Consider the following 141,243-nt stretch of genomic DNA (forward strand, 5'->3'; position numbering starts at 1 on the left):
ATAAACATCTCCAAAATAGATTTGATTGCACCTAGTTGTAGCAATCTTCTTCCTCTTACAACTGATAGGATCTGAAAGTGCTCAATCATTATTAAGTCTTGAATAGTATCCAACCAGCAGTGACAAGACTGAAAATACATTCTAATCATCTTGCATTACACATACTTATACTTGAGGATAAGGTAACAGGGATCATTCCATAAGGACAAGCTGGTGCATTTTCAGGTGGATTATTGAGCGTGGTAACTGAAAAGGAAAAGGATTGTTCTGAACATGACGTAAGAGAGAAATGAAGCTCTGCAGGACAAGCAATGGAAATAAAGAGATCAACTCAAACCTACACATGGAAGCCATGTGACTTACTAGAGCATATTTCTCCATGCAATGGTAGTGAATTAGTTCAGCGAAACAGTGAAAAAAAATGAAAGCATGTTAAAGAAAATTATTTCTGAAAAGAGAAAACAGAATGAACTTAAGCTTTATTTGTACATCAAACATGTATGGGATTATTTTAGATTAACTTTTTGTTTGTTTGTTTTGTTTTTTGGCATCTGTGTTAAAAGCTTTTGTCTGTTTCAGGGCACTCTGAAAATTAAAATATAAACTCTTACATTTATCTCAATAAAGCATAGCTAGGGGATTTGAGCACTGTATACTTGTGAAAACATGAAAGATTAAAAGGGGACACATAAAAGACTGTCATGTGATTCTTGAGTAAGACAGTAAGAGAATATATGAAAAATTCTTTCAAAACAATCTGACTACATTGCTTTTACTAAATACTCTGCTGTGACCTAATTCTTTCTGAATGAAGCTAGGAAACCTTGTAATTTTTTCTTCTTCACAGTACCAAACAAGTAAGTCTTAGCATGAAATCACAGTCTCTGTGTTGTGTGTTCAGTTCTGTTCATATTATATGACTAGCATTAGAGATAGATGAGAAGTTTTGTTCACCTGATGTAAATATATACTAATCCTGGACCTGCCAAATACATATTGAACCCACAACCTGCTTTGATGCAAAAATATTTTTTTCTAGAATTTTGTGCTATCCAAAAAATGAGAAAAATGAATACATTTGCATATTTGAAAAAATGTGCAAACATGCCTTTTCCTATGGGAAAAATAAGTCTGCAGAAATATGCACTTTACTAGAATAAAAGTGCACACATTAGGAGAAATATTCAAACAATAATTAAGACAGTTATGAAACCTTTTCTGATTTTTTTTCCCTAAACAATGAAGCCAAACAGAATTTGTGATGAAAAATAAGAAATTTGGAAAATACAGAAGTCAGAACATTGCTGTTCCTTTGCACAAAGACTAACAAGTTTACACTGTTACTGGAAGGCAATTCCATGCACTTTTCATCAGAAGCAAGCTTCGTTGTGTTTAGTGATGCTTACTCCCTGGTATATGTGTTCAAAGTAATAGGCTTAGACTGCAAATCTCCTCATGTCTAGTCAGAAGTAAGCCCATTTAATTCAAGATTACTGTATCCAAAGAATATATTAGACTGTTTTATCTGAGGCTGAAGTCCTCTCTAACCTCTGAGGAAGAAAATCATTATCAGAGTCCTCATCCTGCTACAGTAAACAACCTCCAAGCCTGAAAAGCTGAAAAGGTTCATGTAAAGTTGTCAACAGAAAAGTGGAAAGAAATTTAAAGTCTAACAACTCCTTTACCACATCCCTTGCTCACAAACTGATTTAGACTTTCTACTGGATTGATTTAAATATATTCCTTCCCATTTCTAGTAGTAGAATGTAAAGGGATGGAGAAAGTTTGCTGGGCAGGAAAACAGTTGCAAATGTTTCTCTTTATTTAAGTTTTATCCTGATGTCTTGTTGCTAGCAAGGCATAGGAAATCATGAAGACTTAGCCCAATATGAACAAATCACCAGTGACAGTCCTTAATTCAATAGCTATAAGATGCTTGGACAAAGAAACAGCTCACTTTATATTTTTAAGGAGACTATAAGCATAACTCATTATATACTGTACATTTTAAAGAGATTAAAAGTACCAATATTTTGATGCCTTTCTTATAAGACAAAACAATGCTATCCTCATAACATAATTCATAATGAACTGACAAATATTCCATAAATCATCAGTTTATAATTTCTAGATGTGTGATACTATTTAGAAAAGAAAATCAATATTGGCATGAAGAAATAAATGGTTAAAATGTTTGGGTTCAGTTACCTTAGTGGTTGTCCTCCAGGCAGTTATTTTCTTGCTGAAAGTGCCTCTCAATCATCAATCAGAACCAATGAGAAAATGTAGAGAACTTTCTAAAATCCCCCAGTACTTGATCAGACATGTTTGAAGTGTAAACTTCAGAAAACAAGCAGAAAACTGTCGTAAAAAAGCTTCCCTATTATTCTCCTGAATATGGACAACAAATGAGCATGAAAGCAAAAATATGATAGACAGTCTTTCTACTAGTTTTTACTGTTGCACACCAACTGATCAGGAATAATTGGATTGCATATTTCTCCTAGCATAAATGGTCATAAACAAAAACGTATAATACCTGCAATTATATGAATACAGACTATTACTGAACAGACAATTATTTAAAAGACTGGATCAGAATAAATATCTGTACTTTCTGGAAAACTTCATTTCCTAAGAAAGTAACATTAAGGATAAATCTGTCAGTTACTGAAGCAGAATTATTCACCTTTCCCTTCATCTTTAGTACAAGGATAGGGGCAGTCCTCTGTCTAGCCCCCCTCCAATTTCAACTCTAATATGCAGAATATAACATTACTTACTGTTTGTTCTAATTTTCTATCATGATCATTGCTTAATATGATGAAGAACCCTGCAGCTCATTCTACTAGTTTACTATGCAGGAACACTGTCATTTAAGGAAATAAATTAGGTACAAGAGCTGACAGTAAACATAATAGGGGGCAGGTGTGCTGGATCACAATGCTGCATCCTCCCTGTTGCTAATTTTGACACTCCTGTGCAGGTTCCCCTAACCTCAAAGAAACAGGGAGTCCTGGGATCACAATTATCTCTGTTGACTTGATCTGTCTGCAATCAAGTCAACAGAGATAATTGTGATCCCAGGATTCAGAAACTTTCTGGGTCAAGCTAGGACAGGATAATCTATATGATCATTCTCATGTTTCCGTGATAGAGTGAATTTTCTGCAAGACAAAGAGCCTGGAGTACCCTTCTCTCTGTATTGTGGTTTTTAGATATTTTGTGCTGTCATCTCACTCATGATAACTGGATGTTGCTTTTTGGCATGTGTAGTCCAGCACAGCTAGAGAACATCAGATTGGGGAAGCCTGGTCTGAAATATCCAGTATTCCCTTAAGTATGTATAATTATCCTAGAACACAAATCCATATGTTTTAGAACTCATCCTTCTTTTAAAGGCCCTCCATCTTTCACCTGTTGAACATAAAAAGCAAGTAATGGAGAAACAAGATAAACCATGGTTGAGATAAGTTTCTTTCATGCATATCTTATTTTTTATTTATTTTGTTTTGTTTATTAATTTATGGTTCAGGACCAAAACTGTGGGGAAAGCCCCAGCTGATTCCTACTGGCTAAAGATAAAGATTTTGCCACTGCTCTTAATACATTTAGAAATTAGTCACTTAAAAGGAAAGCAGTGATCTCAACATGAAGACATTAAACTTTGTAATAACTGGGATTGCCATTTTTAATTGCCATTGTCAATAAAGTGAATATTTGAATAGAATATGGGATAGTGATTCAACCTTTGTATTTGAATATATACAAATATGATTTTCATATGGAAGGTTGAATTATTTTTCAGTTGTCACCCTGATGAGTACTGCATCAATCTGGGCCAGAGAAAAAAGCTGCCTTTGCAGACCATGCATGGCCTTAAAACATAACTAGGGAGATTCCAGTAGGACAGGGCAATTCTACTATAACCGAGATGGGAGATTTTGCTGTCTCTGACTGAGTATCTAAATCTAAACCCTCTGTTTGAGTTCTTCTAAAGTTTTATTAAGGCCTAAAGTAAATAATCCTGATATCAACAGTCCACAATGCATTAGGTCTTGATCAATTTGCCAGTGCAGTGTGGATATAACTCTATTGTTCAGAGTAAGATGAACAAAGGAGGTTTCCCAAGGATTTACTTGCCTAAGATCTTAAGCAGCATAATCTTGCATGGGCTCTGAAAAAGATACAGCCCAGTTTCAGTTGTGTTGCACCACTAGAGGTTGAGTGAGGGATGCATGCTATTGCTTTTAGAAATTTAGCTTGTACGGAGTTGAAGATAGAGATCTTCTTATAGATACACACTTGGATACCATATACCAATACACCCCAAACCTTGGCATTGAATAACGTAATGGCAGCTGGGACAAAATTATTACCATGCTGGTTTGCAAATGCTGTAATTGCAAAAGAGGCTATTTGAGTCCTTGTAGTAGTACACTTGCTTGGTTATTCCAGCAGGTAGAAGATTTGAAGCTGATGCCTAAATATTTGAAAAATGTTACCAGCTCAATAAAACTTCCATTTATCAACCATCTAGCTGGGGGGGGGGGGGGTTGAAATGTTTTCTTGAAAATACCAGGAGTTTTGTTTTTGAATGGTTTATTTTGAAGTGTCTCTATCTAGGCAGATAATACTCTAAGAAGACACCTATGCAGCCTAACTGTTGATATAGGGAAAATGATTGCATCATCCACATATAGTAGAATATATATGGGGTGATTGGCAAGAGAGGGAAGATGAAAATCTGGGTTAGCAGAAACCTCAACAATGTCATTAATGTGCATATCTTAAATACTGTATGCAGAGAACATAGGATTGAACATAAATGCTCTGGAAACAAAAAAGGTGGGAACAACACTTTGTAGAGCTGTTGCCTTCATCTTGAATCAAAGTTGAAGCAAAGGACAAAAGCTCAGACTCCTAATTATGAAAGCCAAAGGCCATCTAAACCCATTAACCCCTCCTTAAAATTTAAAGGAAGAGCAAATGATTATTTTTTAAGGGGAAAGCCTTTTTTCCCCACGAAGGGGGATATGGGAAGTATGCTTTCTGAGCCTATGATATAAATGATAGCTCTGTGGGGATTCAATGCAAGTCCACCTTGGAAAGAATTATCCTCCAATGTTACTCATTGTACATCAGTCACTATGTGCTATCAAATTTTCCTAATTTCCCCCTCTAAAGTGGGGAGAGTAAACATGGACTTCATATGAAGTGCTAAAGTGCATTTTCAAGGAAAAAATTCCCCTCAACAATAATTTGTTATATATAACTTCAGGCTTCTTTTATTGTTTCTACCCAGATTATTTATTTATTTATTAAATTTCTATGCCACACAACTCCCAATGACTCTTGAAGGTTCTCAAGTAAACAACTAGGTTGAGAAAGAATATTTGCTTAAATATAATAGTGGTAAATAGCCTTTCTGAGCATGAAACTGAGCAAACTCAGGGAGGCAGTGAAGGACAGGAAGGCCTGGCGCAATATGGTTCATGGGGTCACAAAGAGTCGGACACGACTTAACGACTAAACAACAACAAAATAGCCTTTCAATTTGTTGGCCCTCCAGGGAATGGACATCCTGGTGTTAAAGTGGACCTGGTGCTTTGTATTACTTATATTCTAAAAAACACATCATAGGAAAAGTTTCCACATAAGTTAGAATATGCAAAATGTGGATATTACAGGTTAGATCATTTCATCAATTTATACAAAAGAGCACTTCAGTGTATAGAAGTATTATCCTGGTTTATATTGTTGGAAAATCTGGCATGTATGAACCAAGAAAGAGGATTCATCTTCATTGGATATAATAATTTCTCCAAATACATTTTCCCAGAGCAGTTGGGCAATTTCATTATGTTCTGTTACCCACTTTGATTCTATATCTCATCTATTATTCAGTTAGGCTGTTTAACAAAGTAGCTAATATTGTTGCAGATTTTCTTGTCCCTTTTCAGTAGAAAAAAGGTATGTGAGATTTTACAGTCTGGAATTTCAGATTCACTCTTGCAACTAACAGAAATGATAACAAAATGCCACTTGATTTAAATTTCAGGGCTTTCACTGAATACAATGCTCTCTTTTGGCCTTTAAGCACTATACCATCGGTGTCAGGCATATTTAAACAAATTGTTGGCCGTCTTAATGCTGTATTGAACATTGCAAACTGCTGATGCAGTCTTTATGGCTTTCCCAAAGCCCTTAGATGAAAATGTGTTTGTCTATGTAGCATTTAGTTTCATTCTTTAAAGACGTGGAGATCCATTTTCTTCTTGGCTTTCAAAACTCTCTGGCTATCTTTACCATCTAACTTTTATTAGCAGTTCTTTTCCTGATTGTTTATTGGGAAGTAGGAGATGAAAGAGGGAGGCATTGATTACTGAATATTCTACTGTATGGCTGAACAAATGAAGCTGAGATCTTCATAATGAACTGTGTACATGAAGATCTCTCACCTGCCAAACAGATGGTTTGTAATGTCAGCTTGGACAGCCTCAATCACTTGTTGAGGATACCAACCAAACTGGTGACTATTCCTGTCAAAGCTAACAGTGCCAAACATCCAAAAAGCAGAGCACATAGTACTGTGAACATACTTCTGAGAATAGTTTTATATATTTAGTTATAGTTATAGTTATAGTTATAGTTATAGTTATAGTTATAGTTATAGTTATAGTTATAGTTATAGTTATAGTTATAGTTATAGTTATAGTTATAGTTATAGTTATTTATTTATCAATGGATATATATTCTCCTTGAACCAAATCCTATGGAGCTTGTGAAATCTGATCAAAGAGCTTGCTTCTTTTCTCAGAAACAATCCTGTTGGTCTTTTCTAACCTGGAATTAGAATTTGTATTGAGAAGAAGTAATAACATGACATTTAAATATGCAAATATATAATATTCAGGCAACAGTTAACTTTGTGCATTGAAATAATACTATATTCTAGCTCCTTTACTAGGCTTTACTTGTAGGGAATATTCAAGTATCTCAGGAAAGTTAAGTGATAGGATATATTTACAGAGTTTATTTCTAAAAGTGATATTTTGATATGTCAAAATATATTTCTGTCCCAGCTGAAATCATGGCAGAATCTTTAGAAAACTAGACAATGGGAAAGAATATAATAGAGGTCACATTTTCCCATATGTAGATAAGTTATGCATAGTGGGAGACAAATGTCCCCCCCCTCCCCAGTGTACTAATCTAGCAAATTAAAAATGCATGGTAAAAGTTCACAAAGAGTGAATTAGATTTATGCAAGAACATATTTCTTGTATGGAGAACCATTACTCTCTGTTGTTGAATGCTTTCTTTGTTTCATATTGTATTCATCAAAATCTTTTTGACTTGCATTTATTCATTGTAATTTGTTCTGAAAAGCTTCATTTTTCTCAAAATGTCCAGGATGTTCTATTCTGGGATGTTGTGGCAAAATACATGCATACAAAGAAAAAGAGACGAGAAGAGAAATGGTCAGTCCCACTTACTACACTTTGAGAATATCAGCCAATGTCAGAACAGAACAAATGGACATGAACAGTATTTTGAATGAGACTACCATTGTGCCTATCTGGTTCCACACAGACACAGGTTGATGTTATTGTTATTATTATTACTCATAGTACTATTAGTTAAAGTATTATTTATTAAATTATTTTCATATAAGAAATGTTTGGGGATTGATGAACAATCTGAAACTTTATGAAGGGGTCAATGAGCTGAAGAGTTTGGGGACCCTTGCCCTAGATAAAAGCTATGGACTAAATGCAAGTTAGTGTTAAGTACTGTTGGCATTGTTGTTTTTTCTTGACAACTGTGAAAGAATCCCTGCACTGTATTTATAGAGTACTGTGTAATGGTTGACAGAGCAAGATGTTCTCAGAAAAGGGTTTCTGCTGGGCAGGGTCAAAAAATTTAAAATGGCAGATGATGGGTGATCATTTAAGATGATCACTATGTGATCAAAGCCCCACCCCAACACCTGCAAAAAAGGGGTGAGGGTTCAATGGTACAGTCCCACTTGCCATTCTGATCCCCCATGGACACTTCTAATTTTGGCAAGCCACACCCACACTTACGAGTGCTTTATTCCCCAATATCTCTCCCCCCTCTCTCTTAATATTCCTCCCTTTTAACTTTCCCTTTCTCTGTCTATTTCTGAGAATCAATCTCTCTGTCTCTCTCTATTCTTTCCCACTCACTACAGGTGCAGTGAAGAACAGAGAAACAGAAAGGGTAAAGTGGGAAAAGTTACCAGTAGGCCTAGAAACCAGAGAATTCATTCATACCATGAGGATGCTATTGATGCTTTTTGATAAGAGAATGAGACTGTATTGTAACAAGGAGCAGGGAAAGGCAGAAACAAAACTAAAGAAAATGGGGAGGTTCTGTTTTCTCCAGCAGCCAAAGCAGAAAAGGCCAGAGAGGTGGCTGGTCCAATGGGATCCCATATGAATTAGAATGTTAAAAATATGAGGTTATATTGCAGTTTTCCAAACAAAACCACCATTTTCCTGTCAAATTACTTTGATCTAACTTCAGCTTGCCAGTAAGCAAGCCATTTCATGGTACCATGCCAAGGATGGTGTGTGGATGAGACCTTAATAGTTCTCCTGGGAAGATGGAATTGATGGATAGAAGTACATAGGAAGCTGGAGAAGGTGATCATGTTATCAGCAATGGATAAATATATTGAAGTTTACCCAGAATACCGATAGGTTGAAGAATGGAAGCCAAAGTGTGAGTAGAAGCCTGTTTGAGATATGTCAGGTGCCAATCCAGCCTAATTCCATTTGCTACATGGATGAATAGATGAACTAATTCATTGACTTGGATGAGTTCCACTTTTTCTCCTCTGAGATTTAGCAGAAAGGTAATGAACAGCTTCTGCCTCCCCTTGCTCCTTGTTACAATACAGTCTCATTCTCTTATCAAAAGGCTTGCCATTCCTTTCTGCCTTTTTGGATATACTAACATTAAACATTTTGCTAAGATTATTGTTGCTATGGTAGAGATGCATAATCTGGAGCAACAGTGCTCCATATGTCCCCCAATAAAATCATGAATTTGGCATCCACAGTCCTTCAGCAGTTACTATCAAATTATACATTTTAATATAATAATGAGAATTATTAAGCACATGCTGAGTCATCTTTTAAACTATTTTAACTGATTTAATTTTAATTAAGCTAGGGCTGCTGTTAGAGTACTAACCCTCTAAGGCTGTGGGTGTACTGATTGCCTGGATGTTGTTTTAGGGCTGGTTTTGGAGTTCCCAAGACTTTTAGTTTTGGGTAATTTCAACCTTAATGTTCCAGGAGAGAGTCTACCAGAATATATGAGGTCATGGCTTTCATGGTGCATCCACAAAACACATGGATGGACAAACATTAGACTTGGCCTTCACTTCACAGCAGATGAAATGTGAACTATGCACTTCACTTCCTTACCCAACTGTGAATTATGGATGCCATGGACCTCTACCATCTGTATGATACATCACACCATTACCTAGGTTTGGAATTTCTTACAATAGTATTTTATTTTTATTTATTTTAGTATTTTATTAATTATTTTAGACCTTATTATATTTACTGTTTTTCTGTCATATATACATTACTGCTATTATTAATATTTTGACTGTATCTGGCCTCAGGGCTGTAATAAACGTGATTGATTGCTTGATGTCATGGATCTCTGTCTGGATGGATGGCCCTTTAGAATGGTATGCCTATTATATGCAGAATGAATATAGAAAGATCCAAGTAATAGATCTCAGGTGGTTCCTGGATTTACTGAGGAATTGAAAGAAATAAAGTAACTTAGAAGATATCTAGAATAATTATGGGAGAAAACCAGATGTGGATAGAATCTTTGTGGAAGACTGCTGAGAAAGTGATAGGAATCAGGTACCGATAATGGCAGAAGAAACAGAATATCTGAATCATGCTCACTCAGGATTTAGGGGGAAGTGTTCAAGCCCTTAGTTGCTCCAGTATGTGGTTCTGCAGGGCTTCATGCTCTCCCTTATGTTATTTATATGTTAAATTTGTTAATATTTTCATAACATATTTATGAAACTACTGGAATAGGTCATCTAACAGTTTGCATCAGTATGTTAAGGACACTAGTTATACATCACCGCCCAGGCCAAACCAGAGATGCCTTTGGCCTTAACTGGTGTCTGGAGGTTATCAGGAACTGGATCAACTGGAACAAACTCAGATTAAATCCTACAAAGATGGAATTACTATTCATCAATAAACATCTGGCCAGTCTCATAACATGAGTCTCAGTAACCTATATAGGAGTTGTTCTCCCTCCAAAAAGTTGGTTCATGACTTACAGATCTTTCTGAACTCATAATTTCTGCTATGAGTACATCAGTTGCAACCCTATCTAGATCAGGCTACCCTGTCAGTATTAACTCAAGACTTGATTATCACTCAGTTGGATTACTGTAATACTCTCTGTGTGGGGTTGCCTCTGGAGCTGACCCAAAGCTGCAGCTGTTATAAAAGATAGCAGCTAGGCTGTTGGCAGATCAGCTCTGCTGGTGCAGAATAACACTAGTCTTAAGATTGTTGGACTGGTTATTAGTATGTTTCTGGGCACAATTCAAACTGTTGTTTATCACTTATAGAGACCTATATGATATACTGGTAGCACCAGAATATTTCATGCACCGTCTTACCAAGTATTAATATGCTTGTCTGGTTCAAATATCTAGAGATGCCTTGTTACATGATGGGCATTTTCTATGGTAGACTCCATACCCTGGAATATGTTCCCCCAAGAGATATGTTTTGCTTCTTCCTAGCTTACATATTTCAAGATGTAAAACATTTTACCCAAAATGATTATGGGAATCCATCTTGTGTATGTATATCTCTTGTATTTATATAATTTTGTTATGGTTTGGTTTCTGTTTTACCCTGCTCTGTTGTTAACAGAGTCTTTCACTAGGGCAGTTTATAATATTGTAAATCAAATAAATAAATAAAACAAATTAATTAAATAAATAAATTTAAATTAAATCTAGGTTTGTTTTGGTCCTATTCCATTCACTTATTTGTTCAGACTGCTCACAGCTAAGTGAATGCCATGGGTCATCAAATGTTGTACATTTCTTTGCTACAGCAGTATTTCATTTGTTCCAAAAGTATATACACATACACACACGCATACACATATATTTCTGTATTAAAAACAACTTTCAGAAAAAAAATTACAATTACAAGGCTCACAAGGAATGTAAAATGTCTGCAAATTTATGCAATAATTTGGTGTATGATTTAGGTTTACTAAGTGTTTGTTGAAGTTTCCCTTCTTCATAAGCAGTAGTCCCATAAACCTTTCCCTGACTTCTTAATGACTACAATGCTGAAGTACAATGACAAATTAAAGAATTTGGATTTGCAGCATAAACAGTAGTCCCATAAACCTTCAGAAAGTAGGGTAGCATTAATTTAAATGGGTCTTCTAATGTGATATAGAACTCTCTAAAAGTTAATTGAAGTTGCACAACTATTGCTGTGAAGCTTGTGAAAGTTCTATGATCCTGCTATAAAAATATGTCTAAGTTATGATTGCAAATGTAAAGTCTTTGCTGCCATTAATTGTAAATTATAATAAGAATCATGTTTTACAATTTTTGCAGAATAAAACCTGAGATAGCTCAGGTCATCACTGGATAGCATTTGACCAGGGAATTTATATGACATATGCCATAAAATGCTGCATATAGTTTGAAATGATATGCTCTGAAGGTACAATTATTCTATGATCCCAAAGTACATAACCTTGTACAGTACAGAAGTGTTTCTCCTATGGACATAAAGAAAAGAAATTCATCAGCAATGACTTTGGAGTGATGATTTGTATTTTAATGCACAACTCCCACAGACAATCCAGATCATCACTATTTGTCATGGAAACATAAAATAAAAGGGGGAAAAAAATCAAAAGTTGATCTGAAAAAGATCCAGCAAAGAACATTATCTCTGAAAAAAACATTACAAATCAAAATGTATTAATATAGTACATGTAATTCTTGAGCAGGTGGTAGCTGAATAGTTTTTCCTTTCTTGGATTCAGCATTGTATTCCAGGTTGAGGAATCAGGAAAGACTTTTGTCTGAACAAGGAAAACAAAATGTTTCCACTGAGAAGTGTGAGGCTATAAAGCACACCTGCAAATATTTTATATTGGATAAAGCACTTAAAATAAGATTGGAATAAAAATAGTACAGAAGATATTTTGAAACTGCTCTAAAGAACTTAGCCAGTGCAGGGGACTTTTGGGTGGAAAACATGGTGGACTGGCAAAACTGGGGATGATGCCAAGGCAAATACCAATAGCTGGGCATTGTGCCTGAGCTAATGGAGTTTCCCTGGATAAGGGGAAGCCGTGATATCACCCACCTGAGTTCTGAGGGACAGCTGCTCAGGGGGAAGCCTGCAGGATCTGGAGGGAACCTGTCAGCAACTCCCAAGTAGAACATCTGGAGCCTCGGAAGGATGCAATGCACTCGAAGCCTCAGGTGAAGCCTGCTTGAAGGACACTGGTTTTGACCAATCCACTTTCTAATGCACATTTGAAAAAAGGAATTTAGAGCAAAAAGAGACCTTCAAATCAACAGAGCACTTAAAGCCACCTGGGTGAGTGCGCCTTCCAACCAAGGGAAGGATTACAGTAAAGAGGGGAAAAAAATGGCTAAAAGGATTTTAAAAAGCAAAAAGCTTGCTGGGAGTTTTGAATTTTGAAAGTTTAAAATGAACTAAGGGGACAGACTAATTTGGAACATTACTGCATTAATAAAGTACTTCTGAAATAGTTAAGTAAATAAAACATAACTCCGTGGGAAAGAGAATTGTTTACATTTTCAAAGAAGGACAATTGTCTGACTTTGTTAAACAGAAAAGACTCAGGGAAGATTGTGTTTTTTTATATGGTGACTGCAGCAAGATTATTATATGCACAGCGATGGAGGAATACTGAAATTCCCACAGTGGAGGAATGGATTGTGAAGATGACAGAACTTTGAGGAAAATAGACATTGACATAGGATACAATAAGGAAATCATGATGCATGTCTGTGGAAGGACAGTTCCAATGTATAGTACCTTCCAGCCCTGGTTTGAGGTGACATCTAACCATCCAGATTTCTTGATTCATCAAGGACATGCAGACTCACTATGCTACACTAGTTCTCAGGGGAATGGCAAAAAAGCAGAATCTTAGCTCAGAAGGAGCCAGTCCTGGTTCACTTAATGGCTATGATAGTTTTGGAGACGGAACCACCATAATAGAATGTAGAATATAATAAAATATAGCTCATTTGTTCTTTAGAGCCTACAGGTCTGAATTAATCATTCAGCCTATTAAAGCAATGAACATTACAATATAGGTGTAGCAGGCATTTGTCAGTTACAACAAACTTTGCTGTTGTGAAAACAATGGCATTAGGACAATGGTAGTACTTGAAGCCTTCCCCCACATCATGATTCTACTCCTTGGACATTGTTGACACATTGACCAATTTCCAAGCACATTAAAAAAAAAAAATAATCTTTTTTCTCTTACCTACTATTTGCTAGTTATCAATTGGACAGTTCAACTGTTGAACTGATTTCATGCTAGTTTATAGCAACAGTGTAGATTATAATTGTTTAAAACATGTACATTCACAATGGAGATGAGACCATTGTAGTGAAATTTACATTCCAGCTTGAGAAAAGAAGACAAAATTGATATAGCCTTAAAATGCTTATTGCAAGGCAAGCCACCTGAAAATATGAAAGCTGCTGCAATATTTTAAGCTGAGGACTTTAAACAATAACTGTAATGTTTTCAAGTATATTCCAAGTAACATATGTCAAGGCCAGCGTAGGAATTGTATATGTGAGCAGATTTATCATTTTTCCTGCTATCATTTTTCCTTTATTCCCTCTACTGATTGCAATCAAAACTGAAATCAGTTTCACGAGCTTCAGGGCATTAAATGTGTGGCGGTTCCACTTTGTATTGAAGGTGGGAACATGCCTACAGGGACTTTACACTTGGGAGACTTTTCAATGGGTCTCACTCATCTCATGCTAACTCTTGAATGGCCATTCCTATAATTGACTGCAGTTCTGTCATGTAAGTGAGGTGGCATATCTGCATTTATTATTTAAGCTGCTGCTGTGCTCCTCTTGGTTTGACTTTAAGCTGATTTAAGAAACTCTGTCCACTTTGGCAACAGTCTGTAAGGTATTCAGTCTAGACAGCAGACTACCACATCTTTCTATTGGACAATTTCCCTGTTGCTCTGCTCTCCCAAGCAATTGCCACTTTCTTTCCAATGTTGCTGTGTATGTGTGCATACTTTTATATGTCACACATACAAAAGTATACACACACCTACACATATATGTGCACACACACACATGTACACAGGAATAAAAATATATCTACATAAAAGTTTATATACAAATTGAAGTATCAAAATGCACATATACTTAGGTACATACAACAACTACCTTTAAACATTCCTTTCTTGCCAAATCTTTTGCACTCTGGAAACCTCTAGTACCTCCCTTTAATATTAGGGCCAAAACGATACATTGTCTACAAGTTTTGCTTTGTAAGAAGTAGCTAGTTTGAAGTACAGGAAAACTTTTATTATGACTCTATTCATTTTCTTTCTTCTGCCTAGCCTTCTCTAGTTAGCTGAAGACTTAAAAAAAAAAAAAGTACAGGGTTCCAGTATTTCATCATTTCCCCAGTCACTTAAGGTAAAAGGGTTTTACACAATGTGATTATTTTACTTCAAGTGACTGGGAAAGCAAGGAAATGCTAGAACCCTGTGTTTATTACTATGTTTTTAAGCAGTCAGCTAGCTAGGAAAAGCTAGGTAGATGAAGCAAATTATATCTCATAGTTCAAAATCCAGCAGGATTTTTCAAAATCCACCAGGATCCAAATCCACCAGGACCCAGGAGGACTTTATAGTTCAAAATCCACCAGGAACATACAAACATACATCTGTATGTATATTCCTGGTGGATTTTGAACTAGCAACTTCTTACATACATGGAAAAGTTCTTAACCACTATGCTATTTTAACACTGACAGCAAATTATATATTTATATTAGGACAACTCAGTTAAGGGGATGTTTCTTCCTCCACCAAGCAGCCAATCAACTTCTGGGATTTGTCTGTAAGGAGGCTAACTGATCCAGCTGAAACAGATAAGAGTGCTCATATCTTATCTGTTTAACATAAGAACACAGTGTTTTCTTAACATAAGAAGAAAAAACAGCAGCAGTAAAACCTGACAAAAAATTCAATTTGTGATGGGAGATAGGTGAATAAAACCTGACACCACCTGTTTCTGCCTCAAAATATGCCTGCTGCCCTATTCTGGGATGCAGCATCGGGCAATGCTGATAAGCCTTCACTAAATGCAGGAGGAGTGAGTTCTGTACAGGAATGCATAATTTAGTACTGCAAATATACTACAAAGTACAAACAATAATGACATTTGCAGTTGATGCCATTGGTATGGATATTTTGTTTTCTGAGGATGTTTACTCAGCCCCTATTTTTATTTTTAAATAATCCCGTTTATTTCTGGTGCATACTGACATTCTCTAAAAATTTCTAGTGCTTTATAATATACAAAATAAAGTCAATAAAACAAATATATAACAATCAGTAGTAACAATCAGTCCACCTCTGTGTCCATTATCCAAATGAAAACCCTTAAAATGCAATATTAAAAGCTCTCCAAAAATCTCCATCTTAACTGACTTCCTAAACACTATTAGAGAGGGTATCATCTGAATTTCCAGGGTATCCTGTCCCAAAGAATGGAGTTCCAACTAAGAATCATAGTAGTGTAGCTCTCACTGCACAAATCTCATACACTGGAGTAACACTCAACATATTACTTAGCGTGAATGGAGAGATCTATTCTACTTGAAGGAGAAGACTGGAGATACCTGGAAGCTAAGCCAGAAAGGACTTTATAGGTAAAAACCAACACTGTGACTTGTACTTAGAAGCCTATAGAAACCAACAGTGCCCAAACACTTGTGCCTCATGGCTGTAGTAGCTTTCATCAAACAGGAGGCAGGTGATATTTTGCATTAAATGCAGATTACAGGTGGTTTTCATAGGAGGGCCATTTGGCACATTGAGATAATGTACCCAAGAGGTGATGAAAGCATGAATTACTGCCAGCAAAGCCTCCTGCTGCAGGTAGGATGTCAACTGGCCAAAGATATAGTCTTTACCTGCCTATTTAACAGTAACCATGAGTCTAGGATTACCCCCAGGGCATTCTGCTCCTTCAAGGGGAGTGCCATCCCATTCAGAACCCAAGCAAAGCAGGCTGAGAGCCAGATGGTTTCTGGAAAAACAGTATTTCCATCTTGCAGGGATTTATCATCAGTTTGTTCATTCCCATCTAGTCCCTCATAGCGTCCCAACATCATATCAAGATTTCTATCACATCCCTGTCCTGGCCCAGGGTAGAGATATATATCTGAGTACTATCAGCACACTTTGCCCTCAACTGATAAATGACCTCTCCCACTTGCTTCATGTAGATATTAAAAAGTATTAAGTCTTCTATTTCTTTTTCTGTTCTATTAATCCATATATTTATTTCTGTTGGTTCATTGATGGATTTTAATGTGCTTTTATCACTGCTATAGGCCAATCCATGAACTTGACAACAGGATGGCATATTTTGATAGACATTAAAATAAATACATATCTGGCACATGTATTTCAATATTGATTCATTTACTTACAGGATTTATACTGTGAAATTCTAAGTGATATTGCTGAAGACAAAGAAAAGCAACATTAATAAGTGACTGCTAATGTTTCAGCAGCATTTTCAAGAAATAGGCAGGAAAGTGTTTGACCAAGATCACCTACAAATTACTGGCCATTTGCTTTGCTTTGAACAATTTTTCCCTTCCCCAAACTGTTGGTCTTATATACGTTATGACTACAACTGATGATATATAGCCATTATTGCTATTATTGTGATAACTGAATCAAACCAACAAGAAACAAAAGCAAGCCTGATATTTTTGGAAAGAGGATAATGGCCTAGTTTTACTTCCTGACTCTAGGCAAATGATTGACATTGGAGTGGATGGTGACCTGTTTAGAGTGGTTTAGTGTGCCAACTGCCATCTAGCTTTATGTCACTGGGCATATAATGAAACTGACTAAATAAGGCACAGTTAGCCTAGAAAAAGACATCAGAGTGGAGCGATATTTTTACGTTGATTTCTTTTCACATAAATTTAAATATCAGCTGCAGATTTGCTATGAAAGATTGTTCAGGGTTTTTATGGTATCAGGGAAGATTAAAGGCTCAAGTTGTCTATGATGCATTTGGGGTTTGTGTAATTGAATGCCTTGATTTGAGCTTAAAATCTCTTGTAAATGAGGTTTCTTTTCTTCAATAATGCATAATTCAAAAGATGAGTCTTTTTTCCCTCTTGAAAAACAATTAATTTTGCCTCAGTAAATGCAGACAAAAAACTGTTTTAGCAGGCAACGTCTGCTAAAGCAGAAAGCTGCTTCTGACTGGCAACAGCAAATAGTACATCTATTTTGATTAATATAATTACTGGATTTAGTTAGATTGGATTTGCCCTGTTCAATATAAACAGATTTTTAAACTCAAAGTGGGTTTTTCAAGAGAGCTCAATTCTTATTGTGATGGGAAAGTGTTGATTTTCTAATTATGCATAAGCAAGATGGTAGCTACCATCTTAACTTCTCTGATTGGCCAAGGCTATTGCAGATTTCATTCCAGAAATGTGCTATGTAGGTTTGTAAATAAAACTACCACACATCAATATGTCCTAAGTTTGTTTTTTCCCCTCATACACTACAACTGATTGAGATACGTTTTGTGATAGCACCACATAGATTACATCCTGTCCAGAAGCATTCCAAAATCAGCTCACTAAGATCAAAAGAGATGTGTATATGTTGTAAAAGCATCCACTCAAGAAGTGGCATAAGGATGCTCCACATTTCACTGTATACAGTTACACACAAATGGATTGTTTTGTGGAAATAGAAAAAAATAAATAGAAAAAAAAATAAAACTCTTCTACAGTATTTTAGAAGTGGACAGCCTATCCATGGGGCTGGGTGTGGCTTCTGGGTTGTTATCTTGAATTCTTGAAGCCTTCTCTGATCAAGCTGCTGAGTTTCATCACTGGATTAAGAGAACAGTTTGTTGCCAACATTCACCAACAGTGGTTTCTAATAGCATTCAGTGGCAAATTACAATTTAAGCAATCCTTTATTTCATCTGGAAGGGGAAGTAACTTGGTTGTTTTTTATTTTTTTATTTGTTTTACTTCTTATTTTGTGGAGGAAGTTTAAACATGTTATTTTTTTCTCCTTATGATCAGTATATTCAGAAGAAAACTAATGCCAAGGCTGGAAACACACATGGATGTCTTATAAGTAGGTCTATACTGACTGCCACTGTGGGCCATTAGGAAAGAAAGAGAGAGAGAGAGAGACAGAGAATGAGAATGAGAATACTTTGGCTTCTAAAGACAATCTCTTAAGCACTGGTAAAACATATCAAAACAAAACAGAGCACAAATCCTAGTCTTTGGTTATGTTGCATATAATTGCCTGCTATTCCCATATACAATTAATAAGCCAAAACATATTCTGTATCCAAGTTCTGAGATGTTAGTCTTTGAATTAATTCTAACATCTCATTACTTATTACTTATACATACTCAAGGTATGAAAGTTGAAGCAAATAAAACAAAAACAACATAATGGCAAGATTAAGATTATGGGTTTATTTTTATTTCAGCCTTCAGCAAATTACCACAGAAACAATTCACTTACTGTTATCTCTAGATAGTACAGCTCCACACAAAGTTATTTGTTGAATGCCAGGTCATAGATCTAACAATACAGTACCTCCAAGAACCCACCAGCAATGATTCCTGAGGATCAGGGTATTCTGGGATAAGTTATATAGCAAACAATGACTTTTTATCACTTATCACTATGGGAACAGTTGGATTTATCTCCTACTTGCTTCAGTGTGTAGAATAGTTAATATCCATACTTAGGACAGTAGAGTATGTCAGAGTAGTAGTAGTTTAGTTCCTTTATTTAAAAAATTAATAAGAATAATACCCAAAACACCAATAAGCAGGTTTTGATATCACATATTGGTTTCTAAATTCTAAACCTTCCATCTATGATTAAGCTTTAACATTTAAATATGATTTAATCCACATCAAGAATATGCATAGTCAAACCCACTGAGAGCACAGCAATGCAGAAAGGGTGAGATGGAAGTCATATTCTTGATGCTCTCTGTATGCATTTGTGTCTATTTTCTATTTTAGTTGTGTTTAAATCTTTCTACTAGTTGTTAACTAGTATACACCTAGTTGAGAAGGTCTGTACATAAAGATAATCATAAAAAGTGCCTTCAGAAAGTTTAACCACAAAGCTACTTCAGAGGGCCTACCCAAAGGTTTTCTGAGGACTTTGCTCATATAGCTCCTGGCTCAAACTGAACAAGGAAAACTTATCTGTCTTTCAAAAGTCCTGTGTCTAAGTCATTAGTCTACCTCTAGCTGTTAGTGATCAGAAAGTTCCATTGGTGCTGCTGATAATGCACAAGTATACATTTGTTTTAGCTAATTGCATTATCATCTCTTTTCCTAGAATGCTAGTGTTTAATAATGGCTGATATAATTGTCTTTTACAATTATCTTCTGACAAGAGATAGACAACAGAAGATGCATGGTTATACTGCTCTGGAAATGTTTGTTATTATAGGTAGAATAGCAATTTCTGAATTCTGATTTATAGATTCTCAACTTGGAATTATAAATGCAGTTGGAAGCTAGAAGCCTTTAGGCTCATAAGGATATTCAAACTGATTGCTGAATGTATCATTCAGTCAATTGTATTGGCGTATCCAGTAAGTGTTCACTTTAATAAAAATGTGATTCATTTTACAGTCTCATGGTTGTTTTATTTGATAGTTTGTTTTTCTATACTTTTTTTTAATTGAAAATAAATACAAAGTAATGGAAGAAAGCTACATAAATCCAATAGAATATATACAAACCAAAGCTTATTAAAATACAATAAAAGCAAAATGTGGATAACTTCTAATTTTAGAAATGAGTAGTAAATATTAAGCCAAATAAAAATTAACTTTTTATATGAGAATTGAATAAAAAGTTATGCTTCTACCTCCTTACTTTTGTTTAAATATATATATTTTAATAAATGACCAGGAGACATTATCTTTTAAATTAGCTCTTTTGTTGTCTGCATTTACTTCTCCACTTAATCACCACCATGCACCACACTATTCTGTCAGTGATGGACAAGCTTCTTAAAGCCATCACTTCAATCAAGTCCTTACTCTTTCCACCTCTTCATTTGAGTCAAATAGATGCTGTTGAAAGTATTCCTTCAATTTTAGGAAAAGGTGGAAATCGCATGGCACAAAGTGTTGACTGTATGGCAGGTAGGATACAGAAGAACTCTGCTTAATTATTTCAGTTTTCAGTATTGCAATGTAGTGCTCAGAGTTGATAGTGGTGCTGAGTTTAAGGAAATCCATTTGAATAGCACCATCTGTGTTCCAAAAACCTTTAACCATGAGTTTTCCTGACAAGTCTGGGTTTTGATTTTATTTTTTTTTAGTTGAAGCTTTGTGATGATATTCCATGGACTGATGCTTCTTTTCTAAGTCATGATGACAAGCCCATTTTTGTGTGTGTGTATGGGAGGGGGGGCTGTTATGAAGCTGTATAGAAATTTATCGCCTTCATTCTTGTAACATGACAAGATGATGATGATGCTATCCATTCAATCATGTCTGATTCTCAGCAATTCTATGGACCAGCACTCTCCACATTTTCCAATCTTGTATGGCTTCTTTCAGTTGTTTTATGCTTTGGTTGGTGCTGTCTTTGATGGTGTCTAGCCACCGTGTTTTTGGGTGGCCTTGTTTCCTTATACTGCTGACCATTCTAAGCATAACTGCCTTTTCTAGTGAGTTTGATCACATAACATGGCCGAAATAAGGCAGGCAGAATTTTGCGATTTTGCCTTCCAGTGAGAAGTCTGGTTTTATATGCTCCAGAACTTGCTTGTTTGTCACCTTTGCTGTCCAAGGAATGTGCAGGAGCCTTCTCCAACACCACAGCTTGAATGAGCCAGTTTTCTTCCTGTCTAGTTTTTTCACAACTGTAGCTATGGGAAACACAATAGTGCAGATTAATCTGCATTTGGTTGCCAGGCTGATGTCCTTGCTTTTCCATATTCAACTCATGCTCATCATTGCTATGTGACCTAATGTGATTCAACACTTTATTTTTGACTGCATTCACTACTTGATCAATCTGTGATCCTCGGAAAGTGAATTCTTGCACACATTTGATCTCTTCACCATCAATTGCTATTTTGACATTTCCATTCCTCACAGTGGTCATAAGCTTGGTCTTTTTGATGTTCAAGAAGAGGCCAAATTTATCACTTTCTTCTTTAATCCTTTTGAGCAGATGTTTCAGGCCTTCTTTGATTTCTGAGAGGAGAGTTGTGTCATCAGCATATCAAAGATTATATTCCCTCCTCCAATCTTTACTTTGATCGTTGATTCTTCAAGTTCCAGCTTCCTCATGATCACTTCAGCATACAGGTTGAATAAGAAAGGTGAAAGAATGCAACCTTGCCATCTCCTTTCCCTATTTTGAACCAATCAGTATCTCCATATTGACATGATAAGAACTATCGGCAAATTTCAATTCTTCAAGCTTTAATCCTTGCTGTCAGCATGCAAGAATAGCACCTTGCACAAACCTTCTGATATTGAGGATTATCAATAATGTGACCTGTGTTTCTTGAAAGCAATTTCCATTTAAATAATCTGCTGATAGTCTTTAATCAGTTCATCAACCTATCTCATGTAAATTGATCAGTTGCCGTTACAGGTTGTTCCCTTTATTCTTGATCATACACATCAGTTCTTCTTGGTTCACCATCTTTCCCTTATTTGGCCCAGTGACACACAGTATTCATGTCTACAGTCATCACCATAAACAATATGCAGTCAGCACTGAATTTTAATTGATGGGACTTCTTTAGCAGTAAAAATTCAATCACAGAGCATTACTTAAAGCAAACTGATGAATACTCATTTCAAGAAAAATAGCAGCACAACCTTTCCTCACAGCAACTCCCCACCAATAGAAGTGAAAAAAAACCAGATACTAAAGAATACATCAAAGTTTGTAGCAGGTCAGTATTGCCATCCCTTTGTGACATGGAACATTGGAGGCATTACTTTTCATTCAACTCTTGTATAAATTCTCCTGTGATATATTTTACATTTCCTTCCTTCCTTCCTTCCTTCCTTCCTTCCTTCCTTCCTTCCTTCCTTCCTTCCTTCCTTCCTTCCTTCCTTCCTTCCTTCCTTCCTTCCTTCGTATTTTTATTAGGATCATTACTCTGAAAGTCTCTTTGTTGGCAGTATCTCCCTGAACAAATGATTAATCTAATTAAGTAGCTGGAAATAGTTGCTTGGCTTTTTCCCATTTAATATGAACTCTTCTTGTAACTTTTCTTTCTTCAGGGATGTTAATTATTTTGTTGGGAAGTCCAAATGGACATTCTTCTCAGCTCAAAGGCATGGTCCAGTTGACTAATCAATTTTATAGAATTAGTTGTGATTCTTAAAGCCTGCTCTTAAATTATTACTCTTTTGTTTCCATTGTTACTATACAATCTATGTCTATTTACTCTGAAGAAAAGGACCAATGTGTTCAGTGGGACTTATTAAAAAGTAAGAAGGAATATAGCTTATGGATAAAATAAAGATAAAAATAATAATCATGTAGTAATTTTTTAAATTGATACTTGGATTTGATTATTTCAGTACATGTGTACATAAAAAGGTCCTCTTCTCATTTTGTATACCTGAAGTGACTACACACACATTATAAGATTGGGTGGCACAGTTTTGCACTGGTTTTCTTCCTTCCTCCAAGGTCGATCCCAATTTGTGTTGATTGGGAGCAAGAGGTCCAGCCCACGGCCCCTCCTCTGTGGGTACTCTCTCCCCTCCTCTGGTTTGGTACTGTCTCCTGTCCTTTTTAACATCTACATGAAACCATGTAAGATCAGCCACCACCATGGGATGATTATACATCTCCATCCCAGGTGACGTGAATGATGCTGTGACCATCCTTTTGCAATGCCTGGAGGCTGTGGGGTTCTGGATGGGGGGCAACAGGCTTCAGCTGAACCTTGGTAAGACAGAGTGGCTATGGATTGGAGGCCTCTCTGTATCTGAGGATTGACCATCTTTGGTTTTGAATGGGGTTGCACTGCCCCAGACAGACCTGGAGCGTAATCTGGGGGTCCTCCTGGACTCACAACTCCTGCTCGAGGAGCAGGTGGCAGTCATGGCCAAGAGGGCCTTTGCCCAACTTCATGTGGTGTGCCAGTTATACCCTTTCCTGGATCAGGAGGCTCTCTGGCCATTCACTCATGCCCTGGTCATCTCTCAGTCAGACTATTGCAATGCACTCTACATGGGGCTACCCTTAAAGAATATCCGGAAGCTACAGCTGGTTAAAAATGTGGCTGTGCAGACAATCTTGGGTGTCCCAAGAATGGCACATAAAACACCTTTACTGTGGGAGCTGCATTGGGTCCCAGTTTGTTTCTGGGTCCAATTCAAAATGTTTATTACTTTTAAAGCCCTACATGGCATAGGTCCAGGTTACCCAAGGGACTGTCTCACCGCCATCACATCAACCCACCCCACCTGGTCATTCAAAGAGGGCATGTTGCAGACCCCATCAGTGAGAGAGTGTCGGCTGGTGGGGCCCAGGAGGCGAGCCTCCTCTGCCGTTGCCCCCGCCCTTTGGAATATTCTCCCCCCAGAGAGGTGTGGCAGGCCCCTACTCTCCTGGCTTTCTGGAAAGGATTAAAGACCTGGCTGTGCCAGCTTGCATGGGATTATAAGAATCTTACCCAATCCCAGGAGTGGCTGGTGCCTTGATGACACTCCCCGAGTGTGATGGAATGGACTTGTGAAGGCCATGCTCAGGGAGATAAGCATGTTCTTAGCCCCCAACAGGAGCATGGGAAGTTCAAGAAGATGAGGCTGGCACCTCCCTAAGGAATTCACAGTGTTGTGGCTAGCTAGCTTGGGAACTTGGGTTGAGTTTGGTGAGACTGATGTCAGGTTCAGCCCAAAGAACTCCAAGAGACAATGCAAATACAGTTCTGTTGCATTTATTAGCTTCCACCTCAAGACAGAATCTCACCAGACTGAACCCAAGTTCCCAAGCCAGCTAGCCACAACACCGTGAATTCCTTAGGGAGGTGCCAGCCTCATCTTCTTGAACTTCCCATGCTCCTGTTGGGGGCTAAGAACACGCTTATCTCCCTGAGCATGGCCTTCATAAGTTCATTCCATCACACCGAGTTACTGCCAATTTTAAAATCTATCCTTGGATTATTTTTATTTTCTATTTATTTAGGATTATTTTATATTGTAATTTAATTGATGTTAACTGCTTTGTAAACTGCCCAGAGTTGTTTGTTAACGAGATGGGCAGTGACAAATTTGATATATAAATAAATAAATAAATAAATAAATAAATATAAAAAATAAGATTATGAAATGCTCCAGTATCTTTTAAACCCATGCCTTTTCCTGTCCATCGCAATAATTTCAACAGCTTTGCAGTAACTTCAGTATTTTTTTTTCCCAAAAGATAAAAGATGAAAATGGTTGGAAGCATGCCAGGAAGTTATTAAAATAATGGAAATGGTAGAGGATTTCATCTCTGTTATTGGCTACTGTAACACATTGCTAAAGGAACTGAGAGTTATTAAAGAACTTCAGATGACTGTACAGTTTTTTTTTCTGGTTGCTACTTTTTATCATTTGTATATTTATTACAAAATGCACATGAATTATTACTCTTAATAATTACATTTGCAATACAATACTCTAGAGTCTTGTATTTTAGTGATTCAGTAAGATGCTTTAGACAGGAAAAGCTGGATTCAAATTTTTGATGAGCTATGAATTAGCAAATTATCATATCTCATCTTAAACTATCTTGTGGGACTGTTGTAAGTATTTTATATATTTAATATATTCCTTATAAAAAAGAAGGAACTTAGAAATATGGTTTATCTTTTTCCAAATTACTCAGTTCCCATATTTCAATTTGGTAACATCCAGGTATTCAAATACAGGCAAATCCTTATGGAAGCTTGCTATCAGAACAGGGGGAATTAAATATTCCAATTAAAAATAGATAGATCAAAATTATGAAAATAAGCTGATGTATCAAGTTTAATAGATTGAGCATTGAAGCCTGAATTTATTGCACTGAATACATTTCTTGAAAAATGAAATTAAATATAGCATTAATGACTGCATAGTATAATTCAATATACTATATTCTTAGTATTTTGAACCAGAATAAAACCTTATGTACATTTTAAGAAACTTTAAAATATCAACAAGTTGCACTCTCAGATTATTTTAAATGTAAAAAAAATCCCAAACAAAATGCCTTTTAAAACTAGTTTATAGGGTTTCTTTAACATACTTCCTTGTAAAATGTGCACTATAAAGGTTTTAGTTTATGAGAATCATAGGATAGTGACTAAATACCAGTTCTGTGCTCAGTAACAAGTTCTATTACATTATTATAAAGATGCATTTATGCATGTAGGACAAGGTTCACATGTATAATATTAGTGAAACAGTAAATTGTACTACAGATTACAGGGGAAGGATGAACAGAAGTCTGCCTTAGTTCTGTATTGTTTATAATAAGGGGCAATAAATTGTGGTCTTTGAGTTGGTGGAAAACATTTCTGTTCACATATTCATTCACCCATATATCTGCACATCTCCCATAGTGACTTGACTTATAAACTAGCTTGCAACAGATTGGGTAACTGTTGGTTTGTTGGTAACTTTGCTTAGCAGAAAGAATGAATTTAGAGAGAAGTTAGTAATATTATTTTTGTAAGAAAGAATTCTTAAACTAGTGCTTGAAGAAAGGAAAATAATTATAAGTTCACTTAAGAAATAACATGATGATGAGAAAGCCCACATTACATAAGCTGATCTACAGCTAAGAGACAGTAAGGTTTGTGCATTACAGAGAGACAGATGGAGGTCAAGGGAGAATCTAAACAGCATAATAAGAATCAGAAGAGAAGGAAGACTGAACTGATCTGAACTGAGAGAGGAAAGAAAGAATAACAAACCTGAAAGGAGAATAAAACAGAATAGTACAGTTCAGAATTTGTTTGCTATTTCTCTATTGTTGATAGTGACAGTATATTTATAGGTACAGAAAGCTGATGTATGCAAACATGATTCCAAATGTAATGGCCACCAGTTGAGATGGTTGAAAAGGTACTAGACAGATTCATGGAAGATCAGGGTACTAGTCTTAATGTTAAATGCTGAATCACAGGCAGCATCTGTTAAATATAAACTGCCAGGAAATCATATGGGAAGATGCCTAGTTCTGTTGTGTCCATGGTCATGAGCTTCCCAAATAGATCTAACTGGCCACTATGAAAAACAGAATGCTGGACTACTTGGGCATTTTGTTTTATCCAGCAGGATTCTTTTGATGTTCTCACATTTTTATGATATTCATCCACTTATTCCTCCATAAACCTGAGGGAATCTCCAGGAAAAAAAAGAAAAGAAAAAGAAGTATATGAAGGGAAGTAGAGTGGAACAACACCACCAGACACACAAAAATTGGTTTGATCTGAAAAGGTAAAAACACTTTCTGCTAAGACAAAAACACTTTTGTATGTAATTGCATATTAAGCCATAACTCTACACCAGCCTCTAACAGTCATAAGTATTGGCCAGAGATGATTGGATACAAATGTCTGTGTGTGAAATCGGACTGTTCTGAGAAGATGGGGCTACAGTTGGTATGCTAGCTGCCTAGCTGTACATCAGTCACCAGTCACCAGGTCTTGGATCTCATCTCAGACAGGAGTTTCTGATTGGATGTCAACCTCCATGCCCTGGAGGATCATTTCAATGCAGCTCATGAGTTCATTGCCTACATATCAACCATAGGCTTGTCACAAGTAATTGCAGCCCTGTCTCATGTGAGTGTGTGCCCTAAATCTGGTCATTACATTGGAACAGATGAGACATGAGCTGAATGTGGAGGGCACTGACAACAGTCCTTTGCTGTAGTTATACCAATTCCTCATCAAACTGCAGGTGACGGGTGCCTTGGACCTGCACAAGGGCAGAGGACTAATTAGAACAATCCTCCCCAGACTTTTGGATCCAGATGGTTTCCAGAGGGGACTTGGGGAATTCCCTGGAAATGAGAGTGGTCTGGCAAGGTGTTTGTCCAGTCACTGACTCCAGGTGGCTTGTTGGTTTACAGAAATTTGAGGAAAATGAAGTGACTGAAAAGATGCCTAGAGAAATGTTAGTGAAAATAAATCCTTCCCACTTTGTACTTTCTTCTTCCAAATACTATAGGGCTTTAGAAAATGAGAATGATAAAAGAAGACAGGTGAATGGCATTTTCTGCAACCATAAGATTATTCCATATCCTCCAGATCTATAACACACAACATATAAACTGTAATCCAACTGTGAATATACAGGCAAGCTAAGATTATTCCTCTGTAGACATTTAAAAAACAAGAACACCACTATAATCCTTATTATCACCAATTAGTTTGGTAAAATTATATCCAGCCTACCACTCCTTTTCCTTGTACTTATCCAATTACATCTCAAGACTGCAGATAGAGTCTTGGCTGCTTGGGAAACATTCTAACTGTTCAACTTTTTATAATGTCATAGAATCCTAGCATTGAAAAATCTTAATTAGGGTAGCAAGTCCAATCCCGTTAGTACAAATTAAAATATCCCTGATCTCCACAGCCTCCGCTGAACACATCCAGTGATGGAGAATCCATCACTCACCATCTCTGGTTACTTGCTGAACTGTTCTTGTAGTAAAGATTTTAAAAATATAGTTTATTAGAATTTGCCTTCTATCACTTAAACCCATTACTCCATATCCTGCCCTTTGAGATAATGAAAAATAAGTCTTGATTTTGTTCTGATGTCATTTCCTATATTTAAATAATCCTATCATATTTCCTCTCCTTTTCTCAAGGCTAAACATACTAATCTCCTTCACTCTTTCTAGATATATTATCCCTGATCATCCTCATTGCCCTTCTCTAAATCTGACCCTGTTTATCTAAAGTACAGTGCCTAGAACTGAACACAATGCTCAAGGTAGAATCTGACCAATGCAGAATAAAGATTATTAATTCTGTAATTAGGAGGTTATACTTCCGTTGGCCTAAAACGGCATTTACCTTTTGTAGCCATATCACACTGCTGACTCATATTCAGTTTGTAATCAGCTATTATTCCAAGAATTTTTTTACTAGTACTATTGTCAAGCCACTTAGTACACATCCTATACATGCACATTATGTGCATATGATTCTTGTTTCCTAAGTGTATTTGTCTGTGAAATTTAATTTTATTATTAAGTACATTTCTCTGGATTGTTTCAAATTTTGTTTTTTGTCTCCTAGAGGATTAGCTAATGCATCTGCAGATTTAATCATCATTTCCTCTATCTTTTCATTCAGGTCATGTAGCCCTTTGAGGTAGTACCAATAGAAAAGAATATGTGTAGCTCAGGGTTGAACTGTGGAGTCCTTGGGGTTCTCTGAGCTTGGTTGTTTGCTTGCAAACGTTTCGTTACCTGGCTAGGTAACATCTTCAGTGCTCGTTTGCAAGAAAACAACCAAGCTAGGAGAACTCTCAAGGACTCCTTTGAGATAGTCCAGACAAGAAGCACAACAATTAATATTAGCTCTGTCTTTATTGTAAAGTTAAATTAACAGAATCTTGTAGGTCTCAAAGTATTCTTCATGAACACATGAATTCACATTCAGAGTTTGTGGAGCTCAGCAGGAGCCATGGTGGTAGTAGTTTCAGCAGTAGGAGTGGGGGCAAGGGCAGAGCACTGGCAGAGTTGAGAGTCTGGAGTGGAGTAGATCTCAGCAGCAGCACCAATCCCTAGCAGCAACGCTGACAGCACTGTGTTGACTTTCCTTTTACTCTCTGAAAAACTAGGGAGGATCCCTTCTAACATGCTTCCCATGTCCCTTCTGCTTCTGTGGACTGAGATACCTTTTGCATGATGGTTACCTAGTCTGCAATTCTTCCTCCTGTCTCCCAAGGTCATTCCTATATACCATTACATGTATAAAAATGATGAAAGAATACAAGACTCAGAATCAAAGACTGTTGCACTCTAATCAATACCTCACTGTAGTTTTATGAGGAACCAATGAAAAACACTCTGAGCATGAGTTTTAAAGCCAGCTACGTATCCACTTAATTGCCATGCCTTTCTGCCCATATGTTACTAATTTGCTAATTAGAATGCCACAGGATACTTTGTCAAATACTTGGTGCAAATCAAGATATATTACATGTACATATTTCTACAGTCTACTAAGGAAATTACCCAATCAAAAATGAAATAAGGTTAATCTGGTACAATTTGTTTGTACCAAGTCCAGGCTGATGTTTGATAATTACTGCATGTTTTCAAGGTGCTTACACACAGATATCTTTTTCCCATAGCATTTCTCCTCTTGCTAGCTATGTAAATGCAAAATATTGTTTCCATGAATATATAAACTCTAACTGAATTTTGGAGAACCTTTTCAAGAAAAAGAATTTAATTCTGCTGAACAGTTAGGTGGTCGTTTGGGAATACCATCCCATGTAAGAGTCACTCTAAACCTCCCAGGAATAATTAAGTGCTTCATCTCCACACACACTTCACACTCAAAAACCCTTGGGGGCTTCAGTGCACACAGTCAAATGATTAAAATAAAATAAAGGGAAGTGGATGAATAAAAATGACAAAGCCAGTAAGTTATTAAAGCATACATGTCTAATTCTATGAAAAACAGAAAACTGAAAGCAAAACTATAAGTACGTTTCTCCAGAAAAATTGCTATGATTCAGTTTAGCAAATTACCAGCTTCCAGGATTCTCCTAGTTTCTTTTGCCCAGTATTCAGGTTGCCAATGGACAAAATAAAATGCCATTAATCTAACTGCTTTCCTATCACACCTGTGCTACAATAGTAAAATAATCTTTGTTTGCTACAGAGCAACATGAAAAATGCAGAGTTCTAATGAAATATTACAGTGACTTATGCGGTACTGATAATAGCCTGAGCTAGTGAGTGAATGGAAATGTTGATGCTATGTCCACCTTGCTTATTTACCAGCAGTTCACATGTGTTGCACACAGTATGTTAAGTTTGCAGGAGGATATAAGCTGCTTAAATAGAACTGTGAATTTTTATTACAACTAAGATTCTGATTTAAAATTTCTGTCCCATGTTTCACCTAGTCTTTACAACTTTTTTTTTTCAATGATAAATTTATTTTTTTATTTTATTTATTTATTTGTCACATTTATATAGCCATCCATCTCACACAAAGCAACTCTGGGTGGCAAATTCAAAGTATTGACCTCAAGTAGTATCCAGAATGCAATACAGAAATAAAATTTAAATGCTGTACAGCTTGAAATAACTTCTATTATCTGAAGTACTTCTGAGATTTCACAATAATGATTTTACATAAAATTATATATAGGCTAAATTATAGGAGAGAATATCAAAGCTTCCTGAATTATTTATTAGGCATAACTCATGCATGCAATAGCCCATGCAACTGACTACTAACAAATTAATCAGATGTTTGTCCATTTGTGTAAATGGCATGTATACATTTGGGTAGATTTGTATTGTGTTTCCTGCTTTCCACTCTTTTCTAAGGAACCTTTCCTATAATTTAAGTGGATTTACATTTTAAAGTATTTTGTGTGATAAGCACTCTGATAATTAGAAGAATTCTGTATTTTTTTCCTCAGATATTTCCCAAAACTCAGGGATTTCTGCAGACTTAGAGAAAAATTCAGACACTCTGGCTTACTGTTGATGTATAGGTTATGTTTTATCCTACCTTGAGACTTTGGCTTTGGGATCAATTTTTTTTTTTTTTTTTTGAGAAATGAAAGCCAAGCTAGAGGCTTCAAGAACGTTAGAAACAGCACAATGACAAAGGAATGCAGCAGAGCAAGAGCATAATCATTGGTGCATTTCCCTTATTGATGCGATTAAGGGGGGATATACTTGACCCTTAGGGAGCCATGGAGGTAGTAGTTTCAGCAGCAGGAATGGCAAAGCCAGAGCACTAGCAGAGATGAGAGTTTGGAGTGCAGCAGATCTCAGCAACAGCACCAATCCCCAGCAGCAATACTAACAACATTGTGTTGACTAGCCAGGGCTGGTAGTAAATTTCCCCACCCAGCAAAATGAAGTTCACAAAGGTCCCAATGGCAGCATATGCCAAATGCAACCATCGTGCAACTTGTTTAAGGTATGTGAAGGTGGACCAATGCTTGATAATGGGAAGAATGGCATTACTGTTCCCTTATACAAGGAAAAGGTAGCAAAAGGGAATTAAAATACACACACATACACACACACACACACACACACACAGAGAGAGAGAGAGAGAGAGAGAGAGAGAGAGAGAAAGTAAATTACAAAGAGACATTAACTGACCTTGGGAAAGTTTTGGCTGAATTCTGATCAAAAGTCTATGAGAGATGACAATAATAAAAATTTGGAAAGAGTAGTACAACTGTATATCAAGGAAGGCATGCACCGATCATATTTGCCTTTCAACAGATTATATAGATATGTATAAATGTGAGAAAAAAATTATGGTACATATATTGTTTTAGAGAAAGTGTGCTGCTTAATGGAGTAAGAGTGATATATAATATACATAGCATGTGTGAGAGTAAATCAAATGCTTAATGAATGGTTCAACATTAGGTAGAAATGAGACAAGGATGTGTGATGTACCTTTTGTTGTTCAATGCATTTATGAATAAAATTATTGAGGTGACATAAGAGATGTGTTGCCTTGGGACATGACAGTGCATATACTTTATATGCAGACAATAGTGTGTTGTTGGCTGAGAACCCGGATGATCTGCAGTGAATGTTAGATAGATAGTAAGATGCAAAGAAAAGCATGGATCTGAAAATGAATGTATCAAAGACTAAGGTAGTTGTGTCTGAGAAAATAGGGTAAACATTTGCAAATTATTCATACATGACAAAAAAAAGTCTGGAGCAAATAGATGAATTTGTGTATCTTAGTAACAATGTTTGGGAAAACAGATGGAGAATGCTTAAGTTCTGCAGATGCTGGTAGAAAGATATATACATACACATATACATATATAGAGATGAAAATGCAATGAAATCAAAAGTAGAGAAAAATATGAAAGTGGTTTGGTCATACAAAGAGAATGAATGATCAAATGACAAAATAAATATATGAGGCAAAAATGAATGCATAAATATATGAGGCAAAAATGAATGCATGGAGAGCAAAGGGAAAGCTGATGATGAGATCCTCAAAAGGAAAGTGGGTAGAGTTTAAAGAATGAAAGTCAATGTATGAATTGTATATGGAGATGGTGGAAACAAGAATAGAAAGTTATGGAAGAGAGAATGGGTGCACCACAATTTAACTTTCAAACACAGCTTTTCAACATAAATTTCTTCTCCTATTAATTTTAAGGTGAATTGTTAACTAACACGTATGTAAAATTATTTTCCTTTTAGCTTGCACATATAATTACAAGTTGATGAGATCAATATATGAAAGAAAAACATTTTGCAGGGGGCACAATATAATCCTAAGAGGTACTACTAAGAAGAAAAAGTGTTATTTGCTGGGACAAATGGTGTTCCCCAAGATGGTAATATTTGTACAGGTGGTATATTAATTATTGCAGATTTGCCTGTATCTGTACATTACTGCCATAATTCAGTTCCAAGTAAACTTTAACCTAACCCAAATTACTGAGTTGTTATCAATGAAGCTTAAGTGTACTAAATGTTCTAATGAACAAACAGACTGTAATCTTACCAGTGTATATATTATTTATTTATATTTTGACCTGTGAGTATATGGCCTGCTGCTTTACATGAAGATAGCTAGATAGGAGCCATGTGTTCCAGTCCCACAATAGTAGTACATACAGTGGTGCTTAAAAGTTTGTGAATCCTTTTGAATTTTCAATATTTCTGCATAAATGTGTCCTAAAACATGATCTGTTCTCCACACAACTCCTAAAACTAGATAAAGAGAACCCAATTAAACAAATGAGTCAAAAACATTATACTTGTTCATTTATTTATTGAGCAAAATGATCCAAAGCTACATATTTGTGTGTGGCAAAAATATGGGAACCTCTAGGATGATCAGCTCATTTGAAGGGGAATTAGAATCAGGCATTTCAATCAATGGGATGATAATGAGATGTGAGTGTGGGAGGTCCTTCCTTATTTTAACATCAAAATTCAGGGTATTCACTATCCAAGTCTGATCCAACACAGGTATGTGGAAGTGTGTCATGGCTTGAACACAGGAAATTTCTGTGGACCTCTGAAAAACAGTTGTTGATGCTTATCACACTGGGAAAGGTTACACTACAATTTTCAATGAGTTTGGACTCCACCAGTCCACTGTCAGGCACCTTGTGTACAAATGGAGGCAATGCAACACTATTGTTACCCTCCCCAGTAGTGGTCGACCAACCAAGATCATACCAAGAGCAAGGTATGTAATACTCCATGAAGTCTCAAAGAATCCCAGGATAACATCTAAGAAACTAAAGGCCTCTCTTGCATTGGCAAACATCAGCATTCATGAGACCACTATCAGGAGAACACTGAACAACAATAGTGTGCATGGCAAGGTTGCAAGGAGAAAGCCACTACTCTCAAAAAAGAACATTGCCGCCTGTCTGGTTTCCAAAAGACCATGTGGAAAAGCCAGACGACTATTGGAAGAATGTTCTGTGGACAGGATGAGACCAAAATAGAACTTTTGGCTTGAATGAAAAGCGTTATGTTTGATGAAAGGCAAGCACTGCATCCTAGCATGACAACCTTATCCCATCTGTGAAACTTGGTGGTGGCAGTATCATAGTTTGGCCTGCTTTGCTGCCTCTGGATCAGGATGGCTTGACATCGTCGATGGAACCATGGATTCTGAACTGTACCAGCAAATTCTATAGGAAAATGTCAGGGAATCTGTCTATGAACTGAAGCTCAAGAGAAAGCAGGTCATGCAGCAAGACAATGACCCATAACATACAAGTTGCACAACCAAAGAATGGTTAAGGCAGAAAAAAATGTTTCAGAATGGCCAAGTCAAAGTCCTGACCTTAATCCTACAGAAATGTGGAAGGACCTGAAGTGGGCAGTTCTACAAGGAAGCCCACCAGCATCCCTGAGTTGAACCTGTTTTATGAGGAGGAATGGGCTAAAATGCTTCCAAGCTGATGTGCAGGATTGATCAACAGTTATCAGAAACATTTAATTGTAGTTATTCCTGCCCAAAGGGGCACACCAGTTACTGAAGGCAAAAGTTCATATACTTTTGTCACACACAAATATGTAGCTTTGGAGAATTTTTTTCAATAAATAAATGAACAAGTAAAATGTTTTTGACTCATCTCTTTAATTGGGTTTTCTTTATCTAGTTTTAGGAATTGTGTGAAGAATAGTTTACATTTTAGCTCACTTTTATGCAGAAATATTGAAAATTTAAAAGTATTCACAAACTTTTAAGCACCACTGTACATGGTTAATAGTGGCATATACTTTAGTTATAAAATTGCATGTGGATAGATGAAATCAGCACTCATATTTGAATAAGAAATTGATTTGTTTCAAATTGTTTTGTGCATTGACACTATTTTTGCATGCAGATATGCTTCTAGGGTTGAAAGTATATAATCTACCAAGGCAAAGCAAAGCAAAATATAAGAATTTTTATTTATTTTTTTGGGAAGTTGCTTATTTTTTTTAGCCATTAAAAAAATAGATACATTCTTTACTTTGAAAATATTAGGTGATCTCCTGTACCATTCTTTTCTATGTTTTTGCTCCAACTAATATACATATTAGTGGCTGCAGCAACGCCTGCAAGATCAGGGAGACCAGAATGATGAAAGCAGTGTCTTCCCAAGCCGACAAGCCCTGCCCCCTTTTTAAAGTGCATTGTTCCCGCTTTACTCATTTTGACAAAAACAGCAAGATCCTGAAGATGCCTGTGATAGCCAATTCTTTTTAAGTTCTTAGTTTCTAGACTTATTGCAACATCCAGAGCCAGCCTCAAACATTTTGCAGCTTGACACCAAGGTGAAGAAGTCCTCTTCCTGTTCCTTATACAGAAGTTGAGTTGACTGACAGTAGCTTTCTCCTGTAAAACAGAAGCAGCAGGTTACTTTAGTGAGCTCACTAAAGTCATTCAGGAAACTGAAAAGAGAGGGAACTGCTCTTGTAACCTCTTGGGGATGCGCTACTTGTTTTCTTCCGCAAAGGCAACAAGAACTATATGTACATGCTGTAAGTGCAGGGTCACTGCCAGAGAAAGTGAAGGGGCCACAGATACCCTTCCCCCCCCCCCCAATTATCAAGGAAGAAGATACACGTGAAACAGGAAGAATCTGTGGAAGAAATAACACCACTATGAAAAACACAAGCAAGAGGATGCAAAGATGAAATAAAATGACACAAAGGGCCACTATCTATCAAAAAGAGTTCTTATACTCTGGAGCTTCAGAATAGATTCCAGAGCTTACTGTTGATAATGTTTTTGGATCTCTAGATGAAGAACAGTTACCGCTAGCCTCAGGGATTGAGGGAGAACATTCAAGAGACTCTGCAAAGGGAATTCCTACCTCTGCCCTGAGATAGAGGAAGCAATGGGTGGTGGCAACTGAGACTGAAGCAGCAATCTGCCCACCCAAGAGCCTATCTATAAAAGTGTTCTGCCTTCCTGAGGCATGGATCTGACAAGGACTCTCAAGACTCTCACTGCCAAATAACACAGTGACAAGCCACACATAGCCTCAAAGACCCTGCAAGTGACACTAAGCAGGAGAGCAAAAGTGGTGGGAAAAAAGGTAGTGTTTCTTTTAATTTTTCATGTTGAAAGACATGGCCGAGATAGGAAGTCAATTACTGGCTATGCATACGGTACCAACAGGAGTTATTTAGATTATTGGGCAATGGGATGCCATTTCAAGTTGAGGAACCATTGCATCTCACAAGAACTGGAAACGGTGTGTCTGGAAGATGCCTTGCCAAATCAATCCAGAGGCCTGAAACTAACTGCTATGTTTACAGGTAGTTCCTGGGTTAAGAACACCCGGTTTAAGGACAATCCATAGTTAAGAATGGAGCCTACTGTCGCAAAATTTGAGTTAAATGCACAATGATTTGAGTTAAAGACACAATCATTTGAGTTAATCACACAATACTAGGTATACAGTATTATACAATAATACTGTTCCAGCTTATATACAAATTCAACTTAAGGACCTTGGGAATGGAACTCATTCTTAAACTGGGGACTATCTGTATTTATTTATAGCACTTATACTATATGGCTACCTATCTCATATAATAGGGGGACGCGGTGGCGCAGCGGCTTAATGACGCTGAAAGTTGCCGGCCAGAAATGGTCGACGCTTCAGCGGTTCGAGTCCAGCCTTCGCATTAAACAGGGTGAGCTCCTGTTTCCTCCCCAGTTCCTGTCAACCCAACAGTTCGAAAACTTACGTGAGTAGATAAATGGGTACTCTCACTCCGGTGGGAGGAAAAATGCTGGCGGCGCCTTGCAAAAAAGGAGTTGGGAGCAGTTGCCGGTAAGCGCGAAAAACCGCGCGCGCCCGAAAAGGGCGCGAAGCAACGGAAACCCCGCCTCCTGCGCTCGCCAGCTGGGCTCTGCCCTAGGAAGGAGGCTCTGGCAAACCACTTCCGAAAAACAGTTGCCTTGAAAACTGCAAGGACTCGTCCAAGCAGTCACTGCAGGGTCAGCAATGACTGAGCGCAGACAAAAAAAAAAAAAAAAATCTCATATAATGATTCTAGACACCTTACAATCCATAAAAACATAGCTAAAAACAGAAGTACCCTTCTCTCCCCCTCCCCCCAGGCACCAGCCAAACAGCCTTCCAGCTCAACCCCCATCCTAGCCCAATGCCTGGGGGAAGAGCCAGGTCTTCACTGCCCTCTGGAAGGCTAAAAGGGTAGGGATCTTAGGTGGAAGGCTGCTCCAAAGGGCTAGGGTAGGACAGGCAGATACTCTCAGGGAGAGGTGGTACTGCAAGGAAATTGGCTCTGTAGGGCTTTAAAGGTGATAACCAGCACCTGAATTGCACCCAGAAAACAACTAGGAGCTAGTGTAGATCATGCCCCAGTGGTGTTGCTCAGGTGAGCCATGGGGCACCCAAAACTCTGCATTCTGCTGCATTCTCATCCAGTTGCAGCTTCCGGATGGTCTTCAAGGGCAGCCCTATGTAGAGCATGTTGCAGTAATCCAAATGAGAGGTGACTATGTGGGGAGAAAACAGTCCAGACAGTAGAGTGATGCCCAGTACTAAGAATGGGGCTAGGGGAGGGAGAGTTAGAATATGTGGAAGCCCCCAGTAATGAACTCTACAGAAAGGAACAGCTGAATAACTCAATGATTTCTGCATCCCTAGATAAATGCACCGAGAGAACATTCAGAACATAGGCATACTGAATTTCAGAACCCATTTCAAGAAGCTTAGAGAAGTACTACCCAGGATCCCATGTACAACATTATCAGGTCAAAGGGAAAATAGAGTTGGAAACTTCTCAAACGAAGATACTTGAATTACAATCATATACCATTACAAAGAGGGAGAGAGAAAATAAAGGGAGACATTTTGGGAAATTGTTGTGGATGCATAGGGAGGTTTTGGCTGAGCTATGGGTTAAAAATGATATGTATATGAAACAGAAGATGGAGGTAATCCCAAGGGAGGATTAGAAGGTTTACCAGCAAGTAGCTAATATCTGCAGAAGGCAAATTAGGACAGCTAAAGTGGAAAAAGAACACTGTAAGTGAAAAAAAGGACTGGCTTGCTGCTAGGAATGCTAGGATAGTTATAGGTAAGGGGGAAGAAGGCAGAGCTGCTCAACTCCTTATTTTTATTTATTAAACCAATTTATATAGCCGCCCACCTCACCCCAGGCGACTCAGGGCGGCACACTTCAGTGTTTTCCATAGGGGAACTGTGTTCCAACAGAGCTACATAAAACAACTGACAAAAGGAGGGAGTGACAACCCAAGGTAAGTAGAGAGATAAATACTAAGAGCAATTTGCTAAGTATTTTCAACAGGAAATGCGTTAGAAAGCTTGGTTTTTATTAGTCCCAAAATACTATAATACTAATTCAGTTTACTGGGACCAATACTGTTACAGTAAACAGAAAATCAGCTGATTAAAGTACCTTAGTGTTAAGTAAACAAATATACTTGGTAGACTCCATGTGATGCATAGTACGCAGTAGAATTACTTGCCTGCTCCAATTCAGCAAGTATTACAAGGGTTTGTATGTTTCCCTCTATATGGGATTTATGCATGACTGAAGTATTATTCTATAAGAGGGGAGATTATAGTAAATTAAGAATTATTGTTTCGTTGCAAACAAAACAGTGCAATCAATAGATTAAGACTACAAATTCAATGCATTTTTTCATTTATTCAAATTTTCTGCAGGAAGTAAACACTGAAAGAATTTAAAAAACTTCACACTGCAATATGTACAGTTTTGCGACATTACATGAATAAGTCATGTCTTAATAAAATGAGATTAATTTTTATTTTTTTAATTAGTGAAAACTTCACAACAAAAAGGCTGTATAAATCCCATAATTCTTATGTATGTCAATGCAAAACAATGTTACATTATCTGAAAATACTGTAATAGAATTTCAGTGGCTTTAAATGGAATTAAAAACTTAACAATATTTGTGATTGGGGGCAAGGAGAGGATATTTTTGTTTAAAAGAAGGTAGTTCTTTTTCCCCAGACCCTTTCATTTGAAGCACATTCCTTCACAAAGCTGAAATACCATAACAGAAGTCATGTCCAGAAACAGAATACAGTGATGTTGGATAATCTGGTTTTGACTTTACAATTTTTGCCATTGCAGAGATGCACAGGGTCCCCCATGCATTTATCATGCAGCAATAATTACAATTTTAAATAAAACATTTCTATACATTCCTCCAGACTTGCACTGTATACATACATGCAAAATGTTAATATTTACATTTATTAATACATGGAATATACAGAACAAAATGATTAAAATGTTAATTTCTTTGCATTTGATATAATACAAAATATGTATTTTAAAGAAACCACTATTTACATCATAGCTTTTAGAAAAAAAAATTAAACATGTTAAGAAGTCTACATATTTACATATGTATAGATATATATAGATATAGATATAAAATATAACTTGCCAGTTTACTCAACTAGGACGCAGCAGAGAATTAACTGGTAATATTTTGCTCTAATCAGTGACAGCCCTATCATAATTGAATGATCAGTCCAGGGGAAAATGAAGTATAAGAAAAAAACACTTATTTCTTGTTATAGAAAGTACATAGTTTAAGGTGGTTGAGTATACCTCAAAAATCAAGTGTTTCTGATCTTGGGAAATTACAGTAGCTCCCTGCTATTCATTAGAGCAGCCTGGCGGGGTTTTTTTCAGATTTCTGCAGGAGCCTGAAAAAAGGCGGTATTGTGTTGAGACTCAGAATCCTTAAAGCGGTGCATCTGTTTTTCAGGTTCACCTGGAAACCTGAAAAAAGTCAGTCTGTTTTAGTGAATAAATGGAGGTGTTCCACTTGCACAAATTCTGAATAGTATTTATTTGTATGTATGGATTTTAGTCGTGCAACCCAATATTATGAATATTCACTTGCAAGTATGCCCCACCATATTCATGTGGAAGTGTGGAAAATAAAACAACTTTTTTTAATTGTAAAAGAGAATGCCAGATTTTGGGGAACTCTCAATTTATGTTTGCTTTTCTAGAATGGTGGAAGAGTGAGATAAATGTTACTATTAGTTTTGTATATATTTTTCTGGTAACCTTGCAATTAAGCTCTGACTCCAATTCTGTACACAGTAGTCTCAATTATATTTTCTGTTTCTGTAGCTGAATTTACATAGGAGATTCAGATAGGATCCAGAGGGAGAAATCAAAATAGAGGCAAACAGAAGGAGTGGATAATCCTTAGTTCCTAAAATAATTTTTAAAGCCAATTGGCTGCTTTTTGTTTCTTGGCTCTCAGCCATCTCTGAGGCCAAACTGACACTAAACCACTTCCAGGAGTATGTGATTATACAAACATACATACATAATACAGACGCATACATACACACACATAGTTCCCAGCATCTAATGCTTAACTGCATTACATGAATCAAGTTAAGGCAGGTGATTTACATAACTTAATTTTAACTGCTACCCAATTCTGAGGTATGCTGTGTCAAGGAAGTAAATGTTTGGGTTGAGACACTGAAAGTGATATTTTGTGTTTGCAGTTTGAAATATTTCTAATATGGTCAGAAAATAGAGAAAGGTTCACATCTGTCAGAAGTGAAATATTTATATAAATAGTACCTAACTGAAAATAAGCTGTTAACAACAGAATCCCTTTAGTGTTTGTGTTGAACAGGCCACAATTCATTAAAGCCTCTTATGACTAGAGCACAAAATACTAAATGTAACCCTAACTAATGATTATCATGAAAATAATACATGTATCTGAATGATGAAATGGCAAGAAGAGTAAAGCAACTAAATACTGTGATATCAAAAAAAGATGCAAAAAAGGTTTTAGTCAGATTTTCATGCCAGTCTGCATGAAATGTAAAGATGTACCTAAGCAGGTCATTTGAGCTTGGTATTTCTTCCTAGATACAAATATTTGATTCATAATTACACACATTGATTTAATAACAAAAGTCTGCAATAGATTGTAGAAAATTTTGAAAGGCCCAATAATATATTCTCTGAGACCCAATAAACTATTCAAGCCCATCAAACATGATCTCAAATATAACTATTAATAGTTGAAAAATGAGATACTGTATTAGAATGGCTAATTCTAAAAGCTGTAAGGCCAAAACAAAACAAAACAAGCAAAAAGTAAGCTGCTCACCCCATTTGTATATGAATAGAGTCTACTGAACCAAAATAATGTTTAAGACATTTTAAGACTGCATCATAATAGTGCATTAATACATGTCTATTAAAACTTGCAAAACATTCTTTGCATGAATCATTCCATGCACAGAAAGTTTGTTTCTGATTATGTTCCACCCAGGCCAAAGTGTGTGTTGCTGGGAAGGGGGAGAGGAGCCAATGGGCAAAAGCAAAGGAAATAATTGGTGGATAACAGCTAGAAAATATAAAGGAAGGGGTTGGGAATTGTTGCCAATGTCTTTGGCTTCAACACTGCCTATCCAACTAGCATGCCCACCCTCTAAATCTTCCCAAGTCTTCCTTTCCCTATTTGCCTTTAGCTGCTGCTGATGTACAGCATAATGAGAAGTAGGGAAAAGATGGCACTGGAAAGATTCGTGAATGAGCTGATGCACAGACCATGCAGAAGAGAAGGGAGAAAAAACACCAGCTTTGCACTACCCCTCTTGTAAGAGACCTCCAGACTTCAAAACAACCAAAATATTCTGGGTTTCAGTTCTGCTGCATCATAGCCGCCTGGAATAATTCAGCAGAACTTCCAAGGCACAATGTGTTTGTTTTATTTAAAAACAAAACACATTTTCCATGTTATACATATCCCTAACTAAAAAGTTCAATTTAATTTGATTAGTTCTTTTCTTCAAATAACAAGCATAGGAGTTGAACCTCAATAATATTCTTAGAGTTGAAGCAAAACTCATAACTGTAGTTTGCTCCTACTAGTATAGGTCACCAATTTGTATGGCTGTAATGAGGAATTAGGCAAAATCATGGAGAAGAAAGTTACTGATGGCACTTAGATATGATGGCTAACTTCTCAAGGAGCAATGGTAGTTTCTGAAAAACATAAATGGGAGGATGTTACTCTATTTATATTTTGTTCATGAATCATCTGATGGCATATTAATCATTGCGGGAATAAATTTCTGGATTTATAATTAGATGACCTTTCTTCTTATCTAACCTCAGCATAACCTTTCTCTTTTTAAGTTAAAATGTTGTCTAAACAATGATATGTATGTTTATATATAAAAGTTTAGTCAGTCACCAATAACTATTACACACACATTTTCACCATAGCTAAAGCTATTGAGCTGAGCTGCAATAAACTTGGCTTTTTGTCCTTAAACAGATGCAATTTCCCCCCAAATCCGTGGAAGACTTGAATTGATCTGGATTTAATTGCAGTGAAAATTGTTACCAAGTAATGTGATGAAAAGAAATGCAGAAAATTATATATAAAAGTATATAACCTTGGGTAGTTCAAAATTATAAATACATAGGATTTGTGGTTAATCAATCCACCATTTCTCCAGAACTAATCTTCTAAATTAAAAAACTGTTGGCTATTTTTTATTTAGCCTTGAAATTTGTTTAACATAAATTTAATATCTAGCGAAATAAATTAAACCAAGAATTCTGAGGATAATAAAATTATTAGTGAGGTTTCTTGCCACTTTCCTCCCTACATCTCTGGTCTTCTATGAATCAATAAAACAAAACCTTTTACACTAGTGACTGCTTAGTCTTTACAATTTTTTCCAGTTCTATATTCAAATTTAGAGTTTATTTATTTTAAGGCATTCAAATGTTAAAATCATTCAGTTCTTCCAATTTACAATTTCTTTGTTATTGCTGGGATAGAAAAAGCTAAAAAAAATGACCATGAGCTGGTTTTAGACCATCTGATAATTTATACATCTTTCATCTTAGCTATATAAATCTTTTACATATATGAATTCATGAAAAAAACAGATCACGGTGATGGACTGACTATTATATATATATATATTCTTTTTTAAGCATAAGTCAGCATTGGTTCTGGAAACTTTCAACTTTATTCATATGTTAATTTCACTGGAAAGTTTGAATAAATGTAAATAAAGAAACAACTGAAAGTGGTGAAAGAGCCTTGTCTTTTACTGCCAGCAATTTATGATCCAACTTCATTACTTTTTTAAAGTCATAACCTAGATTTTAATTTATTTCAGCTGAGTGTCTAGGGAAGGCAACTAGAGAAAAGACAGTATATTTCTTGTGGTTCTGTCAGATTACCAAAACACAATTAAAAGCCATTTGGAAGCACTAGAAATTTCATTGTGCACAATTCTCTAGTTAACACTGATAAGGATTACAAAAACAACAAATAAATGACTTGGTCTGAATGACGATCCATTTATATATATAAAAATATTCTTCACATTTTATAAATGAGCAGACAGCACAAGATGTTACTAGCCCAGTGGTGAGAGAAGAGAAAATGTATAATGTTGACTGATGCATTTCCACCTTATACTTAAATTATACTGCATTACATGAGTAACACCAGTACTCCTAAACATGATCCTGTTTGTACATATCTTACTGCAGTTGCTTCTGCCTCTGTAGTTATTCCTGCATTCGTCCAGGTATATATAAATAAATCTGCCCATATGATTTCTTTGCCGTGTATACAAATCACATACAGCTGTTTGAGAAGTCTGTGATGTATCACTTGCATGGTTTTGAAACATATAAGGAAGATATATGAGTTTACATCAGCACATATTTATGTGCAAGGACAGTAATAGCAGTTACTCACTGAGTACAATCCAGTTGCAAATTACTAATGGACATTTATATAATTAACAAGTCATGATGACATGTATTGTGATAAATTTCCTATAAAGCAAAAATAAACAACAAAAGCTGTATGCATTTTAAATATCAGCAAAAAATTTCATCAAACAAAACCACAGCTATACCATGCTCTTCTCAAATCATGCTAGATTTACATTACTTTATTCAAAGAAAAGATTTAAACCTGACTGTAAACACCTTGTAAGATTATAACTTATTCTGGTTCTTTTTTTATGGTTAATACCTTTTCTAAGAATCCATATACTTGTCCATTGTGTTGAATGGATACCTTATTATTTGAATGGCTACTGTACGTACTTCTTCTATTAGGAAATGTTTTACATTCTATGACAGGAGATAACTCTTTCTTCATTGTGACAGAAGATGAATTTTCTATCAATGATTTATCTCTCCAAGCAACTTTGTTATGTGTTTCCTGAATATTGATAGGGTTTCCCCCCTTTTGTAACATGTAATACAATATCGGATTAGTTTGGGTCAGTCTTGGGGAGTCTCTCTCATGTTCATTTTTGTCAGAATCAGTGATGACCCATTTTAGAGGTCCCCTTTCATTAGGTACATGACAAATGCTAAACTGGTCACATTCTGGCTTTGATGATACTGTGCCTCCCAAATGTTCAGTGAAGGGAGAACTGGCAGGACTCTTCATAGCAACTGAATATTGAAATGTTTGGTAGTCCAAGCAATTGCTTGGTTGCCCAGGGTTCCCTACTAGTGTATGTACAGGAGAAACACTGAATTCAAATTTGTCATTATTTCTTAGGTTATGTTTGCTTCCTTTCTTTTTGCCATCAGTTACTGATAAATGATTTCTATGCTGAGACATATCTTTTTCACAATTTTCTGATAGAAGCAGTTGCTTTAGTACATTAAATCCTTTACTTTCTCTAGACCAATTTATGTTTTCACTTTCATTATTTGACCCATAACCTGAAGAATATTTTAATTCAAGATCAGTTCTGGTGAACTTAGATTCTTTTTGGTTAAGACCACTCCCATACAAAGCATCTGCAGTAGACTTATGATTGTTTGTGACATCAGATATTCTACTTTTGTCACTTTTTAGTATTTTTAAAGGACCTTCTAAAGATTCGAAATGCAGTTTTCTCTTTTTGGGGAGCATACTGTGACTTTTTGATTCCACAAAAGTCGGTTCATGGTTTCTCCTGTCCAGAATATCTGCAGAGCAGCCATCTTGACTCTGTCTCAGCAATCGACTTAGGAGGCCATTCTTCGAAAAAGAAAATTCTTGAGATGTAAGAGAGTGGGACTGAAATTCTTCTGATGCTGTAGAAATAGCTATATTTCTCTCTAATGAATTAGCCATTTCTGGAAATTTCTTATTAATATTTTCAATTGTTTGTTGAACATTTGAATTCTGAAGGGCACTGGATTCTTCCTCAGAAGGTTCAGCTTTTATTTTTACAGTTAATATTTGTTCATTCAAAACTTTTTCTGTTGGATCTTGTACGCTCTCTTCTTTTAAAAACATTTTCTCTTTTGTTTCACTCATATTTTTGTTGGAGGTTCCCAGAAGTAACTGGAGCACAGTGCGTCGTTCCAGCAGATTCTGGATTTCTGAACCAGGAAGTTTTTGTTCTCCTGGGAGAAACTGATTAGTGAGCATTCTGTTTTCTTCAAGTGTACATGATGTGTTAGGAAGTAGGGAAGTATTTAGTCCATCTATCAACCCTACTGGTTTCTCAGTGTTAAGAGTCATCAGTTGTTTGCTTGTTTGTCTTTGGTTATCCACTGACATGGAAGACTGCATCCCACATTGAGCTAAGTTTTGCAATAGTTTACTTGCACTGAAAGATGAAGATGTTTGTAAAGTTTCTTTTTTGTTCTGTTTACTTCCATGAAGTTCTTTGTGTATAGTAAGATCTATCAAGTGTTTAGAAGCTGGATTATTTAGTCTCTCAGGCTGTATGATGCAAGTATATGGTGGTGAATTACATTTTATCATTAAAGGAGAATTGTGTGAAAGGTTGATAGGTGAATCTGCTTTTGCAGAAGTTAGTAAAGGAGGAGTATGTACTGGAATTATTCGATTAGTACTAGAGGAGTCAGTGACAGGAGTTCTGTTACTCATTGGAAAATTAAATTTTGCCACATCAGCTGGAACTAATGTTCCTTTGGTTTCTTTAACTTTTGCTGTTGTGTCTTCATCCTTATGGCCGAGTAATAACTGGAGTAAAGTTACTTTTTGATGTGGATTCAATTTTGTGTTTTTAGAGGGATCCTTTTCTTCTATATTTTCCAGGCATGGGACTTTTGATTCCCAATTATGAAATAAGGATTGAGTTAAATTGTCTAGAGAAGCTGATTGCCCTGAATCTGGAGTATTTGTTTTTTGTTTGAAAGACAAATCTATAGGAAGACAATTTGAATGGGAACTTTCATCATCACTACTATCATCTTCTGTAAAACTTGGGTTGTTGTCAGAGTATTCATCAACAGTAGTTGGTGTACTGCTTTCCTCAAAAATGCTGGACCTGTCATTTTGTTCATATCGCTTATTCTGTTTAGTAGCACTGTGATTTTTCAGGAGGTGCAAAAGTAAACTACTGTTGGTAGGTGGCTTCATATGACTTTTTTCCAATGTCTTGTAGCTTATAATTTTAGGAGATGAATGAATTATGCCCATATGACTCTGAAAATTTGTGATATTGCTTTTATTGGTTATTGTTTTGTTTGAAAATCTTGCCTGACCATTCAGATGGCTTTCCATTCCTTTTGATAGTTTAAAATGACCAACATCTTTTGGAACAGTTTCTTTTAACCTTGCCATAGCTGAAAGTCTCTCACTTGCAATTTGATTGGCATTTTGTGCTTTTAGAGCATGTTCCCTGGAATACTGCTGCAAGTGTGCTTCACTTGAAAGAAGCAAAGCAAGTTGGCTACAGGCAACACTGGGTTTAGGAGATGCAGCAGGACTAGATCTTTTTTCTACCATGCTTGCAACAGCTTGTAATCTTGCAGCACAAGAAAGTGATTCATTCATCACTTTTGAACCACTCTGTCCTGAATGTGTAGATTCTTTAAACCGATCTTGAACTAGGTTAGTTGTTAGCTCTGGCAGACCAGTCTCCAGTTTTTCATCTTTCAATTTGTTTTTCTTCAACAGAGTCTTCAAGTGACTGGATGCAACACCATAGCACCTCAAGTCTTTCTCCATTTGCAGAGAATCATCGCTGAGGGAATATCCTTGCTCCTTAAGACTCTGCCTAATTTGTTGTGACAAAGCAACACTCTGCAACCTAGAGCTAAATGACTGTAGTAAGGAAGCTAGCAATGTGCTATCTTGCTTGCTTTTAGGCACATTTTCAACCATGCCAGCCAACAATGCTTCTTTTTTCTCATTTATATCCACAAGAGAATCAGACAATCGCCCTTTGTTTTCAGCAGTCCAGTCTTCAGAAGACTGTAGCAGTCTTGCCTTTTTATGATGCAACATGCCAGAACTTCTATATGTATGTGTGTTAGGAACACCATCTCTCTGACAGCTGGGAGATGCATTTCCAGAAACACTGAAATTCTGATCTTCAGCATTACTAGTAGGCTTTTTGTCAACCACAGAACCCGAACCTCCGGCTGTCTGATGCATTAGTAATCCTTCTAAGTAAGTTAGAACAATGGAATCCTGGTGCATCTCAGAGACAAGATCTTCTCCATGAGTCATGTTCAATACAAGTATCCACAAAGGCTCTCTTTTTATTCTGCTTATGATCTAATTTATTATATATGAACTGAAATTTAACTTAACAAATAAATGTATAAATTTCTTCCAAATTTGATGCAAGACAGGTGCAATTGTCTTTTGCAGATCTTTCCATTAAGCATTTGTAGAAAATCCAACGTTCCATTTTTATCAATCTCTGCTTTGATATGCACCATTTATGATGCCAAGAACTATTTAAAATATGGTGCCCGATTAAAAATGTTCATGTTCTTCAGGGATTGATAACATTGTTTTCCATCTTTTCTCATCATATTATAAGCACTTGATTCCTGTAAAATAAGAAGAAATAAAATATCAATCCAAAGCAGAAAATAGATTATATTAAATACAAGCAGGTGTATTTCAAGATTCTATATACAATTTCCTGCATAATTTTATCACTTTTCACTTTATTTTGAAGAGCACTGGAAGCTGCAATAGGTCCCAAATGCAGTTGTGTGGGCAATTTATGGATGCTTCCACAATACTAATAAATACATCAATACTCTTTAGAAAACCTTGATCAAGATATTTATTGGATTTGTTAAAAATTTAGGAAAGTTGTAGATTGATCATTTACGCCAAGTGTCAAATTGCTAGTTCTGAAAGTTACTTCTGATGATTTTGTAAGCCATGCAGTTTTCTAACTTATGCGAGCCAAATTTTTTTTTCCAACTTGTTTTAGCCAAAAGGCCTTTACAATTATGTGAACCATTTTTTTTACAATAGTGAACAGCCAGTAAGGAAAACATGCATATCTATTCAAATGTCTTAAGTCTGACTTTTTTTATGTTCACTGTGTGTCTGAATCTAGATTAGGAAATCAGTTATGTTCTTGGTTGGAAGACAGGCTGCACTAATTAGAACAACACTGTTATTATTGCAAAAGATGCTACTACTTAACATTAAGTTCTTAAAACTTTAAAATGACAAGTATTTAAAGTAGAGATGTTATGGATTATCAAACAATTTTGGTCATAACTCTTACCAGAAGATTTTAGTTTTCTTAATGAAAAAAAAAAGATTTGTCTTCACTACTTATTCTATTACTATCAAGAGAGTTGAACAGGTAGTACAATTTGTTTAAAAACCAATGAATGAAAAACAAAGCAGACACATTTGCACATAGCAGATTTCTTATTTATATAATTGTCCTGAGACTAAACATCAACTATTATAAGGTCTTCACACCAATTATTTGCAGAATGAAGTATTACATGTTTTCAATCATTTATAATAACACAGCATATTTAAATCTGATTAATACAAATGATGAGGCAGATTTATGCCAATTTGATTTGGAACAATTGCTGCCCACTGCTTGAGGTTGTTATGGTCTATTGGTTTTATTCACTTGGCAATTTCTTAAGTACCTATGACTTAATTAGTACTGTGTATCTTTGTCCCTAGCAGTGCCTTTGGCTATTGATGATGGGTCAATCTCCTAACCATTGAAGTCCATCAGGATGTTCCCTGTGCCATTATTTTTATGATTTCCTCTCCTTCGTTTGTATAGTCCTACTGACCTTAAGACTTACCTATGTGTAAGAGATACATTTAAGCTTGTATCAAAATGTAATACAGAGAAAGCAAAAGAGAGATTCCTATGTTGCACTTCTCCCAATTCCAGAATTTAAAATAAAAGTGTTGCTCCCTTTTTTCTTGTTTGCATGTGCTGCTAATTTTATTAATAGGTTATATATGTCAACAAGAAAAAGACAAAGTGTAAATTATGGAAAAAAATACACTTCAGAACCACTAGGGAAACAATACAAAATAATTGTTGTCAGCATTACAAATCTATTGAACAACCATAAATGGTTCCAATAAAAATCATATAATCTGCCTATCGCTAAAATTGGTTTGACACACAGACATGATACAAGATCAAGGTCACAAATTAGAAACAAGATTACAAACATGACTGATGTAACAGCTGGCATCTGATCAAAGTTTCATAGAACTCCCCTTACAAAATACACAGTGCATTTTCTTTTTGATTCCTTAAAAATATCTTATACATATTTGAAATAAGTGATATTCTAAACAGCAATTCTTATCGCTAAAATTAACAAAAAAAACCCTGACAGGTTCAGTTTTACCTTTTACTGGTAGCCCCTTATAATCTATATCTAAAAGAAAAATAATAATATTCAAAGTCCAGAAAATTTGAGTTTAGTGATAAGAAGTTTTGTTTCCTGATATTCTAGGAAGGAGATTGTCAAATAAATGAATGAAAATCTGTAGAACAACAGGAATGAACTCTTTAGGGGATCTTTTTCTAGATCCTTTTGCATTTTGATTTTTAAAGGGAATGGGTAACTCTCTTTTGGTACAATCAAATTAACTTTCTAGGTTTGGAAAGGTCAATATTTCCATTTTTTTTGGATTAGTAGGTTTTGCAGGAGTACAGTAATAATTCTGGGAAGTTCAAAGGAAGTTATGGATTTCTTTTTTTTTTAATGGACAATTATTCCACAACAGCACAAATAAGTCATAAATAATGTTAGAGAGGTAGAAGTAGCAGTAGTCTATGCAAAGTAAACTTCTGAGGAAAGAGAAATAAGCAACATATGAAGTAGCATGCATCATAATCACAATAGATGCTGAGATGGTGGAATTCAAGAGGAATGAAAAACATTTAAGCTTCAAAAGGCACTCAGAGAAAGTTAACTCCTATCCATTCCTGATGATCCATGTGGGAACAAATTTGATAGCGAGATGAGATGTTAATTGGCCTTCCAAACATTAGGCATTTTAGAGAGAATCATCAATGTGCCTAATTAAAAAAAAATGGCATTAGAAGGGGGAAAAAAGCAGCAACTAACATGTGAAAACACTAGGACAGAGAATTTTTTAAAAGTTCTCCATATGATAATTAAGGATTTTCTTTCCTAAGGAAGGAAAAAAAAAATCTGTACTCTCATCACAGATCCCCAAACATTACTAATTACATGAAAACCAGTTGGAAAAAAATAATAAAATCCCACTGCCCAATTACTACGTATCACACAACAATTCCTAATTTGTCATGAACGAATGCTCTATTCATTAATAATTGTGTTAAAAATTATAATTACAATGATATTTAGAAATATAGTACCAACAGAAAACATATCTAACCCAATATAAATGAAATACACTATAATCTCATCACTTTTAGCTACAATAAAGCCTCAATCTTAAATATAACAACATAATAAATGTTATAGCATTACAAATGGTTCAAACAAAACAATATTTTTATCTGTGGGCATAACAACAACAACAACCAGGCACATTTAGCCTACTTCCACTTAAAAACTGTGCTGTCTAATACAAAACAGATAAAAAATTAGCAAGTAGCCAGAATTGAAATAAGATATAATTAGAATGAACCTACTTAAGCAATACCTAACTTAAAACTGAGCAAAAGAGATTAAAGTTGAAAAAGATTCTTAATTTTCAAACTCTTTTTAAAAAATATATCAATAAATTTATTCAGAGCTAAATTAACTGATCTAAATCTGAAAGAGCCCTGTTATCTACATTTAGACTCTGAAATTATCCTTGCTTCCTTATAAAAAGTCAAATGCTCAGTATTCAGCTGGATAGTTCAATAAAGATGAATGTTCTCTATTTTACTGGGCTTCCTTGAATGTCATCATGACTACTGAATTTATCAGCATATAACACACACTTTTTTCCTTAAAATTTGGGGCTGAGATCCTAGCTGCATGTTCTATGCCGATATTCAAGCAGCAGAACTGGGACAGTGGAGCTTTCATTTGAGCCAGGGCTGTAACCGGGGCAGCTCCAGAAGTGAGAGGCAGGCGAGCGAGTGAAAACCCACCGCGTGAGGGAAAATCAGTGCTCCCCAGCACTTGTGCGAGCAAAAACCTTGCGCTCCCCATCTTGTGCGGCACTCTCCATCTCCTGCGAGCTAAAACCGGCACTCCCCAGCGCTCACGCGAGCGCTGGGGAGTGTGGTTTTTGCTCATGCGAGCGCTGGGGAGTGTGGGTTTCCCTCACACGAGATGGGGAGCCCTGGTTTTCGCTTGCTCACCCGCTGCTCACCTCCTGCTCTGCAAAGCTCAGGCACTTGCGTGAGCGATGAGGAGCACCAGTTTTCTTCGTTCAAAGATGTGCTTTTTCTTTCACATTACATATGTACCTTATAAGTGGTATAAATATTAATAAACAAAAAGTTCAGAGCTTCCTTTATTTTGCTTCCAAGTCATTTATTTTAAATTTAAATTTTTTTTACTCAAACTTCCTTAAAATTAAGGTGCTTGTTATACGCTTATGCGTGTAATAGGCCGATAAATATGGTATATACTTTGCACCCAAGGTTCATTAATTAGACGATTACCTTTTATACTATCATTTTTATCTCTGTTCTTAATTGTCAGCCTGTTTTCGTTCCTTTAAAACTTAGACATAGCAAATTCTTTACATTCTAGAAATTTCAATAAGTTATTAAAAAGGTTTTTTATTGGAAGAACAAACACCTAGATTTTCTTTATCTAAATTATTAGTAATTTGATTATGGGAGTTATAACATTCCTGATTTTCAGTTTTACCATTTTGAATTCTATTTCACTTTTTTAAGTTCTTTTTTAGTATGATGCTACTGCATTTAAAGTATTTCCAGTCTGCAAGGAATATTTGGAAGGTTTGGGGAGGGAAGTGTAATTATGACCCCTATTTACATGATAATCTTACATTTTAGGAAACTTTGAATCCTTGCAGGGGAATGTTTTATGGTAAAATTCACGAGCTAGTAGGAATGCTGTACTTTAGATCAGCTAATGGGCAGTCACGTTTTTAAATAATTTGAGATATTACAAGAGCAATCTGGAAAGTCCAAACCAAATATAGTGAAAGTGCATTCAAATAAAACAATCTGATCCAGATTCATTAGCAGTAGTTGTGAGTTATTATCAGAACCAAAGTGTGTTCTAGATTATTCCAAATCTAGTATTTTTTAAAATTAAAATATATTATTAAGATGCATTATTAATTTGGAATGAGTTCACATTATATGTCTTAAAGAATATTCAATATAATTATTACAATCTTAAGAGGATTCTTAATTCAACAAGCTTATTGGATGCTTCAAATGTTTTGATTTAATATCAACATCCTAAATTTGTTTGGGATATTGGCTTTTATTCAGACAGCACAAATGTACTGCAGCAACCTGAAACACCAGAAAAAGGAAACAGACCACCTATACAACATCTTCCAACAAATGGATACCCAGTACAGCACAACCAACACAAGCTATGAAAAGGATAACACTACCATACATCAAAAACATCTCAGAAACAACCAACAGACTATTACAACCACACGGCACCATCATAGCATAGAAACCAACTAAAGCCCTCCAAAACGTGTTAAGTAAACCAAAAGAGCCAGTAGCCCAGGAAGAAAAAACAGAAGTCTTCTACCACATACAGTGTAAGGACTGTAACAGCCACTATATAGGCAGAAGACTAGCAGAGTGCATCTATGAACATCAACTAACAGTCAGAAGACACAATGAAAACCTTAATCTCACAACACATGGACAGACTCAACCAGAATTTCAACTGGAAAATTGTGAGCATTCTAGACCAAGCCAAATCCAAAAAGGTTAGGAAATTCTTGGAAGCTTGGCATTCAGACAAATCAGCCATTAACAGACAACATAGTAATAAACCATATTTATACACCATTCAAAAGAGACAACAAAAAGCTAAGAAGGAAACCAGTAGAGACCAGTAGGCATTCGCTCCAGCAGCCAACACCCAGATAAGCAGGGATTAACACCAGACAATCAAGCAGAAAACAATACCCTAATCAAGGAACTACCAAGGAGAAAACCACACCCCCAGGCAGGGCAAACTACTGTATATAAACAGAGAGCAAACTCCATACTCACTCGTGCTGATGTTACCTCATTGGGTAATGAAACATCTGCAAACAACCAAGCTCTGAGAGCACCAAGGACTCCATATATTGGCTTTGGGTTTAGGAAGTGGTTTAAGATGTGAATGTAATTCTGAATTGTAGTCCAACAATCTGGGATCTATCATTGGATGGATTTATCAAATATCAGAATAGCAAAAATGGCTATCCTTTTATAATGGAAAGACAATGCGGAATTGATAATATGTTTACTCTCTACTTATGAACTGTCTCTTTATTGATGTAATGGAGAAACTGAGCAATATTACTCCTTGTTTGGTCTATAACTGGATATTTTATTACTCTGAAACTGGACAAAGTCTAATGCTGCTTTTTAAAAGTGAGTTGTTTTCTACATATAGATTATAATGTGGTTTTGGCCTTTTTTCTTTTCTTTTTTTAAATTTCTTTTTGCATCTTGAAGAAAATAAATAGATAAAGCCTTTATTAGTGGATTCTTGCATTTTTATGAGTTATCTCAAAGTTTGTTTTTTTAAAATGTCTCGTCAATAATTTTTAGCATTTATTTGGTGCAGACTATCCTTTACATCTGTAAATTTACATAATTTACTAAAGGGTTAATCACTAATGCTTATGCTAAACCAAAACTGAATAGGTAGTCCATACCTTTAAAATGACATGTAAAAATATATATTTCTTTTCTTTCACAATGTTTCTATTTACTACTGAAAAAAACAAGCAAACTTGGAACAGCCTAGAAGAACTATCTTTTATAAAATGGCTTTACTACTGAAAACTGCTTATATACTCATGCATATGAGATGGGTGATCATATAAAACAAACAAGCAAATAAATAAATAAATAAATCCGATTATGAAACCAATTTAGTAACCATTAAACCAACCTTTAATTTTCTTTAATATTTATATTTTTTTGCACCAAAATTGATTATTTAACTTATAACAAAATCTACAGCAAGAATCACAGTAATCATGAATTCCTTTAGCAGTTTCCCCAATTTTACAATGAAGGACTCCACACTTCATTTTCCTATTCCTAATTATTAAAGAAGCTATGAGAACTCCAATTTAATGGAAATCCCCACCTACTCTCTTTATATACCAGACACACATGCATTCTTTCCTTCCACTGGAGCACAAGTGAATTTTGAAGAGAGAAAGAACATTTGTGTGACAGGAAGAGTGTCCTTTAAGCAAAACTTGTGCCTTTTAAATCTGAACAGGAAAATTTATTTTCATATTTCTTCAGGCAGGGAGTTTCCTATACACATATAGATTTTTAGAAGTTTAAATATACAAATATTGAACTTGGAAAAAGCAGGATAGGAAGAGTATTGATGCTTTCGAACATTGGTATTGAAGGACACTCCTAAGAATACCATGGACAGCCAAGAAAACAAATGGATCATCAAACAAATCAATCTAGAGTTCTCACTCAAGGCACAAATGACCAGACTGAAACTGTCCTACTTCAGACACATTATACAAATATCTATGTCTACTGAGAAGAAGACCACAATGCTGGGAAAGGTAGAAGGAAAGAAGAGAAGAGGACAACTAGCAGCAAGCTGGATAGAATCAGTTACAGTGGCTATGAGTGTACCATTGGAAGACCAGGTTAGGCACACTTTATCATGGAGAAAATTTATGTGGTCGCTAAGAGTCGACAACAACTTGATGGCACTTAATCAATGAATTAATTAAATATACAAAGCACAAAGTAAGAAAAAAAGCTAGAGTAAAAACAATGTTAGTGATGCATTCTCCCCTTCCCTTCCATTTGTTTCCTAAATGCTAGCCTAAATATTTGTGCTTTATATAGAACAACATTGTCTTTCATCCATTATTTTTGACTGGTCTCAAAACTTTTCCTAGGAACCATATTCCAAATGTCTAACTTTACCTTGCTGTGTGATGTGTAGTATATAAGGGAGCTATTCTTTCTTAAGTTCGGTTGAACTTCTATTTTGAATATATTTGGTCATTTTGCAATTGCTGCATACTGTCCACTTTTGGTTACGTAGTCTTGAATCATTGGCAGTTTCTTTTTTCCAATGTTGTGCCAAATTTGTCTTGTAATTGTTAGCATGAATCTTACTAATTCTGATATTTCTCTGGAATTAACCTAATAGAAATATTTCTGGTTTCAATTTAAAATTGAATTGATATATTTGCTTCCAGTATATGTGTGTGTGTGTCTGTGTGTGTGTGTGTAATAACAACAACAACAGCAACAACTGATCAGAAAGGAAACTGACCAAACAGCAGAGGAACAAAAGATCAGATCTTAATTCACAAGATAATTTTGAAAAACTGCAAGAGAAGGAAGACCAACTTGAATGTAGCTTGGATTGATTACAAGAAGGCATTTGACTCCCTGCCACATGATTGGATAATAAAGTGCCTAGAAATAACAGGAGTCAGTAAAAACATCAGAAGCTTTGTGCAAATATCAATGGCACAATGGAAGACACAGTTGCTGGTCAATGGTGATAGACTGGGAGAGGTTAATATCAAGACTCATTATCACCACTGCTGTTTGTCATTGCATAGATTCCTCTGTCAACAATATTGTACAAATCAGGCCATGGCTATCAAACATCAAAAACATCTGCCAGGCTATCTCACCTCCTTTTACATGGACAATCTGAAGCTGTATGGAAAAATACCATCTGAAATAGAACCATTGCTCAACACTGTGCAAATATACAGCCAAGATACTGCAATGGAGTTTGGACAAATATGCCACCCTTACCATCAACAAAAATAGTGAAAACTGAAGGACTCAAGATGCTCTATGGAAATAACATCAAGAGTCTGGATGAAGATCACTACAAATATCTGGGCATCCTTCAAGCTGACAATATCAAGCACACTTAAGTCAAGAAGAAGGTTAGTAGTCAATACAACATGAAAGTGAAGAAGATCTTAAAGTCCACATTCAGTACAGGAAATACCATCAAGGCAATTAACACCTGGGCAATTCCAGTCATTAGATACATAGCTGGAATAGTGGACTGGACTCAAGCAGAACTAGAAGCCTGGATAGGAAGACCAGAAAAATAACGACAATGAATCATGCCCTTCATCCATGCAGCAATGTTAACAGACTCCACTTACCAAGGAGCACAGGAATGTTGCAAGTACACGAGACAGTTAAAGAAGAAAAAAGGGCATTAGAAAAATATCTGAAGGATAGTGAAGAAGATGCACTGAACCTAGTATACCATGAAGGCTTATTGGTGTACTAGTCTGGTCTACAAGAAAGATCGAATGAAGAATAGAAAAGAGGCATGGCAAGGCAAAGTATTACATGGCCAGTACACAAAAAAATCTAGCAGGCAAAATGGGTAACAACAAGACATGGCAATATCTAAGAGCAGGAAAGATGATTCTGGCTGCACAAGACCAAGCCTTAGGAACAAATGCATACAAAGCCAGAACTGAGAAGACAGCAACAGACAGCAAATGCTGCCTCTGCAAAGAAGCTAAGAAACAGTGGACCACCTAGTCAACTGCTGCAAGAAGATCACACATATTGGCTACAAACAACAGCATGATAAAGTAGCAACAATGGTCCATTGGAATATCTGCAAGAAATACCATTTGCCTGCAAGGAAGAACTGGTGGGACCACAAAACAGAGAAAGTAATAGAAAATGAAGAACCTAAAGTGCTCTGGGACTTTAGAATTTAAACAGACAAGCACCTGCCATATAACAGCCCAAACTTAACAAGTGTTGATAAGAAAGACAAAAAAGTTTGGATAGTGGACATTGCCATACCTGGAGATAGCAGAATAAAAGAGAAAGAACTGGAGAAAATCACAAGATACAAAGACCTGGAAACAGAAATAGAATGACAGTGGCAAGAGAAAGCAAAGATAGCACCAATATTAATAGGCCCCTTGGGTGCAATCCCAAAACATCTAGAGCACCACTTGAAGACCATTGGCATTGACAAAATCACCATCAGTCAAGTGCAAAAGGCAGATTTACTTGGAACAGCTTACATTCTGCAACGATACCTTTTACACCAACAAACATCTGTCTATTCCAGGTCCCTGGGAAGGACTCGATAGGTGGATAAAAATGCCAAATCTAGTCTAAATATCTAAACATCTGGCTGACTGTGCAACCAGCAATAAAAAAACCAACAACAACAATTTGCGGGACTGCCTCTCTCTGAGGGTATCTGCCTGTCCTACTACGTTAGATAGGGTGGACATGCTCCAAGTCCCCTCCCTTAAATCTGATGTGACCTCGAAGGCGCACCTTCTCAGTGGCCACCCCAGTCATTTGGAACAGCCTCCCACCTGAGATCAGGGGGATCCCTACCCTTTTAGACTTTTGGAGGGCTGCGAAGACCAGGCTCTTCCCCCAAGCACTGAGACAGGATGGGGTTGAGCTGCAAGGATGTTTGGTTTGGTCCCTAGGGGGAGGGTACTTTTGTTTTAACCATGCTTTTATGGATTTATGTGAGCTGCCTAGACTCTCTGTATAACATACCCATCCATATAAGTTCTGCAAATAAATAAAAATTTCCATCAATGATCTAATTAACAGCAGCATATTTACTGAAACTGGGACAATATTAGCATTAACTACTCAAAGCAGACTGAATTTACATGTTACCATAATAACAGCTGAGTTTGAGTCACATTCTCTAGAACAGCTCCTTACAGGAATAAGAAGTTAAGAACGTATCACTGTAGTCATACCTGATTTATTTAGGTAGGTAAAGATGCAGTATGGAGGGGTTTCTAGCTATATCTCCAATCAACTTTATTTCAGTACTGTATATCAAGGATACTTAATGTTCAGATAGGGTTACAGCAAAGCTATTATTAAATAACTGGAAAGAATTCTAAGAGCATTGCTGCATGCTTTTTTATTTGTGTGATTTTTTTAAAAAAACAATTGTTACTGAAATCAAATTTATTTGCAACCTACTGTTACATATACTTTTGCAACAAAAAATATCAATTCCATTAAAAATGTTACTTAAAAAAAACAAAAACAAAAACAAAAAGCCTACAGGACTGCTTGGCATAATGGTGGTAGGGTATATATGAAACAGTGTACATTAAATGTAAATCAGTGGGTTACAAATAGCAAATGTTTCTCTCTATGTGTAGTGTGTGTGTGTGTGTGTGTGTGTGTATAAATAAATAAAATATCCAAGATTTGTAGGCACCAAGGACTTTTGCTATCAATCACAGAATTTTCATTCAACTTCATACCTCCCAATGCAAACCAAGTATTAGAACCTTAATATGTATTTTATGGTATCATTGTATTTTACCCATTCTCCAAAGTAATAGGGCAGCTTATGTGTATACTGTATAATTCACATATGTGTAAAGCAGACCTCACATTAACCAGCCAGCTTTTTGCTACTTCTTCCTATTCTCTCTCAGTAATTTAATTTATGTAGAAACATAGACTAGGAATGCAAGACATGTTAAGCTACCAGGATTAATAACAGGAACATAAATACTGTCATCTAACTGCTGTCCCAAGCGAGACTCTTCTGGCTAAGTAGGTCTAAGCAGTAACTACTTCCTAAATAACCAGTCTAGAAAAAATTCTATGAAAGTTGCAAAATTCTGCTCCATCGCAATCACAACTAGAAGACATTGGACCTACAATTTTCAGACTGTCTCATGTATCTCTACAGAGTCTGTTGCTATTGTTGTTTTTATTGTTTTACTTTTTTCTTCTTTGCTTTTTATTGGCTTCTCAACCTACTGCTATTTGTTTTATCTGTTTTTCTAGCTTCTTATTCTTCTTTTGATCTGTGGCTTAAAATTTAATAAATATATAAACAGTTAGTAGCCACTATTTCTGATTAGCACCAAAGAGAATTTGAAAACAAGATTAATTGGTCAATATGTGGTCAGGATTATCTTTATCATTGTATGCTTTACTAACTGTTCTCCTTCCTAGAAATTAAAGGTCTTGCTACTAGTATTCACTGCTTCTTAAGATCAAGGTTTAATTATTAAAATGTAATTATTTATGGATTTTCCTGAAGGTGATTTGGAGACTAACTGGGTTTACACATCATGCTTAAAGTTCTATGTGATTCTTAACCAATAGGGTTTGTAAATCATGATCTATAATTTAGTGCAACTACTGTTTATATAACAAGCAATGATTAACAAAACTGTGGATTAACGCAATGTGACAAACTAGCCTGATTCTAGGCATAGGAACTTTGTTAACGGCTATATGTCAGTTGTAGAAAGATTTTGCATATAAAATCAAATGGGATACATTCAGCATGCCTGAAGATAGGTGTAAGATAACTTTCAAGGGAAAACTGATACAAAGTGCTATTGTTTGCCTTCTTGTAAATGCTAACTCTTTCATATACATCTTTGAGAATAATATATGAATTTTCTATTTTTGGTCTATAAGCTTTTCACACACTGCATATATTATTTCATTCAAAACCATGCATGGACATGTTAAAGTGCAACTAAGCATGCCCATCCAAAGCCATAAACAGATAATTGCTGATTCTGATGCATGAGTTTTAGAAATATATATTCCTACCAAAAATGTTAAGATGGATTGGTACTGATAAACAACAAAGCAAATAGGTTGAAGACAAGTGGTCAATGTATACTTTACTGGTTTTATATTTATTTACATTATTCAAACAGATTTCTTTATATTTGATAGAAAGTTACTTCCATTTAACTACTGTGCCTTGTTGATGAATAGCCAATAATTGATTCACACTTATTAAAAGCAAAAAAATAAATTAAAAAAATGGGGCATGACATCTATCTTGTACCTCATCAAGTTGTGTTTTATCTGGTTGCTAGTAGTATGTACTCTTATCTGAAAATAATCTCATTAAAGTCAGCAAGCCTTTCTTTCAAATGAACATGGATAAGATTTTGCTGTTGATTTAATTTTCATTAGACTAACACTTTTTAACAATTACTGTTATTTTCTATTGTTTAAATTTATATGAGCAACACAGAATATGTAAATCCCTAAAACATTAACTTTGAAGCTTTATTATAGTTGTTATCATAAAAGAATACACTATTACAGAACTTCATAGATCTCATTTTGACATCAATACATTTTTATCCTCAGCAGGTCTCAACTACTCCTATGGTCATAATCAAATACACTTCAATATAAATTCAAAGATACCCTTATTACAAAAAGTATTGAGTATCTGTAAATATTAATTGGACTGTCTAAAGTATTATTATACACTGTACTGCAATTATTTGCCCAGAGTTTCAATATTTGATAATACATTTCCTAGATTCCTTTTAAGTCAAGCTGCTTAAATATGCATATCAGTTTTACAACATACTTCTGCCAACTTAAAGCTGCAGTCAATACATACTTATCTGCAAGGAAATTCATACAACAGAATGGGTTTATCTTTTGGGTTGGTAAGTATAGAATAGGTCTGCAAAAGTTTTAATAGATCTTGATAATGATGATGATGATATTGCAAAGCTGTTAGTTTGGGTTCTCTAAAACAGAGATAAATCACATATGCTGAACACCTAACCTGCAGCTTAATTGGCTATATTTCTTGCATTACAATATCAGAAGATACGTGTTTTAATGTATCTAAAAGCAAAACTCCAAAGAATTATAAACAAATGTCAGAAACAAAACAAAACATGAAAAAGCCTGAATCTGTATTAACAGAGTTCCTTATACTTCCTATCACAAACTCAACTAACATTAGTGCACAGAAAAAAATAAAATGTATTTAAAGCCTGTATGATTAACTGGTGAAATTTACAATTAAAAACACCCATTTATACAAGTTTTTTAATTAAAAAAATGTTTTGGTTTACTAAAAAAATGTTATACCAATTGAAAGTGAAATTTAAATCTTGGCATTTATATTTTACCTTATTTTTTAAAAAATCCTTTAGCATATTAAAGAATGCAATATTTACTCTCCCTTCCTTTAATTTTATTCTTTGAGTAGTAAGAAATAGCAGTGAAGGGGAAAATAAGTTGATCAACAAAACAATGTGCACATTCTAACATTTTTCACAACACTGAATGTTAGATTTTTTTTTGTAAAAAAAAAAAGTAATTTCTCCCATCTTAAACTAATTATAAAACACTGCTATACATTTTTGTAACTGAGCAGTTCATATAGGTTATTGTTAGCATTTTATGTATGATACCAATGGAAAATACAAGGGATACTATGACTCATTAGGACTGGTTATATACTTTACTGTAGTGAACAAATACAGATCCCTATTATGAAATCTCATACTTTTTATTCATTTATTTCATTTCTCTTCAACATACAGCATATGCCAAGAAAGAACTTCATATTAAATATTCCTGAAGTGTGTAATATAATAAAACAGATTTCAACCATACCTTTCTTTCACAGCAGTGGTGCCAAGCACAGGTACACTGTAGCAATCAATTTGTTCTGCAGACAGTAAGGCTTTCACAGAATACTAATGCAAAATCTCTTTTCTTTCTCCTTCGACTTTACTCCCCAATGCCTGGGTCCCAACCAATACCAGGAGAAGGGTAGACTGTCTTCTGCTGAGATACCCCCCTACTGTTAATCAAGCATATGTGTACAAGGACACAGAATTAAGCCTCCACCAAGCTTGACTCAGGTACAGGGAGTAGCTAAACACATGCATGACAAGGTCAGAATACACACATATACACATCTATTTGAGTGAACAAATTCATCATACTTTACTACTGCCGGCTCTTTATCTCAGAGAACTAAAATTACTTTCTAGTGAGACCTAGGATTTAGATATAAATGCAGATTATCTTTTCATTAATAACAAATAGTAAAGTATGATTTATGTAAAGAACAGTTCAAAACAAATATGTGAACATCTGAGATTACTGTTTTTTTCTTTAAAAAATGTTGAAATATTCTTTAACGAAGTAACAAATCCCAATGTTCAAAGTCAAGTTACTTTAACAATATTTCAAAAATGCCTAAAATTATAACAAAGATAGTAACATTCACAATGAACTTCATCAACATAGGAAAATAAGTCCCAAAATATTTGTAAAATATGTCACCTTTACAAAAGTATATTTTTATTATTAACTACTTATATTTGCTTTCATTTCTATTTGAAATTGGATGTTATATTTTAATTCTTCAGAGTAACATACCTCTTAAATACTTAAAAGCTTTGTGACTTACAAAACTTTCACAAGAATGTAAGATCTTAAAATATTCTACAGCAACTGGTTATTTGTAATTCATCAGCTACATTTCATTTTTAAGAAACTGCAGTATTTCCTAGGTAATAAGATTGAGAATTTGAATCATTATTGGCAAAGCTTTATTATACATGTGACCTACATTTAAAGGAACAGGAAAAAAAAATAATATCTATTGGCATTTCATCTTCTGTAAATTGGCAAAATGCTTTTGAAATATCAGTACTTTCACTGTCAGATCATAAAGGGAAGTATAATCAATACCAATCAGTTTGTCCTTGACATACTGACCGTGTCATCAGGCTATTGTCATGTGATATCATTTTATTTTCCCACCTGGCTCATGACCTTGTCCTTTAAATGACCTAAAGCTTTCCTGAAGTAGCAGGAGGCCCCTCCCCACTGTCTCAGCAAGGTCGAATGGGTCAGCATGCCCTCATCTATAATCCACCACCATTTGTCAGCAGGGAGGCCGAAGGAGGCAGGCTTACTACAAGGGGAGAATGCCCAATTAGGCAGCTGTCACACAAAGCATAGGCTGCAAAATTATCCCCTGTCAAAAGAAAGAGCAGCTGCAAGTGCCAATTACAGCAACCTTTCAACCCTTTAGGTACTGGAAACTACACAGAGGTAAATGAAGTATAATTAGTAGCAACAAATCAATAAATTAGGATAATAAATTATAATTTAATATTAGGTAAGCCTAAATCTTATATACTATTAAGGACATACACCCCAGGCAAGGGCAACAAAGTAGATTTCACACTGCCTATCAGTTTTAATTTATATACTGTCCTTTTCAGCATGCCTAGCATTTTCTTTGTATGAATCTCATGAAACACATTATATAAGGAAGTTGCATTTATTTCAGTTTAACCATCAGTCACTCTGTTCTAACTCAGTTATATAATGCCCATTAAGTAACAGACAAATCAGTTATAATTCCACTGAACAAAAAAGTTGGAATGTTCTGTGTGCAGAACAAACAAAAAAAAAATGGTATGTGTATCATGGTTGGAATGCAAAGAACTAGAGCATGCGACTTAAACTTCCTGGACAGCCTAAATGCTGTCTGAGAAATTATTTAAAAAAAAAAAAAGGTTTTCAAAAGCAGTTTGTGGGAAGGCATAGGATGGCACCATTTTTTTGTGCACTTAAGAGTGCCTTTTTTAATTACAACTTTTTCTACTGCAAAGTATTGCAGTAGACATAAAAATGCTATAATGATGAAGCAATGTAGATGGAATTTTGGCATATATCCCATCTTAGATGTTTTAGAGATTAAAAGGTTTTACTTGTTCTAAGCCTAATCAAAATTAACACTACAGTTTAGTTTATTTCCCACTGAAAATCAGCAAGAAAACAATCTATTTGGTAGTTTACCATAACATTTCAGTAGCAAAGTATCAGAGTACCTTTAAAAAGGGGCTTGCAGATTATGGATTTCCTCCCCCAAAACAAATAATTAGTAAGGGGGGGGGGGTTGTCAAATTTTTCCAAGTGTAACTGAGCCCTCTGCATTCTAGTCTTTTTTACTAATTACTTACATCTATATTTAAGTGAATGGCATTTTAGACTAGATATTACATACCCAGGTTAAACAACTTTTTTGGATTGAGGGAACTTTTTAAATTTTGAGAACATGTAGTAAGTGTACTCAAAAAATGGCTGCCATGGAAGTTTTATCTATTCATAAACTGTCTACCATGATTGGCATAACCAATCACCTATCATTCACTTACCAGAAATTAAACAAACCTCACAGGACACTTGCTACCAACTTAGTGAGATGTGTGTGGGGCCTAAACCTTGCCGAAAATAAATAATAGAATCATGCAATGTAAGATTGTAAGGGACTTTGGAGATTATTTACCCTAAGCCTCTCCCCAGCTCATGAATGTAGAAGTTAAACATTGTTTTGCAGTATGTCACCTTTTTATTTTTAATTATTAAAATTATCTTTTAAAAAACTAGGAAGGGACTGTCAATCATGAACAAGAAGTCACTCAGAGGGGCTGCAGCCAGGAGGGCCTTTGCACAAATATATCTGGTATGCCAACTGTGACCATTACTGGATCAGGAGGTGTTGTACATGGTCACTCACACCCTTGTTATCTTGTTGGACTACTGCAATTTGCTCTATAAGTGACTGTTACCCCTGAAGATCAACAGAAGCTCAGCTGGTTCAGCACTTACAGGTAGCTAGAAAGCCCAAGACACACCACTGCTATCTAAACTGTATTGCCTGATAGTCTGGCTTTGGCTGCAATTCAAGCTACCAGTTGTCACATTTAAAGCCCTATGTGGTTCTGAGCCAGAAGCTTTTGAGACCTCCTCCACCAGAGTGAATCTGCATGTAAGAGCTGAGAGATAAGGCTTATTAAAGGACACTTCGGTGAAGGAATGCCATCTATAGGGACTTCATAGTCAAGACACCTCAGCATTGTTCACCTTTTGAAGAACACCTGATGTTCAGATTCTCCTTTCCTTGTGGGGCCTCTAAAGAGCCTTGAAGACAGGGCTGTTCAAGAGAACATTTGGAGACAATAAGGATTGACCTACCCCCATTGAATGGCATGGTTATTAGATGTTGTTTTGACTATTATGCTGTTGTTTTAAAATTTCATTTCTTGATATAAGCCACTCAAGGCCATTTGGAACTTAGTGACATTCAAGCCATAGTGAATAAGCAAGCAAGTAAACAAACAAAAGTCAATTGAGAATTAAGTCTTACAAGGAACAGGATTTCCTCCTAAGAAGGTGGGCATAGGGCTACAGCCTAAAAAAATTCCTTTTTCATATTTCAGGTAACGTAAGAATCATATTGGATTAAAGTTTCTCTAATCAGTGGTATGTTCTCACAGTCACCATTTATAACATTTCGTTACATATAACAAGCATGATACAATAGTATCTCCCTACTCACATGTCCAAGCAATTGATTTTGGCTATGTTTCTATGACTTTCAAAATATCCCACTGAAATTCAGTAGCAAAATAATTGACTGGGGGATATAGGTTTTGGTTTATTCTGTGGTTATAGGATTAGAAATAGGACCTTTTTGTCTCCTGGAAGCTTTGTGTTTCCATTTCCACCCCAAAAACCATCCAAAATAAATCATTCTAATAAGCAACAACAGAGCACTATGTTTTCGCTTCTCCTCTTCCAGTAATGTTAGCAACTCTCTAGAAATTCTTTTTGGTATTACCTCATCTGCTCCTAACCCTTCTAAATTAATCCTCCAATTTGGTTCACTGTTTGCACAACCTTAATAGTATCGTCAAGCCATCAGATCAAAAAATGCTGATTGAAGGAAACAGTTCCTTTCTACAGCAATATTGTATATCTTTATGTAGCAGAATAGAATTTGTAGGCGTGTCAGAATGGCATAGAACCCTAGTCTGGAGAAAAAAACTGGATGATTTCAATAGCCCCTTCCATGAATTACTGGTATAGCAATTCAAGAAGCAACAGTGAATAAAAATATTAAAAGGGCCTAAAGATAGGTTTTTCAAACCAAGATTGGGGAAATACATTTTTCTACTCTTCACATTTTTTATTGCTAATTGCTGGATCTTGATAAAACAATGGGAGATGTAGCAAAAGGGTAACTGCTTATGGTAATGTTGCCAGAGCCAAGAACTCTTCCAGTCCTTCTATTAGTCAAGAAATAGACAAATAATGTTTAGTGATTCATTGGCTCTGCATAGAAAAACCTTTCCAAGGTGATCAATCTTTTGTACACTTTTTGTTTAAAACGAGGTACCTGGCACTACCTTTTCTTCCCACTTGTTTCTTTATGACTCTCTTTTTTAGTCTAAACCATCATCTTTGTCTTCTATTTTTTTCAGGTGGGCCTACCTGGACTTTTGTCTCATAGAACAAATCTATAAGAAGGAAAACCACACTTTAAATAGTTTTCTATCAATATCAGAAGTCTCTCTATATTACTGTAGAGTGGGACTACTAGCCCTGAGCTTTTTCTCTACCACCAGGCCCAGCCACATGGTCAGACGTCTGCTTGTTTTAGACAAAAAACACTTTCAGACATCTGGAGTCAGAAGCTCCTCACAGACTGGCACTGAGCCCAGCATGTATGACATGTAGAGTCCTGTTAGGATTCTCCAACAAGTTGGACTTCATAGTTTAACTCTAAGAAGCTTGCTGGGCCTTATAGAAGTTGAACTTAACTCCAATAGTTAGGAGGAGTTAAGTTCTTTGGAAAAAGTTTTCCTTGACCCTGAAGCAACTCGGTTAAATTAGTTTTTAGTCTGGAAGAGCTAGCCAATTTTATTTGACCAGCTGGATCCACAATCAAACAAAGGAGTGATATACCAATGCCTATCTATTGAATTGGTCTGAATCCCCTGAACTAGGGGGATTCTGGAACTCTGTCTTCCAGAAACCAGTAAGGACATAGAGAGGACTAAGCCAAAGACAAAGGTAAACAAATATTGATAGAGTCCCTGTATCTTCTTTCCCCTGCAACTGGTTAGGATGTATCTAACAACATACCCTTCTTTTTGATAAACTGGAACAATGTGATGTGGGATGGGTTGGCCTTACTACTAGATGGATTTGTGCTACAGCCAACGTGTGTGGTCGTTTAACAGGTCTATGTCGAGGTGGGGGGGAAGTATGCAGTGGGATACCTCAGGGCTTCATCCTGGGTCCAGCATTCTTCAACATCTTCATAAATGACTTAGGTGAGGGATAGGAGGGACAAAATGCTACAAAGTGGGGGTGGAGGAATTGCTAATGCTCCAAGACAGGTTCAAGATTTTGATAGACTAACATTTGGCCCTATCCAACAAAAGTTCACTGGTGAGAACTGTAAGAGTCTGCACTTAGGCAGGAAAAACCAGATACACAGGCACAAAGTAAGAAGTATCTGGCTTAGCAGTAGTACTTGGAAGAAAGATCTGGATGTCTTGTTAGACCACAGACTAAGCATCAGCTAGTAATGTACCTCAACCACCAAAAGCAGTTTGGGGTTGCATCAACAAAGGTATAGTGTCAAGATCACAGGGACTGGTAATACCATACTATATTGCTCTGGTCAGGCTGCACTTGGAATACTGTGTCCAGTTCTGGTCACCACAATACAAAAATGACATTTTAGAATTGGAAAAAGTGCAGAGAATAGCAATAAAAATGCTAAGGGTCTTGCTGGCTAAATTCTATGAAAAGTAATTAAAGGAACTTGGTGTATTTAGCCTAAAGAGAAGGTTAAGGGGAGACATGATAGCAGTCTTCCAATACATGAAGGGATGTCACAGGCAGAGGATGTGAATTTATTTTCCATAACACCTTAGGGGAGGACAAAAACCAATAGTAGAAGCTTTACAAAGAGAGTTCCTGACTGTGGGAGCTATTAAGCAGTGGAACAGCCTGAAGTTATGGGTGCTCCATCACTTTCAGACGAAACTGGACAGCTATTTATTGAGACGGCATAAGAATTCCTGTCTGGCTGGGGGACTGGATAGAAGACCTCCAAGGTCCCTTCCAACCCTATGATTCTGGTCCTCAAACTCTGAGGACCAGAATTGCATACTAAGACTACCCAGCATTACCAAAAAAAAAAAAAAAGTAGTTCTTTTTTTCTTTCTGCCTTTCTCCTTCTTCAATCCAGAAATCCTTATCTATAACCTTCTGTTTATTTTATTCTCTATTCCCAATAAAGCAGTGTCTGGGCAAAAAGTGCTCCCATTTTGTGTGTGTGTGTGTATGTGTGTGTATGCTACATCTTTTAGATTTCTTTCCATTTGTTATGGCAAAAAGATCCAAAAATTCTGCTGTAGCAAGAGTAATTTCTTTTTCTGCATTCTTCTGTCAGGCTTCTCCAAGCAATTTGATAACAGGTAACAGGCACTTAAGGATACAAGAACCTATAAGAGGTAAATTTATTATAAAAAATGAAGAAGCCGTTATGAAAGAATTTCAATAATTGCTGTTTAACAAATGCAGGCTCTATTTATACTGAAATCCATATTCAAATTCATTTCCCTGGTCTCTGTGATGCAAATAAAAGGAAACAGTTTTCATCTGTTGTTATTTTCGTAATGGACTAATCTGTTATCAGGCTGTTTTTTTAATCACGTGATAAAGAGCTTTATAGCTAAACACTGTATAAAATGAATCACTTCTTGAAATTCCCTCCCACTTCTTCTGCTACTCTCTAAATCTGTTTTATTTTTATCTCACTGAACTAAATAATGTGCCAAATTCCTATACTATTAACTATTAGTTATTTGATAGTGTAGTCTCAAATATTCTTTATACTAAACTTTCTATACATTGTCTACTGCTTATTATTTTTTATACTGTATACCATTAGCCTTAAGTATTGTTTAATAAACTGTATTGATTGTTACTATGGTTTTTTAGATTGCCAAATTAGATAAGCCAGCTTAATAACCTATAATGTTCAAAGTCCCAATAGAACTGATGCTATGGCAGGCCCAGTTTATAACTTGGAAATCAGGAGGTTCACTGAGGTTACATCCAAAAAATTGTCCACCTCTGCCCTAAAGCAAAGGTTGGAGGTGTTAGAAGTCAAACCATATGACTTTTCTTAGTAATCTACAGCTAGCATGGCTAATAGGCTGTGGAAAGCAAGTGTGGTGGCCAGGATATCAAAGAAAAGGAGAGATGTCATGCGCATCCACAGGGAAGGGGAAGTGTCATGATTCTTGATATCATTTGTGCAATTGACACAAATTACATAGTACATGCCAGTTATGACATGACATGATTAACACAGATTATCTGATTCATGTAATTTGTTCAATAACATCATGACACATATTACATCATTGTGGCATCTACCAGAAACCTATAAGAGACATGTTAGCAAGTTGTAAACTGTGTACACTATATTATCACACACACCTCTCCCATTATCTCTAATTAGTAGGTTTCACTGGAAGGCTAGGAACAGAAACATGTTGGGTCATTTTAGCTTGTTTCAATGGCATGGAGGGAAGTTTGAGGGAACAGGAACACTGTGCCTCAAAGGTCTACATTCTCTATTTACACCCTTAAAGCCACCTAATCCTCCTCTCCAAACAGGTAAAAATCATACCATTGAAAATAGTCATTTTTTCAGGTAGTCCCCGGGTTAAGAACTCCTGGGTTACAGACAGCCCATAGTTAAGAAAGGAGCCTACTATAGCAAAATTTGAGTTAAATACACAGTGATTTGAGTTCACTGGTAAAGACACAATGGTTCGAGATAATTACACAATACTACTTATACTGTATTATACAATAATACTGTTTGGGCTTATATACAAATTCGACTTAAGGACAGATCTTGGGAACGGAATGTGTTCTTAAACTGTATATCCAGATTTGGCAGTGTGGCCTCAGAATACTTTGGGGATGCACATGGTAGAGCAGCTTGCAAGTGATGAGTTGCTCATCCTGCTTTAGAAGATCTACAGCTAGAAACAGCAAGGCAAGTTAATGGTTCTAAATGTGTAATAACTCCTGCTTGTGTTGGCAACTTAATACATACCCATGAAATTATTCATTTAACAAATACACTAAATTACCCTGCTTCATTTTAATATCAGAAATATGGATCCATCTTTGTTGCTGACCTAGGCACATATAAGGATAGAAGAGAGCCTTCTTACTATTTAGTTATATATTGTGATGGAACGGAATTATGAAGGCCAAGCTCAGGCAGATAAACATTTTCTTAGCTTGCCAGAACTGCGTGGGAGGAACAAGAGGATGAGACTGGCACCTCCCTGAGGAATTCACACTGTTATGGGTGGAGGACTTTGGGAACTGGGGTTTGAGTCTGGGAAGATTGATGTCAGGCCTAGCCCAAGGAACTCCAAGAGACAATGCCAATTCAATCCAGCTATGTTTATTAGCTACAACCTCTAGCTTGGCCTTCATAATTCCATTCCATTACATACATAGAACTAAATTATATTTTTTGTTGTTGTTCAGTCGTTAAGTCGTGTCCGACTCTTCGTGACCCCATGAACCATATCACGCCAGGCCTTCCTGTCCTTCACTGCCTCCCTGAGTTTGCTCAGTTTCATGCTCATTGCTTCAGTGATGCTATCTACATCTCATCCTCTGCCGTCCTCTTCTCCTTTTGCCTTCAACCTTTCCCAGCATCAGGGTCTTTTCCACAGAGTCCTCTCTTTGCATTAGGTGACCAAAGTATCTGAGCTTGAGCTTCATTATCAATCCTTCCAATGAGAAATCAGGGTTGATTTCCTTTAAGATTGACTGGTTTGACCTCCTAGCAGTCCAGGGGACTCTTAAGAATCTTCTCCAGCCCCACAGTTTAAAGGCATCAATTCTTCGGCGCTCAACCTTCTTTATGGTCCAGCTCTCATAGCCATATATTACTACTGGAAAAACCATAGCTTTGACTATGCTATTTTTTGACTAAATTATATTTAGTTTTATATAATTAAACTAAATCAAGATTCCACAATCTGTACTTTCAAGCTAGATAGACTTTTAATTTAAAAGTCCACAACCTGGAGGTAGCAAGGACTACAAAGCTGGACTAAGTAGTACTCAAAGTTAGAGAAGAACACAACATTTCCCTTGATTCACACATAGTAGGATTCTTCTATAGAACAATGTTCTGAGTATACTTACAACTGATCATTTACTTTCAGAAAACTGAAAGACAGAATCTCATATGGGATATTGCTGTTTACAACATAAAAAATAAATGCACTGTTATTTTATATAACATAAATGCAACTATAAAATATAAAATGTTTCCTTATTCCATAGAATTCTAATAGTTATCAGTTGGAAAAAGCAAATAAAATGTTATTTGGATTTTCACTGTTTAGATATGCTTAAAAAAATGGAGGTTATAAAATTGGAGACTTTGCTGAAAATATGCATAATTCATTAATACAAATTGGAATACTGTTCATTAAGGTTTGATATTTCTTTGGGAAAGTATATGTAACTACAGCGAATTAGTTAATGTCTTTAGAATTCATTCCCATCATATGTGGGTAACTATCTCTTTAAATAATTTAAATCCTCTCCATCAACTACAAAGCTGTTTTGAAGCCATTTAGCTTTGTTCTTTACATGTGTTCTAATTAAGAAATGACCTTGACATCACACACAGAGAAATCCTGGATTATTTCCTACAGCAATATCTACCAAGTGGGGGAGGAGAGGAAAAAAGAAATAGAAGTGGGGAAGCACACCCTGTATTTTTTTATAGCGAGGAATCAAGGAAGTTTTGGTTGGTTGAATGCTGAAGTAATTCCACTGCATCAGGTTTTTTTTTTCAGTTGTTGTTGTAGAATGTCACAGGGCGGGTTAGTGTGACCTTGAGCTGCATCAGCAGCACAGCAAGGGTCGAGATGCCTGCAGGCGCCCTTGTACTGGATTTGCAAGACAAAAACCTTCAAATTGGCTGAAGGACATCTTAAATCTCTTCAAAGGGTTTATGAACTAATCTGGGTTGTTCATAGCTGGATCTGTGCTAGTGTGAGAGGTAAAATTAAAACCAAGGTCTTTGACAGGATGCTATTTCCTTTTAACCCTTATAAAGCAAAAGGAAACATATCTTGGGCATTTAAAACAAACAATTTAATAACTAACTGAAAGACACACAGCTGAAACATTGAAGCAATGTTTTTCATAAAGAATAATATAACCAAATCTTCAGAAAAGAAGAGGATTGCTATTAACAATAAACAGGAAGCAGCTTCATTGCACATTTTGTTTCCTTATTCTTAAACATAAATTTATGTATTTCTTCTGCTTTGCTTTTTTTCTACAGAATGCCATAAAGGGTTAGGGTAAGTAAAATTACAGTTCAGCATTTTATTTGTAAATCAGTTTGCCTGAAATACCACAATTACATCAAACACTGAATCCTAAAATGCAAGACCTAAGTAGGAATCATTTTTCAGGATACACAATATCTGTGCTCTGCTTTTTCCTACTAGTTTTAACCAAATCAGTATCCTCCTTACTGATTTACTTTGATAATTTCAATAACACAATAAAATCAGTATCAGTATTTTGTATTTGATAGAAAAACAGCACCCATTTTCAAAGTGAGTTTGTAAAATGTAATACCACATTTATCTAGGGGAAAAAAAATCTGAGTATAATACTGTTATATTCTCCTCCTCCTTCCCAAAAGAAAGATTAAGGCAGAATATGTCTCTCTCTCTCTCCCCGTCCATACACAGATACTTTTTCACAGAAGTCCAACTAAATTAAATGGTTTTACTTCCAGGTAAACATGCTTAGAACTTTTATTTTTGTTCAGCATATTCTGTCTAAATGAATAGAGAGTTTTTCTGTCAACTGATTGAGGATCCTGACTTTCCAGGAATAAACAGCCTCCACTGATATAGGAGGTTCTTCATTGCAGGCAGACATTCACCTTCTACACATGAAGAGTGACAAGAAGAGAGGCATACAATTCTGGAGAAAATTCTTATCTTTCTTTGTGTAAATATATGCTGTAAACCTATTTATATTTTGTGGTATCTGGGATATCAGAATCAACATTAAGGCAAATGGAAAACAATGTATACAGCCATTTTCTGGTAGTATAGCTATAATAAATTATTTGAATTTGAACAGCTATATTTGTTTTCAAGAGTGCCAACAGTAGCTGAAGCCTTTCAAACTCTATCAATTAAGGCTGATCCTATGTACTCTGTCTAATGGGTTAGATATGATATCCTGAATGTTGGAAAGTTACACTTCAAGTGTTTCCAACATTAAAAGAGTTAGCATGGCCTTTCCCTATCAGGTGGACTTCTAAAAGAGTGGAGGCCAGCCTCATTTTGCTTCTGTATGGAAGCAAGGTAAAGGGGAAAGTTTGCCTAACTCCACCAACAGCAACAGGGTTGGATACTGAGAATCTGGACAGCAAGACTAGGAACAGTGAAGCTAGTTGTTGTAGAAATTGTTTTTATTTCATGGATTGAGATCCATGCTGTGTAAACTTGGTATGTGTGTGTGTGAGAGAAATTCTGGGGAAAAAGAAGCATCTAATACCTGGTGAAGAGTGAATGAGATCAACTTCTTCAGAGAAAAATTGTTTATTCCTTCTTCCTTTTCTCTTTTCAACTTTCCTCTGTATTATGTATAGTAAAGATGTAATATTCCTAATGAACCAGTGGTGTTCATTTTGAAAAGGTTTAGGCACATGCCTTCGTACTAGGTCAGGATGGTAAAGGAATGAGATGGGCTTTTGCCTTCTTTTTTAGAAATTGTTGGGAGAAAATTCTTCTGAAGAGGCTGGTGGGAATATGTCTAGCTGGCTCTCTGCCAGGTGTAATGAAGACAGTCCATTCATACCTATTACATACAAACATGCAAGACAACTGGGATTCCAACACAATAAAAGTGTGACAGGTATTAAACAACAAGGGAAATATGAAATAAAGTGCACAGAATGTGTCTTCCTTGGTACAGCTGGAAGAGTAAATCATAAACATTCTGGATTTAGCTATGTTAATAATAAAATGTGATTTAGCAGCTATGTTCACATAGCACAGTAACATTTTCCTTATTAATCCAACATCCTGGGTTCATACAATACACTGCATCATTAACTAACCCACCAACTGAGTTTGAATACACTGAGCCACAAACTAGCCAACATAGTATAGCCTAATATACTATCAGAATTTGCCAAGGAAACATATAAAATAAGGACTAACTATGGGCTGACTGGAGGTTAACTGAAACCGGCAAGAGCAATATGGAGTTGATACATAAATATCTCTCATGAGCTATCTGCCTGATACTAAGTAAGTATATAATAGCCTTTCCCAGTCTAGGAATCTTACAAATATGTGGTCAGTTCCTAAAATTTCCCAGCTCGCACGGCCACTACCAAGAATTATGGGAGTTGGAGTCTACATATTTAGAGAATGCCCAGTTCAAGACAATTATAATATATACAATGTAAGCTTCACTCTTTCTGTGATAACACATAATAAACCAGTTATGGAAAATTACAGAAAAGCAAAGGAATTTTTATAGTTAAAAACAGTTTTGCACCCTCAAGCATAAAATGATGACTTAATGAGATGTAATTTGACTCCTGCTGATATCAGGATGTGAGGCTTGAAGCAAATTTGCAAAGAAAAGTTTGTTTATAGCCCTCTAATGTACAGTAGTTCTAACATACTATATTGCTGGAGATATGCATCCACTTTGCAAAACATGATCAGAACTTGATAGCATACCTGAACAGATTTATATAATATTACCATGTTGCATGGTCACAGAAACTGTGTCCATTCCAACAATTATTTTAAATGTTTTAGGGCCTAAACTGTGGTTATGCACAAGCTTATCTATGGTTAACTATGACTTCTTCAATTATTCTAATTTTCTTGATTCATAAAGCACACTGACCGTAAATTAATCACATGGAGTGGCTCTGCACAACATGCTAAACTAAACGTGGCTGGTTAGTTTGTGGTTGAGTATGTTCTGTGAATGTACACAATTAGCCAAAGTTCATGCTGCCAGAGTACACAAGCTAGTGGTATGGGGCTTCTTGAACTGGCATTCATCCTGATTCCATTTATCAGTTACTGCCAGAGTAGCTTTTGCTTAACTGAAAATAGCACCAGCTATGCTTATTCTTGGAACATACAGATCTGGCTGTGGTGATACATGCCTTACTTACATAATAGGGATTACTGCAATATAGACTACAATGGCTGTGTAAATATGACACAGTCAATGCAAACTAGCCTACTAAATTTTAGTAGCATAAGCCCAATTCATATAGCATAAGCCCAATCCATGTAGTTAATTTGTAGTTCATAATATTCATAATACATTATGAACCCAGAAAATTGGATTAAATGTACTTTGGTTAACTACCACTAACAGTGTCATGCAAACATTGTGGCCAGGATTTGCATATAAAATACATGTACTATGGCTCCCTTAGAGTAACAGCTAATTTTGTTTCCAATTGGTTTCAAGGTACTATTGAAAATTCTTCTGATGAGCTCTGACACAGGTATTATATAGACTCAGTATATGTACGGACTAATCTTATCTCAGATAAGCCTGCCTGTTTTTGAGACAAACATATTGTGATCTTTTACATGTCTTGCCATTCCTACTAGAAATATAAATGCTTAAAACTGACTCCTTAAAGCAGTTTGACTTATTTTCAGGTCCCATTGTAGCCTGAAAAAGAGGAGCTCTTTAATAAATAGCAGAGAGATGCTATCTTCTCCAAGGTCTAAAACACTTCTGAACCATTTCTGAAGTATAAAAACCTTAATCCCTCAAAATATGCTTAGAAAGACCATGGAAATACATGGTCTATACCTAAGCTTTGGAGCTCTATTTCAAGGAAGATGCAGTGTGCATCTTTAATTAAATTCCTTTTTTAGAATACATTTTGTTATAAATTATAGACTTACTGTTCAGCTTTTACTGTCTCTATTAAAAATGTTTCTTGCTTGTTATGATAAAGCACTACTATTTTCATATTCTGGACTTAATGTCATGATACTTTTTAGAATTTATATTTGTTAATGTAACTGCCTTAAGGAAAAGCAGTATATACAAATACTCAGTAGAAGTAAAGTATTTATGGTTATGAAAATGTTTTTGACACTGCCCCCCCGTCTCAGTTAATCTTTGACAGAAGATTCTTCCTAAAAAATTCCCTCAATATTTGTTTATACTGTATCTCTTACAGTATAAAATCAGACTATATTAGTAAACTACAAAACTGCATGGAAGAAAACTTTGTTAAATCCTCTAAATGTTGATATTCAAGTTTATTATTGAAATTTGCTATGTTTAAAAATGATTTTCTGTAGCTTACTGAAATAGCAGAAAAAAAATTCCATAATTTTCCTACACGTAGCATTTTAAATAAACTTGAACAAGTGTTATATTAGCATTATCTGGATTTATTTATTATTTATGCTTTATTGGATTTTGTTCATGTTCTTTTCAGCCCTACATTCTTTCTTTAACAATACCACATTTTAATCTAAATACTGCATGAAGTAATCACATTAACCAATGTGCCTTATAAAATCAGCTAAGCAATTGTTTTACACAGGAAATAACAACAAATTCAAACTTACAATTTTTATATCAAATAACTTCTACCAAGAATAGAAAACAATAACCTCTAAAAGTAATAGAAATCATATATTGGAATGTTTGGTTTTGAATAATCAAATTTGAACTCATTAGCAAGAATAGCACAGTGACTTGCAGGGATAGGCAATACAGCCTATAGCCCTGGAAAGCTACTATGCAAAGAGTATATTGAGATATAGCCAGCAAAGGAGGTCACAGCTGAAATGCCACTGCACTGCAGCAATCCCCGGTTGTCAAATCAACCTCTAAGTATACATGAAAGCCCTTATAACACTACTTGAACTAAATACAGCCACCATCAAGTTTATGAATAATACAGGGGGCAGAAACAGCAAGAAGTCCAATCTGATTTCCAGTTTTCTAGTAATTATATTAGACTGACTATGGTCAAAGACTAGCTCCACTGAGAAATTGATGAGAAGGGATCAAAGAATAAGAACTGTAATAGTCTGTACTATACAGTGCATCAATTAGTGAATAAAAAAACCTCCTTAATATATATAAGCTAAGCAAACCCACAGATCACTATCATAGACCCTAGGAAATGCCTTACAAAGCCCACAGGGGTCCATTCATTCTGTTTTCAGTAACAGCAAGTGCTTACTTAATTTCAGCATTTGATATCAGAGATATTCTACCGTGGAACAAGTAAGATTCCTTAAACTGGAATGGTGGTGGCCATTCAGTTATCCAGGAATTTGTCATGTTCAACTGAAAACCATTTGTATCAGTCATTTCTGATGGAAGTTATTCCACACCTTGCACTGCTTAACAACTTTTCTCCTTTCCTTCTAAATGTCTACACTCAATTTACATTAGGTAGCTTCAAGTCTATGGAAAGCCCATTAGCAGAACACTATTGCCATAGCCAAATTATGCTGCTATTCTCAGGCAACTAGTATTCAGAAAAATGCCACCGTTAGTGGCTATCACTATGATTACTGGTAGTGAACTTACAGATTCACTTTCAATTCTATATTAATGAAAAATGTTCTACAGTTCAAGGCTTTTTCACTTTATGATATTCGTTAATTCAAGACAACTAATCTTTCTAACAAATTCATATTATTCTCAAAGACCTGCTTAAGAACAAAAATTTGAACTTCACATGCTGGTATAAAACTGCACTGCACTTCCCAAATTTTGCTCCATGAAAGGGTAACAAAGTGACAATCAGAATTTTGCCAACCATCTTTCCTAACACAATTAACAAATTAATGTGCGTACAGATTTTGAATTCACATTTGCTACCTTTCTCTTTGTATGGAACAATCACATTCTTCCAATTGTCAGGCAAATATAGTCTTCACACACAAAATAAAAAATTGCACAGCTACTGCATAAACAGACCACATCCATATTTTAACATTTTTCTATTAAGGAGTTACACCTATACACCAAAACTTCCTAAGCAGACTTAGCTGCCATGATATAGGACAGAAGGACATGCTCGTACAGACTAAAAGCTGGTTAGAAAACAGTAAAAAGAGTAGGAATAAATGAATAAATAAATTCCCCTATTGGCAAGATGTTCAAAGTAAGTTCTCCCAGGAATAAATATTAGGATTTATAAGGTGCTTATTCACTTGTATAACAGTACTGAGGGCTAAACAGGGAGATGGCTATGTTTGCTGATGATACAGACCTAATCAGGGTGCTAAAATCAAAAGGGTGTAAAGTGCCCCAAAAGGATATGTCCAAACTCTGTGAATAAGCTTAAAAATGGAAAATGCAGTTCAGTGTAAGCAAATAATGTGATGCAATTTAGTCTATACATTAATGGGAACTGAGAAAGCCAAGACTGTGCAGGAAAGGGATCTAAGAATCATAGGGAAAATCTTGATTAAAATATCTGTGTAAAGCTGCTTTAAGAATGGCATATTGCATGGTAGGAATTGTTAAGAAGTGCCAAAATAATTATGCTCTTATAAAAATCCATGGTAAGATCACACTTAGAATACTGCGTATTATTTATGGTCCCTACACTCTAGGCGATCCCCCCAAATTAAAATCATGGAGGCAGGAGCAGCTCCTCTACAATGAAACTTCACAGCATTTAGGGCTCTTTAGTTTGAATGAAGAAGGATAAGGGGACACATGACAGAGGTATATGAAATCATGTATGCAATGCATATTATGGCGAGAAAAAAAAATCTACCTCATACAATGTTAGAACGTGACACCATCCTTTAAACCACAGGTCCCCAACCCCTGGGCCGCAAACTGGTACTGGGCCGTGGCCTGTTAGGAACTGGGCCGCACAGCAGAAGGTGACCGGCGGGCGAGCGAGCAAAGCTTCATCTGTATTTACAGCCGCTCCCCATCGCTCGCATTACCGCCTGAGCTCCGCCTCCTGTCAGATCAGTGGCAGCATTAGATTCTCATAGGAGTGCGAACCCTACTGTGAACTGCGCATGCAAGGTATCTAGGTTGTGCACTCCTTATGAGAATCTAATGCCTGATGTTCTGAGGTGGAGTTGAGGCAGTGATGCTAGTGCTGGGGAGCGGCTGCAAATACAGATTATCATTAGCAGAGAGGTTTGATAGCACAGAGACCATTGTAAATCAATTGCTTGCAGACCCATATCAAAACCCGATCATGTAATGCGCTTGAATCATCCCAAAACCATCACACACCCCTGGTCTGTGGAAAAATTGCCTTCCACAAAACCGGTCCCTGGTGCCAAAAAGGTTGGGGACTGCCGCTTTAAATTAAATGCAGGAAGATCTAGGACCAACAGGAAAATACTTTTTCACACAGTGCATGGTTAAACTGTGGAATTCTCTTCCAGCAGCTGTGGTAAAGGAAGCCACTTTCGTTTTAAAAGGAAAGTGATCAGGTTTAGGGAGGATAAACCTATCCATCACTACTAATACTGGTAGCTGTTAACTTATCTCTGGGATTATAGACAACATGTGTAGCTAGGTAGCAACAGTGGAAAAAGTCTATTGCTCTCCAGTCCAGTCCTGTGAACTTCTCAAATGCAGTTAGCCACAGAGTAACTCAGAATACTAGAATTAATGGACCTATGCACTTATTTATTTATTTACTTATATCTTCTGTTATGTTATGTTTTTGAGACATGTCTGCAAAAGGGACCTGCTGAGAGACAAGGTGGCAGGAGAGATTTAGATAAAGACATCACTGCAGGTATTCCTCTCTTATGGAATAAAACATATCCTTGTTACTCCTAATATTTATAACATTGGTGAAAAACTGGGCCTTTGAAGAACATTTGGGTATTTAGTCATGAGTGGAGGAATGAGATGGATGATTAGATTCTGATCTGCAGTATTATGCATTTGACAGTAATTATGGATTTTATGGATAACTCAATTTTGTATATTGAAGTTAATAATTAGGATTGTTTTTATTTTTCTGTTGATACTAGAGTTGTTATGATTGAAGCAGCACAGGAGCACTTAAAATAAACACATAAAATTTAAAAAGCATTCCACTTAGCCATTTTTTCTACTAAGTTAGCTGGTATACAGCACTCAGCATAGACTATAACTCCACAATTTTTGTGAAAATTGTTGAAATAGGTTGAAAAACAACAGAGCAATTGGCTATTTTCAAGTCCCTATTGTTTCAGTGGAATTCTATTATGTTGAAACACAGAAAACTCAAGGAATCTTTAAATGAAGTTTTTTGATCTGAAGTTTCAGCAAAAAGATTTTTTAACATTTTGTCCACTCTACTATGACAAAGTAATAACCCTATCCCATGATTGCTCTACACAGGTGACACTGTTCTGATGTGAAATGAAGCAACTACACCATAAAGATGAAATAGCTGACAGTGTTGATTGGAGGACAGACAGATTTCAAATGTTGGTCTTTGCAGCTGGCACTTTATGGAGTGTTCTCAAGACTTACAACCCTGATAAACAGGCCAGTAACATGCTAAGCAAAGTCACCTTATTACTGCTACAATATTTCTGTTGTTATTGTTGCTACAGTTTATAGTTAGAAATAATTATATTGTATTAAATATCATTAAAAGTGTAATTCCATTGTATATTAATCAGCAGGCACTTCTGAGTGTTTTGGCATTTCTGAACACTAGCTTTTTAGCTAACAAATTAAATATGCTTAGCATAATTTCAGGATATCTTAACTGTATGCCCCACATTGTTTAAACTTATTACAACCACCAATCTCTGTGGTATTCTCCAAATATCTTGCATTTTCTATAACATTTCAACAACACAATCCACATGTAACTTCACAAACATGGCCTCTTCTGGCTCTTATTATTAAATCTTCCAACATTAGATATTGTAGCACAGATAACAATAATCTCTGGAAAACTGGTTCCTATAAGGAATTATTTCTCAGATCATCATGATTACTTCCTTTCCAAAGGCCTGTTTCTTCACAACATGAGAGCAATGATTGCATGGGCAGGCTGGACTAGATGATCTCCCACATACCTTGCAATCCTTACAATCTATGTTTTAATCAAGATAGGAATTCAAAGTTTCATATTAATTATTTTGATGTAAATTGAAAGTTAATGGCTATCATATCCACTATATGAACACACAAACACATTGTAAGAGGAGTGGGCAACGTCACAGTGCCCTGAGATCTTGCAACTGAATTTTGGTGGGAAAATTGCTGAATTTTGGCAGCATAATTTTTGTCACTTCTACTTTTTTTTTTTTTTAAAGTTAGGGTGAAAACTTTTTTTTTTTTTTAAGTTAGGTAGAAACTTCTCCCATTTCAATCCCTAATTCCTTCTCCAAACTTCCGCAAATTGCTGTTTTTGCAGTAAAATTTGGACTGTATTATTCATGGCTTTAAGGATAGATACAGAAGTAGTATATCTCAGCCACCCAGTTTCTGCCCCACTCCCACGCTTATACTCTCCATACAAGAATGTCCCCCAACTTTTAGCCCCCCCCAAAAGTATCAAATGACATAATAGCTAGTTCATACCCTGAACTAAAAATAATTTCATTTACAACACTCATTTATTTATGCTACCTAGAAGCTCAAGGCAAAGTACACAGTATTTCTCCTCTGATTTTATCCCACAGAAACATTATAAAATAGATCACGAGAGTAGCTACCCCCAAGGTGGATAGTGCATTTTCACAGTTGAGAGTAAATTTGAGCTGGATCTCCTTGGTCTTAGTCTAACATCCTAACCATTACACTACAAGGATTCTTCAACAGGGATATTACTACCATCTTGCTAGCACAGTGACTTAAATGTCTAAAAAGCCAAAAAAATTTTAACCAGAATATATTTAACATATTCTGTGTATGTAAGGGTAATGGAAGTTGCTCATTGCTATTCTATTTTCTCTTTTAGACTCTCTCTGATTCATTTGCCATCTTAAAATCATCCCCAGCATTTGTTTCAGAGATTTAACAATTACCCATATGGTAAATTATTTTTGTTGAGCATGAAACTGAGCAAACTCAGGGAGGCAGTGAAGGACAGGAAGGCCTGGCGCAATATGGTTCATGGGGTCATGAAGAGTCGGACACGACTTAACGACTGAACAAATTATTTTTGTACCTAATATTCTGTGATTTTGCAGATGAGTCTTTTTGAGGTTTCTGACTTTAACATTCAAAGCATAACCATTCCGAGTATGCCCCTTCTTATTATTTCTCTAAAGCTGTATCTGTGAATTACCCTATTCACTGCATTCATCTATTCTCCCAATCTTCTGGTCTGTTACTATTTACACCCCCATTTAAAACTATCTCCCTTATTTTAGCTCAGAAACTTCCAGTATTTCCCCAAATATTTCTATATATGGTATTTCTCTCTAAATAACACTTGCCTTGAGGCATTTTGGCCTTCCTGCTGACAATTATGTTCTACTCTATGCTCGTGGCTTACTTTATCCTGTACACATATAAACATTTAAAATATTTTTATTGTCATTCCCAGGTATGAGTCGTCTTGTTCATAACTCATATGGTTTATGTTTAAAAGTAGTCTTGTCACATTTAAGCTAAGTTCTAGAAGTCCCGTTCCATTTTAAACATAAAATATACTGCTCTAGGCACATAAGCATGTACAATAACCATATAATGTGAATTGCCTATAACAACAATAAAATTAATGTAATTATACCCAAGTAGTACTTTTGAAATGACACAAATGGTCTGTCCATTTTCCAAATAATATAAACTTTTAAGTAGTCAATGCCAACTACATTTGAAAACTGATGTTTAACTCATCATTTAATTTTGCATCCAAGTACATGTAGGGAACATTTCAAGTAACTATACCAAGTGTATTTATCAAAGTGAGCTAGAGTGTTGTTTCTACACTTCTCTCTCTCTGGCGAAAGCTGTCTTATTAATAGCCTCTTCTTTGTAATGAAGCAGAAGCTATGAATCCAGGAAAACCCCAAGTTATGGGCTTTCTCCACCAGGAGAATGTGACCTCATTTACAGCCAATATATGGGTGAACAATGAGCCTGATGGTTTCTGAACAAACAGTAACTCAATCTTGATGGGATTCAGTTTCAGCAAATTTTGTCCCAGTCAATCACTTACAACTTCAACAAACAGGTTAAGAACATCAACTGCATCTCCTGCTCATCCCAGGATATAGATATGTATCTTCAGTATGCTGATAATATCTCACTGTGAACCAATAAATAACTTCTCCTGTACTGTAGTTTCATTCAGATGTTAAACTATAACGGGGAGAAAACCAACATCTATGGCACTCCATACAAGAGCTGCCAAGGGCTTGAGAACTTACTCATCAGCACGTAGAACTGCCCACTCAAGAAAAACCATAACTACTATAGAACACTGTCCCCAAATTCAAAGGCTTCTACCATAGTCTACAATCTCAAACCCTGCTAGTAAGACTAGGAGGGCCACATCTCTTATCTAAGCTTCAACAAAGATCATAATATTCACAAGCACTGCCCTAATCCCAAGATGTAGCCTAGTGTGAAAATAATTGAATTAACTTATGGAAAAGAATAACTTCAGTTTGGAATAATAATGCGAAAGCCTTGGGAAAATAATGGCAAATATTCCAAAAATAAATTATTTTTTAGAGTACTTTTTTACTTTGTTGCCCCTTCCTTCAAAATTGATAGAATGGAAAAAAATGAATGAGCTAATATTGTATGCTTAAATTATACTTGCTAATAACTTGGTCTACATATGGAAATATACATCCCAATGAAATAAAAAAATACACAAATATATGCATGAATAAATGTCCTTGTCTCAATTCAGGTAAATTTCAATTTTAAGAAGCCCATGAAAGTGGTAAATCATTAAGGATCAAAATAAACAAAAACTGTTTATAATTATATATGCTTTGCACCTTTTGCAATGAGCTTTTTTCAAACATAGAAAAAAGTAGGAGATAGAAAAGCGATTATTTATTTACAATACAAAATATTTTTATAAACAAATTTTATAATTTTAAATAACTTAATTTTAAATAATTTAAATAAAATAAATAGACCAGTTTGGTCTAATGGTTAAGGCACCAGGCTAGAAAGCAGGAGGCTGTAAGTTCTAGTCCCACCTCAGGCATGAAAGCTGGCTGGGTGACTTTGGGCCAGTCACTCTCTCTCAGCCCAACTCACCTCATAGGGTTGTTGTTGTGGGGAAAGTAGGAGGAGGAAGGAGTATTAGGTATGTTCCCCGCCTCGAGTTATTTATAAGAATAAAGGTGGGATAAAAAAAATCTAAAAAATCTAAAAAAGAAAAACAACAGCCTAAGCCACTGCAATACTAATCTCAGCTACTAAACTATTAAAAACTAATTTGCATACCACCATTACCTGAACTTCCCTAGTTAGCCAAATCAAGGATAATTTCCAAACTGCACACTTGGTCATTCAGGATGAATGCATTTTCCCTGTACGGTTGCCTGCAAAAGATTAGGTATCCTTAGTCAAACTGTATGTAAATAAATCCATAAGTGAACAGAGAGTGACACAACTATCTGCAGATTTAAATGCATGCCTTTTATTTGCAGTTGACTACAGGGTTGAAAACGGTGAACGTGGCAGGGGTAGAAGTCTGAGCACTCTTCCAGTTGATTCAGTATTTTTTTAAATTGCACAATAAAGTTGTTAATAAGGCAAAAGAAGGTGATTGACTCATTAGGCTTACAATTAGTCACATGAAGAAAATTCCACATTCAAACAAACATTCTGACCCTTCTAACCACTCAGACTGTGATAGATGTCTACTATCAGCAACTATGGGCTCCTTTTAGCAGTTGGAGCATTTCAAAATGAAGGTAATTCACTCTTAAAAAGCAGAAGATTATAAAAATATCTAAATGCTTTCAACTACCAATTTCATCTGTAAAAATCCTGTTAAGAAACAGAAGTTACATCCAATGGTTGAATTCAAGGCAAGACTTGGAAGATGTTTTTAAAAAAATATTTTTTAGATCTGCCTGAAGACTGGCCTGTAAAATAGAACCCACAGATCATTGCAGAAAACCTCCTGAAAAGTTTAGCTTATACTGAAGTAATTATCCACAATATAGTAGACCATGATGATATATGCATGTGAGAGTTGTCAGAAGGAAGTGCTTTGATTCATCACAAATGTTATTATCTAAATTACGCAAAAGAAAACTGTGATGAGCCTGAAATGTGTTTGAATGTAGTGCTTTGGAATAATTAAACAAAAATTGACCTGTTTGGCCACAACCACACAAGAAACATTTGAAGAAAAAAGGTATAATATTTGAAAAAAAGAACACCTTGCCATTAGGCATAGGGGCGTCTTTATTATCCTTGGGTTGTGTGGCAGCCAGTGACACATGAAATATTCTGTAAGTGGGTTGAAGAACAGATTAAACAAAATCAACATATCCTATAGTCATAGGTGTCTCATAGTTAGTGAAGAAACTGAAGATGAAAAGGGGTTGGATACAGCATCAAGACAACAATCCAAAACATAGTTGCAACTCATCCATGCAGTATTTACAAGAAACAAAGATGAAGATACTGCAATGGCATTTGCAGATTTGAATATTATTGAAAATCTGTGGAGAGATCTCAAACATGCCGTGCATTCAAGATCTAAGAATAATTAGGAACTAGCAGTTGTCTTCTTCTTCTTCAAAAAAGGAAACAGAATAGAAAGACTTAACTATAGGAAACACTTGGAAGTTGTTATTTTCTGCCAAAATTGGCAATAGAGAGTTCTGACTGAAAGAGTATCCAAACTTTGGCATCTGTTATATTTGCTTTTTAAATTTTGAATCAATAAACAACTGCACAAAGAATGCATTCCAATTTCAAGAAAGTTGTGTCAGTTTCTGCACACTTAACTAGGGGTACCTAACACTTGCAAGCACATTCATCACCAGGAAAAGCTCTGCTAAACAATACTGAACAAATGCAGGGGAACAGAGACTCATATTATCTTTTCTGCCATCATCTCCAAATGGATGTTTTAACATTTTTCCACTGTATCCATTGCAGGTTTTCACCATTACTACTATAATAACCTTCCCAAGCCTTCCCAGATCTGAACACCCTCCAGTTAAGAGGACTTCTGTTCCCAATTCTCATCAATATCCCTACTGGAAGAGAATGCTGAAGTTCACAGATCTGGTGAGTACCTAGGTAGGGGAAGGTTGGTTTATCATTTTATTATCTTCAGCACCCAGAAAACATTACAGCATCATAGAATGTAAGAGTTAGAATGGATCTTGATGATAATCTATTTCTTGCCCAGTTCAGGAATTCCATAACATCCCCAACAGATGGCCTCTGATTAAACACCTCCAGGGAAGATAAATCATAATTTCCTATTAATTCAGCAATAACATTAATCCCATTAATTCAGCAATAGCACCCACAGACCAGAGAAGACTGAAGACAAGTCCCCAGAATAAATGTCTCAGCTGCCTTCTTCAGTACCATCATGTACCATCTGTGAAACATTTTCTGTCTAGGACTATATTTTAAGATTTCTCCAAGACAGATTTACAAGTTCCAGTCATTTCCATTACTTACAGATTACAGTACAGTAACCCATTCACAGTTGAGTTTCTTAAAAATCTCTATATCCTGAAACTAAGAGAAAACTACTCTATCTACAATCTTATAGCCAACACTTTATTTCAAACAGGAGATTATATGCAATGCATTAGACCCCAAAATATTTTTTCATGCAAAGAAGGTGATAACCAGATGTTTCTCACTCTTCTAGGATGTAGCACTAGCTACTTTGCTTCTGTCTAATATTCATGAGTCTATTTGTTCTCATAATTTGGCTTCCAGTGGCTTCTGGTCCAATGGTCAGCAAGGCCTTATGTTGCTGAAATTAAATTCTTTATTTTTGTGAAAAAGTTTAATTTTTATTAAAGTAATTTTCTTGTGAGTACACATGGAAACAGTTTAATTTCTGACTCATAGTGTGAATATAGTTTCAGAGTTCATGTAGAAACACAAAGTGCTAGACAAAATATTGCTATTTTGTGTGGTTCAGAATGACTGAAAAAGATCAATACACGATACATGACAACAGATATCATACACTGAATACTAGTATTTAATATTGATATTCAACATCAATAGAGCACTTAAAAGACAAATTAAACCATACAGAGAGTGGGAATTCTTCTATATTTATCTTCTATCTATGTACTAAACTTCTAGATTTTTCTTCTAATCAGTATAATTATCAGCATGGAAAATTGAATATTTTTGTATTTCAAACTAAGTTTGATTAGATGTTAGATATAATATGTGCCTGTTTGATGTACTGTAGGAAAAGGGGGTAACATTTACATTGGACATTGTTGCAACATTATTTTACTGCAACACTGAATACATGCTCCTTCAGGTAACAAGAAAAACATCATATTTTTCATGACCTATAAGCAATTTTGTTGCTGATAATTGGTTGATTTCCATAGCCAAACCTTCATTTTAATCTAATAAAAACAAAACATACCTGATAACCTATCAGATGAATATGTATCATGGCAAGATGCTGCAAGGCATAACATCGGAAAGGATGCCAAATGTTGTGTATATATGTATATATATTTATGCATGTATATATGTGTATGTATGTGTGTGCATTTGTGTGTATATAAGTGGATGGATGGATGGATGGATGGATGGACGGACAGACAGACAGACAGACAGATAGATACCTTCAAAATGTTTTTAAAAAATCTCATAAACTTTGATGAAAGATCTGTTAATGCAGAGTCAAAATGTAGGAACTCAAAGAAATAAGCTGTACGATGGCTGGTGTGGGTCTTCCAGGCTGTGTGGCCGTGTTCTGGAAGTTTTGTTTCCTAACGTTTTGCCAGCACCTGTGACCTGCTCCTGTCTGTGCTCATGCACTCTGAAGATGCCGGTCACAGGTGCTGGCGAAACGTTAGGAAACAAAACTTCCAGAACACGGCCACACAGCCCGGAAGACCCACACCAGCCATCGTATGCCGGCCGTGAAAGCCTTCGACAATACAAATAAGCTGTACCATCTCTAAGTGGGAATTTAAAGGACTTGTTCCAAAGTAAGTGTTGTTTTAGATACTCATATATTAAATGTGATGACCAGCATTATTCCCCAGAATCTCTGTAAAAAGTCTCTCTTTCCAAATAGACTTTCTCAAGAGGGCTATAGCTTAGAATGGTGCTTAATTATCACAATTTATGGAACATTTAGCTTCTCTGTTTATTGACAAAGTCTAAGAGTTGAAGGACAGTAACTGGGACACTTTTGTAATTTCACAGAATGTGATCATGCCAACCAATTCTCAGGGCAGATGGATATGAGTTTAATAGACAGCTAACATACCAAAATGTTTATAAAGGGACATTTTATGGATCAATTTCTTGCTGATTGCAGTAAAACACCTGTTAATGATCTAGCATTCTGATTTCAAACATATTTGTGGTTGAAGGTGATCCATACATTTAAAGCATATTTCTAGGTCAGCAAGAACAATTTCACTGCTACTAAACTAAATTCTATTTCTAGTTATGGCTTAATTAACTTCATACATAATTTAATCCATTTTCTAATGGAAATATTCTTACTGTAGATAGAAAAAGATCTGATATAAATTATGTGTGAATACATATATACTCATCCAGATATATCCAGAGTAACATAATGTACTGCATATTTCAAGGCATGGAGAAGTCACCAGCAGTACCATGTTTCACTATACATGGATGACAAATATGGTAGCCTATTCAAGAATATGTAAGCAAATGTCTTAGCTTTCTGAGAAATAGTCAGGATACCAGTTTCTTAATTATTACCTCCATGTGCAAAATTCCAGATACTTAAACCACATAAAAGCATAAAATTTTGCATATGTATAAACGCCTTTCAATCATTTTACTGAATGAACACAGCTTTGTAGGGAAGATCTGCTATTACAATCTCATTTTTATCCTTAGTGCATTCAATATATAAACACAGGCTATAATATGAACATGGTACTAAACTTAAGAATTGAAAAAGGTAATAGTCTACGTATAAGCCATTAAGAGTTTGCAACCATACCAATATGTAAAATAATTATATTGTTCAATGTATTGCTATAGTTCAAAATTAGAATTTCAGTTTAAAAAAATCAAGTTCCTTTCAAACAACCTGTCAAAGAATTTGCACTGCTGTTTCAAGGCAAATGTTCCAAATTACAGAAAGAATGTTAGCCATGTCAAATTCATTTTAATATATTACTTTAAAAATATTGACTATTTATATATCAATAGAATCATATTTTTGAAATAATATTCATAATGCCACTAAACTTAAATCATTTCTAAAAATAATTTAAAAATCCTCTAATAGTTATAGAAAATATTTTTGTTTCTCAAGTCTGAAATTACTGGTATGAGAGATATAACTATCTCAATTCCTCTAGACCATTATATACTGTACCTTGAATTAATATCCTTGAATTAATAAGGGTTTTGAATTTAAAGTGGCTTAAGTTTCAATAAGCATAAACAGGATTGCAGAACATTGTATTTGTTTTGCAATGTATTTTCAGTTCAACCTTAAATAATACCGGTGTAATTTAGCAGTTAGCAATATAACAACAAAATGAAAAAGCTTTGCTTTTTATTAAAGTAGTGGAAGCTTGCAGGTGAAAGGAACACTGTATTTACTATTTAATTTTCAAAATATATGCATTATTTTAAAAAGCTTTTAAAAGTTACAACAAAATGCTATACATGGGACTTATACAGTCATATGAAAAAGTACAATAAAAGTTTTATTGATTATTCATGTTGAGTTTGCAATCCAACTTCACACTCTCTAAAATTGCTTAACTGACCTTAGTGAACCTGGTTAAAAAGTGGAAAACTGGAACCATTAATTTAAACTTCCAGGAATTCAAAACGTATTCCTGGGAAAAGGGAATGAATGCCTTTTTTGCCCCATTCAGATTCCAGATGAGAAAAACATCTTTCTATACTAAAATAAGTGGTGGCAGCATAACTACCTGTAAAGGTAGAATTCTTTCACCTGGGGAATAGCCACCCCTAAATATTCCAGAAGGGATGCGAGTGTAAACACAAGGATGAGTCTGGCAAGCTGCTATAAGAATGTGTAACAAGTATTCTTTCATCTCCTTCTAGATTTAGCTCAGTCTGGACAGTGCTGGGCAGAAAAAAAAAATCCTTTGCTCTCAGTTAAAAGGGATTCCTGGGTTTCAACCATAAGGAAATCTATTAAGCTCTTTTAAAGTGGCAGAAACCCATAGAGAGATTTGCCTCTCCTCTTTCATTTGCCAAGTAGTATTAAAAGAGATAGATGCTACACCTAACTCAGATTTCTTTAAAAAAGGCAATCAGCATAATTTAAAACTGTAATATCAATTGATCAGAAGGATGAGAACCAGTTAGTCTAGTAAATAAAGTCATAAAATACCAGAAGAAAAAAAATCTTTGCTTTATGCTGAAACTAACAGAGTTATAGTTAAGCAAGCAAATAAAAATGACTTTTGGGTGGGAATTTTCTTGCAATGCAGCCAGAGGTTGAACTGATTGCAGTTGCAGTTAAGTGCTACTTATCAAATCTTACAAAAGGCAATAATGTGAATCTATCTTTCTTTGAGTTTTGAGATGTGAGACCAAATATAAGCCTTTTTCTGGTATAATGGTAATGAAATAAGACAACTTTTCCATGCCCCTGCTTACATCTACAAACGAAACAAAGAGAGAAAAAGATCTCTTGGTAATCCTGTATGTCATACTTTGTCTCTAGCTCTAGATTGTAGAGGTTGTGTATACTAAAAGAAAACTATTTTGGATGTGCCCAACTGTCCCTCTTCTTATGATAGGGAGCAGAATGAATCTACCGTTCCCATCAGGAAATGGAACATTGCCTCAGGGGTTTTGGGACAAACTTCAGTTCACTGACTGGAGAACTGCTTACAGGAAGTAATAACATGTCACTCTCAAACACTCAATTTAGCTATCAATGTCCAGCATCAAGAAATGGGAAATCACCCTTGAGACCCTGCATCACTCCAAGTTCTTTAAGAAAAATATCTCTTTTGGATTAATGAGGGTGCCTGCCTAAAGTGAGAAGAGTGAAATAGAGGATATCTGCCAAAGAATAAAATTGAAAGAGAAGACTGAATTACCTTGGGTATGATGCTGGAGTAATGCTTCACTGGCTGGGACTCATATTTCAAAGAAGGCTTCCAATTTTAATCAATTAACTGATCCAATTAACTAATTAATGTAATAACTTCAATTTCAATATATGCTGATTCCTTTCCAATTTAAAAAGCTTACAAGTGATAAGAACATAAAATCTAAGTTTTATGTACTAAAATTTTCATGCCTCTACTTATCTCTAAAGTAGTGGTTTAAAAGCATTTTAAAGCATACTTTTACTTTACGAAGAACTTATGTTCCACTATTTTCTTGTTTATGCAAAGTCAGCTCTTTAATAAAATTACTAATTTAAGTTAAAGCAAGAGATTCCTGAGTGACCTAATTCCCTTAATAAGAATATGCGTATGGGGTTTAATAGCAAGTTTAAAAATAGTTTATTAGGAGAAGACAAATGCTTGAATCTTCATCCCTATAATGCTATGATGCTCTATTAAGAAATGGGAAAAATCCAGTTACAATGATGAGAGGAAAACATTAACAGTGATTTGATATACCAGTCCTATCAGCTCAAATAGATACCCTATTTCAGCCCCTCCTTAGAATACCATAATCATAGTGGAAAGGAGTTATTTTCAGACCATTAAGTTCAACTTCTTCTTCAGCACCAGCAATGAAAGTAAAGCGTTCCCATAAAAGGGGGTCTGAAGTACTTCATTCATACAGGCGCATACATACTAGTAGGCGCAACAGTATAGAGTAGTTACTATAACTTTTTTTTTTTTCATGTATCTTATAAAGGCAAGTGTTCCAGATGTATGTATGTATGGAGAATTAAAATATTGTTTAGCTTAGAATGACTAGAAATTATGGAACAGTTATAAAGATTAAATAATTTTTATTTATTTTGACTACTGGCCAGAAATATGAAAACAGTATTTTAGCATTTTCAATAAATATAATAGCTCATCTTCAAGTTTCTTCCTCAGCTAAGAAAAATCAGCATTCGTCGAGACTCAGTGGCTATTTCATAAATTCAGCAACATTTAATACTGATATATCCACAACTGATAAAATATATAAATTTACATATATAATTTATGAAAAACTATTTAAATTTTACATTAAAATGATCAGACCTTCCATTAAGAGTAGCAATGCACAGTGAATACAGAGGTCTTTATAGAAATTCCAATATAGCAACATGTGGTTTATTGTTCTGATATTTCCTGTGTTGCACTGACAATAATACTTATACCTTGGAACCTTATTAATTTTTCCTTAAAGCACTACTATCCTTTTCACTACTTGTACTTTTCCTTAAAACACTACTGTCTACACTGCATCAAAGCAGGGCAAAGAAGTAATAAACAATATCATAGTTGGTAAAGTTAAAAATCACATGTGAAACATGGAAAATATGCTTAAAGTACTACAATAATGTTCCTGAATACGTACAAATGTCTTTAATTTAAAAAGCTAGGGCACCCTGAGGTAAAATAAATGTATTCTTTGTATTTTGAACATTTCTGCCTGTGGGAACTAAATAAATATATTGCCAAATATTTTAGGCAATAAAATTCAACTGCAGCTGACCTTTGTATTACATAAACAAACCTTTCTATTCAGCATGCTCCCCTCTGAACTCCGCAAAATGATAAGCAACGCTTTAATTATGTTCATATACATGACTCTGAAACAGATCTAGACTAAAGTCAGTGATTATGTTTGATTAAAGAAAATCCAACAGAGCAAAATCTTTTTTTCCCTTATCCATGTCCTAAATTATTCAAGAGATCCGCAGCCTTCTAAGTTAGATTTGTTCAGCATGGGGAAATGGATAAGGAAGGGTAGTACCATTACTCAGTCAGATGTCTCTCATGTAATGTTGGATGACCTTTAAATGCTTGTTTTAATATTAATAAAACTGATATCATTTGACAGTACACTATTTTGAGATACATCCCTTTGGTAGCTCTTGCAACTACTTCAAACCTATTTCACTGATTATAATCCAAAAAAATTCAACAAACTGGACCAATAACAATCTGGGGTTGTCATCCCAAATCTATTTCTCCAGGAGTAAATACCATTAAACTCAAAGGGGGTAATTTCATAGGTTTGTATTCCTTGCTATGTTTGGGATGAAAAATGCCTAAGGGATTAATTTTTCAAAATGTTTACTTTTTATTTAAAATCAGTATATGCTGACCACTCCTTTAATGACTCTGGGTAGCTTACAAAGATATACCAGGTATGTCCCTGATTTATCTTTACTCTGATAACCAAAGTTTATAAAGGCTCTGCTTGCCAAAGAACTTACATACCCAGTATTGCTCCTGGATCTACGCCTCAAGCGAGAACTCTGGTTTATTTGATGATCCATTTGGTTGTTTTCTTGGCTATCCATGGTATTCCCAGGAGTCTTCTCCAACACCAAAGTTTATAAATTATTAAAAAGGGATTTAATTCATAATAAGTGCATGCAAGAGTACACGCATGCGCGCACACAGACACAGACACACACACATATATATTAACTATGCTTACAATACTGTATACAGTTCTCCTTATTCAATCTTTGAAATTGCAAAATTGGAACAGGTATAAAATAAGCAAGCAAAATTATAAAGTAGCTCTAACATTGTGTTTGAGTCATATCCTTCCTTTTAACCAGGAGCTCAAGGTGGCTTAGATAGGAATTTCCTGTTATCTTAACATTTTTTGGTGGTAGATTGGGCAGAGAGAGTATGACTGGCCCAAAGTCACCCAGTCGGTTTCCCTGACTAAGGATAAATTGGAAACTGGATCTCCCCAGTCCTAGTTCCACACCTTAGCTACTATACCATACTAATAAAATATTCTTATATTATAGGTTTTATATTACAGAAACATCTAATAAGGAGAAGTTACTTGTTATTTGTTATCCTTATTAGTTAATGTGTTATATAAATTATCCTATTAGGAGAAATACGATAAGCAGAAATCTCTTTCTTCCATAATGCTAGAATTTAGTTTCATCCAATGAATAATCTTAGATCCAACAGAACTAATTTCTTAGGAAAATGTTTTAACTTTTACTGAAAGAAAAAGTCTTGCTTTAATTACATTTGTAGATGGGACAGTTAGATGATTGGTCATTCTGGCTGCTAGTTGCACACATGCTTAGGTATTCAGTTTTCATATCACATATACAGTGGTACCTCGGGTTACGAACTTAATCCGTTCCGTGACTCTGGTCGCAACCCGAATTGGTTGCAACCCGAAGCAAATTTTCCCAGTGCACTTTCTTTGGAGCCATGCTAACAAGCACACCAAAAACCTTCACAGAACGCTAAGAAACACACCACAAGCCTCACCGAACGTCTCCTTGCTACCGCGATCTCGCCCACAGGAAGCCGCAACCGCGTGGCAGCAGGGAAAATGGCCGCGGATCCGGTTTGTAACCCGAGGCAGAGTTCGCAAACCGAGGTAATTTTTTGCGGCCAGAGCTGGTCGTAACCCGAAAAGTTCGTTAACAGAGGCATTCGTAACCCGAGGTACCACTGTATTAAAATTCTTACCAACATTGGTACTGCTATACATTTTTTCCTTCCAGTCCTAGGGAAAAATGGTCCGAGTTACCATTATTGAAAATTATGAAAGTAATAGATTTTCATGATACTCCTTCTTGTACTATGTACCACTGCTGTCTACTCATCCCTTCAAATCTATCTACTGAAGCTTCCTTCTGTGACATAGTCTAGAATGACAATGTCACCATCTGCTACTTAAATAGTTCTTAGAAACATGTCTGAAATAGAGAATGTGAATATATTACATAGACTTTGCAAACTGTTCAAAACTATATACTGCATTCTCTCATCAGTACTCCAGAATTAACAACAAAAAACAAATCAGTCACGAAACAAGTCCAGATGTAATTATTTACATCTTAATTTAACATTTTGAAAAAAGTTTATTTCAACATTTGATCAATTAGAAGTTGTACTCCTAGTTTCAAATATGTAACATTTAATAACATCTCTATAGTCAAGAATGGGAATTGCAGAATTCTATTATACTGTAATACAATTATATTGTAATATGGCATCTACTCCCAAGTAGTTCTGGATGGTTTACAACAGAAATATATAAACATGTGTGTGTGTGTGTGTGTGTATGAGAGTATGCGTGTGTGTGTGTGTGTAACCCACACACATAAATGCCCACATACACATACTCTTTTAACAACCAGAAGAATCCAGCCAGCTTTTATTTGCTACAGTATGTGTTTAATACTAATTCCAATTCTACTCCCACATCTTACATACATACAGATTTATTAGAACTATAAAATCTAAATACAAAGATTCCTTTAAATTAGAACAAAATGCTACTGCCTGGGAGTCCACCCATAGCAACATCACAGTTCAAATTCCCTTTGGAACAGGTTTTTTTACTGCTTTCTAAAGGGCATTAGGGAAGGTGCTTCCTGAATTTACAGCTATAGCCTGTTCAAAGGGACAGATACATTCTGAAAAGAACTGCTCTATAGCTCCACTTCTTGTAATCTTACACGAAGGGGGAAAGACATTCAACATTCCTATCTAGAAAATATATACTGAATAAGACAGCACTACATGAAGCAGACAACCATGAAGATACCAAAGTGCCAAGCCACATAGCTTCATATGTAATGACCAGCACTTTGCATTACACTCAGTGCAATGCCTGAAACATCAATGTTACACGATTCTGCTGGCTTGCACTTGGCAAGTGATGGGCTGCTGCATTCTGTACCAACTGCAATACAATCAGCCCCATATAAAACATATTACCATAGTCCAACCTAAAAGCGGTAAGAGCATAAGTAACTATTCCCAGGGTCTCCTGTTCCATGTAGGGCTGCAACTAGCACATGAGCCAAAGCTGAACAAAGGTTGCCTATCCACAATCTTCATCTGCATAACTAGCAGTAGCTGTGAGTGCAAGATGGCTCACCAAGTTATGGACCAAGATTTCATTTCACTTTGTTCTTTCCTGTTCAGTCTTTCAGACTCCAAGCATAAGGTTAAGACTTCACAGCATCTCTATCCTGTTCTACAGTGACTATTCATTTATTTACAGTGCATTCGGAAAGTATTCAGACTGTTTTCACTTTTTTCAATTTTGTTACGTTGCAGCCTGATACTACAATCATTCAAATTCATTTTTTTTCATTAATCTACACTCAATACCCCATAATGTCAAAGTGAAAACAGAATTTTAGAAATGTCTGTAAATTTATTAAAAAGACAAAACTGAAATATCACATGTACTTAAGTATTCAGACCCTTTACTCAGTACTTTGTTGAAGCACCTTTAGCAGCAATTACAGCCTTGAGTCTTTTTCGGTATGACACGACAAGCTTTGCACACCTGGATTGGGGGATTTTCTGCCATTCTTCTTTGCAAATCCTCTCAAGCTCAAGAAGGTTGGATGGGGACCGTCGGTGGACAGCCATTTTCAGGTCTCTCCAGAGATGTTCAACAGGGTTCAAGTCAGGGCTCTGGCTGGGCCACTCCAGGACATTGTTGTCCCTAAGCCATTCCTGTGTTGTGTTGGCTGTGTGTTTAGGATCGTTCTCATGTTGGAAGGTGAACCTTCGGCCCAATCTGAGGTCCTGAGCACTGTGGAACAGGTTTTCATTGAGGATATCTCTGTATTTTCCTCCATTCAACTTTCCCTCAACCCTGACCAGTCTCCCACTCCCTGCTGCTGAAACACACCCCACAGCATGATGCTGCCACCACCATGCTTCACTCTTGGGATGGTATTGGGCAGGTGATGAGTGATGCCTGGTTTCCTCCAGACATAACATTTAGAATTGAGGCCAAACAGTTCAATCTTGGTTTCATCAGACCAGAGAATCTTGTTCCTCACAGTCTGAGAATCCTTCACGTGCTTTTTTGCAAACTCCAACCGGACTTTCATGTGTTTTGCACTAAGGAGAGGCTTCCATCTAGCCACTCTGCCATAAAGCCCAGATCAGTGGAGGGCTGCAGTGATGGTTGTCTTCTAGAACTTTGTCCCATCTCCACACAGGATCTCTGGAGCTCAGTCAGAGTGATCATCGGGTTCTTGGTCACCTCTCTTACTGAGGCTCTTCTCCCGATTGCTCAGTTTGGCCAGGCAACCAGCTCTTGGAAGAGTCCTGGTTGTGCCAAACTTCTTCCATTTGAGAATTATGGAGGCCACTGTTCTCTTGGGAAGCTTCAGTGCAGCAATTTTTTGTAGCCTTTCCCAGATCTGTGCCTTGCAATAATCCTGTCTCTGAGCTCTGCAGGCAGTTCCTTTGACCTCATGGCTTTTGCTCTGATACAATATGCATTGTCAGCTGTGAGGCCTTCTATAGAGAGGTGTGTGCCCTTCCAAATCATGTCCAATCAATTTAATTTACCACAGGTGGACTCCAATCAAGGTGTAGAAACAGCTCCGCAATGATCAAGAGGCACCTGAGCTAAATTTCAAGTGTTGTTGCAAAGGGTCTGAATACTTATGCCAATTTGATATTTCAGTTTTTCGTTTTTAATAAATTTACAGACATTTCTAAAATTCTGTTTTCACTTTGTCATTATGGGGTACTGAGTGTAGATTAATGAGAAAAAAAATGAATTTGAACGATTGTAGTATCAGGCCGCAACATAACAAAATTGAAAAAAGTGAAGGGGGTCTGAATACTTTCCGAATGCAATGTATGCATTTATAAGACTTATATATCCACTCATTTTATGCACTATAATGCTAAATGGCTTACATACAACAATAAAACTGTAAACAGCATAAAAATAATCACAAAAACCTATGGTGCCCCCAAAAGCAAACCCCCCCCACACACCCACAAACAACTTTACTGGGCTCCAGCTTCCTTTACCCTGACACTGGTGGGAAAGGTCAGGTCTTCAGCTTTCCAGAATGCTAAAAGAGTAGAGGCTTAAGGTATTCTCATGGGGAAGGGTGTTCCAAAGGACAGGGGCTACTACTGAGAAGGGATATTTACCAGTTGGCAACATTTAAGGGAAGGGACCTGGTCTGCACAAACCCTACCTGATGGAAAAGGGTAAAGGTGGTCCTTCAAATAACTTGGCCCTCTGCCATTCAGGGATTTAAAGATAATAACGAGCACCTTGAATTGCACTCGGAAATAAACTGGAAGCCAGTGACCTCACACAGAAGCAGTGTAACATGGGTGAACCGTGAGATGCCCAAAACTGCATGTGCTGCTACACTCAGGACCAACTGTAATTTCTGGATGGTCTTCAAGGGCAGCGCCAAGTAGAGCATGTTGCAATAATCCAGCCAAGGGTGTGAGCAACCCTGAGCAAGGTGTCTCCTCCACCACCCCCTTCTGCAATGGAAATGCCTGCTTAAGATGTAGAACCACCAAAGCATAATGACCCTGATCCACAATCCTTACAGGTAGCCAAGAAAGATACCATGGTCAATGGTACTGAACACTGCTGAGAAGGTTAAGAGAACCAGAAGGATGTACTTCCATCATTCAGATACTAATACATGTAATCAAACAGACTGACCAGTGCACTGTCCATTCCATGCCTAGGCTGAATCCTGACTGAAAATACAATCTGTATTCTCTAGAGTGTTAAAAATTCCCTAATATTTTCAACAGCCATCCTGAAAAGAAAAAGGATGGACACTGTGCAATAGTTATTGAAACTGGGAAGATCTAGAGAGTCTCTTCAGGAGGCAGAGCACCACCATCTCTTTCAAAGCAGCCAGCACTACCTCTCCACCAAAGAGACACTGATTATATCCCTGATCCAATACTTACTCACCCCTGGCCTCACACAGAAGCTGAGTTGGGCATGAATCTAGATCACCCTGCTTCCTCAAAATTGGCAAACTCGAGATAATTCCCCCAAAATTTGCAAGATGATATCCTACTCATTCTCTCTAACCCTACTCTTGGGAATTTCAGATCCGAGCAAATTTGAATGATTTTATCAATAAAGTGCTGCACAAACATCTCAAAATGGCCTTCCTGTACCTTAACCCTAGAAGGGAGTAGACCACTCTTAATATGACTGCTGCAGCATACCCTGCTGATACAAGAAGTATGGAAAAATAAGAATGTTTTGCTATCCTTACCGCTATCATGTTTGTTTGAATGTGATCTCTTATCCACATTCAGTCAAATTCATTTCTGATTTTTCAGCATCAATTTTATATGTTGAAGCACTCTACTGTTCTCCATGTGTTAGTATTCAATCAGACATAGGCATACCTCAGAGATATTGTGGGTTTTGTTCCAGATCACTGCAATAAAGTGAATATTGCAATAAAGCGAGTCACATGATTTTTTTGGTTTCCCAGTGCATATAAAAGTTATATTTACAATATACTATTGCCTATTACGTATGCAATAGCATTATGTCTAAAAAAAACAATGTACATACCTGTGATGGAATGGAATTATGAAGGCCAGGCTCAGAGAGATAAACATTTTCTTAGCTCGCCAGGACAGCGTGGGAGGAACAAGAGGATGAGACTGGCACCTCCCTGAGGAATTCACAGTGTTGTGGATGGCTGGCTTGGGAGCGGGGATTTCAGTCTGAGAAGATTCTTGCTACAGGTTGTAGCTAATAAACATAGCTGGACTGAATTGGCATTGTCTCTTGGAGTTCCTTGGGCTAGGCCTGACATCAAATCTTCCCAGACTCAAACCCCAGCTCCCAAAGTCATCCAACCACAACAGTGTGAATTCCTCAGGAAGGTGCCAGTCTCATCCTCTTGTTCCTCCCACGCTGTTCTGGCGAGCTAAGAAAATGTTTATCTCCCTGAGCCTGGCCTTCATAATTCCATTCCATCACATCACTGTCTGCCAGGTTTCTAGCTTCCAGCAGGCCATCCAAAAAATTGGATGACCGGTTCGTCGGACCCTTTAAAGTTTTGCAGCAGGTGAATAAATTAGCTTTTTGAATGCAGCTGCCACCGTCGATGAAGGTCCATCTGGTCCTTCACTGCTCTTTACTAGTTAAAGAGGCACCACCAAGTCCCTTGAGAACGCACTCTTCTCTACCCCCTCTGGTTCTGGTCGAGGGAGAGGAGGAATATGAGGTGGAGGCAATATTGGACTCCCGCAGGAAAGGAAAGGGAATTCAGTATTTGATTCATTGGAGGGGCTATCCTGAAGCGGAGCGTTCTTGAGAGAATGCAAGGAACATTCACACCCTGGAGCTGGTCATTGACTTCCATAAGCGTTTCTCTAGCAAACCAAAGCCTCGAGTGTTGCCCAGAATGCCAGCAGTTAATCAACAAGAAGGAGGGGGCAGCGTGCTGGAGGAAGGTTTGGTGGGGGATTTAGGGAAGGAGCGGACTCAAGCTAGCAGTCCACAGCCTTCTACTTCAGGTTTGCAGATGGTAGGAGGGAGGGGGGCTGGTTCAGCTAATGTTGTAGCTGTTTTTCAGGACCATTCAGATGACTGTATGAAGGAGGCAAGAGGTACCGAGAGATCATCATCACCTGACAGGTTGTCCCTCCCACCTTTGCCAAGTTCTGATGAGAACTCCGAGGGGGAGGATGGAGATGGAGGGAGGGGTGATGTGATGGAATGGAATTATGAAGGCCAGGTTCAGAGAGAGAAACATTTTCTTAGCTCGCCAGAGCAGCATGGGAGGAACAAGAGGATGAGACTGGCACCTCCCTGAGGAATTCACACTGTTGTGGTTGGATGACTTTGGGAGCTGGGGTTTGAGTCTGGGAAGATTCTTGCTAGAGGTTGTAGCTAATAAACATAGCTGGACTGAATTGGCATTGTCTCTTGGAGTTCCTTGGGCTAGGCCTGACAATAACTTAATTAAAAATGCTTTATTGTTAAAAAATGTTGATCATCATCTGATAGACTTGCTCAACATAGGATTGCCACAAACCTTCAGTTTGTAAAAAAACTGCAATAACTGTGAATCACAATAAAGCAAAGGGCAATAAAACAAGGTATGCTTGTACTTAGCAAAGCCACCTGCCAAACTGCTGGGAATTTTATTTATTTATTTCCACATTTATTGTGACCCACCCATCTCACAATAAAGTGACTCTAGAAGGCTTACAATAAAAACAATCATAAAATCCAAATGTTAAAAAACTACAATTAAAAAACATCAGCAATATTATTAACAAGATAGTGGAGAGAATTGATGTTTTAAAAAAAGCAGCTACAGTGGTATCTCGGGTCATGAACACTTCTGTTCACGACCAATTCGGGTCATGAACAGCACCGTTCGCAAAATTTTGCTTCCGTTCACGAACTCCGCATCAGGTGATGAACAGGATCCGTGGCCATTTTCCCTGCTCTGACACGTGGTCGTGGCTTCCTGTAGGGAGGGGGACTCTCCCTCCAAACAATAACCGCCTCCCCACCCGCCTTCCTGTCCTCTACGCCTCAAGCAAGGTTAGCATTCTCTCTCTTCATAGTGTACTGTACTGCACTTTGTGTCATATTTTTGTGGTTTAAAAAAAAAAAACATATGGCTCAGAACGGATTAACCGTATTTACACTGAACCTTATGGGTAAATTTGATTCGGTTGGCAACCAAAATCGGTTGGCAACCAAATTCGTAGGGGTCAGAACAGATTAACCGTATTTACATTGAACCTTATGGGAAAATCTGATTCGGGTCACGACCAATTCGGGTTGCGACCAGAGTCACGGAACGAATTAAGTTCGTGACCCAAGGTACCTCTGTATATTATCAACTTACCATTGCCTTGAGATCCCTAGGCCTGGTGACACAGCCATGTTTTAAGGGACCTCAGGAAGGATGTCAAGGACGGGGACAATCTCACCTTGGGGAGGGGTGATGTTCCACAGGGTGGGTGCCCCAGCACAAAAGGCCTGTCTCCTAGGTCCCACCAGATGAAACACTTTTGCAGATATGATCCACAGCATACTGATGGGGCCGGCAGATATAATAGGGTGGAAGAGGACCCTCAAATGACCATGAAGGGCTTTAAAGGTCATGCTATGAAAGGCTTTACAGGTCAAAACTAGCATCTTGAATCGGACCTGGAAGCAAATTGGCAACCAATGCAGCTCGCAGAGCACAGGTGTAACACATGCCATTCTAGGCCTACACATAACTGTCCACACAGCTGCATTTTGTACCAGCTAAAGCTTTCGGATACTCTTCAAGGGTAGCCCCATGTTAAGAGCATTACAGTAGTCCGTTCAGGAAGTGACCAAGCATAAGTGGCTGTGAGCAGAGCCTCCTGGTCCAGGAATGGGCACAAATGACGCACAACGCAAACCAGTGCAAAAGCCCTCCTAGCCACAATTGCCACCTGCTCTTTGAGGAGAAGTCGCGAATTTAGGAAGACCTCCAAGTTGCGCACCAGGTCTGTTTGGGGCAGTACAACCCCATCCAGTACCAAAGATGGCATAGTCCCTGCACCAGACGGGCCCAAAACCAGAGCCACTCCATCTTGCCAAGGTTGAGCTAAAGCCTGTTGTTCTCCATCCAGGCTCCCAGAGTTGCCCAATAAGGCCCAATAAGGCACCAGGATAAGACATTAACAGCACTGCTTAAGTTGCCGGGGCAAAAAGGTATAATTAGGTATCATCACTGTACTGATGATACTTCACTCATGGTGATGGATGATCTCTCCCAACGGCTTCATGTAGATGCTGAAAAGGAGAGGGGAAAGCACCAAACCCTGTGGAACCCTACAGAGTAGGGACCAAGGACAGTAACTCTCCTCTCCAATCACTACTGACTGGAAACAACCCCCGAGAAAGGAAGAGAAGCAGCACAATACAGTGCCACCTATCCTCAATCCCCAGAGACAATTCAGAAGGATACCATGATCGATGGTATCGAAGACCGCTGAAAGGTCAAGCAGAGCGAGGACGGATGCACAACCTCCATCCTGCTCCACATGAGAGATCATCCAAAAGTGCGACCAATGCTGTTTCTGTCCACATCCAGGCCTGAACCCTGAGTGAAAGGTGTCCAGATAATCTGCTTTATCCAGAGTTCTCTGAAGCTGCTGCTTGACCACCTTCTCAATTACCTTCCCCAAAAAGGAGAGGTTAGATATTGGATGAAAATTGTCCAGTATGGTAGGATCCAGTGATGGTTTCTTGAGGAGAGGTGGCCCAGCACCTCCTTAAAGGGCAAAGGGACAACCCCCTCATTCAGGGAAGAATTTACCACTGCTAGAGCCCACCTGCACCACACCTCCCTGGCAGCTTTAGTTAGTGAGGAGGGGCATGGATCTAGAGAGCAGGTGGCTGAGCTCACAGTCATAAGAACCCTGCCACTTTCTCAGGCCCAATAGGTTCAAACTATTCCCAGATAACAGGGGTGGCCCAGATTCTGCCCCGACATCTCCCTATGATCTGCAAAAAAGCCAGCATCCAACTCAGAACAAATCTGAGCAACTGTCCAAAAGACGCTGTATAAATTCTCCCACACAGCTCTGAAGTGAGGTCCTCGAGCCCTCTCTATCCAAAAGGGCACATGTCACCCAAAACAAGGCCCAGGATGGCTATCTACACATGCAATAAGAGTGGAAAAGTATTGTCATTTTGTTGCCCTTACTGCCATGGTCATATCCAACCTTGTCAAGCACCATTTCCCTCAATTCCTCCGTGAACCATGGGAATGACAGGATCCATGAGAGAGGAAAGGTCGCAGAAGCGGGATCTGATCCAAGGCCTCAGCAGCCCTCTTATTCCAAGCAGCCACCAGGGCCCCAGATGGGCCGTTCAGACGATCAGAAGGAACAGCCCCAGGCTCTTTCTGAAACCCATCAGGGTTCATCAGTAGTCGATCTAAAGGTCCTGCCTCCCCACAGTGGGTAGTGGCACCGATAAATCTCATGGTAATCAGGGCACGGTCTGACCATGACAAGGGGGACACTAAAAGCTCCCCAATTCCAGATCACATTGCCACTGCTCCAATAGGAAAACCAGATCAGGTGTGTGACAACTGTCCCATGTCGGGCCTTGGATGACCTGGGATAGGCCTATGGCTGTCATGGTAACCATGAACTCTTAACCTCCCTCCAACCCCACTCCCAGGGAAGGCAAACTGAAGTCTCCCAAGACCATAAGTCTGGGGAACTCCAGTGCCAACTCAGAAATGGAGTCAAGCAGCTAAGGCAGGGAGGTTGCTACACAGCAGGAAGCTAGTACAACAGCAACAATCCCAACTGATCCTTAGAGCCCAACTTAATGAACAGGGTCTCACATCCAACAACCTATGAAGTAGCACCCTTGAAAGCCTTAAGAAATTCTCAGATGACAATTGCCACACCACCACCTCACCCAGTGTTCTTGGCTGATGCCACACCCGAAACCCAGATAGATTTCTGAGAGGGGGACCTCCCCTTCTGGCCCAACCAGGTTTCAGTAATACATGCCAGGTCAGAGGCCTTATTAGAGGCTGACCTGATATTTAGTAGCAGCAGCCGGAAGCCAAGGCCTCTCTGCTGACCGGGCACAGGTGTTGAGTACAGAGAGCTGGAACACGGAACTGGTACAAGACATCGGGACCACACTGCCTGAGAATGGCCTGCTCCCTGTCTCCCGCCATACCTACACATGCCCATCACCAATATGGTATTCTGACCTGCCCTACCACCCTGAGACCCAAACAGTGTCATTCCAAACTTCCCAGTATCCAAAGCTGGGGATCTCCATCTGCCCTCCGCAACATCCATGCCAAGGAGGGGAAACTGAATCCCCTGAGGCACTTTAGTATTAGCTATCAGTGCCACTAGGGTATCAATAACTACCTCCCCCGACTAACACAACAGAATCGTAATCCCCCCAGCCACTCTCACAGCACTGAGCTGTGCCCCTCTCAAACCACACCATCCCTAACTAATCAACCTCCCCATTAGCTTTCACCTAGGGAGTGGGACCAGTCTTCCAGGCTCTCAGAATCCTCACCAAGAGCCCTCAGACCCCATCCAAACTGCCTCTCTTGCAAGTGGAAGCCTGTGCTGAGGATGAAGCTGGCCCCACAATGATCAGTCTGATGTCTTTTGTTTGAGTCAATAAAAAAATAAAGGGCAAGATGTCAGCCTCCCAGGTAAACCAGACAGGAAACATGACCAGATGAGCTACTTCTACTTCATTGTTAGGCTATATTAACAGAATCTTGCAAGTCTGAAAGGACAAATCATCTGCCATCCCTATTTACAGCCTGATCACTTAGGGCGAGTCCTTTCTAAGTTTCTTTCTTTGCCCATTACTCAGTTGTGGGCTTCTCCCCCTTTTACCTGACTGTTGCCTAGGCAACAGCTCTCCCCCCCCCCAATCCTCCAAGGTCATTCTCACATTCTATTACACAAGATGATCCCGCAGAGGAGGGAAAAGAGTTCACATCAGTCTGGAAATCAGTCCACTGCTACCACCACCTCCATTTAACCCTTGCCGCCCATAGCTGCTAGACTCAACAGCCTCTCTCTTTCAGGGCCCAAAAATCACCATGCTGCAGCACCAACAGCTCCAGCACTGGCTGACAAGGTCATCCACCATCATAGCAGCTGCAAGGAGAGAAAAACAGAAAAATCCCAGTGCCAGCTGATAGGGCCACCCATCAATGCAGCCGACAGTCATCAACATGAGACTAGGTTTTGTCATCACCACAGCTGCCACCAAACAAGCTGCTGCCTCATCGCCAATCAGCACCACTCATCTGAAAGCCATCTCTGCCATCACCATGATCTCAAGTGCTCCATGCCAGAAACCCCAGCTGAGAATAGGGATCCAGAGTCTGGGGGGAAGCCCAAAAGGGAAATCTACAAAGGGAATATCCCTGCAGGATCACTCCCACAAAGCCAGCAGCCTGAAAAGGCTCCTAAAAGGCTCCTAAAAGACTCCCACACATATCTAAGTTGGCATCCAGGTTGGCACCAAAGTTGATGTTAGGATCAGCACCCAGCACAGTCCACAAAAGGGTCCAGAAGAGAGTCCAAGTAATGGGGGGAAAAAACCCATACACATACCATTCACCACTTAAATAATCACACATCAGCTAAAAAGAGACCAACTATAACTGGCTAAAAAGAGGATGACCATACCACGGCTGCTGCTCTCTCCGCTATCTTGCCTCTGGGGAGGTGAAAAGCAAGCGTTTTGGAGTAATATTCCAAATTCCCCAAGTGCTGTCAGTAATCCATCAGGATCCATAAAATGAGTGAGGTAGAATAGTATCATAGATTTCTCCCATCTGTGGCAGTGGTAAATTTCATTCAGATCAGGGAATTATCTGACCATGACAGTGGACCACCTAATGTCCTCCAATTTTATATTACACACCAATAGCTCTAAAATGAAGACCAGATGTACTAAGTGACTGCCTATATGGATTGGTCCAGATACTAATTGTGACCTTTAATTCTTGAGCTTCAGTCTCCTGGGGCATGAAGTCTTCACCACTAATCGCCACTGGAATTCCCAACACCAATCCCACAATCATGTCTAGTAATTCAAGAAAAAATCCTGCTGTGTGTCAAGGTAGGTGAATCACAAGCAGGATCTCATCACCACAGCCTGACACAAATGCAGCCACACACACTTGTCATATCAGAGACCATTAAAGTTTCCCAGAATATCACTTCCAGTCTCCATTACTGACCTTGGGATCATGGAAGAGGGAGTAAATGAAATCTGGGAAGCCAATTATTGGAAAAATCATCATCCCTTTCCTCACCCAACCAGATTTCAATAATACATGACAATTCTATTTGTTCATCTACCACCAGGTTGTGGACAAATACAGGGTAACGTTTTCAAACAGAACTGACGTTTTCCAACAAAAACCTGAGCTCAATGTCTCCAACAATACAACAAATGATATTTGAGGGACTGCTATTTCCAATAGTTTCTATCCACTCAGTAAGTTTGCAAATGGGTGATCTCCAAGTCCCTTCAATTGAACAATATCATCTATTGGGACCTAGGAAGCTCACCTTCTCTGTCACAATGTCTGTCCTCTGGAACACTATTCCCCTCCTACAGATTGGTATGGCTCTTGATGATTTTCTGAAAGACCTTAAAAATCCGGCTGTTTTCCCAGGCCTAGAGGTAGGATGGTTGTTGAGCCCTTGTCAATTTTTCTTTGGTGCATTTGTTTCTTCTGGACATGCATGATCTTTCTCTTTCTTTCTCATTGTACTCCACTTTTTTAAAAGTGTAAGCTACCCAGAGTCCTATGGGGTATGGTAGCCTTTAAATTTAAATAAACAAATACATACAGCTAGGTGACCAATGGAATGAGACACTTGGACTAGAACTAAAGATTTACACAAAATTGCTTGACACCTTTCTCTTGGAACGCCCTGCCCAGTGTTTCCCACCATATCTTTCCCAACCTATCACCACCAAAATACTCTGTTCTTCCTCCTCTGCACTTCCAGATCCCTAGATTTACTTCACATAGCCTAGCAGTCAGCTCCAGACTTGTCCCACAGTTATAGACATTACAGTGCGATTCTTTTCCAGAATGTTCTGGTATTCCCAGGTATATTCTATTTTTTCACAGAGTAAGACAATCAATACATTTCAAAAATGATTTGATCATTTCCAGAACTCTATCATTCTGAACAGCTAGTGGTTTGGTGTTCCAGAGATAGTTTGGTCCAACATCCAGAATATCATTATTTCCCATTCCAGGGACACAATGCTCTGAGAACAGACAACACTGTTTTGCAAATCCATTTACAAAATCCTTAAAAACAGGGAAGACCTACATACAAAAATAGGGTTTAACACCCCTTCTAAACTATAGTAAATAGGCGACTTGCTCAAAACGAATAATTTGTTCTACAAAAGAAATTTCTCTAGAGTCAAAACTAAAACCAAAAAATACATAAACTGTTATTTTCAATGTTAAATATATCCATGGTGGGATCACAGGTGTCCCATTGGAACTTTAAAGTTTAAGGCAAGGAATTTAAAAGTAGGCAGTAATGCAGGTAACTTGGGCTAAGCTATCTAAGACTTTGAACATTACACCCATCTCAAACTGGATTCAGAATGCAACTGGCAAACAATGTATCTATTTCAACTTATGGATGATATAGCACTTCTGAGAGGTGCCATTTGTAACCTGTGCTGCCACATTCTAGTCAGGAGAAATTTCCAGAATATTTTAAAGGTCTATGGCACAAACATTACACTGTGATGTTCTAACAGTGCATGTCACAAACACCAGGTCTTTCCTCTATCAGCAAAAACTAAAACACTTGAAAACTCAGATTGCAAACCAAAGGGAAATATGATCACATCAGATAAGCATATCACTCAAATCCCAAAATCCAGCCTTTGTATTCAATAACAACTTAATCTTGCCTGAATTCAGCTTCAGTTTGTTCTCCCACAGTCAGTCCCTTAACAGTCTGGAGACATATCACGGCTCTGGAGTAGTTCAACCCTAAGTTTGCAGAAGGGAGAACTATAAGTGTCATTAGCACATGGTCTTTCCCAATGGCTTTATAGATAATAAATCTGGGTTTCATGCCAGACTGTAAAGGATATATATCATTCATTCTCTCTAAGAGTTCCTGGAGGTGGAATACTATTGCTTTCTCCACTATGAATTCACAGAAATGACTTAAATGTGGATATTTGTTTATACACAGGGATATATTGGAGACCCTAAGCCTTTGATACACAACTTAGCTGTAGCCAAACTGTACATAGCAATATAATTTCACTTGTACCTGAATTTAATTATGCTTAATTTTACAGGAATCTTGAACATTATTAAAAACCCTTTTTACTAGAATAGTACATTAATAATCTTTCAGTAGAAGGTATGTTATTTTCTTCAGTTTATAAACTCAGAATTGTAATAATGCACTGTTTGACTTGCTACCTTATTTATTTTAACTCATGTGAAGCATTCTGACAAAGTAATTAAATTGCTGGTACAGTAGTATCAAAAATATCCTACTTTTAAAATAGCTTTTTGCTATGCCCTTTCTTCTAACAATAACTACATATTCTGTCACTTCATAATTCTTAGGGCAAGTAGACTATACATTTGACCTACTGAAAGCTCTGAAAGCTACTATAATAAACACAGTATACATTAAACTTTAGTGCAAGTTGCACACCACGTTTTATAAAACCTACCTACCTTAGACAGATAATAAGATAACAGTATAGTAAGGTGACCCACTAAATCTCAATTATCTGAAACTATATATGTAGGACATGGGGAAAACAAATTAGAAACTTTAAATATTGATCATCTCTACTCATCACACTCTATTTATGTCTAACAAAATATAATTCTAAATAAACAACCAAAATATAATATAACAAATGGGATTAGGAGCAGTCAGGGTTGATGAAGGATGGCAAAGTACAACCACTAAACACACAAGTATTTATTCATGTAAGCATAATCTGACACACATGCATATTTGTCTACACATGAATTCATCCTAAAATCAATCTACACATATATTTCCATGCAGATTTGTATACGTAAATAGAACTTGAATATTTAATTATTCAATCGTATATTAACATATACAGTGATCTTTTTAATATATCCCACCTCTGAATTCTCAACTCTCTGAACCTTGCCCTATTTTCAAAATCTTACAGCCATTTCTGTATTGATGTTCCTTTACACATTTTGCCATCACTGTATCCCTCTTTCCTATCCCTCCACCTTATTCTATACCTTGTCACATGCTGTGTCCTAAAACTCACTTTTCTCTATCCTTTCCTTTAATAGTGATTAACTATTTGTCCAAAGTAACAACTTGGAACAAATGAGCCATTTGAAAGGCATTTAACCCTCACATATCAGTTCTGATGCTGTGAATGAGGGAAACTAGCTTCTCAGCCTGGAACATTCTAGCCCTAGCAGCTTGAAGAAAGATAATACAGTATGTGGTAGCACCAAAACATGTGCTATTGGAGTCACAGGTTGATAGACTTCTTTGCCAGTGTTCGATTTCAAACAGAAAATGTGATGATTATCAGAGAAGTCCATGTTAATGTAGATTATTTCTATATGACTCTAGAAAATTAGCTACAAACCAGTTCTGATTCAAAGTGAGTACACAGGTAAATTCACATGACATATCTGTTCCAATTCTCATAACCTGGTTGACGAGTTATCTGTATTCTATAGCAATGTTATAGAATGCAGTTAGCCACAATACAAAACAGCTGACAGTTAAAGATTACTAAGCAAGTGTAACTTTCTTTAACTGACGTTTACTGCACTGGCCTTGGACTTCTAATCTTTACCAGAAAGGCACCAAACTCAATCTATCAGCTCACAAAGGTGTGCTTTCTTAACCTCAAGAACAGATGGGACTGGCTAGAAATGTCTAGCATGTCAAACTGTTAATCATCACTGCCCTTTGCACAAAATCACTTAAATTAAGGCACAGTTCCGCCATAACTGGCATTAGTCTGCAGGGAACCTATTTAGCTGTCACATACTCCTGCCACTCCTGCTCTGCTTTAATTAAGCTTAATGCCTTGTAATTTGACCTTCTGTTGCTAACCTATTAACCTTATCTAGTACAAGTTCAAATATGATAAACTAAAAAATTGCTATAAATGCCATTTAAGCTGCTGAAAATAGAAGTGCTACTTTTCTCTATTCAAAAAATGAAAGGTCTCCAACAATTCTTATCCTACTCTCAAAAAAGAAATACTGCCAAGAAAATTGCAAACAAGCATTGATATAAGTAAGGACTATAGTTAGCCTTCACACAGGAGCTCAGCAATAAATCTCAGCTCCACAGACATTTAATTCCTTATTCAGGAATAGGCTAACTGGGTGGAAGATTTTAAAACATGACTTGCCTATATTAGACTTTTTCTTGCTGACAAGAATGACGGTACAGACACACAAATGATTTGCTCTCTGCAGTGCAAAGAAGTCAATGCTTTTATAGAGGTCAATACTCTAAAGTTTAAACTCTGGGCTTTTTCCTCCCACTCTTCTGAATTAACGGACACTTGGTCATTCTTGTGATGGTCTTGGGTAGACACATTATATAGTGATATGATGGTTTTCTCTTTTCTGGAAACTAGTGGTTCCTGCCTTATCAACCTCAACTCACCTACAAACAAAATATAGAATATATTGCTCACTTTAGCAAATAATACTGCAGTATGCTATTCCAATTCAGACACATCATGCAAAGATTTAGCTCTCTGGAGAAGGCTCCAATGCTGGGAAAGGTAGAAGGAAAGAGAAGAGGATGACCAGCAGCAACACGGAAAGACTCAGTTATACTGGTGATGGGTGCCCTGTTGGAAGACCTGAAAAAATAGGTTAGAGACAGATTGTCATGGAGAAAATTTATCTATGTAATCACTAAGAGTTGACACCGACTTGATGGCACATCAATAAATACCTTCTGATTCCTGCTGATACAGAATTTGGATAAATCCAAAGTAAGGAAGCATTTTTACATAATCAACCTAAAATATAAATTTATGAAAACAAAAACTAGAGACATATACCCCAAATGGTCCTGAGAGTTTTCAGATTCTTATTGAAGGAACAGAGTTGCATAATTTTAAAAAATGGACTTGATTTCAAAAAGGTAAAACAGAAGAAAGGTATTCCCTGTAACTTTCAAATAACATTACAAGATTTCTATTCCAATCTGGTTAGAACCCCTTTGAAAAATTAGGGATTTTATTTATTTTATAGAATAAATAAAGGACAAATGAAAATATATATACAGGATTGATATATTAAAAGACAGAACAAATGAAATAAAATAACAAGTAAAATATATTAAAACCAAGCAAAAATAAGGTTTTTATATATAATGTAAACAGCAACATTAAGACAGTAAATAGCATTACTATAGGTAGCTACCTTTAAAATCTCCAAAACAACCAGGCATTCAAAGCATAAACAAGTTTAAGTCTATTGGCTTCCAATGGCAGTTGCAGTAGAGTAATATTTAGCAACCTTCTCAGATATTTCAGTAGAGGTGTCCACTGATCAAAAGTGTAATCTCAGTCTCAGACCAACCCATGCACTTGGTGAGAAGATACATATCAATACAGACTTCTAACCCTGATACATCTGGGTACTGCAGCAAAATACTGCATTGATTCAATGACTGTTTTCAAGCATATGTAGTGGTGATCTAAACAGAGAATGTTACTAAATTGCCCTTCCACAAGCTTCAACAGTAAGGTATTAAAGTTTGCTAGCATGAACATCTTTAATGGAGACAAGGTTGTAAAAGGAGGATCTCCTTTTAAAGTATTTATTTATTTTAAAGAATTAAAGAATTAATTCATTTAAGAATTAAAATGAGAATAATTCAAATTACTCTTAGATTATCCAATTACTAATTATATTGATCTCTAATTGGGTGTCAACCCTTCGAAATAGACCAGCACAAACAGATGCCACAAACACGATTGGAACTCTGCTTTATTGTTACAGGATATAACAACAGAATTTTGAATGACTGACAGAGATTGTCTTTCCCCTCTTACACCAAAGAGAATCAAGGCAGGGCAATCTTGAGTTACTTTTTCACCTCCTCCTCCCTTTCAAGATTAAATCGATATTTACCTAACTTCTCTTCTTCATGGTCAACTCTGTATTCTTCTAAACTATATAAGATGTCATTTTTTATCCATTAATTATGTGCAAACGTAGGGGGATTTTAAGGCTGTAATACAAGTTAATTCAACATTTGGAAGTTTTTTCAATCTATTTATCAATTTGAGGAATTTAGGTTCTGATGTTTTCAACTTCATACATTATAAATATGTATAGTGAAATCTCAATTTACCAACTATTGATGCAATGGGGCAAGTTTCCACTGCAATTTATGTCATTCACCATGAAGAAATACTCACTGATATACCAGACATCTGTGAATAACAGATATCCCTCTTCCTCCAAATAGTCCATTAATCAAATTTTCACTGTATTTAGAAAATAAATACATACATACATACATAAATACATACCAGTACATAATATGAGTCTTCCAGAAATACTTCTATTAGGGAAAATGATTTATCAATCTCCTGGAACTAAATTCAACTTACTGTGTTTATCTACTACTATTCCTACTATTTATACTCTACTTTTCAAAATAACCATCTTTTCAAAACATGAAGAAATACTCACTGATATACCAGACATCTGTGAATAACAGATATCCCTCTTCCTCCAAATAGTCCATTAATCAAATTTTCACTGTATTTAGAAAATACATATACATACATACATACATAAATACATACCAGTACATAATATGAGTCTTCCAGAAATACTTCTATTAGGGAAACTGATTTATCAATCTCCTGGAACTAAATTCAACTTACTGTGTTTATCTACTACTATTCCTACTATTTATATTCTACTTTTCAAAATAACCATCTTTTCAAAACAACATTTATATTACAAACAATATAAACAATACAAACAACTGCATAATTGTAAATATATTTGGGAAAAAAAGAGACACATACAAGATCTTTCCTACAAGATAATACGATACAATGGCTGTGTGTGTCTCTGGTGTGTGTGTAATAACCAGCACTTTACTTTAGTTTTTTCTGAACCATATCATTGAGAAAATGAGAATTAAATATTTAATAAACACTTGAGATAGCAGTTATCTATGGCTTACTTCCAAAAGAAACTGATAACATTTTCAATTTTGATGTCCATACTAATGGCACCAATATTTTTTTCATGTAATTTGGTTTTATTGTCACTCTCATTGTATCAAATGAAATATCTAATTGTATTGGTTTCAGTTGAAAATAATAAATAACTTGATTTTTAGATTGAAATATATATATATTGGCTAAAATTTGGCTTCTTTCCTTGTTTACAAATAGCTAATCTTTGTGTGAAACTCAACAAGGGATTAGTGTTGAATATATGTCACATCAGCATTTTAATGCAAATCTTATTCTTACTAGCCTAACAAGAAACTGTAGTGCGGTCATACTATATTTCACTTGACAGTATTATCAATCCCATTCAATGAGCAAAAAATATGTTTGAATTTATTATGACTGAATTTAGGAATGCCTGCTGAATGGAAGCAGAACACAGTGTTTTTCTGTTGCTAGTCCATCACTGTGGAAAATTTCCCCTTAGATTAAAGGTTACTCCACCCCTTTTGTTCCAAAAAATACTAAATATAGAATTCTTCCAAAGAGAATTAGAAGAATAGTGTGTTATCACCAATATTTAATTTATCTTAAATTTACTAATATTTGTTATTTTGCTGGGGTTTTTTAAAAATTTTCATTCTTAGAGAGAGACAGAGAGAGACAGGGAGAGAGCTATGGCTATAGATATATATATAGTCAATTCAGGGCGGCAAACATACCTGCCTCCTTTTTTCCCCACAACAACCACCCTGTAAGGTGAGTTGGGCAGAGAAAGTGACTGTTCCAAAGTCTCCCAGAAGGCTTTCATGCCTAAGAGAGTTTAGAAGTCATAGTCTCCTGGTTTCTAGGCTAGCACCTTAACCACTACACCAAACTGGCTTGTTACAGATTTATTTACTTTCCATTATTACTATTATTAAAATTAATTTTGCAGTTTTGTAATTTTGAATAGAAATTGATAGTTTTTAATTTATTTACACTTACCATGGATATTTTAACTATTTATATGCTTTTTTTTAATTGATGTGTTGTGAGCATGTATTGATTCAACAGTATAAAAATAGAATACATGAATACATAAGAAAGGTTCTACCTAAAGATGTCTCTACAACATTTTTCTGAAAACTCCTTTCATTGGATAATCCACTGTATTGGTATAATGGCTAAGAATCATTCTTGGAAGTTGGTGAGAAGAAAAAGAGGTTCTGAAGTCCATTTCTGCCTTCCTTATTCCATAGGAGGACATCTGTACTGAACACAGTAACAGTCATCTAGGATATGTGAAAGTTATGATCTTTATAATCACTAAGAAAAGAAATGTCATCTTAGAGAACAAAGAATAGCCCTGCTCAGACTAAGGGTCTTACTAATAAAATTTGCTGTTTATGGCAAGTGAACAAAGAGGGCACTAGGCTACATTTTTCTTTCCAAAATTCAGAAGTATATTTCTTTGAATATAATCCTTCCATTTAAATCACCTATAAATTCATTCATCCATTCATTTGTTAAATCCTTTTTTAAAGTCCACTATGAAGAAATATAGCTATAGGTTCAATTTATAGAACAGGAATCTTTACGACAAAGCCACAAGCATCCAAAACAAAACAAAACAAAACAAAAATGCTAATTTTTTTACTATTTTCAGTAAATAAGATACCTTTGCCATAGTAAAATACAGTTCAGCTTTTTAAAACATTAATATTCCCATATGTTTATTTTTTTTATCTGACCTTTTTAGACAAGCTTAGAAATTGTTATATATTCCTTGTCTATGCCATAACCTGCAGTTTTTTAAAATGACAAAGTTAAGTTATTTTACGTTTTCATACTAGCTAATTATATATTAATAATTGGGATAATTTTAAATATATGCTGATATATTTTAATAATCAGATTAAATTTCTGATTCCATTCTTACTATTTATGGAGGGGGGGGAGGAGGAACAGCTCTTGTTTTCAAAAAGTTTTGCCTGTATTGTCTTCATAATTCATACAAGAATTCGGTATAGTCTTAGACTGAAAGGCAACAGCTTGCCTAATCACTTGAATCCATGAACTGGCAATTTTATGAAGCAATCATACCAGTTCTACCCAAAAGTGAAGTCCTATTGAATTCAGTGGAGCTTACTTCTAGAAAATTGGGTACTGTACAGGGTTACAGTTATAAAACATGTCAGATAAATATATGCTTAAGATAATCTGAGCAAAAAGCTGAGTTTTTGTTTTATAACACTGAATAGTGTTGCCTTTTCTGCCCTTTACAACATGACAATACCCAACAGTTTATAATCAATATTTTTAAAAATTTTCTGGTTTCAAGGAAGCGTTATCATATTTACTGCTGAAGGAATCATGGACATCTATCACCAATTACATGCTGAAGTTTCTTTGTATGCAATTTTTATTTGCTTTGCTGTATAAATCTAAAAAAACAGATGTAAAAAAGGAATAAGTACAAATGGGAAAAAAGGAAAAAAGAAAGCAACAAAAGCATACAGTATTACAACAGATAATGAATGTTCTATTATATTGGCATTATAAGATATTTCACTCTGAATGCACACTTGTGTATTGTTCTCTGCTTATGAACTGGTTCTTTATCAATATAATAGAAAGACTGATCAATATTATTCCATGTGGTAGATTTTTAATGTTGTGTCTAATAATTGAGCTATTTTCTTTATGTATTGTAACATACCCTTGCTGACATTCTAAAAATATTCTCTCTTAGATCTTAGTACTGATCTATGTAAACTGGAAACACATTTTAGTATGCCCAAAGTCTGTTTTGGTGGCAAATAACAAAGAAACAATAGCACTGTTCATAAATTATTTGCATAAACACCAATTCACTGGAAGCAGTATCTGTACCCCAAGATTATGCAGCATCTCTCAGGCCTTCATATTTTTTAAGCAACTTCTACTAGCAACTAGCCTTTTGTATCTTGGCAGAATCCTCAAATAATTTAAAACCCTGTTATACTGGGACATAATATTAATAGTACTGTCACAATAAACAAGCAGGATACAAAGAAATTTATATAAAATCAAGAAGTTTTTGATTTTTCCACATCTGTTGCAAAATATATCAATCATTTTGTTGATTAATGTTTTGGATGTCACTTTTGGAAGCAGAGAAGTGATAAAAGATGATATTACTAAGCTGAAAATCAACTAGATCTGGTATGAAATATTCTTTGCATTTAACTTGTAGATTTTTAATCAACACATTATGTCAGCTGATAAAGGGCAATAATTAGAGTTCAGAGCATGCATATAGGGACAATTTAACCTTTTTCTCCCCTCCTACACTTCTGAGGAAAATCTACTGAAGCTGGTATTTCCTTTGCGGAGAATTCCCGTACTGGCCCCAATAGCAAATTTAATACAAATACAATTAATAACTTTAAATAAGTGATTTTCCTAAGGATTTAATCAGGAAAGAATCTTTACTTTCCTCCCTATGCTTACTGTATGTGATCCCTATTAATTGTTAATTGTCCCTACATACACATCTCATTTATGTTTTTAAAAATCTACAGAGTAATATACATATTCAATGGAAAGTTTAAACAGAAAATTGAAAGAACATGCTACAGGCATTTCACCCCGATATTGTAATTAAGCTTTTCACTAGAAACAAAGACAGAATAAAAATTCTTATCCAGCATTTAAATTTCTAAATCAAGTTTTAAACATGCCACACTTTTAAGAGAATGCATTCATTTCTTTGTAGCAGGTATCATACACTCGTAAAAATGTAAAAATGCAACTTGTGCATAATATTTTTTTCAATTACTGTTCAGTTTTAGAATCCATGCCACAGCAATGGCAGAACTGAGCATCTCTTGGCTGATCTTTTAAAAAGAGGGAGGGGGACGGAGGGAGGGGGGACGGACCAAATTAATACTGGATGAGAGACCACCAAGTAATCTGAGGGCTACAGAGATGACTGGGAAATTGAAAAAAATCTCCCGGAAGAAAGCAATAAGCCTTCTTTTATATATTGTTGCCAAGACAACATGGGTGTGTTGGTTCAGTCACAGGAGTCAAGCTTTACTTGATTTAACGTGGGTTTTTTTTAGAATTAATAGGCCTTACAGGAATTTCTAGCAATCCAAGCGCAGGGGGGGAAAAAAAACCCCACAATAATATGTAAATGACCAGGAAATAAATTATGAACAAAAACTTGGTATTTCAACAGATAAATTCAAGATACACTGTCTCCTGTTGATTACAATGTTATCTTACACTAAACAATTAAACTTTGTACTTTGAAAACGCATGGTACTTCTTTCTGAAAATTACAGCCCAGGATTGTTGTTATTTAATAAACAGAAAGTTTTAGGAACTTTATAAATACTAGTAACTTATAGTATTATATTTATGAAAAAACATCCATGCAAACACAAATAATGCCATACAAGTCTGGTAAAGAAATGGAAAAGGCAGCCTTGTGGCCAGATCTATCTTTTACTAAAAAAAAAAAAAAAAAACCAAAGGGGAGGAGCAGAAATTAACAATCGCGTTTTAGCAATGTACGTAGTAAAAGTAGTGGTGTATGTACATTATATCCTATTCCAATTATGAAGAAAAATTCAGAACAGGGCCAAAAATACAATAAGGGCCAAAAGTAGCACAAGACTTCTGTCCAAATCAATCATGCTAAATCCTATACCTGTTAAATCATTAGAAAGTGGTGAGCAAATACAGGCAGCTGAGAGAATCTGGAATTCACTGAATAATCATAGCTCTTTGAACACATTCCATTAGTAAGTCACACTCTCAGCACCACACCTTTATTGTCAAAGTATTTGTGTATATTTATACAATCAGTTTGTGATGAGGAGTTTAATTAAACATCTAATCATATTTTCTCACAAATATAAATATCTATGTTACTTTTGAATTTAGTGACTTCTATCATGTGACTATTCTAAGAACTGCATTTGTTTTACAGTAATTCAAAATAGCCATTATCAACGTTTTCTCATCCACTGTCCTAAAGCAATGCTTTAGTTCTTCTTATATCAAAAGATGATCCCCCCCTTCCCTTAAATAAATAAAATAAGACAAACACTTTTTTAAAAAGAGAGCTAAAAAAATCCAGGGACAAACTGAAAGCAAAAGTCGGAAAAAATATAAACACTTGGGAAGATATAAAATACTTATGTAATATTAAGCACATTGCCTATTCAGATCATGCGTGCTTAACTAGTCTACTGAGACTGTGACATATGTCACACTGAACCATAATCCATTAAAAGTTAAATACGAATTCATTCATCTTTTCTTTTATAAAAGAGTTTATACCAGAGAGTAAAGAGCAATATTTACCTTCCAAATCAAACTGAATTTAAAAGTTGAATTTTTCCTGTGTTCCCAATGAATTCCGTATATTATACGCATGACCCTAAATCTGCTTTGTACCAAAAAAATATGCCACTCGGTATTGTAGAAATAGTTCTTGGTTTGGTGTATAAACTACATGCTTAGAAAAAAAAAGTTTGTCTTGTCAAAAAGAATACACATTAGAGTATCCCTATATTATACTTCCATATTTATAAATGTCATGACTTTATAACTAATACAGTATGTGTTAATGGTTGACAATGTTATCAAGTCACTATGTACTATATTTTTCTAAAAAAGTTTCTTAATACCACTCCCAGTGATCGTCCAATTACAACTGTTTCACATCAAGGTTAGGCAAGTACAACCCAAAAACCTATAGAGATTTTACCATTTTCTCCATGTTATTTCTGAAGATGATGATTTGGACAAGAAAATTATCACTAGAGATAAATGGTGCAACAAAATATGGTAGAGTTTGGAATAACTAAGAAGAAAGTGGGGACGCATTATTAAACTAAGTGATTAGAAAATATTTCTTACTGAAGATCAGGTTGGACGGGGAACAAAAATCTTAACATCTGTGTGCGTGCATGCATGCATATGTCCATGTTTGCCAATGGAAAGGAAGTGAATAAATAACGAGAGGTGAGCACAGACAGCAAAGAGGCATGGCCTTGTCTAGCGCGATTGTGCATGCAATTAAAGAGGAGATGGTAGCTTTGGAGTGCTACGAGGAGACTCTGGAGCAAGAGAGGGAGTGGGGAGAACACAGCTGAGTCTTCAGGCGCTCGCCAAGGTTTGCCTCGGCTCTAAATCCGCAGAGGAGCCGCTGGTGGAACTGCAGCTACTGCGCACAAGACTTTGTGGCTCTAATTCAGGGAAAGGTTGAAGGGAAAGTATGGAGGATGCGAAAAGAGGAATCGTATGATGGATAAAAAAGCCGCCACATACACAAGGCTAGAAAGGCGGAGGGCAGGAGGCACAAACTTTGCTCGCCCTGCCTTCCCAATTCACCTCCAAACTTTATTTATATAGACCTGGGGGGGGGGGAGGAGAAAGAGAGAGAAAAACTGACCAGTTCCACCGGAAATAATCCTGAAAGATCCGAAGTATCCCCCTTCCCCATTCTTCCCTCGGTGCCTCTGACCACCACTCCATCCGTCTGTTTAGTCTCTCCCTGATTCCGGTTCTGTCAGGTTGCCAAAGCGGCGCCTCTCAAGCTCGCTCTACCCCCGAAGCCCCCAACCTCCGCCGCGGCCATTTCCATTTTCTTCCTCGTCGTCCTCGCCCTCTTCTCCCCGCCCTCCCGTGCCCCCCCCCCCGGCGAAAAGCCAACCGGGGCCCTCGCGCTTACCTCCCAAAATGAGGTTCAGAGCATTCCCGCCGGCCGCTTCCGCGACTACCATTGCCGTCCCCAAGAAGCAAAAGCAGGAGCAGCCCTGTCTGAAGCGAGCGCCGGTTCGCCTGTCCGCCGCCCGTCGGAGGGCTCTGAGCGCGCGCGCGCGCGCGCCTCCCCTTGCTCCAAAGGCCACCCGTGACCAGCGGGCGCGAACTCACAGTTAATTCTAATGTGGGGAGCTCCGGCGAGCGGCGGCTTAATGGAAAGGAAGGGGAGGAGAAACCAGACGAAGCGCCCGCCGCTCTGCGAAGCAACTCATGAAGCCACCGCCTCCAACGCCAACACGAATGCGCACATATACATGTCTACACTCACACAAGTACACAATGGTCTTCCAGGCGGCTGTCCTCACCCTCTCCACAGGCTATCTGCGTCTGTGTGTGTAAACGTCCTCCTTCTTTCTCCCTGATTCGGGGTTCTGCTGCAATGCCTGAGAGGCTGACTTTCAAAGCCTTACCCGCAGCCTACGATCCTCCCTCCCTCCCTTCTTTCCAGCCTGTCAGTCCCTCCCTTCGTTTCGCTCGCCTCTCCTTCCCATTCATCGGTTTAGCCAAGTTTCGCTGGTTTAACCTCTTTCTTACCCACCACCAGCTTGGAAAAGCTGATGGAGGAGGGAGAGGATCACAGCTGATTATTTGGAACCATCTAATGGAAGGACACAAGGCTTGCAAATAAAGTTTATTTCAAATAAAGTTGATTTGAATGTACGGTCAAATAGCCATAACAGACCAAGGCTAGCTTGTGTGTGTGTTTTATAAAAGTGCAATTTAATATAGTGAATTGCTTTGGACTTTTCAGGTGGCAGTAATTAGGGATGTTCAAGTAATTTTAGAAGATTCAGATTCTTCCAGAAAGGGAGGAGGGGAACTTTTGTGACACATAAAAATTAATCTATTATATTTTTAAATAATTATTTAGGAGAAATTACTCTATTTCCTCATGTTTGTTCACAGTGAATTGATGCAGAGAACATATTCAAATTCAGCCATAGGTACATGGACAAGATAGGAGAATGTTCAATAAATTGAAACATTTTTAACAATATATGAAACTGTAACAACTGTGATAAGTGGTTTTTTGTACACTGTATGTCATTTGAAAGATCAAAGGTAGGAAGGAAATACAATAGTCAGATGCGCTACTTAAAAGTTTATTTTACGTTTTTGTTGTAAAAATGCCAGTACTCAGGAGCCTAGTCATGGATGAAGAAACATAAAAGGAAAAAAATCCAAAATATCAAGAAGGTGTTGCACAATTCAGTTCCTGCACAATTCACAATTAATGCTCAGGTGTTAGCATGGGCCTCTGCAAGCATCTTTCAGTGGAAGAGTAAATCTATGGTGTGATACATAATTATAATTTGACATTTCTTGTATGTGTGCTTTGTTGTTTAGTGTTATATTTCATGAAAAAACACAATACAGCAATTTTAAGACTATACCAGATCTTTTGGAGGAACACCAAAATATTTATTATTGTTATCATCATCAACAATCATCATCATCATCCTGGAGCTGTGAAGGGAGACAGTGTAGATAGTGCTCCCTTCTCATATTTTTTTCCAAAAAGACTGTGCTGTGAGGTAGGTTAGCTAAGAAAGAGAAACTGACCTAAATAATAATATTTGTCTTCAAATAATAATAATGCAATTATATTTTTTTCCTTAAGACTTTCTAAAGAGGAAATAAATACATACTTTTGTGATGGAGTCGCATAATGTCTTACCATGCTGTATTTCAAAGTCGTTGTTTTAATTATTCTATCAGGTTTCATTTCAGCTCTACTAAAGTTCCTCAAAAATTCCTGCTTGTCATTCAATCAAAGAAGTGTGGTTAGATGAACCAAGAGTTTATGAAACTATTATAACTGTACTGGGTAACTGGATAATAAGTAAAGGATCTTGCCTTAAGGCAAAAGGCTGTCATTGGTGACCACCTACTCTCTTCCAGTGCTATGATTATATAGACAACAGGACAAAAACTTCATTAACATGTCAAATTCCAGCTCAGTTGTGATTCTTTAACTATGGCAAATATAATAGCAGTGCTGCAATATTAATATTCTTACAGTTAAATATTTCCTGGAGGTACTTAGATGGTATTTAACATATTATTAATTGAAACAATGATTTAATGGGTGGGTCAGTAAAGTTTACATAGTCCTACATATGATTAGCAAAGCTAGCTGTATATATTTTATATTACTTGGGATAAAGTGTTGGTTCTACAGTCTTCAAGATACTTTCCTTTACAGAGAGTCAATCATGACAGATCTTGAAACCAAAAGTCATTTTGGACAAAAAAAAATGTGAGTGCATTTTTGGGAAAACATCCCTAATAAAAAGAAAATATTCTACAGGGCTCTGACTGAATGTAAGTTCAGAATTTGATTCAATATTAATAGTTTATGAATGGAAAAGTAATATTGTGTTTCATGTGATGAAAATTAAGTTCCGTTTCAGTAACTAATTTCAATCATTGGTTAGACTGGAACCATATAAATTCAGATAACTTCTGCAAAATAGTAGGAAAAAATTAACATAGAAGAAGCAAGATAAAAGATAAAAATAATTAATTTATAACAGAATTAACTTAAAATTTTACTCTTATTGCTACATGTAAGAGGCTGAGAACAGCAGGCAATGATTAGTTGAACAAATTCTGTTTGATTTGTTATTTAAACTAAGGCTTTGTATAAAATATTCTAACACTGATATACTCAGTGTCACCAATCATATATATTTCATGAAGTTCAGTAATGATGACATTAAAAACAAATAGAAATTATACATACTTACTTCTCTCACCATTTCATTTTTGGGTAAGCAACCTTATGCAAAGTACTAAGAAGGAAAAATAAATAGCGAACCATGTAAAAGAAATGAATCAGAGGGGAAAAAAAGAGTATATAGCTCAGTCAAGTTAATACCAATTATATCTCTCCAAACTTTTTGATCTTTGCAAACCGTTCTTTTTCCCCACAATTCATATACCACTTTCTATACAACCTTTGCCTTTTTGCTCCCTCTTTCCTCTCCAACCAACCACAATTTCTTGGTCCTCAGATTCTCAGTATGACCAAACAACCCTGACTCACTAATTTTTGCACTGGTCATTTACTTTTCCATAATTATTTAGCACTCATTAGTTAGTGGCCCTATTATTTCTCATTTTATTTGACATATATCTTAACTAATCCATGTCCACTGCATTCAACTTATTTTATGCTTCTTTTGACATACCCAACTCTCACTTCCATATAATAAAATAGGCAGAAGGGTTCTCATACATAGTGATTTTTCCTTCTTTTGACAAATATTTGCTTCTCACAACAGATTATGTATTACCTACTACCTTTGTGGCAGCACTTGAATTTCTTGAAATTTGTTCATCCAAAGTACACAAATTCTCCAGTTTTTGTTTTGTTTTTCATTTATATATAACTTGCACTGTTCACTCCTTTACTCAGTCAAGCTCAGCTTCTTTGGCCTTTAATACATTACTTTTCAAATCCATACTTTTTGCTCATACAAACCAATCTTCACTGCAAATGAGTTGGGTTCTGAATCAACAACATGGCATCATCTAAATGCAAAACTACATTCATATTTATATCCTAAATTAATCTATCTTTAGCATTTTATTTATATGTAAAATCATTCTTTTTGCTTTTATATATAAATACATTTTATGGAACATTGTCCCTCTGGAGTTCAGGATGGCCCCAACCCTGTTAGCCTTTCGTAAGGCCCTAAAGACCTGGTTCTGGACCTGGGCTCGGGCCTGGGCTTAAGGCCCGAAATGTGTAAAGGGACCTGTCTTCTGGCTGTGTTAATGATTGGGAATTGTGATATTTCTTTGCTGCTATATATTTTGATTTTTGTATCTGTTGTAATTGTTTTTATTTTAATATTGTTCACTGCCCAGAGTCACTTGTTGAGATGGGCATCTATACAAATTGATTAAATAAATAAACAAACCAAGGGGGCATCAGAAATCCTTGTCCTATTTCCTCCTCAGTGTAGAACCATAGACCTAGCATTTCATTTATTCTCATGCATGCCTTACTTACATCATATATTTTTTTAATCCCATTTGAAGGCCTGAAGTTGGAATTCTCTATTGGAAGTAGCCTATCTGCAGATGTTCTGGCTTTTACTTAGTTCATGGGCGTAGCACTGAAGCTGTTAGCCAAGGGCTATTATCAGATGTAGGTATCTGTCTTTGTTTCCTTCAGCAGGAAACAAAGGACACTGTGGTTAAGTTCGTTCTGCCTAGCACAAGAGTTAAGTGGAAGATAGTTTCCCACCTGCCCATCTAGTGGTTTTGCTTGTTTATGTAGGCCAAGGACTTGTATGTAGGTCACAAAGAGCACCCAAGTTCACCATTAGAAGAGTAAAAACACACCCAGAGGCAGGTCACATAGTTAATTAAATGCACCCCCAAGATGGAGAATAAGGAGGTTTGGTCGTTCCGTATGGCAACTACAAGACAGCCCACATAGGAAGTGTGATATGATTATGCTTGCCAGTGAGTTGTATCTAATGTTGTAGAGAATGCTATAAAATGTAGCCCACTGAACTGGGTGGGCGTGTGCTTTTTGCTGGGCATAGCCCCATGTGTGCCTCTATTTGCCTCTGTACAGAAATAAAGAGATTCTCTTTCCCTTGACTCTGTGTGGGCATTGGCTGCCTCACACCAGGTGAATGAACTTAGCTAGCCTTCTGGCCCACAGTTTTGGAGAGCCAGCCAGGAGGCTCCCTGGATTTCACTGGACATGGAGGCTGGTGAACTTCGGAATGTGCAAGGTACATACCCCACCTGATTTGAGCAATACCCCTTCCCAAACACCGATCCCCACTTCTCTGTGAACTCAACAGAAGCCTGAGAGGGAGAGATCTATTAAGATTCGAGGGCGCCGGATCTTCTCTCCTGGACATTGAGATTTGGGACAGATCAGACACTTGGGAAAAGTGGTGAGTAGGGAATTAAAAGCCCAAGTAAGTCCTTCCAAGGGTGGGAAAGGTCCCTTGAGACCCAGACAAGCCACTCACTACAGGGACTAGAGTCCCTGCTAGCAGCGAATACTGGTCGGGAATAAGCTGATGGAGAATAAGGAAAAAAAGACAAATACACTACTTGAATGTATTTTAAAACATTTTAAGGAACTAGGGGAAGAGATCCACTGGTTAAATCTAGACTGATTTTTCATTGTAGGAACAATTGGCCTTTGTATCAATTGGAAGACCAGGTCACCTGGCCTCCAGAAGGAAATCTTAATTACAATGTGATTTTACAATTAATGTTATTTCATAGAAGAACTGGTAAATGGTTACAACATATACATGCTGAGATGTTTATGACTTTGTATAGACATAAAGACTTGCACGCAAGCTGTAAGATTTTTGTGGTTCAGCTGGATAAGGGAAAAAGTAAAGTGTTACCTGATTAAGAAGAAGAAGAAAATCCCCCTCCATATGTCCCTCCCATCTCTGTTACCTCCTGCTCTCCAACTTCCCTAGTCTATATGAGTCCTGATTCCTCTGTCTGCACCCCTTCTACATCCTCTCATTCTCCTCCAGTTACCCTTCCCACTCCTAACTACTGTCCTATTACCCCCGAGAACTCTACAACCCCTCTTCCTGCAACCCTTCTTCCCCCTTTGGATACATTGGTTCCAAAAAACTTTATCCCCAGTTTGTTGCTGCTAACTTTTTCCCTTGCAACACCAGGCCAAGTATGCAGACTCAAGTAGTGGACACCATTAAAAAGGGAGTTCCTAAGGTCAAAATCTGTCAAAAGTATATGGAGTATATCAAGGGAAAACTGAGTCCCCTAATGAATTTCTGGAACGTATTTATGCAGCTTTTAAGAGATTCACTGATCTGGACCCAGAGGATGAGGCAAACAGGAGAATGGTTAACATGTTTGTAGGACAAAGTGTAGAAGACATTCGGAAAAAAGTTACAGAACTGAAAGAGGCGATGGCAATGCCAATCTCCCAACTGGTAGAAATTGCATACCAGGTTTTTGTGAATAGAGATAAAGAAATGGAGAAAAGAGAGGAAGCCAAGCAAAGAAAGCACGCTGTGTTCTTTGCACAGGCAATCAGTGAAAATAAGGGAGGAGGTACAGGTTTCCATGGAAGAGGTGGGCAAGGAGGACAGAGACCTGATAGAGGAGAGAAAACAGGAAGTGGTAGAGGGCTTGGAATATGGGTAGAGGAGAATCAGTGTAGTTTTTGTAAGGAATATGGCCATTGGAGGTGTAATTGTCCAAAAAGGGACCAAGTTGTTTATTACACTGGGGAAATCTCAGATCAGGAATGAAGGGGACCAGGGGCAATGTAGCATTCGGCTCTGAAGTTCCCTGAGCCCCTGGTTAAAATGAAGATAGGGGAACAGACCATGAACACTATTAGCTTGTTAAATTATGTGGAAAAGTGTAGGTACAAAGTATCCCAAAAGAAGGTACAAATCAATCAAGAAACTGTAAAGTATTTGGGCTTTGCAATCTCCCAAGGGCAGCGCCAACTGCTGCCCAAAAGGACAGAAGCCATTTGCAGAATGAAATCCCCCGTGAATAGATGTCAACTTAGAGGCTTTCTAGGAATGGCAGGATTTTGTAGAAGTTGGATTCCAAACTTTGGAGTTACAGCTCACCCTCTGTATGAAGCTACAAAGGGGGGTGACTATGAGATGTTTGAATGGACACAGGAGCGTGAGAATGCTTTCAAAACCATGTAGCAGATGCTGGTACAGGCACCAGCATTGGGGCTGCCAAACTTGGAAAAAACTTTTTATTTCTTCATGCATGAGAAAAAAGGCATTGCAGCTAGGGTCCTCACCCAAAAGTTGGGATCATGGGAGACACCTATTGCTTACTTCAGCAAGCAATTAGACCCTGTGGCCCTTGGCTGGCCTTCCTGCCTCAGAGCCACAGCTGCCACCAGCCTGCTGGTGCAAGAAGCAGAAAAGTTGACATTGGGACAACCATTGCAAGTCCAGGTCCCACATGCAGTGACTGACATTTTGGAAGATAAGGGTGAGCACTGGCTGACTGGTAGCAGACTAGTAAAGTATCAAACAGTATTACTAGAGAACCTAAATGTTTCTTTGGTGGTAAGCAACAGACTTAACCCAGCCACACTGCTGTCACAATTGCCTTTGGGAACATACTACATCTCCGAGGAGAAAAATGAATCCCTTGGGAACAGTTCTGTCAATGCTGAAACCTACTCATGCTGCAACCTTACTGGCTATGCCAATGGTAAGCCAACAGATTCTTACACAACTTTGTTAAGCAATAATACATATAAGTTGTGTTTAGAAACATTTGTGAAGCCTCACCTCAGTTCATGCACTATTCCCCCCAAAAAAGCCCCTTTACCTTTTGATTCGCCTAGCTGTCGTCTTGGGCAGGCCCTCTCTGAGTCACTGACAGATTCAGGGAACTCATATATCACTATTGGGATACCTGGCATGTGGTTTTTGTATGAAAAGTTTGTTACAAGTCATTACCTAAGGAATGGCATGGCACCTGTACACTAGGAAGGGTGACTCCTATGTGAGGATAATCCAGGGTTTCACAATGATACCACACAAACACAAAAAGTCCGCACCAGCCACCAGGAAAGGGGTGGTTTAAAAAATACCATCAATGTGATAGTAGGAGGATTTATGCCACACATGGGGTTGCAATGAACTATAGGGAATTAGTCAAATTGAGCAACTGGACTGAATCACTGTTTAATGAAACTCTCAAACCCATCCATCTACTGAACGAAGAGCAGGTGAAATCCGGGAGGTAGCCCTACAAAACAGAAAAGCATTAGACATGTTATTGGCATCTCAAGGAGTCGTCTGTGGTCTGATAGGTGCTCATTGCTGTAATTACATCAGCATCAGCCAAGTGGACATCAATCGGACTCTCAGGGAGATGGAAATCATATAAAAGACCTGCCCCAGGGCTCACCTTAGATGGCGATTTTGACCTTTCCTGGCTGGTTTCCTGGCTGCCCTGATGGGGTTGGTTGAGAAATCTTTTCCTTCTGTTGGTACTCTTAGTAATAGTTGGACTCTCAATATGCTGCATTGCACCATGCTTGCCAACATGCATTGGGGCCCTGAGGAGTTGTGTATCCCAAACCACCCTAAACTCCCAAGTCATGCTCCTTAATACTCCACCATAACAGACAAGGCCTATCAAACTGAATTCCAACTGTCCCTGAAATATGGTGATGACTAAAGCTTTAAGAGTCGCTTGGCATCAAAGGGGAGAGTTGAGGGCCTGAAGTTGGAATTCTCTATTGGAAGTAGCATATCTACAGAGGTACTGGCTTTTACTTAGTTCATAGGCATAATGCTTTAAGAAGCTGTTAGCCAAGGGCTATTATCAGATGTAGGTATCTGTCTTTGTTTCCTTCAGCAGGAAACAAAGGACACTGTGGTTAAATTATTTCTGTCTAGCATAAGAGTTAAACAGAAAATAGTTTCCCACCTGGACCATCTAGTGGTTTTGCTGGCCTATGTAAGCCAAGGACCTGTATATAGGTCACAAATAGCACCAAAGTTCATCATTAGCATCATGAAAAACACACCCAGAGGTGGGATGCATAGTTAATTAAATGGACCCCCCAAGATGGAGAATAAGGAAGTTAGGTAGTTCCGTATGGCAACTGCAAGACACCCCACATAGGAGGTGTGATATCATTATGCTTGCCAATGAGATTGTATCTAATGCTGTAGAGAATGCTATAAAATGTAGCCCATTGAACTGGGTAGGCACATGCTTTTTGCTGGGCGTAGCCCCCTGTCTGCCTCTATTTGCCTCTGTATAGAAATAAAGGGATTCTCTTTCCCTTGACTCTGTGTGGATATTGGCTGTCTCACACCAGGTGAATGAGCTTAGCCAGCTTTCTGGCCAAACACATTAAACAACTAGCCTTCAATGCTATATTCATACAAAAAATTCAGAATTGAAGCCCAATCACCTGATCATGTTTTCTCTGGATCAAAAAATACAACAGATTTTTTTTTTTTTTACTCAGATTCATAGACTTGTCAAGAACAGACTTCTCAGCAGAGCAAAAATCTGATGAAAACACCTCTTGACTGGCATAAAGTCCCGCTGTACTTTTCCATTTTATCAGATCCTTTTAGTCATAATTCTGCCAGATAAATTTACAGATACAGCCTAATTTCCCTATAGTTTTTGCTTTCACTCTACCTACCTTCTCATAGTGTAGAGGAAAAATCATAGCATTCTTCATATCAATAGGTATTATTATTATTATTATTATTATTATTATTATTATTATTATTCACACTATAATAGTAATTGCCCAGCAACTCTGGGCAATTCACAGATAAAAACCCACCAAACAATAAAATAATACAAAGAACAAAAATGGCACGAACTGGTCAGCAACCAAAGCAAACCACGTTACTCAGAAGGGGGCTTCAGTCACCCCTGCTGAAGAGCCAGGTCTTCAAGGTTCTTCAAAATACCGGTAGGGTAGGAGCCATCCAGATATTCAGGGGAACCTCATTCCACAGAGCAGGCAGTACAGGAAAGAAGGCATGCTTCTGGAGTCCCAATAGATAGCATTGTTTAATCAAAGGAACGTGGAACACATCAACCCTGCCGGATTGAATCAGCCAGGAATATATAAAACTAAGTGCTAACCAGGCCCTATGCCATGTAGGGCTTTATGGTAATGACCAGCACACTGAATTGCACTTGGAAGCAAAGCAGCAACCAGTGCAGCTCATGGAGCAGAGGTGTTACATAGGCTTATCAAGGCATGCCCATCACTGTCCATGCTGCTGCATTCTGGACCAGTTGAAACTTCCAAGTGGTTTTTAAGGGCAGCCCTATGTAGAATTGCAGTAGTCAAGCTGCAAGGTGACCAGGATACGAGTGAGTGTCTAAAAGGCCTCCCAATTTAGGAGAGGACATAACTGCCACACAGATGAAGTTGTGCAAAGGCCTTCTTAGCCACCACTTAGTCACTGCTCACAGGAGCTGTGAGTCTTAAAAGACCCCCAGATTGCATACCAATCTTGATTGGGGAAGTGCTATGCCATTCAGGGTTAAAGATGGAACATTGCTAGATCTGGGTAGCCCATGCACCCACAGCTACTCATACAGACTTCACACATCTTAAACAAATTGCACAGCATTCCACAAGCAAACCACATGCATACTTTAACATTTTTCCAATTTTACCATCTACACCTGTAGCCTTACCATTTTTCAACATGAACATAAAGTTTATGACTTATTTTTCATTGTTTACTTGAATACTATCATTTATAATATGTTAATTCCACTCTTTGACATGTCACTACAGTACCAGGATAGCCAGATGCTTTCCACATGTGCTACAAAATAAACAAAACTTTTCTAAGTAGAAATCTGTTGCGGGGGAGGGGGGCAGAAAAGTCAAAGCATGCAACACCAACCTATGGATTCCTATTTTCATACACATCTATAGCAACCTGGATGACACCAATTCAAACTTTCCAACATACATTTTACCTGTTAATTCTTAATTAAATATATACCTTCACTTCCATGTGTATATTCATTAATTCCACTCCACAAGTTCAGGGCACTTCATTCACATCTATTACTTTCTTTCCATTTCCCCTAATTTCCAGACATCGAACACAGCTATTTTTTTATTTTATTTCATTCATTAATTATCATTTACTACTTTTACATTCCAAGTTGCAATGTTCCTTATGCTATAGTTGTCATCAGATGTGCTCATAAGTACATACCTCTGTCACCCATCATAGCTTTTTTCAGTCAACTCTGTCTACTTTATTGAAAATGTTATGTGAAATATCATAGATTAGGTTACGAACCTGAGGGCAATCCAGCATGGTAGCCTAAGCTGCTTGTCTTCTGTGCTGCTCCTTGCTGTTCCTGAAGCTACCAGTAAAAAGTCCAGATTACAATGGTTTTGCAATAGGTTTGTGGTCAAAGAACAAACTGGGTTTGTGCTCAGTCTGGACTATGGCTATTGCAGGCCTTAACTATTTCTTCCCCTGCTTCTTGCCCTTTCCTTCCATGCAGGGAAGACAAGCCTTGCTGGCTAACCCTCCCCCCCACCCCATCACAGAGATGGGCTGTCATTAGATTGGAAGGAAGCACTGCAGACCATCTGCTCAAAAAAGCTTAAAACAGCTTAAGATACAAAAAAAATAAAATAAAATAGCAATTTTGAAGTAGAGCTTCAAGGGAGGTGTGGTGCATTTGCAATGGGGTATGAGTGGGTGGGGTGTTATGTTATCTATCCCTGCACTCAGTAAGTGGTGGGTGATGAAGATAAAAGCAGGAAGTGTAGATACATCTTTAATCCCATGCATGTTGCATGTACCATTCCCTATTAACTATGAGGACAGTATCAGTCAGTTTGGGCATATTTTAGTCAGCATACAATAAGTGCAGCCATACTCAAGTTTTATCCCAAGCATGTCATACTATTCTCTGCAAGCTAGAAACTCTAACATAGAGAATGTCTTGCAAGCCACCGCATTGATCCTTGCAATAATGTTGCAAAAACTTACTTGAGTTTGAAATAAAAATTATAAAATAAAGTCATTTTAAGAGCCTGGATTGGTGTAATTGTATAAAAGTGGTAAGCATTTAGACATTAGAAGAATTCCAGATGGAAGTGAGGCCTCAATCAATATATTGTAGAACTGTTCCGTTTTCAGTGTTTCAATTTGCCACCCAAATCACCTTACAAAAAAGTTCATTCTATTTCTTCCCCCCACTATTTTTTTCAGTCTCTCTCAAACAAATAATCAGAGTCCTGTGAACAGTGAGCATTCTTATTTCCTTACTGAGAAATTCTGGATTTAATTTTTTGTTACTGTTTAGGTCTGTTTTGCCACCTTGACCTTCTCCAATCCTTTACAAGTCCTGTAAAGTTCTCAGTGACTCCATTTCATCAACAGTTTTTGTTGGCCATTACCAGCTAGATTTGCTTTTTGATGGAATTATACTATGGATTCTTACACTGTTCACACTAGAGTGCTTTATTATATCATATTATTATCTGATGTATCACATTTTAAAAGCAGTTGCAAATGGATAGTGAAAGAATCCACAATATAACTGTATTATTTCTGAAATATGAAAGCTCTGCCAAATTATATGTAATTTGTCTGTAGTATCTATATAATTTGCTAATTCACATATTCTATCATTCTGATTTGAAACTTTCATAGAATAATAGCATTACTCAGAAAACCATTCTAACTAGTATTTTCTTATATTTGCCTTTTTCCTTCCAGAACCTGGTATGCTTATGAAAGTCACTGTCCTCTTTTAGCTGGGAAGCTGTGCTAAAAATATACTTCTCACTATTCAGGACCAGAGGGTTCTGCATTATTAACACATAGATCAGTCAGCCATGCTCTGAAGTCTAAGAGCAATAGGCAAAACCTGAATGCTTAATCCATTAAATGTGTGTTTGTATAAAATTACCTTTTCATATTGTAAATAATGCTTCATCCTGTATGACCACTGCATCCAACAGACTTGGTCCATGCTATTGATGTATTTATGTGTATTATCTGTTCTCCTTTTCTCTGATACTAACCTGTCCCTTTCAAAAACTCTGTATAATCTCAGAGTACTTTACAGATTTTACACATGGCAATTGCAACTGACAAAAAGTGTCTAAAAAAAGCAAGAAGCAAACCAAAACAATATTGTACAGTAGAATAAAATTTTAAGAATTATATATTGCATACAGTCAAATGAAAATGTGCACATTGACCCACCTTCACCAAAGGCTGATATCCCTCTGATATTAATGTAATACTAAATCACATGGATACAACTTTATGTGAAAACTATATTTGCCCATATAATCTCTTCAGATCATAAATCCTGTAAAGGTTACCATTTTGCAGTTGAGGGCACCAGTTTCTTTTTTTAAGGAGACAAAATAGCTATTGCTCTTGCTTTTACCTTTTTCTTGCCTTTTCCTTATTGGAAAAGATAAAGTCTCCTTCAGCTTACATTCTGGTAGTTTCATGGGCACAGCCATGTAGTTTTCTTCTTGACAACAATGTACAAGTAGTTTGCCATTGTATCATTCCATATTGTCTGTATTTTCTCCAAAATCGTGTAGGCTAGAAGAAAAATATTATCTTAAAAATTGTATAAATAAGTACTCTTAGGAATGTATATCATCATCAACAACAACAATAGCAAGTAAGAAAAAAAGCTAAACAGTGCACCACCAAATGGAAGATCAGGTTGGAAAATAAGAACAGCATGCTACGATCAGATGCAAGCAAGCTAGACCAGATTAAAAAAAAAAAAAGCTGAAAAACAAAAAGACCAAAGAATACCTGATCAAGAAATATCACCTAGAAACAAGGAAGATCAAAGAAGCACTGGAAATAATAAGGCAGCAAATAACAGCTATAGCCAATAAGATCAGCAGATACAAAGTCTGAATTGCACAATATAGGAAGAATCTCCAATTTCAGTCAAATCAGAAATGTTTCTACCAATCCATCAATGGAGAGACTGCAATGAACCAGTCAACTCCTGACAAAGAAGAAACAATGCAGTTCTGGGAGCAGATATGGGACAACCCAAACAAATACAACAAGAATGCAGCTTGGATAAAGGAGGCAGATAAGAATAAAAAAGAAGCAGAAATAAAAAAAACTTGTAATAATAGCAAAAATGGTGGAGAAAATGGCAAGGAAGATCAAAAATTGGTCAACACCAGGTAAAAATGAACTGCATGGTTTTTGACTGAAATGTCTGACTGATTCCTCTGTCAACAATATTGTACAAGTCAGGCCATGACTGTCAAACATCAAAAACATCTTCCAGGCTATCCCATCTCCTTTAAATGGACAATCTGAAGCTGTATGGAAAAACACCATCTGAAATAGAATCTCTGCTCAGCACTGTCCAAATATACAGCCGAGATATTGCAATGGAGTTTGGACTGGACAAATGTGCCATCCTTACCATCAACAGGGGAAAAACAATGAAAACTGAGGGAATCAAGAGGCTCTATGGAAATAACATGAAGAGTCTGGATGATGAAGTTCACTACGAATACCTGGGCATTCTTCATGCTGACAGCATCAAGCACACTGAAATCAAGAAGAAGGTTAGTAGTGAATACATAATGAGAGTGAAGATCTTAAAGTCCAAACTCAGTGGAGGAAATACCATCAAGGCAATTAACACCTGGGCAACTCCAGTCATTAGATCCACAGCTGGAATAGTGGACTGGACTCAAGCAGAACTAGAAGCCCTGGATAGGAAGAGCAGAAAAAATAACAACAATGACTCATACCCTTGATCCACACAGTGAGGCTGACAGACTCTACTTACCAAAGAGCATAGATGGGTGTGGAAAGTTGCAAGTACACCAGACAGTTGAAGAAGGAAAAAGGGCATTAGAAGAATATCTGAAGGATAGTGAAAAAGATGCACTGAAGCTAGTACACCATGAAGGCTTATTGAATACCAAAGAAACCAAGCTGGCCTATAAGAAAGACCAAATGAAGAAAAGAGACATGGCAAGGCATAATATTACATGGCCACTACACAAAAGATCTAGCAAGGAAAGCAAATAACAACAAGACCGGGCAATGGCTAAGAGCAGGAAAGTTGAAGAAAGAGACAGAGAGGCTAATTCTGGCTACACAAGACCAAGCCTTAAGAACAAATGTATATAAAGCCAGAATTGAGAAGACAGCAACAAACAGCAAATGCCACCTCTGCAAATAAGCTGAAGAAACAGTGGACTGCCTAGTCAGCTGCTACAAGAGGATCACACAGACTGAATACAAACAATGGCATGACAAAGTAACAACGATGGTGCATTGGAATATCTGTAAGAAATACCACTTGCGTGCAAGCAAGAACTGGTGACACCACAAAACAAAGTAATAGAAAACGAAGAAGCTAAAGTGCTCTGGGACTTTGAATTCTAAACAGAAAAGCAGCTGCCACACAACCAGACTTAATAATTGTTGATAAGAAAGACAAAAAAGTTTGGATAGTGGACCTTGCAATACCTGGAGACAGCAGAATAGAAGAGAAAGAACTGGAGAAAATCACAAAATGTAAAGACCTGCAAATAAGTAGAATGACTATGGCAAAAGAAAGCAAAGATAGTACCAATAGTTACAGGCACCTTAGGTGCAATCCCAAAATGTCTGGAGCACCACGTGAAGGCCATTGGCATTGACAAAATCACCACCAGTCAGTTGCAAAAGGCAGCTTTACTTGGAACAGCTTATATCCTGCAATATACCATCAAACAAACATCTGCGTATCCCAGGTCCTTGGTAAGGACTTGATAGGTGGATAAAAATGCCAAATCTAGTCTAAACATTAGGCTGACTGTGTGATCAACAATAATACATTAAACTGAGATGAGATTCATTTATATTAGCATTTCCCAGCTTAATGCCCTTCAGTAATGCTAGAACCACCCGGAATTCCTGGCAAGTATCTTCAACAGACAGAATGGCTTGGAGGTTATAGTCAAATGTGTTTAGAAGGCTGCAGTTTGTGGAAGTCTGTTTTATATGGTAATGTAATCAGCAAGAGGACCCACAATGTACACATTTCAGTTCTGTGATTAGGATTTTCATGGAATAGCCATTCCAATAATCAGCAAGTTAAGTAGCTGTCCAGGTCAATGTGACCAGTGGATTCTTCTTAAAGCGTAACATTGTTGCATAGTACATAAAGCTTTGTTAAACTGATTATAAAAGCGATTAAAGGATGGAGGGCTAGCATATCAGCCTGACTCATCCAACACCAGCTAAAGACAGTTATCACAGGGCATTTCTTCCTCCTAGGTATAGAAGCTTATTCCAGAAAACAGTTGCCTTCAAGTGATTTCTTCTTGAAAACTCTTTGATAAGACATGACATCCAAAGAGCAGCTGTTACAGAATTTATCTTCAGGTCCCAAGGTTAATTTTTTTGAGATTAGAACTCTCTTCTGATTTTCAGTATAGTAAACCATATTGCACTTGAAGAAAAAAAAATGCACAAGTAACAGTAAGATTCACTAAGGTTTACGATTAAAATGATTATACTACACAGAATCCCTTTAGAAAGGAGTCAGATTTATCCCTTGAAAAAGGCACTTCATCCCAAATACAGTTTGGTTAGTGCTGCTGAAATTCCCAGCAACCATTTCTCATCCTCATTCTTTTGTGAACATTTTTTTTCTACTCTATGATTACTGATATACCGTTCAACATATACTTGGTGTCAAATCTAGGTATGAATACTTATCAGGAACTCAGAAATGAATGGTGATGTGTACCCCTTTTCTTTGTTAAGCTTAATGATTTATAGCTATTTAGGTTAAACAACCACAATACAGCTCTAATACTGTAGCTAATACTGTAGCTACTGTTTCTGGGGTTCCTTTGTACAACGGAGTTCCATTCTTAAACAGTGATTGGAACAGACCTAAAATTAGTATTGAATCATACAGGCTTTAGTTTTAGAAAAAAGCCCATTAAATTTAGTGGGTAGATATGCATTGGAACGTGCCTACAGTCTCAAATGCTGATTACGTTATGTGATTATTTGTATGTTCGTCTTATCCATGTATTACATTATAGAAGACTTCTTTCCTGAGAAGATTGTCAAGTATTCCATTGGAAAATCTAAACTCCTTTAAGCTAAGTTAACAAATAACATTTAATAAAATATAGATGAGAAATAGATTTATTTTAAATGTAATGTACTTATTCTCTTTCTATTTACTTATTCAAGAACTAATTGCAATATATTTCCAATTAAAAAATTCCCAGCCTTCCATTAGTGCACTTAGGTCTGTATTTCCATAAGATTACATTTTGGTTAGATTATCATACAGCACTCCTAAATTATGCAAGATATTATTTGGTTTGAGACTGTTTTTTTATTTATATGTCAGCTCACCCATTTATCAGTTCAACCAACTATTTCCAGTAGAGAGCCTATTACACTGACTTACTAGGAACTAAGAAGATCTAGATGTTAATAACATTTCTGCAGTTAAAAATAGGTAAAACAGAATTGTATATAAATGGCTTTTCTTATCATCACAAAGCCTCTTAAGTGATTCATGAATCTAGGTTTATATTATAAAACCCATATTGTGTATATGTTTTGGAAGTGGGTTAAACTTACTTTCTTCTTATGTTATTATTTTAAGGCAACCAAAAATTATTTCAATTATCTAGAAATACATTTGTAATATGTGGCTTTCTTCTAGGTCATTTATCTTACTTATATTAAAAAATGGCAAAATCTAGCCTTTTGATCAGATCACCAAACTTTGTCTTGTTACATATTTGTTTTTTGTTTTTTGGTAAGTTCTATAATGAATGAATAGTACTCTGTAATGTTACAATCATGTTCAAAGAATAGGAAACAAGAGAGAGAGAGAGAGAGAGGAAAGAGAAAGAAAGAAAGAAAGAAAGAAAGAAAGAAAGAAAGAAAGAAAGAAAGAAAGAAAGAAAGAAAGAAAGAAAGAAAGAAAGAAAGAAAGACTTGCAATAGGATAGTTATGACATATCTATCATAGGTATATTCAGTTAAAATTATGGACTGCAATCCATAAATTCTAATTGGTAGAATTTACTTACTTACTTACTTGCTGAGAAAGAGTAACTGGCCCAGACCTACCTAGCTGGCTTCTATGCCTAAGGGAAGGTAGGTCTCCCAATTCCTAGGCCAGCACCTTAACCACTACATTACACTAGCTCTCATATATGTTGGTATCATTTCTCTTCTGTTATGTAAAAGGAGATACCTCATGTGAGTGTCTGCTACACATTAGAGACCCAGAATTAAGAAATATGAGAAATTTTTCACAATGTAATGGTTGAAAATGACAACTAATGGCTCTATTGACCCATGAATCTGACATGATATTTTCTATATTCTTAACCGGAATGATAAAATAACCAGTTTTCATCAATCCTGGTGATTTCCAGGTGTGTTGGTATGACAACCTCCAGAATTTCCAGTTAATGTGGTTATTTTACACTGAACATTCCCAATTTTAGAAGAGCAGATTATTCCATTCTAAAGCAGTTATCCCTGATCATTTCCTAGCAGGTCAAAGTATTTGGTTTTTAAACTGGAATTAAAATGTTGCCAGTTGAGTATCTAGTGGATTATAATCTCAAGCATTATATCTTATTGCCCACCAACTCTATTCTTATGCATGCACATTAATCAATTTCATATCATAATAAACTTGGCTTTTTCTCAGAAATAATTCAGAGTGGATTACTAATTTTATCAGTTTAGTGCATAAAGCTAAATGTCATTTATTATATTTTATTGTAGAAAAATAAATCTCTGCCTTTTTTACATACAGACCCACAGACATGCAGACACCTCACATACATATGTGCATACTTTTTTAGACAAATAATGCCATTTAAATTTAAAAAAAGAAAACAAGCCAACATATCCTAAGCTGACAGTGAAAATATTTTGCCACATGGACTTACTTCCAATAGAAGAGAATATATGTAGCTATATATGTAGATCAGGGTTGAACTATGAAGTCCTTGGTGCTCTCTGAGCTTGGTTGTTTGCTTGCAGATGTTTCATTACCCAGCTAGGTAACATCATCAGTGCAAGTGAGTGTGGGGTTTGCCCCCTGTTGTTATACAGTAGCTTGTCCTGCCAGTTTTGGTGGGGGTGTGGTTTATTTCTTGGTAGTTCCTTGATTAGGGTATTGCTTTCTACTTGATTGTTTACCTGTTGTTAATCCCTGCTTATCTGGATATTGGCTGCTGGAGCGAATGTCTACTGGTCTTTTGTTTCCTTCTTAGTTTTTTTATTGTCTCTTTTGAATGGTGTGTAAATATGGTTTATTTGTGTAAAGCATCTTAATACCATAAGAATACATTTTATGTTTTAGATAAGTGTCCCATGCAACAGATTATAGAAAGTTATTATCAGATCCTTGAAAAAAGTATAGTAAATCTGTTCTTGAACAAGCCATGTGCAATAATTCAATACTTCATTACAGGATAATCATGGCTAGGCTTTTTAATGGGTAATGTAGGTTGTTAGGTAAACTGTACAAAATTAATTGCAAAATATTTTTTATTTGAATTGTGAAAACTGTATATCTGCTTTTATATCAAGCATGTTTCAGCATGCAGAAATAAATGGTCAGGTTTTGTGGATCCTAAAATGTAAGTTGTTAAAGCTTACATTTATTATCATTTTCCAATTTTATGAAATGTCATAAGACTTTGTTCTTCTACTAGCAGAAATCACAGTAATTAAAAAGGCAATGTCACTATAATAATTATAATTGAATATTAAACATTGTTCTGATCTAAGCAAGATACAGACATGAGAATATAACAAATATTTGTGCAGTAACCTGACCCTAAGAAGTTGCCTCTCAAACTTTAATTGCTTTGAATGATCAGTGGCTTTGCCTAAGATCTAACACCAAACAGGTATGTAAACTGTTTTAGAATATTTGTATATCTGAAGCAGTGGGTTAAAAGTACTATTGTCTGAGTAATGAAGTAAATGAAGAATATGTTCATGAATTAAAATACCAGATTTAATAATGTCTTGTATAGAATATTTTTCATGGTAATTATGTAGTGATTCCTCTTGAAAAATCAGTTGCAGTACCTCTAATTTTTTAAAAATCATTTCCAGAAACAATTAATAATTTATATTAATGTTCTTCTGCATGCAGTATTTGTGATGAGGAAAGAATCATAAATTGCTTCCTTCTTTTTGCCATAACTCTTTAGCTAGTATTTTATGCAATCTTAATATCACAGTATTAGGGCCTAATTTGAATATCAGCATCTCTTCCCACATTTCATGGAATCTTTCTTCCAGCTCCTTTTCCCCAAATCACAAACCTGGATGAGGATGAGGATGATGATTTAACATTTAACTTGAAGAAGAAATTTGGAGCTGTAGAATACTTCAATATTCTGTAATCCTTAGATTAATTTAAGAAGGATATTGCCCTAAAATGGATTTTGAAAAGTTCCTTACAAGAAGATGAAATAATTAACATTGGTTTTGTCATGATGTTGTTGTTCTTTTTAACTTGATGTATAATCTATCTTTATGAACATTCAAGATGGCTTCCATCTTAATAAAAACACAGGGAAAAATGTGATAGACATATATTTTAGTTACAGTATGTAGGTGTAGAAGTGTAGAGGGATAATCTTAGAGAAGAAATGAAAGAGCAACTAAGTAAGCATCAGCTCAGCCCTGAGAAAAAGGAGAGAGTAAGAAGAAAGTCAAGACTG

At 36.7% G+C, this 141,243-nt stretch overlaps 1 protein-coding gene across 5 annotated transcripts; it reads right to left on the bottom strand.

Annotated features, from left to right (window-relative positions):
• Positions 1-35,496: 35,496 nt before the first annotated feature.
• NRIP1 (nuclear receptor interacting protein 1) lies at positions 35,497-121,364 on the bottom strand. Of its 5 annotated transcripts, XM_088144589.1 has the most exons (3): positions 120,871-121,188; positions 84,732-84,820; positions 35,497-47,976 (listed from the first exon to the last, which is right to left on the bottom strand). In XM_088144589.1, the coding sequence occupies exon 3, from the start codon at positions 47,645-47,647 to the stop codon at positions 44,159-44,161; it is 3,489 nt and encodes a 1,162-aa protein (XP_088000715.1). In that variant the 5' UTR covers positions 47,648-47,976; positions 84,732-84,820; positions 120,871-121,188; the 3' UTR covers positions 35,497-44,158. The 5 variants fall into 5 exon arrangements, with proteins under 5 accessions (XP_088000715.1, XP_015743076.3, XP_025020608.2 ...); XM_015887590.3 differs by lacking the exons at positions 84,732-84,820; positions 120,871-121,188 and adding an exon at positions 121,231-121,364; XM_025164840.2 differs by lacking the exons at positions 84,732-84,820; positions 120,871-121,188 and adding an exon at positions 121,268-121,349.
• Positions 121,365-141,243: the final 19,879 nt, after the last annotated feature.

Source organism: Python bivittatus, unplaced genomic scaffold, assembly GCF_059951505.1.
Source record: "Python bivittatus isolate LINGU-HERP-01145 unplaced genomic scaffold, Pbiv_v1 ctg000350_np1212, whole genome shotgun sequence".
Classification (NCBI taxonomy): domain Eukaryota; kingdom Metazoa; phylum Chordata; class Lepidosauria; order Squamata; family Pythonidae; genus Python; species Python bivittatus.

Bases quoted from the DNA above. Each gene is read 5' to 3' on its own strand.
- NRIP1 (XM_015887590.3), bottom strand. From the start codon at position 47,647: ATGACTCATGGAGAAGATCTTGTCTCTGAGATGCACCAGGATTCCATT.